This window comes from Labrus bergylta, chromosome 14 (assembly GCF_963930695.1).
Source record: "Labrus bergylta chromosome 14, fLabBer1.1, whole genome shotgun sequence".
Taxonomy (NCBI): Eukaryota; Metazoa; Chordata; class Actinopteri; order Labriformes; family Labridae; genus Labrus; species Labrus bergylta.
In genome coordinates this window covers 6290541-6415555 of record NC_089208.1, presented here as the reverse complement: position 1 = coordinate 6415555, position 125015 = coordinate 6290541, and the positions used below count along the sequence as shown (strand labels likewise).

Below are 125015 nucleotides of genomic sequence, written 5' to 3'. Positions count from 1 at the left end.
AAAAAAAAAAGATTTAAAGAAACATGGATGATAGATCTTAGGATGAGTTTTGCATGTTGTCGAGTGATCTGCAAAAAAAGATTTATCATTAATAATTACATTAAATTACCTTAATAAATTAAACTATTAGCACGACTAGCTTAGTACCTGATCTGAAGGAGTTCAACATAAAGCTGGCTAAACTGACAAATTTCTGTCTTTCTATTTTAGCCTTCAATCCCATTTCAACGGCTTGTTTCTTAGGGGTCAACGTCAAAGTGAAGGATCTGGATTAACATAAGCAAACCGTCTAGGATCAATAAGTCAATGATAGCATATGTCAACATTACAGCATCAACATGGCAATGAGGTTCTTTAGTCAACATTAAAAATTGATTGTGCATCCTTTCCGGTGTTGGTTCTGGATCAACATTTACAATTTTTCAAAAACATTTAGATCAGACAGGAATGGGCATTTTCATAATGGCTTAATGGGAATTCTTTGTTTGTTTTCAAGTTTTATCTTTTTGCCAATTTTCGCCAGGACGGCTGGAGAAAGACAGGAAATGGTGGAGAGAGTCAGCGGGGGGGAGACATGCAGCAAAGGGCCGTGACTTCTGCAGTGTTCTTTTCACATCACGTGAACCCATCCAACGGCAAAAGTCTCCCACTGTGAGGGACACGTTTAAAAGAGCAACTCAGGAAAATGTCAGAGGCAGTCTGTCCTGAAATTTTCCAGAAGTCACCAGGAGTGCATGTGTGAAAGTGGCTTAAGTAAGATAGCGATGCAAAATTCTGTAATGATGGCATATGTTGCTTGCATATAAACCTTGATTAGCTTGTATCTCGTCGAATCCACTAAGCTGTAATTACTGTGTCCTCTTACTGTATCCTCTGTATCCTCTACACACTGCTCGTCCATTTTGTCAAGGTCTTTCCTGGACAGTTGCTGAACAACTGCCATATTGAAGCAGAGCAGCGTCTCTCAGGACTCTGACGGAGGCTTCAGCAGAAATCTCTAAAAGGCACAAACCACAGAAAACTGAGGATGTCTGCTGCTCTGAACTATATTTCCTGTTAATTCATTAAGTGGCATTTCTTTTAACATTTTTTCTCCTCTATGTTTCGACTATAAAAACAGAGACAGCAGGTGTAGTGATTCCTGCCAAAAGTATTCATTAGAGATGCTGTGGCTGTGATCCCTGCTGCTCCTCTGCTGGATGCTGCTGTTAAAACACAAACATCACCTATTTCCCCGTCAGTGATTTACACTTTATTTGAAAGAATTATACCCTCATACAACACTAGTGTTATACTTCCAATCTGCACAAAGTCTAGATAAGTCACTACCTGTCAATGCTATTTATTCCACAATTCTTAATATGTACTTTAAGGTCCTGAATAAAAAATGTGTCGACCCACTTCCTCCGCCCCTCCCATCCTGTTTCACGAGCAGGGTTCTGTAAGGCAGAGACAGCAGCATACGAGTGCTACTAAAATCTGAAAACAAGATTTTGTGATCAATTTCAAGTAATGATATTCATCTCAAAGCTGACTCTGTTGTTTTCTGTTTGTATTTTTAGGCCACAGAAAATCTTTCTACGCTAAGTGAACGTCTTACCTCAGGAGATCCCTCGCCCCCCCCCCTCCTGCCTGACAGGGATAGTCTCCTGCTGTGAGGTGTATATGTGAACAGCCAGGTCAGGAAAATATCTGGAGCAGTCCTCCAGAAATGAGCTAGAGATTTTCAGGAGTGTATATGTGAAAACGGCTCATGAAACATAACATGTCAAAAACCAACAAATCCAGAGAAAGTTTTACTTTAATCTATTTTTAGGAATTTGTTCCTCCACAATATATTAATATAGGGTATATTTGACTATATTTGTGTGTTATAAATTTTCATAATGTCACATGTTATGCCTTTAATTTGAGGAGAAGAATTCATCCGTTTGCATTCACGCATGCATCGCCCTCGGAAAATGACGGGACATTTTCAGGAGAGCAGTGCATGTGTGAAAAGAGGTTAACGTGTGTTTATTTTCTTACTTCATGCACTGGAACGACGTACATTTGATCACCAACAAATGGTGGCATGACAGATCAGACATATATTTGGCTTGTGAGACCAAAACTGGTATAAAACTGTTGTGTGTTAGTGACCAATATTACAGTATTGAGACTTTAGGCTGCATCAATCTGAATACACAAAAATTGGTCAAATTTAAATCATTGTGATAAACAATAGACTAAACTTTCTATCTGGCATAGCTGGATTCACTGCTTTTATATGAACGTATTTACACCATACAATACTGACAAATAATCAACTTTTCATCAGAATTGCTTTCAAGGTGTGAAACATAAATGATCCCAAAGTATTTTACTGTTGTTCACTGTTTGCAGAATGTCTCTCTGTCTGTAAAGTTCAGGGAGTGTTGGACAGCCGGGCTGCAGACTGTACAGTCCAGGGGGGGAAATCAGTAACTGATCAAGGATCCCGACTCATCTATGTTCATTACTCACAATCACTACCATTCTTAAAGCACAGCAAATGTACTGTTTTGTGCAGCTTCTTCTCATTTATGCCTTTAATTACAGTGGGCAGGAACACTGGGGGAAATAGAATACAGAAAGACTCATACATATTTACAATGCTCAATGAGGCCCTTTTGTTTACTGTGGTTTTAAGGTCATGGACACACATTCTTAAGTTGTGTCTCATTCAGCTTCAGCATGCATAATAGTGAGCCCTTCAGCAAACAGCAGCTATGACCTTTTTTTTTTTAAATGTCCTTTTTATTGTAATATGATCATACAACAATCAGACAGTATACAACCTTGAATAAAGGTTTCCCCGTTAATCCAATTTGAACAATTTCTTACACATTTTTGGCCATCTTTGTAGAGAGAGAGCTGGGAGTGAAATGCAGCAAAAGTTCAAACCCACTGCCATTGCTATAGGGCTTTAGTTTCTGTACACTCTGCGCAAACTTTTACCACTTATGCACATAACGTAACATACGTAATGTTGCATAATGTCACGTAAGGTCACATCAACTCACGTCAGGTAATGGCAATGTAACGCAACTAAATGTAACACAATTCAATTTAACGCAACTCAACATAATGTAATTTAACATAAAGCAACGTAAGGTACCATTACCTACAGCAACATAACGTAACGCAACCTAGCGCATCGTAACGCATCGTAACGTAACGAAACGTAATGTAACGAAACGTAATGTAACGAAACGTAACATAACGTAACGCAACCTAGCGCATCGTAACGCATCGTAACGTAACGAAACGTAACGCTGCATAACCTTACCACCCCCAGCTGGGTGAAGTCGGTTGAGCTGATAATATTTAGGTCATATTCAGGAAAATTCTCTGCGAGTGATTGTGTAAGTGTGATGACGATATACAGTATTAAGCGACTGCTGTGCTACCATTGCGATCTTTGTGAATGAATTTAAGCTGCTTCGTACCCTTTGAGCGCTAGCATGTTCTTTTCCACAGATTGTCCTGACATGTTCTAGAAATGTCCAGGAGTGCATGTGTGAACACAGCGTAAATTTATGTTCATTTGCATGTGTTTTTTTTCTGCCAAAAAAAAGGGGTGACCTGTTGGCTTAATCCATATACACCTACAATAATGATTAAATAATGCTTTATTTCATGGGAATTTCGATGTTAAAACCTGCATATTCTCAATTGTTGCTTGTGTTGTACTTACTCTCTGATGTACAATGGTTTTATTGGTCCCTCTGATCTAAAATACTGCAGATAGAGACTGCATTAATTTTGTCTTATCTGCAGCCTACATCAAACCTCAGGCAGAAAAAGCATCAAGCCTGCTCAAAATGCTCTAGATTGATGAAATGATCATTGAAATGAATAGATTTTAAAATCCTTGTAATTTCTGGTTTAGCTCAGAGGTTACAGTGTGTTGCCCTATGTACAGAAGCCAAAGTCCAGGCTTCACTCACCCAAAGCCCCCTGCTGTAGCATATATCAACCCCCACACTCTCTCCTCATAATATTTCCTCTCTCTTCAGCTTTCCTGTTAATGAAGGCTTAAACAGCCCAAAATATTGTGTTTTCATTATTTGGTGATGTAACTCTTTTGTCAAACAACAATTCTATAACCAAACTGTAAACTTACAGCTATTTTCCAAAGCATAATTGGCTGAAAGCAATGCTCAATAAAATGAATTTATGCAAAATCCACTGATTGTCAAGGGAGCTCACAATGGAAGGAGTGCCTGCTGTTACAAAATGTACAACCAGTGAATAAACGGCAGGTTATTCAGATGTTTCCAGTCTCTAAACATCTAGACAGACAATGTCAAAAAATAAATTTGGAGTATTCCCTGTTTTCACTCTGATCATGCCACCATGCAGAAGTGTATTGCAATTGAGAAACTTCTGGAGAAGTGTAGGTCTGGTTACTTTAAATGAGCTCAAACTCTGCACAGGCCTGACATGGAGATCAGGTAAGGGAGCAAATTGAAAATACAAGTTTTCTCCAATGCCTGAGGCTTTGTGAGGCTTTGTGAGGCTATGACGCCCTTCACTTGCACCATTCATTACAGTAGACATCAACAATCCATTGATTTGTGTGGGTTTGTCATATCTTTGGCAGTGCTTCCAGGTTTTCCCCTGCAGAGGGAACCCTTCTTTTGAAGCTCCCCAAAAACAAACAGTTGGGGTGGGAGTTATAGGGTAGAAGTGATATATTGGTTGATTTGCTTTACAAGTTACACTTCCCCTTTCTTTCAGTGAAAGAAACACACCTTGAACATTTAAACTAAGTCACTGATAACTAGACAATGAGCAAAAAAATGTCTTGACACAGCAGTTTTTCTGTTTCCTTTAAACTAAAATAAATGTGAAAAATTTATTGAATCCAAAAATCATCATCCAATAAAGAGAGACGGTATGAGTTTTGGGGTTTTTAAGGAAAGCAGTCGACGTGAGCACTGTGTTAGAGTCGGGACCATCCTCAGTCTGAAGTCAGCGATGCGCTGCTGCTGATGCTGATGCTGCTCACCATACCAGCAGACGGGCGCAGCTCCACCTCGGACAGCGACCAGATAGTCTGGGTAAGACCGCATGTCTCAACTATAGAGTAAAATAATAAGTCGAATGGGATGTGTGTGTGTGGGAAATCTTAACATTGTGGCGGTTTTGCATGTGTGAGAAGCATGTTTACGTAGCTGTCTGGAAAGGATAAAATGTGCGCATAACGGAGCTCTGCAGTCTGCTGCAGCACTGAGACACTGCATGGGCGTAGTCTATCTGCATTTGGGCTGCAGTCAGTGACTTCAAGTTCAGGCCTGCTAATACTGCACTTGAGGGTGCAGTAACCTAAAAAAAACAAAAAACGGTGCATTATCGCCTGCATGGTTACTTCTTTAAATAATAAGCATCGTGTGATGTGATGGCCTATGCATGCATCACTGATAGTGATCTGATGGGACTGCATGGAAACTTTCTCATCATGTCCCATGTTTAACTCTGCCAGGTGATAACGGTGGTGTGAAGGTTATTGATCTGCTCGGACAGATATCAGTCGCCATGGAGCTGCAGCTGTTCGCCACGGCCTGTCTCCTCTTTAGCAGGATAACAATGACGCATCAATCGACTCACAGTATGTGTCATTCCTTTGTATTTACTTATATTCAAACTGTCACTGTTCAATGAGCCTAGTGTAGAGAGGTTTGCTGTAATGTCGTAAGTTGTAGCCAAAGTCAGGTTGATGTTAGGCAGTCATCTATTTATAAAAAAAAAGTGTTTACAGGCTAACCTAGGGTTAAATGTTGTTGTTTAAAGGCTGTAAAATGCAAGTGTTCTGAATAAAGAGTCAATTGAATATTCTCCATAAAATAATACTGCAGCAAACCTGTAATTGCCAGTTATCACCACAAGGATCAGTAAAGTTACATTCAGATAATCTCATCCAAATGTAGAGGTTTTACCAAATAAGATCGTGAATTTGTTGAATGTTGTTACTCTCAATTACAGTGAATGGTCATTGAGTATGATGGGAGGGGGGGGTGTGTGGGGGGGAATGAGCAGGCTGGCTACTTTACATTAAATCATTCCAGGAGCCTAAAGAGTCTATAGCATCTTAAATAATTTCATATTCAGTTTTTCTGTGCCAAACTAAATCTGTTTAACAGAAGATTTAATAACTCACCTCTGAATAAGGGTATGACCACACTAAAAAAAACAATAATAATTAAGTTACGTTTTATTATTTGTTTATTTTGCATCTTTTTCAGTGAACCCAGTGTCCACGTTTCTGTTCGCTCCTCGCGGGCCTCAGATGTTCCCGTGTCTGACATACCTGGAGCGAAACGTCAGGGTGGACTGTGAGTTTCCGGAAACCTTCCAGGTCCCCGGACCCTACTGTGAGTATCGCCAGGACAGCCGGCTGGTGGGCAGCACCTACCCCAACGCGGTCGTTTATGTTTCCACCGAGGACAGAAGGAGGAGCAACGTCAGCCTGGTCAGTCCCAACCTGTGCCGCCTCACCTGGGCCCCGCTGGCTGATGAGAGGCCTTTCACCTACACCTGCAGGGTTTACCAGGGCAACGCCTGGAAGGAGAACAGCATGGCTGTCCACCACAGTGAGTAGAGTTCACTTTGGCCTTGTTTTTGTTTATTTTCAATCAAACATTGCCTGAAACAACATCTGAATCACCTTGTGCTCTGTTACAGGGATTCTTCCAATCTGCTCTGCAATCAGTGTAATGTTCAAATCAGCGCCTTGGCTTTTGTCTGTGGTGATGTCACTTCCTTTTGCTGTGGGTCTCCTGAGTCCCTGACCTGTCACTTTCACAGGATAACAACATCATGGACCTTTTTCATATGATGTGTTACTCACTCTGGTTCCATGATTGGTGATCGACTCTGATTATATTTCCATTTAGCTAGAGAATAAAAGCCATGAAAATGTCTCAAAGTACAATATAAAATGCACTTAATCTTGAAAAAAAGTATGATAAACTTGACATTTCTCAACCTCTCATTTAGAATTGGACATTTCTTGAGCAGGAGGAGTGACATATTTAATGTAAGAGACGTCACTCTCACCACTCTACCTTGATCAACATGGTCGCACAATGCTCACAAAGGGGATTAGAAGTCCCGACTTTATAAAGGAAAAGAAACTGCAAACATGTGCTACAGTGATCATAGCTCATTTGTATTATAACAACGGCTCTATGAGGTCTCTCTTGTAAATAAGATCGACTTGGACCTATCTGTATAAACAATACTTTCGTTTATGTCCAAATAAAGAATTCATTTGTATTTTTTTAAAGGAAAAAAAAAACCTTCTTTAGATTTATATTGCATCTTATTGGTATTCAGAACAAAAAAAATGAGTTTGAAAACACTGACATCCAAACTATAAAATAACAGAGAGCAGAAAGATTGGATTCAGCAAAGAACAGTTATGTTGCAGCTTGTTGTCTGTCAGCTAAACCTCTACATTTAATTTGAATATTTAGATTTTGAGTTAGCTCTTGAACATGTAACTATAGACAGGAATTCAGGTGGCTGAAAACGCTTTTTAGCCTACTAAAAGAAATGCTCAAACACTGCCTTTCCTGCTTGAAATGCTAATCATTTCCGATACCCTCAGTACCTTTGAAAGTCTGGAAATCCGAAACCTCCATGTGAGGTTTATAGCAAATACATAGTCTTAAGTGCAGTGTTAGAGTTCTCCCCTTTACAGCAATAGACCTCGTACAGAACATGACTGGAATGATTGTCCCTTTGTGGAAAAGCACTTTAATGTACACCGTGTTTCACTCAGTGCTTTGATGCTTATCTGTCCACAGTAAAAAAAAAACAAAAAAAAAAACATGCAGATTTATAACTTTGCAGCTGTGAAGTGAAAGTAATGCTGCATCTGAGGAACATGTTTATTGTGCATTTCAGGTAATAACGGATGAGCAGACACATGATATGAAGAGAGAATTCATTGTTTTCACAGAAATAATAATAATCCTGGTGCTTAAAATAAATATTGCTCTCTTGTGCAAGTATGCATGTGTAGATATACACAATAATGTATGGAAACTATATGAAAGAATATTGAAGCTTTATGTCTTTTTAAAAGCTATTTTTGCACTCTTAGACGGCTTACTTAATCATTTAAGGCTTTTACTTTGGTGTCACATTTTTAACACTATCCACTGCACACTTACTGTTTACTTTGCTGTTGTTTTTAAAGCTAGAGCGAAGTATTGTTTGCAAATGAGAACGTGTAATTAAGAGGTCTTTATATTTTTCATATAGTCAGGTCAGCTTGTTATGTTTCTTTTATTCTAACACCAAAGGTGTATGAAATGCTATAGCAAATCTATAGTATATCTAATAAAGCTTTTGCACCATTAAAGTGTCTCGTCTCTTCTCTTCTCGGGGATAAACCCCTGCCGATACCTTTTTATTTCGCAAGACAAACACCGGTACAATTTATTTTGGAGATACATTTTCCATACAGTCATACTTGGTATTTGCAGGATTACAAAAATAGAGGTTGCAACAAGAAAAGAATCAAATAGGCTTACAAATCACAGTTCTCTTTTTGTGCCCAATGCTGTCCTAATGGTGAAGGTGCGACCTGCAGAGGGGGGTATCCTACCTCTTAACCAATGTCTGCTGGGGTTGACACCAACACAGGCTCCCCAAAAAAGCCAAATCAGCATAGAAAATGTACTTGAATGGACGTTAACTATCTATCCAAGGTGTGTTGGAGCTGATGCCCCACAAAGCTCTCTTTACCACTAGAGGGCATTATTGTCTCTGCTTGTTCTTTCTCTGTTGGTGCATCTAGTTTTTTGTTCCTGCAGAGGGAAATCTTATCTGCACCAACATTTTGGCAGCCACTTAAAAAAAGACTTTAAATTCATTATATGGATTTAAACAATTGAGCATCCACATGCATCATAATCTAGGGGTAGGCCGAATTTAATATGTATATAGTGAGAATAAAACAGGTTTCATTTAGCTATTAATAAAGGCCCAAATCTATTTAGATCCAGAGTGCTTCTTACTTCTAAACCTTATGTCAAGTGAGCCATCACTCATGTTATTACTTATAAATGTGCAGTCAGATAGAGCGGCTGAATCCAGTAAAGTTTTGCATTTTGATACTATTTGTTACATTTAAATGATCTGTTAGCTTACCGATGGAAAATATAAACTTTTAATCTCACTATTTTGACACTTTCAACAATATATTACATCAAGAAGAAAATGAAAATAAGCTCAACCTTGGCATACATATAAAGACATCTGAACTAACATTACTAATAATGAATGCTACATGTATGCTAATATTTTCTGATACGATACTGTCATGACTACTTGCTTATGATCTAATCAGCACTACTGACATGAGGTTTATGAATGGGTAAGTGTGACAAAAACAGACGCAAACAATTCAGATTATTGTTACCTAGAGGACTAATTCATAATTTTATTGGTATATCAAAACTTAAACTTAAACTTAAAAAGTATTTCAGGACAGCGCACCAAATTGACTCTTTTTCTCTTTTTATTGCCGCAGACTCTTCCAAAGACATTTATCCAAAATTGTACCTAACAATACAAAGGACATACAAAAACATATTTGGTCCAAAAAAATCAAAACATGTAACATATTGTAGAATATTTATGGAACACTATTTTAAGACAGACTAAAGGGATCAATGAGTCTATCACCCGGGGACCAGATGCAGCTCCAGAAAACCCAGCAGCATCAACTTTTTTTGTGTCGTGGTGGGAGGAAAAAGTGGGATTGAATATCAAGGACCCCCGGGGGGATGGAAGGAGCCCAATTGGGGCCTGAAATAAAATTATACGTTTTGTCTGGATCTGTTTCTCTCTAAGTCCTAACATAGTAAAAGTAAAATTGGCTGAATAAATGAAAATGTAGCTGTATCGGTTAAGTAACGTTGTTATATGTGCAACTGAGACAGTGTGCAGGGGGTTGCTTGCAATTTTTGATTGACCCATTACTCTCCGAAGCAACTTTTTTGGACAGTTTTTTTGAAAGATTTGGTACTTTGCAATAATGTTGAAGATTAAAATGAAAGAGATGGTAACCTTTTAAAATGTGTAGCATCGAAAACTACTGAACGAGTACAATTTTGACAACCTTGACTCAAGGCTTTTAAAGGCTCATTTGAGTTCTTGAGGTGTGGTTATAGCAATATCACAGGGTTGGCTGAGGCTGTGGTGGACCAATGTCCTGGCACCCATCACACCACAGACCTGATTTCTGTAGTTGTGTCAGAGAACCATGCCATGAGGCTGAAAAGCTGCTGTAGGTTAAATCTCATCACGTATTAATCGTATCCCGGCCTCCCTCTGAGAGATGCATGCGAGGACTCAGGCTGAGTGTGCATGTGCATATTGTGTTTTATATTAGCAAAGCTCCAGCGGCTCAAACCATCTAATTTCTTGGCCTTGTGCCAGAGCCACACAGATACATTAGCACAGCCCCAGCTTGTTATGAGGCCCCTCCAGACCAACCTTTGGGAACAGCTACTGCTCAAGGTGTCTACCGCCATCAGTCCTGAGGTGCATTAAACAAACAATCGTCTTCTGCTCCGTGTAGAAGTTAATCGAGGCTATGTTGATTTTTCTATGAGCCAATTATGAGCATCAACAAGGACACCTTTCAAACACAATGTGTCCTGTGGAAATGATTGGTAACAAACAATGAATCTGTCATATTTGCTTCACAACAATCCCAAACATTCAAACTCACAAAACATTTTAAAATTTTTGATATAGCCATGAAATGCTGACACACTTTAATCCCTAAACTGGTGTGTCATACTCAGATTTTTTTTAAAATCTAAGATCAAGTTCTATATATGATGTGGTTCAGTGCAGCAACGATTAATGAGTTCAAGAATGTCAACTTTCAAAGAAAACCAGCTGTTACACAAAACCACAGCTCTCATTTTGATGTACTGACACAAACATAAACACTTATCGATGGAAAAGAATGCATGCATATCGACCGGTGTAATGTGTAACCACATTTGGCACGGGCATGCGGATAAGTATAGACAGCAGTGTGTGTAAGTAAATGATACTGTTTCAGGATTTAGGAAGGTTACATGTGGAGTACCCCAGGGATCAGTGATTGGCCCACAACTGTTTATAGTGTTTATACTTTTTATCAATGATATTTGTTGTTTTACTGACTTTGTTGGTGTTGTTGTTGCAGATTATACACATTTATTTTGTTGTGGTAAAATTGTATAATACATTTTGTGTAGTGCTAAAAGGAAGCTGGGAATTCTCAGAACTTGGTTTGATGTTAATAAATTGTCTCTTAAACTAAATTCATGATTTTTTTCGGAAATCAAAAAAGAAATGTATGGGGATATTATGTTAAAAATGTGTAATATCAATACTGACAGATATTTGAGAAACATTTCCTTTGGGTTGTTATTGATCATAAATGAACATATCAACTATATCAAAAGAAACATTTCAAAGTCAATAGCGGTTCTGTATAGATCTAGATGTATATTCATTCATAAGGCTCCGAATATAATCTAGTGCTCTCTTATTGCTCCTTATATATCTCACTGTGAGGAATAACATGTGCTTTGCGGTGTTTGTGAGGAATGTTTTTCAAACTTCAGACAGCAATAAGATAGTATCTGTGTTGTTTTGCCTCTGCACCATAGATCCTTATACAAGATAAGCTAATTCTCTTCTTACAAGGTTTAAGAAGCTAATTTAAGAATTTTATCAATCTTCTTTTCCACAAGAAAATTAAGTGATGAACTGAATCTGCAAGTCTGTGTGAACATGAAAACCTCAGACTTATCCAACCAGAGGCTCCCTTTCAAAATTCCCCTCCACATTCTCTTTTTCATCGCATTGATGAATCACATAACAAAGCCTCTGTTGAAACATTTTATCAGATGTCCTATCTGATCACACAGAACCTCATCAAGAAAACCAAAAGGGATAGGCCTATTTCCCAAAACTTGAACTATTTCTATTAGTGTTCATGTGTACTTCCTTAGAGTAGATAATTAGGTCATATGTATGTTATGGAGCATGTTTTGTAACCAGCAAGGCGAGCCGTGGCCCAGTCAAACAAATATGTGACACCACAGACAGCCTCCCTTTAACCCCCACTCAGCAACCCGTCTAGCTTCTGCTAATGCACTTTATTGACCAAACAGGCAGGAGACGTGACCCCACAGCGCCAGAAACAACCACTTACAGCACCTTTGTGGTCTACCTCCTGCTGCTGAATGCCTCGAATTGTGTGATTAATCGTGCGTGAAGCAGGCTGTGTGTGTTTAACTGACTATAAGGGGAATATGTTATAGAAGCAAAGGGATAAGATTATATAAAATTTAGGGCTGTTAGCATCAACTAGTCAATCACAATTAATTAAGGTCTTAAATTAATACGTTCATATTTTTAATCGCAAGCTATTTTGTCCTTTAAGGCGCACCGTGGATAAGCCTTTGCAATGTCTCCCAGTAGTCGCAGTGATGGAAAAGAACAACACTGCTGCATCATTGAATGTCTCCTTTCACTTTTGAAAAACTCTCAGACAGCTCAGTTGACGGCTCAAAAGTAATACACTCACTTCCCCTTCAAACTGTTCCTTTGAGCTTTTTTACTTCAGTTTTTGATCCATAACAAGTTTATTTTTCCGTGGTTAAGTGAATGTTGTAACCGTGATCTACCAGAAGGTCCTTACTTTATTTCAAAAATAAAAGCCTCACAATTTTTATTTTTAAATGCGAAATAATGGAATTTCAAACCTATGATTAAGAGTTCGATTAATCAGGATTAACTTTTGAAATTTTGTGATTAATCACGATGGAAAATGTTAATCGTTTGACAGCCCTAAATGCATATTTCCTCATGACAACAACTTCTTTAAGATGTTCTGCTTTGAGAATATGAACTTTAATCATTGAAGGTTTATTTTTTTATTTTCATATTTTTTATTTGAATACACTAACATTTATCCTGCATACTCTTATGATGTGGTCTCTTTTTTATACAAGATGTGATAAATGTGACACACAATGTCCATCCTTCTGTCCTGTACTGCATCTGGTTTTATGTGTAGAATATTTCCTACAAAACCTTGTATTTCTGTAGAGAAAAAAATCTTCAGGTGACAGCGGATGACTAATTGAAAATTTAACATTTAGTTCACGTTTGCTGGAAGTAATTCAGCTGTTACTGTTGCTCTTGGGGTGCATCCTGTTCATGTTCTGAATGCTTCATGGAGCTCTTACCAAAATTCAGGCAAGAAAATTATATTCTGCATGCTGGTTCTATATTTCATTTTTCATACTATAGCCATACCAGGATAAGGTGTTTGTCCTCTGGAAGCAAACTGGCTCACAAGAGGATTATCCTCTTCATATTGCAAGTGACAGTTTGCTGTGCAAAGCATATCAGGATACCATCAGTTGGCCTGCTTTCTTTTAGACAAACACCAACGCTTCACATGTGCTAGCTTGCTAAATAATTGTATTTTCCATTACAACAAATGTCATATTTCCAGGTAGCTTGTACAAGCACTAAACGTACAAGCTAACCCTGCAGTGGGCATGCACTTTGGCCCAATTTGAATGTTGTGTTTACAAGCTGACTAACATTGCTACTGACTCTACCTCTAGGAAAGCCTTCATGCACCCTACATAATGGTAACCATTTAAATTAACAGAGACATGCTGCGTGTTGATATTTACCACCCACTCTTTCTGCAAGATGCAAGTCCACAGCCTCTTTAGTGCTGGTTTGTAAAAAAAAGAAAAAGAAAAAGATAAGCAACTGAATGAGTCACAGAAAGACAGAATAGTGATGTGTCTGGATAGTTATTAAAAACATTAGAGCAAATATATAACTTCTGGTCACGGGTCTGATCTATGCAGACAACCTGGAAAACTAATCAGAGATACAGCGTGCAAATCATCAAATCAAAAACCTGCTTCGTTGTTCATCACACCTTACCTAAATGATCAGATATTATCAAAAGCCACAGATTAGAGATAACAGCCACATGATGTACTTTTGTGACATAAAACCTCTATTTACCACTTTTACCACAGGCTCAGAAAGTAAGTGGTGTTTTCTAATTCAAGGATTCAACACATCCTGCCTCATAAAACCAGCCTATTTCCTGTAATGAACTCTATTTTAAAGAAGATTTGACATGGTGATCGTGGTGTTGAATTGACTTCCTGGATGAGAGTTATAGAAGCCTGCAGCGAGATGTGATATATACATCAGTGACTCACGAATAATTATCTCACACGTTGGAGAAAGTATTTTAAAATACTGTTTAAGGACAGCTAAATAACAGAATACACTATATAATTAATTTCTGACATAATATCTAATGTGTTTTAAGTTCAGAAAATGTTGTAGACAGGTTAAGATTGACCTTGAATTGAATTTCTTGACCTTTGAGGATCTGAATGCCTTCATGCAGTCTGCATGTGAATCCATCCTGCACAAGTCTCATCCTCAAAGCCAGCCTATCTTTTTAGACACGCTGCAAGTTTGTTTTTGCATGGTTGTAGGTGATAATAAAGCACAAATATGTTGTTATTACAAAGTTTCAGCCGTTGCATTTTATTCCTGAGTTTGCATTTGCTTTTGAATGTGTAGCGTTTCTGAATATCCATCCATCCATTATCTGTTGCCCCTTTTCCTGTTAGGGGTTGCAGGGATGCTTGAGCCAATCCCAGCTGTCATTGGGCGACAGCGTTTCTGAATATGCTGCACGTTTTTCTAAATGTGCATGTTTGAAAAGTTGCAGAGCCTTTGACCCCTACCGCCCACCGCCGTAGACATGTGCTAAGCTACAGACAATTCCCTGCTGAAAAAATGCATTTGTGACTTGAATAACACACAAATGCAGTTTGTAAATGCAGATTCAACAGCTATATAAATGTGGATTTCTATTACATAAATAAAAACAACAAATATTTGTGTGATTTTCTTATATGTGGATTTTTCTTTTTGCATTTATATACAACGATAAATATTTGTGTGCATTGAAAAATATTTTTGTGGATAGAGCTCACCTAAAAATAATCACAAAATACATTTGTGATTCCTTCTGTGTGCATTCATTCATATTGAGACCCATGGAACTTCATAGATTTATGCATTACATTTTATTGCATAAAAAACAGCATTCTTTTAAAACATATGCATTGGGTTTATTAATGACAAAAACAGCATTGCATATTTCCTGAAAAACATCAGTCAGTTTTGAAATGTCAAAAAATGACATATAAAAGTAAAACTTATTTACTCTTTACAATGAAATGTAACAGACGCGGGCCCTTTTTTGTACAGGTAGCTTTCTGAGTCATTATAAACTGCTGATAAGACATTTTATTTCAATACACGTCAACAATCTTAAAAGACTAATTTCGGACATTTAATTAACGAACTGAGTTCAATTAAATTTAATCTGAACAAATTATGATAATAAAAAAAGTACTTCAATATTGATAATATATCACACCAATTCATTTAATTTAATATTTTTCCTGTGACTTTCACAAAACAATTGACTGTAGGAACTAATGGCTATAATCCTTCAACATTAAAAATAAACATTAGAAATTCAAAGGGAGACACTAAACAGGTCCAAAAAGTACATCTCGACTACAAAAAAAGAAAACAAACATATGTACAAAACGTTATATGTCATACATGAGGAAGAATGTAATAATTACTCATTGAGGAAATTGTCAGAAAATATCCCTTCAAAACTTGAGAGGTAAAGTTTTTTGAGGTAAGAGTGTTTATATATTTCTCGATATAGTTTGGACTGAGATTTGTAAACAACCATTTCTAACACAATCAGGCAGTATTATCCTAACAGGTCACATAAACCCTTCATATATACAATGTACTAAAGAAATAAATATGTACAACATAAGTCTGTAAGAAGATGTAGGCACGGTGAATTGGCACACTTTATTTGGTGCATAAAAACTGTATAAGCCAGCTGGTAAATACTTTTAAATCATGTGCTGTGCTCGCTAAACATTCATCATCTATTTCTAGTCAGTTTACAACATTATCGTCAGCCTCTCCATCTACTGCTACTCCCATTGTTTTGCACAGCTTGAGTCCAGTCAGAATCTCCAAAAACTGCCTTTAATTTGAATTTGATTACAATGTTTTCGTTTGGATTATCCATTGTGGTTTTCACAACCTCAAGATTTAGAATTGTACGGAGGTTCATGTAATCCTAGACTAGACTAAAGTTTGGAGTCCTTTGAAGGAAACATTAAGTCCAAAGAAGACAAAATCAGATACTGAAGAGCATCACTGTTGATATGCAATGATATGCGACATGGACACTCACAAAGCGGACGACTTCCACGATTAGCTAACATAAATATTGAGATTGTGAACTTTTAGACGGCACATCTCGACTGTGTTTGAACTTATTTACAATACAGTATAAAAATATTCATAAGCAAACCAAAAGCACAAATCTAACAGCCACTCCTAGAAATAAATACCTTCATTCAGTTTATAAATGTTGAACTCATTCCTGTTTGAGATGAAGTTCTTCTCAGAGTCTCTTAAACCAGACCTCATAGAGATACTGCTACAATTTGATTTAGGTACTTAATTAAGCTTCTTTAAGGATTTAATGATGATCTTTTCATAACCTGCTATGTGTGCCTTCTAGAGGTCTATTCCTGGACACATATCTTGATGGCATATGTCCATTTCCCCGTGGAATTTGTATTTACTACAGTATAAATGTTAAGATGTGTCACTATGCAGATGATCCACCGCTTTACCTAGTTGAACCTACTGAGCTAGCATGGTTACCACATTCGTTGTTCAAACCTAAATTATTGTAACAAATATTACCAAATACACCTTTAATTACTCCAAACCATTGCTCCTTTCACTCTGTTACAAAATGAAGAATATTTTCAAGTTCTCTTCAAATCATCAACAGAGAAGTTTGAAGGCACACTGATGTGGTGTTCTGTCATATTTTTAAATACTGCACTGTAAAATTGTAATGACTGTTTTTTTTACAGGTAGTTTAAACAATAACAGTTATCTATTGCAGCGTTAGCTCTCATTGATTCTCGCTTCAGGGCTATGTAGATATGATTCAAGCATTTTGTGTGCACAAGAGAAAACAGTTTGGACTGTTGTCTGATTTCAGTCACTGTAACTGAATGAAAACTTATTTTGTCTTTAACTCACATGGAGCTGCAACCTCAGATATGTCGTTTTTTTTTTTCCATAAAAATAACTGTCTCACTGATGGCAAACATCCTGATAAAGTTTTTTGAAGTTTTAAGGCCCTTTAACACATGCACTGCACTTTTGAAGAATCCCGAAATTGTCAAGTTGAGCTGCATGTGTGAATGCATTGGCAGAATTTATTAGCTACACTTTATCCAGAACTTTTCCTGACAGATGACAAGTAAAAGTCTGCAAGAGATTATGGTGAGCCGATGTGTAAACTGTAGGTCATAGTCAGGAAAATTCAATGCTAGGAAGTGTGCGGTGAGATTATTGGGGATGATGAGGGAAATGTTTAAATCATGCAACCAATGAAAAATAGTTTGATCTTCTTGCGTGTGATGAAGCTTCTTTGTTCTCTATTCTGCTTGCCAGCATGTTTTCCATTACTTCATTGATAAACCCACATCCTCAAACCAATACGATCTTGATGCACTTCATACTCTTTTCTTCTCACCAGCATGTTTGTTTCCACTGTTTTCAGTAATTGTATTTTTTTCTGAAAACATACAGCATTTATATCAAGGCAAAAAATATCATATAATGTCGGACCCTGTTGCTACGTCCGGCATCTTAAATATGTTGTTATCATTTCTTTAGGACTTGTGCAGCATCCATTCTACCTCATGTCCTTTCTCCTAAGCCACTCCCCCCACTCTTCTGACAGCGAAAAATCTCCCATTGTGAGGGACATGTGTTAAAAGGGGAACGCTGGAAAATGTGAGGGGCAGGCTGTCCTTAAAATGTCTTGAAATTGTTTGGAGTGCATGTGTGAAAGGGACTACAGTTTTATAATATCGTCAGCCCAATTGTCACACTCAACTGTTTGTCATTCACCATATGCTCTAACCTGACACCCAGCTATGTGTGGTTGTCTTCACCCTCTGAGGAAACCCATAAGGCCCAGCCGCGGGGTCAAAGTTAAAGTCAAGTGCCCCGCCATCCATGAGGGTGTCATGTAGGACGGTCTCCATGTCGCACTCAAACCTCTCGATGGACATGTTGTCCAGGTCACTGGGTAGTCGCTCATGATGAATGTGTTGGTGAACTGGATTTAAACCCCTAAAGCTATTGTTGCTTGCTGAAACGTCAGAAGGGTAAGCTGGGTGTCCACGGGGTAGTTGCATACATGTCCTAAGGCTGTTCATTCGAGGAGGAGCCCCTGACAGTCCATTGCGACTAGTCAGGGGGATCATGTTACAGCTATTCAAGTCTCGTGAGGTTGAAGGACCCCGGCTATGTATAACTTGTGGATTCACATGAGGAACTGGGTGACTCTGTAAAGAATTCAACATTTTAACCCCATTACGACCCCCCATGTGGCTCTGGCTGCTGTAAGTGGGCATTAGCCCGCTCGCCCTCCCAACCTGAGCCAGCTGTGTATCACTAGAGGGCATCCTGTCCCTACTGGATTCTGCATCTAAGGTCAACAGCTCTTTCAGTAGGCCAGGAGGGCTGATATATGGGTTCTCATAAGCCCCAAAGCCTGGCTTAGTCTCTGGAAGTATCTGCATTGGAGCAGGGGACAGGGAGTTCATCCTCACCTGGCTGTACACACGCTTGTGGTAGTCCTGCTGTGGGTGTGCGATCAAACAGGTGGCGCTGTAGGGGCTACTCTGAAGCATGGCAGCATTTGGGGAATGAGAGGAGTCAGGACCCAGCTGGGAGGATTTAGGAAACACCAGGTTAAGGTTATCCAGCAGACTATCCATGACCCCCTCTTGGCCATGTCGGCCCACAGGTCCATCCATCTCGGACAAGCTCGGCAGGGGGGAGGTTATCTTGGTCCCTGCAGCTTTAGGATACATCATGTGGCCATCGGACTCCCCTAGGTCATCCTGTTCAGAAGGGAAAGGTGAATGGCGACCACTCAGGGTGCTGGCGTCAGAGCTGGTGCGTGTCCTAAAGGAGCTCCAGGCTTCAAAGTCCTCGTTGCTGTGGGAGTTTGGGCTTCCCATCCAGTTAGAGTACTGGGAGCCAGGACTGCCAGCTCCCTCAACCCCTTCCTGTAGAGCCATCTAGGAATCATAACATAAAGTTTACACAGGCTTAACGAAAAAATATCAAATTAAAATAAATAATTTATCATCGAGAGAATTCCATCATTTGCCAAGATTAGGATGAGAACATGAACCCATTGATGTTAACCCTAGAATTGTATGACTATTCCTTTAACCTAAAGTCGGCAGAATTGTGAGAAGAACTCTATAGCCTAACAACAAACACTGATAGCCTTGTTGATAACTGTACCTTTTTCTTTGAGGCCCTCCCTCTGATCTTGGCCAGTTTACTGTTGTTGTCCATGGAGGCAGCTCTGCGTCGAGGTGACTTTCCACTCTTTCCCCCCTCCGGATTCAGCATCCACCAGGAGCTTTTTCCTGTTCCCTCGTTCTGTATGCGCACAAAGCGACTGTGCAGCGACAGGTTGTGTCTTATGGAGTTCTGAACAGGAACAGAGAGGAAATGTGTAAGTTGTCTTTATTTCATTAAGCACTGAAAGTCTTCTATGCAAATAAAAATTGACCCTTTGGTGTAAAGAAAAAAAGAAGCACTTGTGGCATTACCACTTGTTGCTCTTCTGCTCCTCAATCTAAAAAAATACATAATGGAGAAACCTTCATTGGACCAATCAGATACAATCAATCACAGCTCATGTAAAAATGCTTGTACAAAACGATCCTCTGTGTGTTTCATCTTACAGTTACTCAACTGAAAGATGAACTAAAAAAACCTCCTGAGTAAGACAGAATGTACCTCCCTACGTATGTCCATGTGGTCCCATTCGTCCTTGTGCTAACATGTATACATCTAAATCATCGTTCAGTCTATTTTCTCTAATGCTATGTTATGAAACCTAAAAAGAACGCAGCGGCGTCTCCTGCGGTAATTCTCTCAGGAAGAAAAACAACGATGGTTGAGGAGGTCATGCAGGACACACACGTAATGTACAGTCTGGTCTTTCTGAAGAACAAAATCTTAGAACTACACAACCCATTTCTCGCTCTGGATGGTGGGCACAATAAAAGACACTAGCAGGGAATTCCCCCAAATACCCATGTGAGTTCAAACGCAGCTCCCTGCATTTAGTAAAGCCAGATGTCCCAAACCACAGGATTCAACGGGGATGCACACAGCATGGAGATAAAGACACTCACACTGAAACAATAGATGGATTGTCTGAGTGTGTGCTTTCAGCAAATGTTTTCAGCAAAGATGTGAAGATAGTGTATCATATCAATGTCAATCTGTCACAATGTTAAACAGAATTAAATCTTATTCTGTACGGTTTATCCCCAAATAATTCAGTAAAATAATACTGACTCTTCTGAGAGGAAAAACTCCTAAAATTAAATAATTATTTCACTTTGAAAATGTTTCTTTTTAAGTAAGAAAAAACCTCATTCATACACTTCTTAAAGCTGGAAAAGGAAGCCTCACAACAGAATTATAATTGTCAAAAGAGTATTGTTTCAGATGAGAGTCCCCATATGGAGGCACTGAACCGCTGCAGCCACCAGTGCCTCCCACTAAACATCAACAGCAGTGCTGTCTCATCCTCATGCTCTGAGTGGAGGCAGTGAGCTGTGCACGAATCAGAAGTTTCTACTGAAAAAGAAAGCATGGGGAGGTTACAGGGTTCGAGCGAGGATGGGGAGGGAGACATAGTGAGATGTTTTTGCCGGCAGAGCTGAGGTCAATGAGTTCACTGAGCGCTGAACACGAGCTCCTCAGCCGGCGCTGACAGAGACATGCAAACAGGTTGGATGGAGTGGGAACAGGGAGGAGAAGCATCAAATGTGACATGCTGGCTAAGGACTGCCTCACCACAACAGAACCCCCCCCCCCCCCCCCCCCCACTGATCAAGACTCCTCCCCTTTTCTTCCCCCGAGTTTTAAAACAAGGCTTCCTGTGTCAGAGGACAACCTGCACATGCATAGAGAGCCTTGAGGTGCACTTTACAGTCATTGCATGACTGCAAAATGTAATGCTTAGTCTCATTAGTGATCTTGTGACCTTTTATGCTCCCCTTTTCACTCTGTACAGATTTCTAAATGTGAAAGCAAAGACAGGAAATGAGTCATTAGTGGAGGACCTGAGCTCTGTACAGCGTGCTGCACAGGCGTCACCGTCTAGAAACCAACTTCTGTCCCACTAACTGAATGGTATGGTTTGAATTTGGGCTGCAGAAAAATGTCATAATTATCACAATATGGGCATTTGCAAAAAAAGGACACCACAAAAGACTATCACAATAAATAAGAGAAGTTATTTCATGTAAAAACAAGCAATGCTTTCTTGCAGCAAGGATATATTTTACCTGGTGGATGGCGGCCTGGGTAAAATGTTCATGCTATCATACCATTATTAAGTTACATGATGCTCAGGCTAGTTGGTATCAACACTCAGAAAACTTCACGTCACATAAAAGTTGAATAAAATGATTTGATTTATTTTGGATCAGAAGAAACATTTTAAAAACTTGAGTTTTGTGTTAAACTTCAAGAAGAGCAGATAGACAGAACAACTGTGAGTTCTTACAAATATGCATCATTTAATATTTGTTAGTTTTTCACACACTTTATATCTTAAATGCATTATTGAACATTGAACTGTGAGAGTGTTTCCTCTATAGTGCAGGCCTCGTTTGAACATGCCTCAGATCACTTGTGATATGCAAATGCTCACCGCCTCTGATTAGAGCCCACAATAGATCATGAACTGCATGACTGGGCCCTGGGAAGAACTATTCTCTGCACGGCCTGGGATAATCCTTGTCTCAGACAGACCTCACCTCAGCCCAAAGAGAACAAAAGACGTCCCCCGCCTCACTAATTCAGGAGGTGCCTCATTCACACATTATTCCTCTGAAAGCCCGACCCAAGGTGGCCTATAAGCATCTTTGTTGCTAAACTTTTTTATAAACTGATTGTTATGGCCCTCACTTTTGAGTGACTTTAAAAGGGTAAAATATGGGCACCTGTAGCTGCAAAATATATGTGAATGTGAAACATAAAAAAAACCCTAAATAATCTTTATTGACCTTTCTCTGAGACTGTGGAAGTTCCCAGGCATAGATTAGGCGGCCTTTCAAACAGTAGGTTGACCAAGATTTAAGACACTAATATGTTATATCCTTGGAGAAATATTACAAGACAATGCTGCTTTTCCTTTGCACATCTTTTCTAGAAAACTCAATATCTTGCATTGTGTTTGTGTATGATGCAGGCAGGGGACACTTCAGCTGATATGTTGGATTTAAAAGTCATTTCTGCATCATTCAAACTTTGCAAAAACCTTTTAAAAAAGGAGGAATTCTTTTTCTTGTTGCTCATGGTCTCACAATGGTGCTAAATCTGTCTAAAATTAACACTACATTGGCTAATGTGTGAGTTTTAATGTCACTCTGGGTCAATTGGTGAAAGGGCACCAGAAATGGGAACAGTCCTTTTGCCTCTGACAGACACTTTTTTCAGTCTGCCCTTAAAAATGCCACATTAAGAACAGCAAGCAGAAACCAGTGGACTGTCCTGCCCTGAGACGACCTGCTGCGACCCAGCTCAGCTATATACTAGAACATATTTTGGACATCAAACCACCAATATACAACTTTTCAAATGAATCCAGTGTCCTGAAATCAAATGTGATCGATCTTATATAGACACACTGCGGCAGCCTGAAATGACTCCGCCTACTGGACTTCAAAACAATCACATTGACACAGCTGCTGCTTCTTGTGTAGTGAAGCATGAGGCCTGCAGTAACGGTCACAGGATAAGTAAACAAACAGAGCCCAGTTTCAGGGACAGGTGCAGCCCCAGAGAAAGTGGCCTCACTTGCTACACTTTTAACGTTTTACATACTCTCTTTACAGACACAACCACATACAGGACGGAGGATCTCCCAGGAGAAGAGCCTCTGTAGAGCAGCTGCTGCTCAAATCATAACTTAGTTCTGTATGAATGATGAGGCCCTTTGGTTGTCACAAAAGATGGTATTTTTGAGTTAAAAATTGATTCATTTGGCACTTTTATTCTTGTCTTTAAACTAAGAGGTCTATTTGTTGGTCTGGGAGGGTTGTTTACAGGGCGAAGGGATACTGAGGGATGAAATATATATTCATTTGAACCTTTAAGATTGATTTCTTCCCCCTATACTTTGCATTAAAACACACTCAAATCGGACTAACTATGACAGAAACCATAGTTGATGAGGTTTGTTTGGAAACGTATTATCATCTTCTAGTTTCTGCTGGGTGTTCCACTGGTTTCGATAACCTCAAAAAAGTTTCTTCTCATGTGCAATAATGTTTTTTTGTCATCAATTATTTTGTAAAATTACATGGTTTTTTTTACTATTCAGAATTATCCTCGCCTCTCTCCAAGTGACAGCTGGGAGGCGCTCTAGCCCCGAACAAACTTGAATTTGATAAGCGATAAGATGATGGATGGATGAGTGTATGGACAAGAGGATTGGTGATGACTGGATGGGTAGACGCATGATTATATAGATTGGCCAATTGGTGTATGGATTGAAGTTCGGAATATGCTGAGAGATAATGATCATTATCTTGTTTCTTTGCATTCTCGGCATTCTGGTGTTAGCCTTCTTTATTATTTTGTTATGCAGTCTTTTAAAAGTATTTTAAAAATACAAAAATAAGTTCACAACTAACAGGTAAGTATTCCACATTGAGAATTGCTACCCCTACAAAGCAGTCTACCTGTGAAACATAATGAAAGAGCACAGATCTCATAGTGATTACTGTAAAAGAATAAGCCACTTCCTGACAATGTCTTCCTGTGCACCCCCCCCCCCCCACCCACCCCTCTTCTCCTCTGACCCAGGAAGTGCTAACAGTGTAGTGCAAGCGGGACCTGAGTTTCTGTTACAGTGGGTGGGGAAAAAAAAAGACGAGCTCTGCTGCAGATGAAAGACAACACTCAAGTTCAGTGTGGAGACCGTGTCACCTCTTCATGGCTGCAGGCACAATGCAGGCTACTTGAGTAACACTGTGCATCAAACTGAATGACCTACTTCTCCAATTGCTCCAAAGCAGATCCATGAAAAGCCATGTTGAGCTTTGTGTCTGGAGTTGTGTCTTGGAGTGAAACGAGGAGCGGGCAAATGACAAAGATTGACTGTTAAACACTTTACCTTCTGAAATATTGATTTAAAGGATTAAAAATAACACTTAAGTCATACTAACTACTCAAAAATACCAAGCTGATTAAACTTGATCTTAAATCTTAGCCTGAGCTTGAGTCTGGTACGCATTCTTTGCACACTTTAAAGGGTAAAAAGGCCAACTCATTTGCAGGATTGGACATTAATCTCAATTACTCTTTATCCGGCTTCTTTTCTTCAGGTCATATTTCCCCCCCTCGGCCACTCGCGTCCTTTATACTTTGCATAATAGACTTCAGGCCAGGTTCTTTTTGTGAGCATAATAAAGAAGGGGGCGACTATTGTCCTGTGTGTGCATGCTGGAGGACAATGGAAAAACCTACATGCCAAAGATTCCACAGGCTCATACATGTGTAGATGAAGACTGTACACAGGCCTCAGCTCACAGCCAGCCAGTCAGCTGACTGCTCCCCTCAGGCCACTGGTTGCTCCTCTTGAAAAGCCCCTGCCCCAAGCCTCCCTTTCCCAAGCTTTCAGTGGGCCTCTTAAGTTCAGCCCCCAATTTTTTAACCTTGTGATGCTAAGACAAATAGAAGGCAGCTATTTTTAATTTTTATTATGCATCTTTTAGTTGCTAACTGCCTTTTTTCAGGTCTTTTCCAAGACTTTCACATCTCTCTGAGGGCATTTCACTTAAAAAAATGACCCTGAACTCAATGCCATATGGGAAAGTTAACTCTAGAATATCTCCTCTGACTTTATGGACATTTCTAAAGTATCCACAGGCATGTTATTGTTAGTCCAATATTTGCAGTTATTGACATAAAGGAGCTGTAAGCTAAATGCTAATGCCAGCACGGTAAGGTCCACATGCTAACATTCTTACGATGACATTACCTGCTGGGGTTGAGTAAGTCCAGCGTTAGCTATTTTCAGTATCTTTGTAAGCATGTTAGCAAGCTAGCTGGAGAAATGTTCAGTAAGTAGAAGAAAAAGTGTACACATTTTTACTCATGGAACTGTTTTCAAATGGAACTGTTTTGAATTGCCCCCCGGGGACAAATAAAGTTTTTTGAATTGAATTGAATTGAATTCATGTGAGTACTTTTATAGAAAACCCAAATACTGTTATGCTGTAATTTATACGACGGGTGTAACGCCGAGAATCAGACAATCAGACGTCTATTACCATTTATTTATGGTGATAAATGAATGATAATAATGTGGCATTCAGACACTTCCTGGTTAATATTACCATCAGCAAGAATGTGCCTGATTGCTACAACATAACATAAGCTAAGCTAAGAAGTGGTTGAATGCTAACATTAGCTATTAGTTAGCTACTGGGTTTAGAAATAAGTTGTTTTTTACTTTGACATTTTTCCAGATCTGTCTTTGGATTTCACTAAAATTTTCATTATAATTGAGCTTTCCATCCTGAGTATGAAAAGAACGTCCAATAGCTCAAGACAACCCCAAATGCTGTTGTCATGGTGATACTAGTGGTTCACTAAAGTTGGTTATTACCTTATTAGTACTTGAAAATACTAAGCTAGCACTGGCCTTGGCTACAGGACAGTTTGCACTCCACGTCCAGTAGGGGGCACTTTCATCAGCGGTCGCTCTATTTGAGGGATGATGTTGTTCAAATTGAATTTTTCCATTTAGCTACTCAGCTCATCTAGAATAAATACCGTCAGTGTTGTTTGTCACTCGTTTCCACAGCGGGGATATGCAAACACCAGGCGCCGGGCGGTGTAATCAACAGGGTTCTTTGAAGTGAAGGGCCTCTTTTGATACCAGTGTTTAATGATATAGTAAGATAGACCACATCACAACAGGCATTGATTGCACACATAACTGAAGGCTGCCACTTTAAAACTGCATATTTATCCAAAGAGCACTGGTGCATAAACAGCCAAACAGCCTTTTGCTTGTTTTCCAAAGGCCTCAGCACGCCTCGTAACCTTAAAGAAGTTCAAGAGCTGTAGGTGAACGCTGTGTCTTACTATCCAGACCTACAGTACATGTTTTGAAATAAACGCAGCAGAACCTTTGTGCCAGTTAAACTCAGGGTTGCTTCTTCCTGTTCCAGTATTAAATGTCACAGTTCACTGAGAAAAACAGAGGCAGTACCAGTAAGATGTACCTTGTATACTCATTTCTGCTTATAGACCCACCAACATCCCAGGGGAACACGGCCTCCCAGTTGATAGGGGGGGCTTGCCTTGCAGCGAAGGGACTACGACTGCTGACTTGCCACACAGTTTTTGGAGGGAAAACAAAACATGTCCATAACATAGGGGGGGAGACAGGAAGCTGCAGCAGCATCGCCCTCGTCCTGCCCCCCACCCACCTTCAGTTTTTTTAAGGTGGAGTTGTATAATCACTAAGGCTCAAACTCAACGCCCTCCACCCACCATGAGGTCTCTGGCATACCTCTATCTGTCATTACAATCAGGGACGTTCATGCATGTGGATTCTAAAGTCAATACAAAGGCCAGACTGATGATTTCATTGCGGCAGGACTGTTGAAATCAAATAGCGGTAGATGCACAAACATGTTCTGTCTCTCCACTTTTTCTTTTTTTTTTCCAGCGCTGACCCTCGTGTTTTGTAAGGTGGGGAAGTGAACACATGGCACTGTTTTCCATCCACATAGGCAGGAAATGCATCATAGTTCATTGTGGGGGGACCGTCGTGTTTTTTTAACAGGAAGGTGTAAAAATAACTATTAGCCGGTGGTTCCAAGGCCCAGAGAACGAGCCAACATTTAGGAATGCAGAGGTTGAAGTAGAGATGTGTTGATTTAATATCAGAGATAAACACGTCGCAGCTATTGTTCCTAATAGGACTTTGCTGCTTCGTTGAATGTAACACAATGAACTACAGCAGAAATCTTTCCTTGAAAACACCAAGAACATTCATATTTGATTTTTTTGTTGCAGCAGCAGCAGTAGCAGCAGACTGCTGAAATTGGGGTTAATTCTGAAATAAGAAGTCTTTATGCTGAAAGGGCTTTCGTGCAAGTCGCTTCACACTCGGCTAATCTGTAGTTGATATAATTTCCGGAGCAACATTAAAAGATATGAATAAAAGAAATGCATCCCATTATGTAGAGTGAGAGTGGGAATTACAGGGTTACACATGGATCATTTTTATATAAGAAACTCATGATACATCATAATATCTGATTAACTGAAGAATATTATATGCCAGCAAACAGTCAAAATGCGAGATCAATGTATTTATTCACTGCAATTTAGTGTCCGTTTCACCTCTTATTCTGCTTTAACCTTAAACCTCTTCTCTCTCTCTCTCTCTCCACCATTCACATTACCCTCTTTCATGTTAAAAGGGCCACTGTGAGGAGGTGAAGAAATGATGTGGTGAGTCAAATTGGCAGGATAATCTGTTTTAAGTGTTTTTTTATTAGAAGATCAACATTTTGAGATTCAAGAGATTTGATCATTTTTCATTCAAGTCAGGAGGTCGACATTTTATCTCACTCCTATATCAGATGTTGCTTTTCTCTAAATGACAAATATTCTACCTTTTTCCGATTTGGATTAGACAAATTTATTAATGGGTGCTATATTAGCTATGAGGATGAAACAGGGTCAAACTTTGAATAAAACAAGGAATCGTCTGATCTCTTTGTCTTTTGAACAAACTGACGGATGCAATGTTTTCAGTGTAGAGCCAAGATAAAGAGTGTTGTCTGTATTGCAGATATTTGGTCATAAACCAGAGTGCTTGATAAACTAATACTTCAAACAGATGGAGGTGTATGATATAAAGTTGAAATATTGCCAAAGTTACTAAAAATGTATCAAGAGGCCGGGCGTCCATAGCCTAGCGGTTATGTCGTGCAGTGGCTAAAGTCTTCATCGCAGCGGGTTGAATCCATCGTTGGCCCTTTGCTGCATCTCACCCCCCTGCTCTCTCCTCCCAACCTGTTCTTTCTGTCTTCAGCTGTCCTATCTAATAAAGGCAAAAAGGCCAAATAAATAACTTTTTTCAAATCCCAGAGAGCGGAACATGAACGTGAGGTTTAAACGTTCTTGTCTATGTTACAGTTCTGAAGACATATTACTAAAAAACACCAAGTGACAATCTGCTGATGGCACTATAGAGACCACGTTTTGGGATAACCGAAGTGCAGGATGGTTTATCCTCTGGTTATCATGAATATTTTTGATTAATTTTTGGCATTTTTTTGGCATTCCATCTGATAGATCTTAAAAGATTTCAATCTGGACCAAAGTGATGGAACATCTTTCCTCCCCTACATTGCTATCTCCAGAGCGGTGCTGTCTGGAAGTGAAACAGACTGTGGTTGGAAACATTTTTGGCCTCTTGTTTAAAAAAAAAAAAAAAAAAAAACTCTTCCTACCCTGGAGCTCAATTGAACAACATTGAGGATCACATGAATCCCAAAACTAGGGTTAGATAACAGACCAGTTATGTTACAGTAAAATGAGTGTGTTCCTTCCTGATTGGACAAAAGTTATTGAAGTTCTATCAAATTAGAGGTAGTGATGATATTCAGTACAACATCACTTGTGTGTTGCTTTAATTGCAGTTATAAAACAGTAAATAGTACTTAAAAAGTAATAATCAATTACAGATTATTTTGGGCTCTACCAACTCAACTAATCCACAATGTCACTGAAAATGGACTGTTGCTAAGCAACCCAAACATACTCTTTGGTTGTGTCTGACGTTAGAAACTCATTCCTTACTCACTACTCACTATAGCCTATAGGGAGTTATATGTAGTATAATATTGTATATAATATTTTATTGTGCTCATTGAGCACAATAAAAACACATTTCAGACTACTTGCTCGCCGCGGGCCGACTGTGACGTCTTGATGTCGCACAACTGAAAAGTACTAAACGTGTGCTTAACTCCTGCCGAGGATCAATAATAATAACGACGGTAAAAACAGCATGAACTTCAGTGATAACTTAACCCATACTGAGTTTATGTTTCACAAAACAGTAAAAATAATAAATACATATAAAACTTCATAAATCCTGAAGTCTTTATTCACAAGGCTTCTTAATTTTGGTAAAAAAAAATTGAGTTCACGCTCAAGCTCAAGTCCGTCTGAGAGCAGTCGAGTCAAACACCACTTTACCCTTCAAAAATAACGTTGAACAGCAAAGCGTGATGGATCAGTTGTACACTACTTTCCACAATGCATTGTGGGATACATTGAGTGGACTATATAGGGTATGATTGTGCTCACTGACAATTTGGTCACCACCTACAAAATGGTGTATTTATTTACAATATAGTGAATAGTGAGTGGTTTCAGACACAGCCCTACAGTGGCTACTTTGTCTCCATGGTTACCACGGACCAGCTACTTATTCTTTTTTAAAATGTATTGGTCAGTATGTCGTAATTTGTCTTAAAACCAGTGAAATTAAAGTCTGTTGTGTCAGGTGATGAATAAAGACAAACACTACCTGCTGTGATGTTCATTAATCAGAACACCTGACTGAGGCGGACTGATTCTAAAAAGTGATGTCATAATCTGATGCTATGTTTTTTGTTCAGTCCGTTTACTTAGTCAGAAATAATTCTTGCGTGATTGATGTTGGAGTTATTTTAAATGTATAGAGCTGTACCCAAATCTGCAGGGTTATAATGACAGAAAACATGAGGAGGCCTTATGGTGTTATCCTGAAAGTTTAACTCGTCGGTCCACTTGGACAAACACAAACGCTACCAACAAAAAAAAGCCACACAGGAGGAAGTGATAGGATAACGAGCAGCGATCCCTCTCTCCGAGCCGTAGCATCCGTAGAGGAAACTCTAGAAGACAGGGACACAGAGATATGAGCGCACAGCTCAGGAATGGAGGATGTTTGACGTTGTTCCCAGCATTCCCTTCTCCCAACTCCTTCCCCTCCGACACACTCCTCAACACTGATTGAGCTGTTTGTGTCGCCTCCTGTTATTGTCAAAGGACTTTACTCTACACTGATTCCCCCGGCTATCTGACTGAATTCCCACCGGCCAGTGCAAGCTACGGTTTATATGTAACAAAGTGATGCTTAAAGAGCTGCAGAAACATGAAGAAAAGGAGGAAAGGGAGGTTTAGCAGAGCCGTATTTCATAATGTCAGCTGTGATCAAGCTCACAAAGAGGGTGTCAAACAATGGAAACTATATTTGATTGAGGTTCGCGAGGCATTTCCTGACATAACTTGAAAATTACATCTCATCTCAGGAGACTGAACGGGTTACAGGAAGGGGCTGCTAAAGCTGAAATATGAACTTGACTCAAATTTTGTTGGAGTGTGCACAATTTAATTGGCAACCACACTGACTTTCTTTGTCTGCTTTTGTCCTGATTTATTTTCTATCCATCACAGTTGAGTAACTTCCTCAACCGGCGAGACAATATTAAGACTTGGATTAACGTGTTTGTGCAGGCGTTAGGCTAATGCTTTTACAACTTGTCCCTTGTACTTTAAACATTTCCAGACAGGAAAGAAGGAAAGCTTTCAAATTTCAGGAATGCACCAGGTTTTCCATTACCCTGGATACGCTGCATAGACTATGACTCAGTTTTTTTTTTTTTTTTTAGGTGAAACTCGACGGATTTTTCCCCCAATGTTTGCACAGATTTCAAATCTGTGTACATTTGCACAATACTCTCAAACAAGATTTCTACAGTCACTTGCTCTTAAATATTAAATGTAAAGTTGAATATTAAAGCAAAATCTAAATTCCAATAGTCTAATTCTCAATATAAAAATGTGTTTTTTTTGCATATAGTTTTACGTCATGAAAGCAGAGAAAGACATGCTCTCACACACATGTATGGGATGTTTACAGTCAGAATTGACTGCTTCTTCCTCCTTCACACATTGATAAGGCGTGTGCTGCCACTGACAGAGGAAACCACTCCAAAACTTCAAAGGTTACTGAGACCACAATGTTCAGCAGCCAATTTCAAGCAAAAAAGTTGCACATTTACAAAACCATTTCCAAAAAGTCTACTTTTTTTTTTTTTTTTTTACTGTGGGAACATTTTTTACTTTCTCCAGCTAATGGGGAAATTAATGAGAAGGTATTAATTGTTAATAATCAATCATTCAGGTTAAATGAATGACCATCAACAACACTCAAAATTGGAATGAAAAAGAAAAAGAGATCTTTAAAGTCAGATTTAAAATTGGTTAATGCAAATCCATGATTGGAGACAAGTTGTGAAAGTTTTGTTCTTACTGAGGTTAAAGGTATCTACAGCACATAGTTTGAAATTGAGTAACTCTTAGCACTGCCTGGGTGGATGACTTTATGAGTTGATAGTATGTCCTGCTCATTGCGTCATTTCAAAACTAAATTGAGTTTGAGTAATTTCAGAGACATTTTGCAATTCAAAATAAAGGGTAACAGAAGCAAGTCATCAACACAATGGGAAAACATCCCCCAAAATCTATTGATCTTGAAGTGTAAAAGTTGAGATGAGGATCTTGCACGTGCCTCAATGTGTGTTATCTATCTGCACCACCCTGCTCACTGAGTACAGAGCAGATCAGGATGCAACATCTTAGTCTTTGGAACAAATGAGTGCAGGTCTGCTGCCAGGCTGTTTGATGAGTAAGCACAATGAAACGTTCAAGTTTGGTGGTTTTAATCATAGTTTGGATGGTGGTTTTTTTTTTTTTTTTTACAGAAGGTTTCAAACTTTCCAAACTCACCTTCCAGCCCGCGGAGCTGTTGCTGTCCCCTTTGTCCTTGAAGTAAGGCACACTCTTCACCATCCAGTCGTAAATCTGAGACAGCGTCAGCCTCTTCTCAGGTGAGCTGTCTATCGCCTTGGTGATGAGGTCAGCGTACGACATGTTGCCCCAGGCGTTACGACGGGACGAGCTGCTCTTCCTCTGGCCGGGGCCACCCAAAGGTGCGACACCTGGATGAGGCACCTGTTGCTGAGGCGGCAGCTGTGGACCCGGCCGGTGCTGCTGCTGCTGCTGCTGCTGCTGCTGCAGGTGGTGATGAAGATGCAAACAGTTTCCCTCCCGACACAGAAAGTCACTGCAGGGCACAGGCGGTTTCTCCTCCGCATAGCCCTCATAGTCCTCCTCTAACAACCCGAGGTTACTGATGAACTCGGGGTTTCCTCCCGGCTCCTGCTGCACCGACGGGGCAGGGGACGATGTGTTGGAGCTGGCCGGGTCAGTGACCTCCGGACGGGGCAGCGGCCAGGTGCAAGAGCGAGGGCGGGACAGAGGCTCAAAGTCCGGGTCTATCTCGACCAGCTGTGACTGTGTTGGCGCTACCTCAGCCATATCAGAGACTCTAACCTGTTTGTTCGCAGTCACACAGACACCCACATAAAAAAACACAAAAATCAATTAAGGAAAAAAAAAAAAGCGCAGGTGAAATAAGAAAGCTTCCAGTCGGCTACTAAGAGGAATAAATCTAAACGTGTTGTGTTCAAAGTCTTAATGAAGTTCACTCCATCCTGCACCGACTCGTCAAACCTCTGAAGTCTGAGTCTCCCTCCTCTGCTCTCGTGCTCTGTCATAACAGTAGTAGCCTGCAGTGTGTGTGGTGCTGCCTTCACGGACCACACACATAGTCAGTCTTCCGGGTTGTTACAACTCGGCGGTGCATTCGAGGACGCTTTAAGTTTGTCAAATCTTGAAATACAAATGAGCATTATGTGTGCGGTTTATTCGTGGTTTGCTCATATTTCACGCCTAGTAGTCTCCCTTGAATCTTAAGATATCAGAGCTGTAAAAAAATAAGCACATTTTTATTTTATTTTGCCATGTTTGACTGTGCAAGGTGCCAACATGATGTCCTTTTTAAATGGCCATTGAGAGCCAAAAAAAAGGGTCACTGGCTCACTAACAACAAATATGCAACCAAAAAAAAAAAAAAGAAAGTAACAAACTGTGTGTTATTTCTGCCACCTCAGCCAAACTTTTTAGAGTGCCCCTAAAAGCACAACAAATAAAGATGTGTTTTCCTTCTGGTGCTGTGAATAAAGAATATCAAACCAGCAGAGAGAACTGTTTTCAGAACAACCCACCTATCCTCTTTTGGTTTTCACAGAAAAACCCACTGTGCTTATTTAGAATAAATACACGTTAGTATTTTGTGTAGTTGTGAATTTAATACAAATGCTCCTATTTCCATTAACAGTCCAGCTTTTGTTGCCCTTTATTGTCAAGCCACTTGTATTTATGATACCAAAAACACAAAATTTACTCCATAAAATGTCACTTAAATAAGGTTACTCCATCGTATCCAGGACCCAACATGTAACTACATTTCAACAGGAGCTTGTAAAGCAGCAATATTAAGGACCAAGCCCAGTTGGAAGCTGTTAGAATTTACTTAAACTTATCTCTCAATACTGCCATCTAGTGGTGCATTTGCATACAAAAAAAACAGTTGTCATTTCTACACAAACACACTTCTTCTGTTCTCATGAACACACACACGAGTAAGGAAGTGTTGCCAACGTGTTATCATGCCAATCATGATTGTGTTTAAGGAAAAGTGAACAAAATGTGGAAATGAGGCACTTTCAAAAAGCCATGCTCCCTTTTTCCACACTTTGCCCAACAATAGACGGCACGGTGGCTCAGAGCAGAAGGAATCCCAGGGATACATTGTTGAAACTTCCCTTGCAGGAGGGAACAAGGTTCAAGGTCTGATCATGCTCTTAAATTCAACCTTGATCTGAGGTCCCACATGCTTTTCACTGTTTACTCTTTATTTTCACAACCTTCCCGGGGAAAAAAAAAAATCATAAATCATGATCACAGGTGTTTGTGTGAGCTTTGTTACAAAAATATTTTTGTCCACTAATTTTCTTTGAGTGTTTAGATCAATGCACCATATGTTATTGTTTTCTAAAGCCAGAAAAACATTTTTTTAATGAAACCATATATTATAAAACACATTTCTCTCAGTTTATAGTCCCGAACAACATTGAACCAATTAGACCATAAAGCTGAAAATCACCCCTGGAACTAATTTGGATTTACAGACACTGATAATCAAAATGTCTTAGTGAAATATTAAAGGTTATTATTTTGCTGTGGACAAACCATCAGCTGTAGATGTGAATATCCGGCAGAAAAAAAAAAAAACAGCGAAAGATACGACTTTTCTGTTTTGTATTGTTTTTATACTTTGTACAACATCTTGTGCAGATCTTTGCCTGTGATTTTAAGATTTAACAGTATCCTATAGTCTGAACATTTATTTTAAACAAACGAGGCTTTATAACATAACAAGACATGATTCTAGTCAAAACAAACTGTTCTCCTGGAAGAGTCAAGAAATCTAGTCCAGCTTTATTCTGCATCCTTTTAAGCTGTACGGGAAAAGATGATGACCGTCCCGAAGCCTCACTGACTTGCAGGAGTCTTGCTTTTAATCTGTCCACATTCAAAAGCTACTGAAAACTAGTGAATTGTCTTAAGCTTAGCGAAGGTACACATCAGCCTCTTTAAGGACTTCCTCTTTCTGGTGGAAGTAGTCTCTGAACCAGGAAATGTGTTCCCTCTTCTGCTGGACTGTCAGATACGGGTTTCTGGACAGACCGGCCACCACGAGCTCCATGAAGTGACGCACCGGTCCCTGACTGGGGAAACCCTCCTCCAAGTGTCGGTCTAAATAGATATGCTCATGGAACGAGACGCCGACTTCCTCCTCGAGGCCTAGCGTAGAGCAAGAACACGTGGTCAGTGCGGCCCCTGAGAGGTCATCCTCTCCGTGTATTCAACTTGAATAACTCACCAGCTTCGTTGTTGATCGGGTACCGCCACAGCTTCCCCTCTTTGCTCCACTGGATCATTTCCTCAAGCCCGTTGCGGGGGAATTGGCTTGTCGACAGAGATAACTGATTAGCAAAGTCCATGTCCCAGAGAGTTGGACGTGCTGAAAAATATGACGCCAAGCAGCATTGTGAAGTGAAATCAAAAGATTTTGGATATTTTACCCTGAACTCATTCATTAGCAACAGGGACTAACTTCACATCATTAATCAATTAACAATGCTCTATTCTTGTTACCATGGGTTTTGTGAAGGCAGCACATTTCATTAAATTGAGCTAGAGTGGCTAAATGCTGGAGCACAAATGTCACTAATCACTTGAACACTGGTAACATGAACATGGTGAGAAGGAAGACAAACTTGAAGAGAAGAAGTGGATCTTCTGCTGTGTGGAAAACACTTTGGATAACAAACCTGAACAGTATTTCTAAGGCACGACAAAAAAAGCTAGACACATTACAACGTTGACTCCATAAAAAAAGCTGAGGGATATAATAAAGAAACATATAAATAATGTATTACCGACTGTTGTCTCAACTGAATCTGCAGCAGTGGCTGGAGAGAACACATTCAGTCTTTTTCCGGAGAACATGGGCCTCCTTTAGAGAAACATTGAAGCACAGATTTAACACACGGCCCGACTCAGACAATATCTGAACGAAGATGAGATGAAAGTATTTACCGTCTCCGGACACCATCCAGTTCAGCAGTGATCCCTCTTTCTAGTGTGTATCCTTTGCCGTCGTCATCAAACCAGATCTGATTAGCCGGCTTAGCGGTCTGCCGGTTGTATCTCTTTCCTACCTTCATGTCGGCAATAATCACCCTGAGAAAATATCGTTGAGACAATATGTATGACATGAGAATTGGCCCCTTCGTTCCCACTGTATTATCTCATTCGGAATACTAATTCTACTGAAATTCATATCGTCGACACTCACCCGAGGTTGTTCGTGTCTCCTTTCTTCTGAGCCTCAGTGACAGAATCGTTCTTCCTGAGCTGTCGGAGCAGCTCAGACTCGGCTTGGCTGCTGTTTGGGAGAGTGGAGGCGGCAGCAGAGGCAGCTGCGACCAGTGTAGAATCCAGAGCCTCGCTAATAAAAAAAATAAATCACAGAGCAAAGAGGCAGGAATCAGTGAGAGAAGAGAGAGCGGGCAGTGATTACATCCCATGATTAGTGGTAATATTAAGAAACAAATGGCAAAAAGATGATTTAACAACAACCACTAGGGGGCATTAAAGACAATATCTAACAAATACTGAAGGAAACATGAACTTGAATCAGAGAGGGGGAACTTAAAGAACAGCACCCTCTCACCTCTGTGACGCGGCCTCCCCTGTCGCCTGCTGAAACATACTGATTGTGCTCTCCATAGCTGCTAGGTTTGGCTTGGGGATGGATTCAGGCCTCGGACTCATTGTTTTTTTGCTTTTAAGCTTGCTCTTATTAGTTACTTCAACTTTCATAGCTCCAAGAAGGTCAAGGAGACTCTGTTTCCCACTATTAGCTGCAGGGCTCTTCACTTGTTTTGGTGGTTCCACAACCTCTTCAACTCTGACATCAGCCTGCTGCTGCTCCATGTCTACACCGTCAGTCTTCAACACCACTGGCTCCTCATTGTGTTCCTCTTTTTTGACGAGTGTGATTTCACCTTCAGCTTTCGGTGTGAGCAAAGTTGCCGTTTCTGTTGGGACAACGTCTTCCACAGCGTTTGTTTTCTCTTCCTGATGAGCGGGGGTAACGTCATCTTTCTTCTCACAGTGCCTGTAAGAACTCGTGCTGAGGGCCTTGACTCCACCTCCATTTGCAACCCTGCATCACGAGGAAACAGAGACAGTCATTACATGAGTTGGCATGACAATAGTAATTATGATGGATTTTCAAAACCACTAAAAAAACATTACATTCAAGATTCAAGATCTTTATCGTCACTCGGGTTATACGACTACAATCGAGTGAAATTCTTGTCAAGGAGACATCACACATTATAGAATATAAAAACAGAACAAAATCACATTAAGAATAAAGAAAAATAAATGTATATTTATGTTCTGACCACGGGACCATCCGCAGGAATGATCCACATTTTGGCACTTTTAAAGATTGAGTAACTCACTGAAGAAACAGACACTGACTGCATTATCTGGCACTTGAAACAAAACTTCACACATCAGCAGTATTCAAAATATCTGAGATGATTTCACATTGCTCTTGATTTAATTACGTCGTCTCCAACAAGTTACAAATACCTGCCTCCTCACTTCTGTGACTAGCTCATTTTCTGAAACTCATTAACCTATCACCATCTAGAAATAATAATAATAATAATGATAATATATTGTTTTTTATGGAACCCAAAGACGCTTTGACAAAATATAAAACCATAAAACAAAACAAAAAACTACGAGGACAGTACAATGAAGAAGTAATGTGGGGGGGGGGGGAGAGAGTTAGTGGTTGTAGGCAGTGTTGAAGAGGTGAGTTTTGAGGGATTTCTTGAAGGAGGTGAGTGTGGGGGAGTCTCTGATGTTTTTTGGGAGTGAGTTCCAGAGGGTGGGAGCAGCAACAGAGAAAGCCCTGTCCCCCCCCACTGCAGGACCGAAGGTTTGTCCTGCAAGGGCGGGACAGGAGGTTTGCATCTGCAGTCCTGAGAGTGCGGGTGGGAGTGTGTCGGTGTAGGAGCTGAGACAGGTAGGGAGGAAGGGGCCAGGTTGTGAAGGGCTTTGAAGGCGATGATGAGGAGCTTGAAGTTGATACGCTGGGGGGACAGGGAACCCAGTGGAGGTCATGAAGAACGGGGGGTGATGTGGTCTCTGGCTGCGGAGTTCTGAATGTATTGGAGTTTCCTGAGTGAGTGTGATGGTGATCCGTAGAGGAGACTGTTGCAGTAGTCTAATCTGGAGGCGATGAAGGCGTGGGTGAGGGTCTCGGCAGCTGAAAATGAGAAGGGATGGGCGGAGGCGGGCGATGTTTCTGAGGTGGAAAAAGGCTGTTTTGGTGACGTGTTTGTTGTTGGAGAGGGTTTGGTCCAAGATGACACTAGTGATGTAGTTGCAGGTTGAATTTTCTTAAATATTGAAGTGAAAAATATTTATGTAGAGCTATTGTATGCATAAGACAGTTTTTGAGTTTGCATTGTTTGTTGTGTGTAGTATTGATTATGTCATGTGTTTTTATTGTACAGTGAGTATGAATGTCATCAAGATAGGGAGGAAGTGTAACTACTATTTAACATATTAATGGAACTAATGGAGATCTTAATGAATAAACAACCAAAAATCCATGAAAAGAACTATCACTGGTGCACCTGAAAGAGAAATGTCAACCCCAATACTACGGTGGCTGGGAAGTGCAAAGCAAAATTACAAAGTGTTAAACACTTTTACAAAATGTGAGACAAATTTACATTTTGAAAAACATTTTTACATTTTAGGAAACAAAATTACAAAACCAAAAACACTTAACAAGGACAAAACAAATTTACAAGATGTGAAACACTTTTACCAGTCCCCAAACAAATTTACAAACGACAAAATCTTGACGGAAAGGGAATGTACCGCGACAAAATAAAACAAACAAAATGACCCCTCACTCCGGGTCACTTCTGACATTTGGTACGTTCCCATTTTGTCAAGATTCTGTCGTTTGTAAATTTGTTTGGGGATTGTAAAAGTGTTTCACATCTTGTAAATTTGTTTTATAAGATGCAAAAAGGTTTTTCAAAATGTAAATTTGTCTCACATTTGTAATTTTGCTTTGCACTTATCAGCCACCGTACAAATACAGTGCAGAATCAGCTCGCAGATAGCGACTCCTAAAAACAATTTAAAAAAATTAAAGAAACACGTCATTCTTTTGCTGGTCCAAATGCTAATAATAATAACACATGATACGATTTTATTAACTCTTCCTTAAAATTAATCCCTAAACAGCCAGTTAGTGACGTTACGCCTCCAAGTCACCGTAATGTAATGTCACCTGTTCGTGTTATCGCAGCCTGAAACTCACCTGAAAGCTGAAGCTGCAGCCTTCTCACATTTTGATATCGACACACACGATTCATACACACTAACCGGATGATTAACCGCGAAGTTTAGAGTCCGTAATAAAAATCTATGCATGATTTCTTCTGGAAATGTCCTTCCACGCTCCTGACGTTTGTGTCTTTTGCAACGGCTTAAGGTCGCCCCCGTGGACTAGAGCATCCCAAAGGTTCCGGGCTGCGGTATAGTGTAATTCTGTAAAGCGCGAAGAAACAGAAGAAAATGTGTATTTTATTGGATAGTCATGTAAAATATTTTTGTTTATTTTGTTTATTTGAAAAGTTATAATACATTTCCCTTTTCGATTTTTTCATTTCGGTACTCTAAAAAAAAAAAAAGAAGAAAAAAGTTCCCAGTCCAAGTCTCGCGATATCTTAACCGGAACGTGACTCAAAATGGCGATGGAATACAAGCGCTAATTCACCAGCGGAGGGTCCCAGCTGCAAAAACCATGATTTAGTTAGTTATTTACACCCAGAGATGGCTATTCATCGAAAAGAATCGGCTTTGCGAAACAATTACCGTTGCAAATTTCGATATTGAACGATTTTACTCGCACAAGTTGCTGCTCAAACTCAGAAAGGAGAGGACAACTTCAAACAGGTAAAACGTCAACGGAAGCTAAGTTATTAGCATCCGAGCTAACATCCAGCAAAATGTAGCTCCCTTTAAGTTTATTTTATTTTTTTAAATATGCGCACATGCAAAGTTCCTTACGCTTCTTTTTTTTGCTTTGAAAGTGACACTTTAATATAAATATGTTAATGCTTGTGTGTTTTTTGGGAGCCGGTTTAGTTGTTATTCCGTCAAAGTGATAAACCCGCTTTCTTCAGAGCGCAGTGTTTGTATACACACAAATAATAAGAATATGTGTTTTAAACTGTCCATTGTTTGGGTTTTCTTTGGTGCTGCATGTTCTTTGTCTCTCTGAGAGTTTTACATTATCCATTTCAAACTTGGAAACATCAAATTCAGTGAGGTATCTCTGTGCACAGTGAGCTCATCTTTGCAGACTCATAAACCTGCAGAACCTCTTGTCAAGGTGCACAGGAGGATTTACCGCACTTCTCAGTTATTTTCACAAACTTACTGGCATTTTAAAATACAGTCACCCATACTGTAGGTCTGTGATTGATCTGCACTGCACTTGCACTTTAACTTATGTCAATACTGTCCATTTACGACTCTGTGTTTGCACATTTACATTTAATCTTCCATATTTAACCTTCCTATTTAAGACTAGTAATGCTTAGTTAAATCCTGGTTGTATATATTCACATTCTTTTTACATTTTTTAGTACTTATTTACTTTGTATTTAATATTAAATTTGCTAACATTGTGTTTTTTACTCATATTGTGTGTTTGGATAACCTGCTGCTGTAACGCCACAATTTCCCAGTTTGGGATCAATAAAGTAACTCTATTCTATTCTATTCTATTCTATTCTATTCTATTCTATTCTATCTACTGCTCAGCTTGAGCTTTAGGTCTGCAGTTCTTTCCCTGTGACATTGACACTTTCGTATACCTGCATGCCTACTAGGAAGATGAAGAGGAATTAATGTCAGACTCAGGACAAGTTGCTGTTACTGTCAGCTCCTTAGAGGGGATGTTGTGGGTTTTTTCTTCTTCTAATATTTGTGTCAGATTGCCTAAGAGTAAAAATGTTTGCTCAATTAGACCAAATCATTTTCTTGCACATTGCGTGTTGGGAGTTATCTAACAATCTGGCCCCTGAACCTCTCTCCAGATGCGTTCAGAGACAGGACGGAAACAGGGTAACGAGAAGCACTGTGAGTGGAAACTGTAGCGTACAACATCGTAGATCTACGTTTGGTCAATCAGCCTTCTCCATCAAAGGCTGCAAACTCCTGAACACACCTGAAATAAAATTAATCTCGGACTTAAAATCTTTTACAAAACAGGTGAAATGCTCAAAGCAAGCCAGAGCTGTACCCACTTTTAAATAGTATCTTCAAACTTAAACTGGTTTATAACATTTGTATTGTTGTACATGATCATTTTAATGTATCCTCATATCATGTTTTGGGGTTTTATGTAACTGAATGTTGGATATTTTAATCTGTTTGTTTACACAAAGGCCCAACTTGGAAATTAGCAATATCTATATACTCTTTATGCAGCACATCAGTTTCATTTATGTTAAGTTGCATTGTCCCTATTAAATAAATAAATTGAAACAAATCTAAATGACCTCTGATGAGCACCAGTTTGCCCCCTGCAGACAGAGGTATGACAGCTTGTTGAAAATGTTTTAAAATACTGAGCTGCAGTAAAGAACATGCTTTCTTATATTTATATTGGATGAGTGACTAAATCCATGCTACAAATGTGTCTTATTATGTCATGCTGTACCCAGTTGACCCTTTCTTTGTCATGTAACTTTAACTGTTTTCAACTTGTATTTTCACTAAATTCCTTCTAGCAAAGGGTGTTGCAAATTGGCACCTGCTATAAACACTTTGACACTTGCATCGGAGGGCTGTTTTCAGTTCATCTATGTATATTGTATCTGTCCCTATCGCGTAAACCATAAATAATAATAATTTACTATTCTCTTGCAAGGCTGTCCTTCGTAGTTAGGAGTTTGTGATTGTGACTTTCAGCATAATTGAGTTTGTTTTACTGTCTGTGAATTTGATAGAACTTATGACTATCCTACAGAGAAAATAGTGCTGCATAGGGAATGAATATGTGTCTCATTTAAAAACTGAATGTCTGTAGAATGTGGTTATTTTGTGTGTACGGTGATATTCATAGATCTTTATGCTTTGTTAGCCATGGCAGAGGAACGTCGGCAGAAGCAGTGCACGGTCATCTTGCCCACAGAGTCCATGAAGGCCGTGGCAGAGTCTGTGGGAGTGGGGCAGCTACAGGAGGAAAGCTGCGCAGCCCTGAGTGAAGAAGTTAGCTACAGGATAAAAGAAATTGCACAGGTAAAACACAGCCCAGCGCTGCAGATGTATAAAGTGTTTTTTGTGTCTTGCATAACTTAAACATTCTTTAATGCCTTGATTTATTCCAAATAAAATGAATTAACTTTACATTAATGTTTTTATTCCTTTGTCTTTCTCTTTTCTCTCTTATATGTAGGATGCTCTCAAATTCATGCATCATGGAAAGAGACGCAAATTAACCACCAGTGACATTGATAATGCATTAAAACTGAAAAATGTGGAGGTAAGTGAGAGACTGCATACTCTTAAGACCGTATTGTTTACAGCTTGATATAACCATCTTATGGACGTCAGTTGAAGGAGAGCATAACATTAGTCTTGTACTCGGTTTCCCCCCTCCCCTCTTTTAGCCACTGTACGGGTTCCAGTCACAAGAGTTTATACCTTTTCGCTTTGCAAGTGGTGGCGGAAGAGAGCTTCATTTCTACGAGGAAAAGGAAGTCGACCTCAGTGACATTATCAACACACCGCTCCCTAGAGTTCCACTAGATGTGTCTCTTAAAGGTACCCAGAGATTCCATATTAAACGTAATGTTATTGTTAAACTCAATAATTTAGTGTGTTTTTTTTTTCCAGTCCTGTATGTTTTTGATCTTATTTATAATGTTTGTCTGTTAATCCACAGCCCACTGGTTAAGTATTGAGGGGGTGCAGCCGTCTATTCCAGAAAATCCTCCACCTGGTGAGTCCCGTTTAAACTATCTTCTCTTTATACACCATGAATATTGAGGAAATACTCATTTTTTTCATATACCCTGCCTTGCAGCACCAAAAGAGCAACAAAAGGTTGAATCTACAGAGCCACTCAAAGTGGTCAAACCGGGTCAGGAGGAGGAAGGTGCGATTCAAGGCAAGGGTCAGGGGGCAACATCTGCTGATGGCAAAGGTCAGTATTTTGTGTTCAATGTTAAAATTGAAGCTTTTCTTTATGTTCTTCTCCTGCCCCAATTCCTTTACTTTCGTCTCCCCTTCCTTAATTTAAGGATCATGTTTATACCCTTAATCCTATGTTTATTTTGTCTTCTCTTTCAGGAAAGGATAAGGGTCTAATACGGTTGAAGCCACGCAGCACTCATGAGCTGTCTGTAGAACAGCAGCTCTACTACAAGGAAATCACAGAAGCATGTGTTGGATCCTGTGAAGCTAAGAGAGCTGTAAGTCGTGCCTGTACATTCTGTTACAAACATAGCTCTCTCATTTTGTCTTGACTCAATTCTGTACCGCGGTTGATTGAGCAGCTATAAATCGGATCTTAAATATTTGCATAGTTCTATTTTTTACTTTATGGGTTGTACTTTCTATTTTTATAGTTGTCTTGACTACGCAGACAGATGCCTCATGTTTTTCCATTGTACTTTGGTGTAGTGACAAAACAGCTAATTCTTGTTCTTATGCTGATAAACTACAGAAACTGTGACAATTATTTGTAACTCTGAAATGATGAAAAGTTGTTGTTTTTTTGTAACCATGTTCATCCTCTCTTTTTGTTTTTTTTAAAAATGTCTCCTCTTCTCCTCTAACAGGAAGCTCTGCAGAGTATTGCTACAGATCCTGGACTGTATCAAATGCTGCCAAGATTCAGCACATTCATATCTGAAGGAGTGAGCATCTTTTCCAACTTGTTGTATTTCTCTGAAACATAAATCACCTCTTACAAAAACAACAACAACAACAACGCATTTATTTTCCTGAAGTACTGACTCTACGCTCTCTTCAAAGGTTCGTGTAAATGTGGTGCAGAACAACTTGGCTCTTCTGATTTATCTCATGCGGATGGTCAAAGCTCTTATGGACAACCCCACGCTCTATTTAGAGAAATATGTAAGTAAATGTTTATATTTTGTTGGTATAAGCTCTTAAAAAAAACATACTTACTAATACTTTTCCTTTGTGTATTCCTAGCTGCACGAGCTCATCCCAGCTGTGGTGACGTGTATCGTGAGTAAGCAGCTGTGCTTGCGACCGGATGTCGACAACCACTGGGCTTTACGAGATTTTGCCGCTCGCCTCATGGCCCAAAGCTGTAAAACGTTCAGTACTACAACCAACAACATCCAGTCCCGTATTACCAAGACTTTCACCAAGGTAGGTTTTGTGCAGCACATTTGGGTTCGTGGGCGATCACTTGTAAAGATAAACGTTTGACCTCTGATTAAAACTCTTCAAACACTGAACCAGACTGACATGTTTCCTCAGAGCTGGTTGGATGATAAAACCCAGTGGACGACACGTTACGGCTGTATAGCTGGACTCGCTGAACTCGGATCAGATGTGAGTGTCATTTTTTATTTATTTTTTCCATGTGTCTTTATTGTTTTTTTTGTTCCTTTTAATCCGTCATCAATCTCCTGCTTTTGTCCCCTGCAGGTGATCAAGACGTTGATCCTTCCTCGGCTTTCTGTAGAGGGTACTCGCATCAAAGCCGTGATGGACGGACCAGTGGTGTCCAATATTGACAAGATTGGAGCTGACCACGTTCAAAGCCTCTTACTGGTAATACAATACATGTGGGGATAATTATAATTAAAAAGTCAATAATAATTCAATCAATTTAAGACATTATATATGAATAAAAATGCTATTTAGAGAGGTAGCTAGAAGTTCAGATATAATCGTACATAATATGTCTGGAAATACTGCAAAGTCTCAGCAGGTGCAGAGTAGATCTGAGTTATTTGTAAAATTAAACAGTTGATGAATTTCTCACAAATATGACATCAGTAATTCCTATCAAGCCTAAATGTGTGTTTCGTGTAAAAAAAAAACAACAACAACATGTTTTTATTTTGATAGAAACACTGTGCAGCTGTCATCGCCAAGATCCGACCTCAGCCTGACACGGTGGAGCAGTATCGGGCAGAATACGGTTACCTCGGACCCATGCTGTGCTCGCACGTAATGAAAGCCAGGACTCAAGCAGCACTGCAAGCTCAGCAGGTCAACAGGACCACACTAACAATCACCCAGGTACACCAGACACTCAGTGAAAATGTGCTTTAGTATAAATAACGGGATAAATATGCTGTGTGAGTCAATGAACACACAGCTGTGGGATGATTAATGATGAGGTTTTTTTTCTTCCTGCAGCCTCGCCCCACCCTCACCGTCTCACAAACTGGGATAAGTGGGTCGACCGGGCCTCGCACTCCAAGCATCATTAAGGTGCCGAGCTCCCTCACCCTGATGTCCCCTCGACCAGGGACCCCATCACAGCCTTCTCCCCCAGCCACAAAGTACATCGTCATGGCAACCAGTGCAGGAGCTTCCTCGACTCAGCAGGTGCTTCAATTTTTCAGTTTAACATCACAGTGTTGCTCTTCACGACCAATACAGGAAACCACCAGAGTGTATGTTAGTGAGCACAAGAAGAACTACAGAATAAAGACATGATAATACATGTTTAAATATTTTTTAAGGATTGTATGAAAACTTATTATAATAAATGATGGTATATACTTATTTTATTCACTTCGCCTTAAAGTACCACTTTCTCATATTCTTTTCTAATTTCCCTCTAGGTAATCACCCTCAGCTCTTCCCAGTCTGCCTCACCGGTCACCAGCACTGTTCCCAGTGCCACTTCCACCCTGCAGCCTCTGGTTAAACTGGAGTCCGGCGGTGGCCCCGGACTGACGGGTCAAAGACCGGTACAGAAGTACATCGTGGTGTCTCTGCCTTCGTCTGCCTCCTCCTCTTTGGAGTCTAAGAGCTCCATGCTGCCAACCTCAATCTCCTCAACCCAACTAGAAGCAGGGATGAAGCTTGAAAGGTCCGAGTCTCCTGGAGCGAGCACACAGTCGCCACACTGAGACTCGTTTAGGTAGTGGAACTTTTTTTTAACCATGCTGATGCAGCTGAACACACAAGGAGGTCTGCTTGGGCTGAATTTAGAGGAATGAACCCTGGAGTGGTATGAAGGGGGGATGTTTGAACTTTTGAACGGATTAAAAAAAAAAAAAGCAAATGTTTCCAGACATTGTAAATATGTTAATGCCCAATGAAAACTGAGGTCCCTCTGTGAGATCTGTTATGTTTCAGCTTATATTCTAATGATTTCATGTTCTTTTTTACTCTAAAATAAATCAGATTTTGTATGAAAAACGTTTATCTGGAGGATTGCTTTATTTTGAGCTGTCTGCTGTTAGCATCAAACTAAGATGTCTTAAACTTGTTTTCATGCTTTATTACAAGTGTACTCTCGTGTCTTCACTCATCACAAGTCACTTCAAACCCAATAGTCAATGGACTGTTCTTACTAAGTGTTTTTTTTTAGTGTTCAAACCACTCAAAGCACTTTTCCCCAACATGTCACATTCACACACTGATTGCAGATGATGTTATGTAAAGTGCCCGTTAGTATAAATCCCAATCATAAACATTCGCACCTCCCTGTCAATGCCACCTGGAGAAAAATGGGGTGCAGCGTCTGACTCAACATGTAAACTGGGATCAAACCACCAACCGTCCAGCTGACAGATGAACACCGACACTGAGCCACAGCTGTAAGTAATTATGTTGAATAAATATCTTATAGCCTACTTACTTCATGTCAGTTCACAGAACTTAAGTTGCATTGTATATAAAGACCACTGCATTAAGAATAATCAACTATGGCTTTTAACAGAAAGGGTGCTGATAATGACTATTTTGTAATAAAATGAAAATGAATACCACAGTGAAAGCAAGCTGAAATGAAGTTTAATTGAACTCCTGGGTTATATCTGATTTTCAAATGATAGGGGTTAACTACAACTCTCACTGTCTCATTACATCACATTAAGAAACTAACATTTCGCGGGGATTACACAGTAACTTCTTTTTTTATATCTGAAATCAAAAGATATTTAGTAAATGTATTTGCAATCGGATTTGGTTGATGTGTTATAAACAGAAAAACATTTCATGAGCGATAATTAAAATCAAATATTTTATTTTGAAGGCGACATTGCAGCACCGGTGTTACGGGGAGTTCTGCTGCCTTGTAAAAAAAAAATACTTCCATGGCGCGAAACGTTTAGAGGAGCAAATCCACTATCCAGAAATGCTCCCCGTAAGCACTTTCTATCAAACCTGAACTTAGTCATTGTCTGACAATGGGAAGCAATGAGTAACAAACCTTTATTTTGGATGTTAGGAGAAGGTTGCAGTGACGCTGCGCATGCGTAGAGCCCCCCCCCCCCTCAATAGCAACTGCAATAGGTAGCACTTTTCGCCAGAACACCTGAACCTTTTCCTGTGTGTTTGCGGTGTCCAACGCGGTTACACTTTACTTTTATTTGACCACCCTTCAGTTCAGAAGAACAAGACAGAGTTAAGAGTTACTTTCAGTATATGAGAAGCTGTTTCTGTCGTTTCCGCAGACATGAATTTTAAAATACGGGCCGCGACGAAAGAAGACTGCAAAGAAATATCAAGAATGATCTTGGTGAGTGACAGACCCGGGTTGTTGTAACTGAGCATGCTCCTCTCTTAAAGCTGTTCTGAATCATGCATGCTTTGCTGTAATGATTGTAATAACAAATAAGAACTCCCTCTTTTTCGCAGGAGTTGGCAGTCTTTGAAAAAATGCCTGACCAGGTGAAGATATCTCATGAAGGTAAATCTGCTCTTATTTCCCTGACCCTGACTTCAAATAAGTTTGATTAAAAGTATTATGAGGTCAGATATTGAAAAGGATTATTTAGCCAGTATCTCAGCCATAAATGCATCCATTGTTTAACCAGACAACACGCTTAAATTATTATTTTTTTAGCATTTTTAAGCCCAGATAAAACTTTAAATAGCACATTAAAGATGTCAGTGTTTTATTGGGAGTTTCCCAAGAAGCCATGCCATTAAGTAAATATGCAACTGATTGGTCCTGGATTTGCATTTTTGTATCTGAAGCCTGCAAAGTGCAGTGTGACATCAGTTAAAGAATAAGCTCAGAAACACTTAGTAACTAGACATATTTAAAAACAGGTTAATGGAGAACTTCACCAAAACCTGGTCATATGTGTGGGCAGGATTTTCTTGATTTTCTCCTGATACAAACCCTCTCTTTGAGGTGTATCATAGATTGCTAAATGGTTGAACAAGACTGAACAAAGTCTGCTGGAATATTTGCAATACTACTCCTGTCCTTTTAAAGGTACATCCTGGTATTTTTACCACTAGCTGTGTTGTTGGGCAATATTTAAACTATCAGGCTGGAATAGTTTGTGTATCGTGTTGTGCTTCGTCCTGAGCACATTTCTGCTAACTGAAGATAATGCGTCAAATCAACATGTGGAGGATACGTACCATGAAGGGGAAGCGATGCACCCAATAGAGAGGAAAAGAAGGAGACTGCAAGCAGATACGGATTTGGCACATTCAGGACATGACTATTAAAAGGTAGGAAAGGCAGCAAGTATATTCAACTTAAGGACTAGTTCACCTGAAACCTTCAGCATAAGAGCTTTTCATTTGTTTTTAAAATGGAGAGTAGATAGATTGTATCCACAGCTGGAGCGATGTTATTCCTTTACATGTTGGTTGCATGAAGGCATATTTTGTAGCATCGTCACCATGTGCTGGGGCGTTAAGTTGTAAATTAAAGTATGTACGAACACATATGACTTTCAGTGAAAAGATAAAAACGGTAAATTATGTGTTTTTGCTTGACTCAAGAACTGGAGCGTGATGGTTTCTGCCAGAATCCCTTCTTTGAGTGTCTTGTTGCAGAAGTGCCTGAGGAGAATAAATCTAAAGAAGGTAAGGAGTTGATCGAGGTTTTCTCTGTTGTTGTAATGGTTGTCAGCCCGCCGTGAACTTGTCTGCATCATACCCAGAAAACAAAAGTCCTGTATCTTTGCTGTTGAGAGATGCCAACTTATTCCACTGTATTTTGCATTAATTTCAATATTTCAGATGTTCTTTCTTTCCTCGTTTGAAATGCATTTGACTTTTTCCCCTTTAGGATTCACAGTGGTCGGATACGCTCTTTACTTTTACACCTACAGTACTTGGAAGGGACGGTCAGTATATTTGGAGGACTTGTACGTGATGCCAGAATTCAGAGGTAACATTTGCCTTGAAGTTAGGTCAAGAAAGCATTGGGGAAAAATGTATTGGGGAGCTGCATGGTTCATCATTTCATTAAACAAATCTTGATCTTACTTTTTTTTTTTTTAATCATTTTCCTTACAGGAAATGGGATCGGCAAGGGTTTACTGAGCAAAGTGGCAGAGGTTAGAAGGTTTTTTTTTCTGGTCGTTGACAGTATTATTATAGGAAAGTTTGGTTGTGTGATAAAATTGTGACTTTTTCTAAAGATCACTTCTTTGTGGATATCTGTTTGACGTACACTTTGCTGTGTGACGATGATGCAGCATGATAAGCAGAAGAGGCTCTCTTTCTGTTCAGGTGGGGAAAAAGAAGCAGTGTGTGCGGCTGCAGTTGTCGGTGTTGGACTGGAATACTCCTGCTCGGGACTTCTACGCTGCTAAAGGAGCTCTGGATCTCACTGACAGTGAAGGCTGGCACTTCATACGATTTGATAACCAAAACCTGGACCATTTAGCAAATGAAGCACCAAAAGATTGAAATATGAAACAAATGTGACTGGTATATATGTTTTTTTTTATCTTTTGTAAGGCTCGGCCAAAATAAGCTTCACAGCCATGTCTATCATGGTTGCAGTTCAGTGCAGAGTTAAAATTTACAAATCTGTTTGCAGACAGAATTTTCTTTACAATCCCCCCCCCCCCAAAAAATATAATAATAATAATAATAAAAAGATCAACATTTGCTTATTATCAGTCCAGCTCTGAGGTCCTTTTCACTTTTGAAGGATCTAGTGACACTGTATGAAATGTTAAGTCCAGGTTTCCAGCAGCACAGTGATTTCTTTTAGTAAATCAAAGCCAGGATGTGATACCATGTCACTCCAGTAGGTGGCGTATTGAACCAACAGACTTTATGCTCGTAGTTTTTGTACCCGTTCTTCCTGATGCTGAAAAACCGTCTACATGAGATGAAGTACGGTCAAGGCAACTTTTGATGGTTTGTATAGATGCATTTTCTTTAAATTTGTCCATTTGTTGACATCAAATCCTTTTTCACTAAATGCATAAAAAACATCCAGCCCTGTGTATATATCTGTCTATATCTCTCATTAACATTCCCATCATTTAGTGCAGTCAGGTACTGGTCATAATGTTTATTGAGTATAATAACAAACAAAAATCTACTGAAGCACATCACCCAGAAGAGACCATATAACAATTTACAATGAGTATACATGTGTCAAAAGGCATTAAAACACACAAAACATACAACAGCTTTTTGTCTTTTCTTTTTTACATTGTTTAAACAGAGACCATCAAGTTTTCTGCACCCAAAAGTCACAGATTCAGAATATTCTCCTTGATATAGAAACAACAGCACAATATTAAATACCTCTTGTTTATATAATGTAAGCCAATTTATATATCAGGTTCTTTGCGGAAATTTTTAGGATAGATTTTTTAGCTTCTAACCTTTATGGACACTCAATGGTTATTTACACTACAGGTGTCAGGATTATTCTACATGTAGCATAGCCTCAAGGAGTGCCTTTACAAAAGGTATGCAACACACATCTTACTCAACCAAGGGCACATGACAATCACAACACTATGTACTTTTGTTATGTACACTTTGGAACATAAACATAAGAACAGTCGTAAAAGAGTTTAAGGTCATCTAAGCATTAGAGAATGTCGAGTGCAATGTAGTCCTATTCCTGGATAAAGTAAAATAAGTTAAAATAGTGCATAAGAAACATTTTGAAAGTTTGGATATAAAAAAGTTATAGAATTAGTCCTTTATCAAAATTCCCACCATATTCTACATATAATATGAGTATGTATATGCATATATCCATTATATAACTCAGACTCATTCTGAGTCGTAGCCACTTTGAACGTAAAAATGTTGCAGTTTGTTTTGTTTAGCTATAAAGTAGACCATATCAAAAACTCACAGGCATCACTAAAGTTTGAGAACGTATGAAACCAGTATATCAAAGTTATATATCAGTATATCAAGTTTCCTGCTGTTAAAAAACGTTACAGTGATCATGGGCCTGTTCTACATCGTTAATGCTGCCCTCACATGATGCATTTAGAATACTATCATTGCTCATTTTCTCTCAATCTGTTCAATTGACTTCAACGCAGCAGGCTTTTCTTCTGACACAGTCGCCTCTCAGACATAAGCGTTTCTCCCATAATAGCTTGGGGCTGACTGAGATGCTGCCACGGCTGACGGCGCATGTCCTCTGGAAGTTGGCTGGTATTGGTATGGCCTAAAACAAAGAAATGAAAGTGCATACATTTAGAGAGCATGCACCTCTACCATTGTACTCACTGAACTGCTATTAAGCGTTTTAGCAAAGGATACTCACACTTTTTCATTGTCAGATTTGAATCTGCACGAACACATCAGACAGGAACCTCCACAGAGGGCGAGTGTGGCTGAACACCAGCCAATGTACAAGCCCTCTCCAATCTCATACCTGTGATACAGTAACACAGGTGTTTCAATGTGTCATCTTTAAAATAACAGCATGAGTTATTTCAGCTTATGACTGAGTGCTGACACAGAATATATTGACTTACTTTGTCCCTGGATAAAACTGGTCAAAGAACTGCTGTGTGATGTTGGCTGCATACCAGGACACAGCAATCATGGTGCAAATCCCTAGAACAGAAAAACATTGTGTACTTAAGACCTTAAGTGTTTTCTCAATGGTCCCAATGTACACTGTTACAAGCTAAGATCAAATGGACGGAGTCAGAAACTTTTCAGAGTTTGAACAGTGTGTGGAGAGTAAAGTATAGAAATGTAGATCCAATTTCCACCAGTGATTTTCATGCAATATTATAGAATAATTTCGGAGTCAGACATGAAGCAAAGGCACCCGCCAACAACTGCATGAATCAGCTTCTTTATGACCACTCTACACGCTCCTATTGTCATTTCATGATAGATGCTGCCACTATCCAAATAAAGTTTAATAGATAAAGCAGTAAGAGTCTTTTCAACAGAACTAAGTACTTTGGTAATCATTCACTGTTGTAAATAGTGTGAACCAATTCAAATAACTTCAGTAATGCCATGCTTTTGTGCGTCAGGAGAATTGTTAGAGTAATGATAACCTTTTGAACTGGTGAACCACTTGTAAATATGTTAATGCCCAATGAAAACCGAGGTCCCTCTGTGAGATCTGTGATGTTTCAGCTTATATTCTAATGATTTCATGTTCTTTTTTACTCTAAAATAAATCAGATTTTGTATGAAAACGTTTATATGGAGGATTGCTTTATTTTGAGCTGTCTGCCGTTAGCGTCAAACTAAGATGTCTTAAACTTGTTTTTCATGCTTTATTACAAGTGTACTCCCGTGTCTTCACTCATGAGTTTTGTTTTTAGATGAGGTTTGACTCTTTGTCTTAAATGAGTTTCACGTACTGTATGTCTCATTGAAAACAATGGAGAGAATATATTTAAAAAATGTCAGATTTGTTGATCCTTTCCAAAGAGTTACACATAGGGACTTGGAAGTGACTTCTAGCCCAATATTTTCATGCATTTTTCATAACATTACCTTTAAATCTATCCCCAAGTCTTTACCTTGTAAAAGGAAGAACACTCCACCAATTGCAGCTATCCTCCCCTTCAGGATGTAGTTTTCTCCTCCTATTTTTGAGCATTGCATTCCTATGAGAGTTGCCACAAGACCAAACGTCCCAAACACAATGGCGGCGATCATGAGTGCCCGAGAGGCTTGAATGTAACCTGTGGGAAGACAAAAAGAAGCAATACGTTTATCATTGCATGTGGTCCATAGACACGTACATATTTTATGCTAATACAACTCATATTTTTACAATTATTACTGGTTTTGTAACTATAGATCTGTTTTGTTCATTGTTGTTGTTTTGTCTTTATCCATCTATTTCTTTCTGCATCTTTCGCTATCCCACCTTCCAAGCCCAACACAGTTTTGGCAGATTGCTGTTCGACAAAAGTCGGGTTCTGCTCGAGGTTACTTCCTGTTTAAAGGCAGTTTTTCCTTGCCACGGTTACTTTGCTAATTGTTGCTTAGTGCTTTGCTCAGGGTGGATTCATGTTGAGTCTTTGTAAATATTATAATGGTACGGCCTAGACCATGATTAATGTCCCTTAGAACTGCATAGATGACTGTGGCTGAACAAATCTTTTCTGTCACTTGATGTTCTGATGTTTTATATATTGTATTCTGGTCTGCCTGAGTCTGTGATCCATGTTTGTCTATCCCCTTGTCACATAAATTAAAGTTCTGGATTTAAAATACAGCTTTAGCAGCAATACGAAATTGAAAATACTTTTTATTCAATCCATCCAAGCATTTGGATTCTCAAACAGAAACATTGTCATTTTTTTAACGTAATTTCTTAGCTTCGGTGAAAAGTGTGCCTTAAAGGCTTTATATACGATTTTTTGATCCAGCAGGTGTCGCCTTTGAGCACCAGCATGAAACCAAAACAACTCGCGCTGCATTGTTGTGTTAGCATGCTAATGCTAGCGATCTTTATTATGCTGGTATCTTCACACTGCATGTAAATTTACCTGAAATGAGCGTGATCTAGAAACACAGTTAAGCAGTGAGTACAGTATGTTATTCTTCTTTTCTCTAGTCCCTCAATTAAACAACTTTTATACACGAGGGGAGGAGTCAGCCGCCGTCCTGGCGATGTAAACAAACTGAAGATATGACTCGGAAACATCACAGACAGTGGGACTCGGGTGTTACACCCATTGTAGACAGTCATTACTCACAGAGTTATTTTGCCTTAATAAAGTTATTAGTATACAGAGATATACTTGATTTATATTATATTTAAGTTTGAAAAATCGCATATAAAGCCTTTAAAGATATAAATCTGCTCCCTGCACTGATCTGTCCAACTGTCTGATTTCGTCCTTCATGACTAATGGGCTTTACAAAAGATTTTCCACAGGGCTTTAGACCAGGGCTGGGCATCCAGCTTTATTTTTTTTATGACTTTGCAGACACAGTCTTATCATCTTGGTAAATGTTTACATTAATACATAACAAGTAATACGTAACCCCCTAGATGTATAAGTGGGTAAACAATGACCCGGGGAGGTTGTTTTTGTGCAATATCTTTGTAATTAAAAGTTGCTATCATATTCCAAGTATTCCGGGGAAAAATGTTTCTGTTGTCATCTTAATAATTAACCTATCTTTCATACATTTTACATGTCGTTTTTGTATTACCAGTCCAAGCTTCCATAAGTGGGTCAAAAATGATCTGCATGCATTTCCTTTGGAATATCATGGTAACCCTTATCAACTGTGGCTATCACAGGGACATATTTCTAAAAGTGTCACCCACCATCACCGTACACTGCAAGGTCTGATACATATCAGGATTCTCTCCATTTTTACCTCAGAAAGTCATCAAATTGATCTAATTCAATATTACAACATTGATGTGTGTGTGTGTGTGTGTGTGTGTATCAACAGTCATTGTGAACAAAAGTATTTGTAAACATGTATCAACAAACTAGCTTATCATTGAGTTAGCCTGCACTATCTAACTAACTAAGCTATAGCTAATATAAGCTGATAATACTGTATGAAGTGTGTGTGTGTGTGTGTGTGTGTGTGTGTGTGTGTGTGTGTGTGTGTGTGTGTGTGTGTGTGTGTGTGTGTGCATGTCATACATTCATTGTGTAAATAAATATCTGTTATCCTTTATGGTTTATTCAAGAGTTAGCTAACTAAGCTAGCTAAGATAACTGTATTTGTTGTGTGTGTGTGTGTGTGTGTGTGTGTGTGTGTGTGTGTGTGTGTGTGTGTGTGTGTCATTGTGCCTTTATTTATATATACAAAGGCCCTACTAGTGACAAGAGTTGGAAATAAGCACTAGCTATAAACTCGCTATGCAGCACATCACTGTCAGGTTTTGTACTGAAAAAAATGTTAAACTGCATCGTCCCTATTAAATAAAAATACTTTAAATTATTTAACATCAAAACGTTTGCTTGTCAATCAAAGACATTCACCTTCCTTCTTTTGGTTTTTCCTCACACACAAAATACAAAATAATTCTTTAATGAAATAACATGGTGTTGACCAAAATATGTTACTGAATACAACACAAGTGAATATTATTAACCAGAATGACAAAAAATGCATATAAACACATTGATTCTAGTAGGGGTAATTTCTGACCCCCTTATGGGAGAGGGTCGGATCCAATCACATGTGTATTATAGGGTTAAGAAGAGAGTTTATGTAGTTGTTAGGGTGGAATAATAGGAATTGAGTGTATTCTATTGTTCTTAGATTTCCTCAATACATTATTTTTGTCCGGGTTTTTTTTTTATGGTTCTTGCTTGTCCTCTTTCGCCCTCTCATATCTTATATTACTCCTTTTCACTACTGATTATAGCAGCTACAGTAAGAGATACTGATAGCTTTTATTGCTACACCAAGGCGCCACCTATATCAAGAAAACAAAAGCATACATCTATTTATCCAACCCTTGAGGTTTGAATTTTGTTAAAATTCATAAATAGATTTTATATTTTGGGCTTAGGTAGTACCCTTATTAAAATGTATTGTATGGTTTTTTTTTTTAAATAAGTTTTTCAAGGAGAAAAATTGTTCTTGTTTTCGAAATTACATTTTTTCAAGCTTGTTTCCTTGTGTGGGTTAAAACGCAATTGAGATTGATAAGATGTAATAAACAACTAAATCTGTGTTGGCAACATACCATTAAGTGCGAGCAAAGATGGAAAATCCCTGCAGTTGTGAACCCCCGTCGAGTCAGTAGCACAGGACATCCATAGGTTTTCATAGATGGTTGATGTGGTGATAACGTTACCATCCACTGAGGAGACCTTCCAGTATCGATTTGGAAGAGCAACACCAACCATCAGCCAGGCCAGAAACCCAAAGAAGAAAGCCACAACTTCTACTATCGCATTCATATTTTCTTGTTTCTGACCAACCCCGTCAAGTTATCCAAAGAGAAAAAGACTTTCTAAAAAAATTTGACAATCCGAGTTATCTATCTTCACAAACGTGTGGATTTGGTCGTCCTACAGCCTCAGTGTGCCAGAACAGTTCCTACCAACCCATGAGCTAAGATGCTGGCGAAAACTACAAATCAATGATTAATTCCAAATAGCCCACTCGTGATTTCCCCTTTTATTCCCAACTCTATTGAACCTATTCAAAGTCTCCAAATGTTTACCCACCTTAAGAGAAAACAGAGCAGCGAAGTCCAACGTCTATAGACTTAAGCCATTTGTCACCTTTTGACATTTGCTTTGAACACTGTGTCAATAATATGAAAACATTATTAATGGGATTGGAGTCAGGTTTTGGCTCCTCACTTGACCCTGAGTCTGAAGGAAGATGGGAGGACTTTTTTGGTGTTGGGGGTTGAGGGAGCATGGTTGATCCTCTGAGGACCAGTTCTGTGGTCCCTCTGATAATCCTGTTTGCTTGGCCTAAAATACTTGTCTTAATTGGGTTTAACAAATATAATGTTCACTAATAGGCCTTTATCGTCATGGTAATTAAATATCTTTTTTCAACTAATCCAAAATCATCTTACTCTATTCCAAAATGGTACAAAACAGTTTGTACCATTTTGACTCAACGTTTACCTAATGAACACCTCTGATTAGAATGGTTTTATGCTGGATTAATGCATGTTTTTAGAGAGAACACGACCCAACAATGAAGCTCTCCTGGGAAAATCTTGACTTAACTGCTTACAAGATACCATGACCAAAATTAAGATAGTTTGTGTTGAAAATAACAAACAGTAAAGGTACCATGGAAAAAGGAGTACCTGTCAAATGATAATCTTAAACCCCTATAATGTTTGTGAAGTATTTTATACATACAAGAGACTGTTTACTCTTAAAATAACTACCATTGATACAATTTAAAGCTGAATTTTTTTTAAATTTGATCTCTTAAACAGCCTAAAAAAAACAGAAGTTAGAAGTTCACAAACTGTACTAGTGTATGGACCAGCTACAGCTTTTTTAGATTACAATACAGAAATGATAGGTAGATTTATTGCCTAGAAGGTTTTACAAACTGGTTTGTACCTTGGTCCACTGGTGAATAAAAGTAAAAAATAAATTTGAAGAATTGGTCCAGGCATTGCTTTATGAATTGCATTAGGAATGTGTGGTTTATATGCATTGTTTGTAGAAACTTTGTTTCTTGGAAAAGTGCATGCCTTAACCAGCCAAAGAATAATAATCTTCATTTTTGTTCAGATGTATTTTTCTGATTTCTTGATTTTTGTCTTTGGTGCTTTGTGATTCTGTATAAATATGTAGTTTAAGAATAATAATAATAATTTAGTTGGAAAAACAGTACATACCTTAATCAACCAAAGACTGATAGGCTTTCTACCTTTGACTTTGAAGATTAGAAAATGCATAGTCAGCCATTACATAAAGTTTAAGCCTCGTGAAAAAAATATATAGATAACTCATCTTGTAAAATATAGTTGTTATCAACCAAGCAATCTGTTATGAGCGGTATCTGTCCAATTTTAACTCTGTTTGAATGTGTGATCTTATGATAATCTTACAATACCGTAAGTAAATTGTACTTTAACTTACCAGGGAGAGCAAAAAGGGATGGAAAGTCTCGACAGTTATAGATCCCTGTTGAATCACTTGCACAAGACATCCAGAGGTTCTCATAGATAGTGGAAGTGGTAATCACGCTGCCTTCTGTGGAAGATTCTTTCCAATACTGATCTTGCAGTGATACTAAAATCAATATCCAGCTTGAAAAACCTAGGAAAAGTGCTACAACCTCGATGATCTCTTGCATCTTGAAAGTAGTTGTCTAATAGAAACTAACAAAACAAATAGATATTCTAGATATTCTGTGAGGAGCTCTGTTCGCAACCCCTATATATCTGATATACATTATGGGAGTGTGAGAGCTGACTCAGGACTTTTTTTCTCGTCCACTCAAACCTGGACTAATTTGAACATTGATTTATTGGCTGTAGCTACATTAATAGTCCGCCTTAAATTAATGACATTTCACGTGCCTGGCATATTACCATAGAAATGTATCTTATCTCCTTGCCCTTCCCCCCTAAGCTGTAATATTTATTCTGTTTTGTCCGCATTGACCTCCCTACTTAAAGGGAAAGTTCACCTAAAATGAAACAGAAGTTCCTTTTGAGACCTTTTTCTTTTAGACCTTTTGGTTGAGAATATAATCTTATTCACCCATAAAATAATATTAGTCGGTAAATAAATAAATATCTTTGGTTGTCCAAGTTGAGTTTTAAAATTTAACATATCATGTAATGGAGAAAATCTTTGTTCAGGTATCCACAAAACTATATTTAGAATATGATTCAAGCCTGGGTATAGTAACATGCTGTCAGTAAAAGCTGTTTAAATAATGTGTCAGGTGTATAAATTTGAACAGTCAGTATTTGTGTACTCTGTAATCTCACTGAGTTTCGATGAGGTCACTGCTTTAATATAGTCCCATGAATCAGTAAGATTGATTTTATGACTAAGATTTCAGCGCTTTGTCTTTTTCTCTCAAACACAGATATAGACAGCAAAACTGAAAAATCTGTGATTTACAATTATTGGTTTCTCTGCTGATCATTGAACTCAGTTGAGTTTAATTTGACTGGGAACAGATTTTAAATGCAAGCTGCAGAGAACTTCCCTGACTTGAGTCAACCTTCGATAATAATTATATAGTCAAGATAAATAATTAAAGTTTTACAGGAAGAAGCAGAATCAACAAAAGGTCTAAGGTGCCTTTAAGCTAATGCTCAGAGAAGCAACATAACAAGGGAAAAATAAATTACCAAAAGAGAGTAGTCTGCTTAAATTTATAGGGGTTCTTCTAGAAGTCCTGACTCAGAAAATAAATTCAAATGCCTGATGTTAAAGAATGAAAGGTCACCACAGGCGCTCACTGTGGAAACCATACTTTGTTTAGCATCTTACTTTGAAATAAGAAACTGGAAATACATAATTAACAACTGTATAAATACAAACATGATTTATTAGTAGAGAATTACACCATAATTACAACCAAATATGGCAAAGAAATACATAGAGCCATAATTCTGTGTTCAACAATTTTCCCTTTTGTCCTTTAGGTCAAAGCTAACCTTGATTTTTCAGAAGGGGCCATGAGGCTCTAACTTGCCTTAATAAAGGCTTGTGGAAAAGTTCCACCTCTTAACATGTAGATAACATAATTAGTTAAGCAGATATTTTAGTAGTATAAATATGAAGTGTTGGAGATCATCTGAAGTCGAAGTGTTCTTTAGTATTGGCACATTCAGTTTGAGAAATTCAGATTTTGATCATCTCTTGTGCCTTCGATGCTCCATGTCAATGGTCAAGATATATGGCAAAACCAAAACTTGCTTGTAAGAAGTTGAAAACGTTCATATGTTTAAAATGTACATGTAGTGGAAAAATATGTCATGTGGCAAAGTCAGAGCTGAGCCATCATAAGTGATTTAGTGAATGAACAGAGAAGCAGAAGTATGGTCGATTACCACTCCTCAGGTTGACTAAGGATTTGTGGAAATAGTTCGGTCATGTTTGGGAATTCGGGGGTCCAATGTCTTTTTTTTTTTAGAGGGGATGCAATATTATTATTATTACAAACCAAAGATTTTTCAGAGAAACTGTTTGTCCCCCCTGGTTTTTGCTTGAAGTGCCCAAAAGCCACAAGAGAGAAACATTTTCATTTGTTCAGCTTCTGGTCAGGTGAACGCTGTTTGAGGTTAGCATCATGTGGGGCTGTGGATCTTTGGCAGAGGCAGGTATGGATCCGTGTAGTTGGTCCATTTACACTTCAGGTTGAGGTTAAGGGTCTGAAAGAAAGGTCTTTCTCTTTTGCACTCGTTACATAGACAAAGTAATCAGGCTGAAAGTTGGTAGGTGGGGTCTCAGCTGCTATCATCTGCGAATGAGGAGCTTTTAAAGATTACTCTTGCTAAAGTCAACTTTAGTTTAATCCAGCAGGGAAATATGCTGATGGAAAGCTGTTTAGGAAGAGTTATGAGTTGATATTGTTGATTCACGTTTTCCTTAAGATTGAAGGCAAATGACTGGGTCCATTAGACAAACATTTTAATATCACTAAAGGCTTCACTCAGTAACAGTAACATATTCATTGTTATACCATCCACCAACATTTACTTTCAACCAACAGCTTCAACACAAGCTAATGGGTTGTTTCTAACCACCAGGTTAATCACTGACAGGCTTTATTACATTTCACAGACATACAGTGAAATGTTCAGACAAAGAAGAGAACAGCCGCCTTGTGCTGATATTCAGCATCACTAAATCAAGTTGACAGTTGTCCTTATGCTCAAGGTTGGTGGGTTGAATGGTAAATGGACTTGAGCTTATATAGCACTTTTCTAGTCTTCTGACTACTCAAAGCACTTTTACACCACCTGTCACACACACCCATTAACACCTTTTCACACACTGATGGTAGTGATCGCTATGTAGTATCATCAGAAGTAACTAATCCCATTCATACACCGCCACTGAAGCAGCGGGAGCAATTCAGGGTTAAGTGTCTTGCCCAAGGACACATCAGACATGTTGCTCAGCTGGGGATCGAACCCTCGACTCTACCGACTGAGCCACAGCCGCCTGGTTGAACACCAGTAGTAGAATTTCTTTTTTTGTTCAGGTCCAAATTCAGTGGCTGTTTGAGATGAGTTTTATTTCACAGCACAGTGGAGACAGATGCACATAGTGAGCTGTAGAAGTCAATTTAAAATTACCTAACCATTTGTGTTCATAAATAGAACTTTAAGTATTTCAAATAATCAAGTAGAAAATAAAAATATGGCTCAGTGGATCACCAAAACACACACTCAAGCTGGAAACAATTCACTCCAACCACTTGTGCAATATTATCATAATTGCAATACGTATTATGTTATACTATCATCTAATACATATGTGGAATAATTATTGTAACTTACTGTACATGGTGCAATAACATGTGCACTGTTTTTATGTCCTGTGTGCGCATTTTTTTGTCTGTCCTTGCTCTTTGCTGCTGTAACAATGTAAATTTCTCCTTTGTGGGATAAATAAAGGGTCAGCTTGTATTCATTTATTACGTAGTTGCTTAACCGGTGTAATGCATCTGTAGGAGCCACTGTGCGTATGTTACCTCTGTTGATTATTTGTCCGCCACGATAGTGTAATTTCAAGTAACAGGGATTTTGGTTTTATCCTGGAAAGCTCCATGTCCTTCAGGATGTCTGTCTGTGACCGTCTATATAGTGTTCAGTGATACCCCGTCCTTTTCACTGGCATCATCACAGGTAGTTTATCTTATATGTAAAAAGAAATGTGATGGAACAGCGCCGGCGTCCAACACACACAAAAAAATAGACACAGTGGAAACTTTGCTCACCTTTCAAATTAAAACATTGCCCCAATTTGAAGGTGTTGATCAAAGGGGTCATAGTTACATAATGAAGAAGATTAAATTTACTTTGATATCTGCTGTAACTTTTTAGTTTGCTTCTTAACAAGCCTGAAAAATTATCTCTTTATAGTTCTGTGAATTTTAGTTTTTGACAATTTTATTTATTTAATCCAAAATTCCTTTGATATATCTTCAATGTCAATGTAAAAAAAAAATATATACATATCAGAGCAAATCTTGTATAGGAAGTGCTTGTATAGGTTCTTTCAGTCAAAGAAATATACTAATAAAGGCTGAACAAGAACTTCTGGTATGGAAACACAACCTTATATGGAAACTAAGCACTCTGCTGCTGCTGATTGGATGGAGTGCGTCCACCTGTCGGTTGTCTTGTATCAGAAACCCGATGAAGCCATGCAGGTGAATTGCGTTGTTTGATTGAGAATTTTAATTGAATCAAAAGCCTTCTTGTGTGCGGTGAATCTCGTCCTTTGCTGTCAAGATGATGTTTCCTGTCATCGCCTGTCAAAAAATATAAGGACCGACCGTGCTGTGCACAGGGCGTCCGCATTAGCATGATTTTATACTAACAAAGAGGTTTAGAAACTCAACACATGTTATTGCTTTGCAAGATTTTATTGATTGCTTTCATTTATTCTATATACAATATTTGCCCTGTTAATAAGTTAGATACCTTTTTGTATCAAATAATGAACTAAATAAATAAATAAATATAATGAAATTAGCATACAATTTACAGAGAGGAGCTTTTCTTCTGTCCAAATAATTTATATAACATATACATCGCACGTGAGCTCTACAAAATAACATAGACTGAATTAGTCTGTCATTGCTATACAGAATAATTGGCATATAAAGTTAGATTTCAGTCATTATGAGTACAATCATATTTACAGTTTGTTACATGCATGATATATCAGCTACGTAAACTTTTCAACAAGCTGCCACTTTAACAGTAACACTACATATTGTGCACACTCTAATATAGGTATATCCTATACCAGTGGTTCTCAACTGGTGGTTCGGGACCCAAAATTGGGTCGCAGAGCTATTTTCAGTGGAAAGCGAATTTGTGTCTGGAAGAAAAATGCTGTCAAGAAGTCTATGAAGCGCTAGTTTGTTTTATTCATTTTCTTTGTTCTGTCTGAAGTCCAAACTGTACAATTTTACTTGAAATAAATCTGATTGATTGGAAAATCTAAGATATTTGGGTCGCGATTTGAGTAGCTGGTGGGTCCTGAGGCTCGACCAGTTGAGAACAACTGTCCTACACTATGACATGAGCGTTTAGTATTCTTATCAATATGTAAATTCACATACAGTATTCATTACAATAATAGCAGATTATTGTACAAATAACAGATTATACAGATTAGAAGTAAGTGGCTGCAAATGAGCACACGCCAAATCTAAATGTGTTTATTCTCAATAGACCTTCTTCTATCCATTTGCTGCTATTCAAAGGAGCACACATCCTCCACCTTTGGATTCCACAAAGTTTGGGTCAAGGTCATTGGGCAGCTTGCCGTTCTCTGCCCAGATATTCATCTCTCCAAACACACCTGTCTCGATCATCTCCTCCTGCCAGGGGATTGGGACGTTGCCGGTAGAAAATTCACCGAAGAATTCAGTGTCCTTGTCATCCAGAACCACGCCTTTGATTGTGCTGAAGGCGCCCACGTCGTCAATATCTTTGGCGTAGACCATCTTGGGATCAGGGACAAACGGTGGAGGGAGCATACCTTTAAATTTAATAGAAGAACACAATATTGAAGTTTGGCATTTTGAAAAAGGGTTCATGATTTCATTTTCTATTTTCCTCCCTTTTAGTTCCTGTTATCTTGAGTTTCTTACGGCTTTCATTTTTCTCTTTAACCTCTCTCTAGTTGTAATTAAGGGATAAAATCAATGAGAGCATATTCTAATACTTTGTAGCCACAACTACTAAAAGGTTTTTTATTGAAGTGTCTTGACTTTTAAACATTCGCATTTTAAAGCTTTTACTTGGGCTGCCTACCTGCTTCCAGACGACCCCAGTTAATTTCAGTGAAGAAGGGCTGATTCTTCAGCTCATCACAGTCATTGTTCTTGAACCCAAGGCGTTTTGCCGGGTCTTTATCCATCAGGCCTTCACAGATAGCCTTGCAGTCTTTGCTGAAGGCTGGTGTATATGGAGCTGGGTCGTTCAAGATCCTACGAGCCACTTCCTCATTCTCAACCTGAAGAGAGCGAGAGAGAGGGAGCATTATGCCTGAATGATTCAGCAACAAAGAAGTTGCTCTTGACTTGAGCAAACAGGAGATTTCATGATATTTATTTTTCCCATATGTTTAGTACCTTCTCTCCTCGCACTCTAAAAGGCCCTTTGGCTGCAATCATCTCGAACAGTGTCACTCCAAGTGTGAAGTAGTCCACTGAGTAGTCATATTCCTTCTTCTGCAGCAACTCTGGAGCCATGAAACCTAAATAGACACACACAATAGACCTCTTAAAACCAGAGCTGACATGCTGGTACTGTTTCTGTTGAACTTGATGGTAAATTCTCTCATCTAGTTTAGTTTCAAGTAATTTTCAGATATTTTATTCTTTTCAGTACCTGGAGTTCCAGCATATCCACTTGTTTTGTCTTTTCCTGGCGGGAGTTCAACTGCCAGACCCAAATCAGACAGACGGACGTGTCCTGAGTGGAAAAAAATCTTTGATTACAACAGTGGCATGTGCCATAAAATACACAGCCAACTTGTGTAGATATCAACTACCAAGCTCAGCGGTCTGAGTGAATTTCCCTTTATTTTTTTTAATCACTTGTAAATTCTGTAAATAAATCTTTTCTGTAATTAAAGTACGCCAAAGAAAGATTGTCACCTTTTTTCAGCTGCACTCTAAATACGGCTATTTTGCTGATCTTTTGTAATTGCACCTAATGTTCTATATAAAAGCTTAGTAAGAGATTAGATTAGGTGGTTATTGCCATTTGCACAGGTACGGGACAGTGCGGACACATTGGAATATTGTAAATCTCTCCTAGAGTCAGCTCTATAAAAAGTATAAAGGTATAAAAATAAACGAGCAATATAAACAAAAACACTTTTTTTAAACTATAAAGGAAGACACTACAATTGCAGAAAAATATGTTTTCTTGTACTGTTCTGTACATCTATTATTGCACCTGAGATTATGGCACAGGTCTCCTTTATAATTGCAGTTTTTTTTACTAGGGTTCATTTTGCATATTGTTATTGCACTCTGAGGTGGTCAGCTGTCCATTGAGTAGGTGAGGTGTGGGTTGTAATTTTTCCTTCCCACCTTAATGTCCTGTGCTATGAGGCTTACAGCTGGGAAGACGCTGTCATGGAGGCCTTGTGGGTGGAGATGCTCTCTGGCCTGTGGTGTCTCAGTTTATAGCCTAAATTCTTCCACCATCTTATTTCTTTCTACTTCTTATTTATTTATTTTTAGATGCTTTCGAGTGATGATGGCTCCAGTCAACTATCTTCTCGGTTTAAACCAGTGAGCTGGTTAAATTTTGAAGTGTCTCCAATTGCTGTGGTGACTGTTGGAACAAAGTAAACTCTGCAGAGTAAAGTCGCTCACCTGCATCATCCAGCAGTACGTTCTCTGGCTTCAGGTCTCTGTAGACGATCCTGTGCTGGTGTAGGTGCTCCAGTCCGCAGATGATCTGAGATGTATAGAAACATGCTCTCTTCTCGTCAAAACCAGGATTTTTTTCATCCACGTTATACATATGAAACCTGTGAAGCATGCAGAGAGGGTATTATTGGGCCTCTTTGTACATTAGCCGGGAGGTTTATCGACCTAAGGCTGATTAGTAGTAATGAGAGGAGCAGAAGACCATTTGTTTGGTCACAACCATTGTGTATTGTGTCTTATATGTGTGTGTGTGGGATGTAATTGAAATTGATACAATCCAGTTACATCAATTTGACGAAAACATATATTGCAATACATTTTTTCACCAGCAGAGTGCACTGCTTTAGCTTCTCTTATTTGACATCAGCAGCTGAAGAAGAGAGTTGTACAGACATGGTGGAAGCACGTGAAGATTTTGAGGTTTAGAATGAAGAAATGTATTATTCGATTAGTAACTGTACATTACTATATTTTAAATTAAAAGCAACAGATTGCTTCTTAAAGTTATTTCACTGTGATGTCTTCAGAAAATTTGAAAATCGTACAAAATCATGATAAAGTCTTATTGTAAACCCCATACCGTGATGCGTATCGTATCGTGATTTGAATGTATCGTTACATCCCTAGTTTGTGTTAAGTGTTAATCTGCATTTGGTGTTAATGTAAATATTGAGCACCTGAGGTCTCCTCCATTCATGATGGTCATTACTAGACAGAGGTCAGTCTTGGTCTGGAACGCGTAAGCCAGGGATACGATGAAGCGACTGTGAACTTTAGCAAGGATGCGCTTCTCCACGATTGCTCCCTAAACACAAATTAACATTTTAAAAAATCATTAGTCAAGCAGCAACAATGATGTACCCTCCTGTTGGTTCTATGAACTTTCTCTGCTGTCATTTGTTGAGATTGTAAGCTTTAATTTGTGACTGACATTACAGGAGTATAGTTAAGTGACTATTTTATCATAATATCAGCATATAAACCAATTTATAGGTACAACTGTAAAAAGAGGTCTAGCTTGACCCACTTTTTGAGGGTTGTAAAGTACATAGTGTCGGTGATAATTCTTCATGTAACAACAAACGGTGACACTCTGGCTGTTGTAGATAACTGCTTTGATTGTGTAGTATTTACACTTCTTTATGTACAGTCCTACCCAGTTCACCAGGCTTTAAGCTTCGAACAAAAGTGACATGCTGCTCTAATGGCAGGCAACACTTTTAAAACTTCATAATCCACTAATGCTTTTAAAGGCTGTGGGCTTCAGCCGAGCGCACTGTCTCTCTCTGTCTGGCTCTGAGCTGCTTTGTGAGGTCTTTAAGAGAGACACAAGCTTCTTTACATTGAGCCGTTGAACAAACCCGCTGCTCTCACTGGATCATGGCCCCTCACAGGCAGTCCTTTCACTTTTTTTTGGTTATATTTATGGGCCATTTTTGCCTTGCCTTTTTGGACAGGAAAGCTGAAGAGAGTCAGGAAATGTTGGGAGGAAAGAGTGGGTAAGATTCAGCAAAAGGGCCAAGGTCGAATTCAGACTCACGGTCGTTGCGGTATAAATGGGGTGCACGACATACTGTAACCGTTAAGCTATCTGGTGCCCCAACAGTTCTTTCTTAATTCATCATTGCTGGTAGAACAAGCTCCCTTTCTTTTGTCACTCTGACATGAATGGTTTTGGGTGGGACAACAGATGACATATCAGTATTTACCTGGTAACCTTTACGTTTCTTCAGCCTCTTTTTCTCCAGCTTCTTGTTGGCGTACATTTTGCCTGTTGCCTTAGCCTGACAAGCAAACACTTCCCCAAAACCTCCTTTACCCAGGACTCTGAAGTCCATGAACCACTCCTCGTCAAAAGGCTGGCTCTCCAGCCATTTGAACTGAACATAACGCAGGAAGTACATGCTGTTCTTAAAGCCATCTAAGGCTTTCTGCTCGAGATGTTTGAGCAGCTGCTGCTCGCTCTCTTTGAAGAGGTCTCCGCGGACGTTCTTGTAGTCTTCTTTTACTCGACTGATGGCCTTCTCCTCCAGGAAGCTGCAGAAATTCTTTGAAGCAGACTCGTAGTATTTATTTACAATTTTCTGGGCCTTCTGCACTCTGTCCTTCTCTTGGCATATAGTGTAATCTTCGATGTCTCTCCACAGCTCTCCAGCATTTTTATTGGTTGCGTCGCTATCCAGAAACTGTTGGAAGAGGCGCTTTCCAATGGGCTGTCTTACACACATGCTGTCAAAGGCTGAGTCTACAGTTGTCTTAGTATGCTCGCACTCTCGAATGTGTGGGAGTTTCAGCCTGGCACGCATCTTCTTGTCCCGCATGGAGGCTGCTGCAGCTCCATCCACACTCCCACGGGCTGAAACGTAGGCAGAGTTTGCCACCACTGTCTCCAAACCACCGATGTCCATGGCTGCACCTTTGTTTTTGGACGCACAAAACCAGCAAGGACATTATAGACACTTCACAATCTGAACCCAACATTTGACCCAACATTATTGCCACTATGTGTTTGTAATAATATTTACCACTTCTTGCTTCCTTCCCTCTCTATGATACAGCGAGAGGGCCACTAATCAGCTTACCCTGGTCTTTAACATACCAATGTGAACTACCTTCACACTCACTGTCTATTCTGTTCTAGTGTTTGGTATCATGAGTTGGTTTTTAAAGATTATTTAGGGAGATTCTTCAGTCATTAAGAACCTGAGGACTTTTTTCAAAGGACCTGCTGATAGGAAAGAAAATAATGAACTTGGATACGGAGTAATGTTGTGATATGCTGCCTCCTGCTGTTCAAAAGCCAAAGGTTCTCTGAAGAGAGCCTTATGGTACAGATGCTAAAGCAGGGACCTAAAAAAAAAAGGATGCGTGCACTTAAATGTGCACACACTCGTGCAATGCTGGGGATTTGGGGAGCTTTAAGCTTGGAAAGAAGAACAAGTCACGTTGGTGCAGGTCAAAGCCTTTTTCACTTCCTCAGCCTGGTTTCTTTATTTCTTACATGTCTGCATTCAGCTTTAATTTGTGTAAATGTGGAATTCCCTTGCTTGGATATGTATTTAACAGTTTATTCCTTGGCCAGATTTTGACTGACTCCTTCCATTTTGCAAAATTCTCTGCATGTCTGGCATTTCAGAGAAGACACCTGAAGAGAGAAGCTTAGTTTATAGCTTTTTTAAGATTGTTTCAAATGGAACTGCTGTGATTAAACATGACTCCATATCGCCACATTATATCTACACAGTTGGTGCAACAGATACATACAACGCTCAGAGAAGTACATCTCCGTGCAACCAAATGGGACAGGAAACGTAAAGCTTAATGCTGCACTGGTTGGCAGTATTAAGTCTGCCAGGGTGTCTATTTCATGTGAATAAGCTGCAGCGTCTTGACCTGGTACATGTAGTGATACTGTTGGTGCTCACCTCAATCCAATTAACGCTGACTGTTGATACCAGAGATTTAGAGCCATCTAAGAGATGATTGACCTTCTTGTTAATTAACCTACATTTCTATAGGCTACTTTTTTTTAAGTGTTCTAACAGCAGGAATACTTCAGCAAGCCTTTGTATGACAAATAACAGTGTTTATTGGTCCATGTTGATTTCAGTGCACACTTATGAAATGAAGCTAATGTAATACAGTTGGAGTCTAGAAAATAGGGGGTTATGGTCAAATTAAGACAATGTCAGGGTTGATTTCATATCATTCTTAATAAAAGAACAGGAGCCATACTGGAAAAAAAACCAGATGTTACTAAGGCAATTTAAAACATAATACATTAAACATGTTCTTAATAATGTCATAGCCACATCAATACACAGTTGTTTTATTTAACAAAGACAGTTTTTTACGGCCACGTTAATGAGTATAGATAAAGCAGCACTCACTGTTCTTTCCGGCTGTAGCGGTGACTTAACGGAGGACTTCAAGACAATAGATTAAATCCAATTGGGTAGCATCCAATAAATGTTTTCTTCCCTTCTTGGCTCCTTGTTCTTCTGTCAATCAGAACAAAAATAAGTCATCTCTTTGCTGTGACAGTCTGTGGGAAAAAAAAACAGTTCTTTATTTTAGACTTGCTTGCTGTTCTGCCGTTTCCCTACTCGTCCCTGCAGCTTGCTGAGCTGGAAAGGTTGGGGCATCAAGTCGAGGTTTACCCTGCACCTGAAATCCGACTTGGTTGTTCATTAGCTGGTGAGGATTACACCCTAACGTTATTGGAAGGAGCAAACTGGGCAGAGGCTATTAGTGTAACAGCAGGTGTGATTACGGATGAGGAACAGTGCACTAGTTCTGAAAGCATTGCTCAGCTTTCTAACAGAAAAGAAAAAGTTTGAATTGAAGAACAGCACATTTCACAAGTAAAAACTACAAACTTTGTCTCTCTTCGTTTGACACTAAGTCTCAGTTTTCGACAGCTTATGTCAAATTTACTGAGTTGTGAATCTAATCAGCAGCAATAATGAAGGTTAGATACAAAGCCCAAACTTTGACTTCATATCACCACATAATCTATTGAGTGACAGTCCAGCAAAGAAGGAGGCTGAAGAGCGAAAGTGGATTGTCTCAGTGGGTGTTTAAGAGCATAACACTGGTGTGAGTCTTAACATAATCTTTGAACTACGCTGTGTGGGAGAATACTTTTCTTTCTCCATGCTCAGGAGAATCTGGATTCCCTACGCATGCACAAGCTAAAACACGTATCAGGGCACATTTCAGGTGAGCAGATTTAGAGGGTGACTGAGGGAAGAACGTAGGGATTGAGATCATGAAGCTAAAGAGGACAGGTGCAAGCTCAAACATCAGAAAAATTACAACAGAACACGTGTTTGAGATGGAATAATTGCTCTTTTATTATTGCAATGAAGTCATTTAATTATGATTAGAATTAGCGCTCGGGCTGAGCTGTCACACTTTAATAGTTACTGTAGGAAGTCACTTGCAGTATTGCACAAATACTTCTTGTGTCAGCTTTAAGAGCATCATTTAAATTTGCACTGCATTGAATACATGTTTAATGTTGGCCACAAAATATCATATCTACATTCTCATAAGTTTATAATATAAAATGTATGGCAGGGGTGGGAGGGTAATCGGCAAGTGTGTTGCATATGGTTGTATGTAACCCGCAGCTCCATCCGCTATACAAATAGGAAGTAAATTAAGTCTTTTAATATGTATTTTAATGCACGTTTTCGAAATGTGTTGCATTTTGTTGATATATCAATTATATGGTTACTTTGTTGCAAACACTGCTTCCACTTTTCTCTGTCTCATCTCACTCTGTCTGCTTTTATCATAAAGATAAAGATAAACTTTATTGATCCCCCAGGGGGAATTTTTTTTGTCACAACAGCTCAAGAAACAGGAAACAGGAAGATAATTATCAAAAATAACAAGAAGTTAAAAATCAAACATATGTACATCAGTTAAATAAAGGGAGAAAAAAATACAATAATAGAATAATACAAGGTATGTACTCTTCCACTTGTGGAAAGAGTTATTATTATTACCATCATGCAGGTATCAGCTGGTGGTACGCCCTAAATACACAATACACCCTTAACCTTTCTTGTTTTGTCTGACTCACACAGCAACCAGCTGCAAGTGCAGCCATTGCACAGACACACACACACACACAAACACATACACACACGTCCACTTAATGATGGTGTGTGTATGTTACATGTTCAACATTGTAAAAGCACATACAGGAAAAGGATCATATATTTAGATCACAGCAAACTTTCTATTCACAGAAAGATTTCTATTAGTGTTTGTTAAGTTGCTGTCCCTGCTGTGGGGTAACAAATACTGTTATTGAAATGATGAAGCTTGTTATATTACAGACTGCTGACCTTTAACCTTTAAATCCCTCCCACTGAAAGTTCAGCTTTATCTTACTGCTTGTATGTTTTTTTTTATTAGAAGAGTCGCAAATTGAGGATGTGATGCATTTAGATTTGTGGTGCTGTTTAAATGCACAGTTCAGGTCATGGCTCGCTGACAAGTTATAAATATTCTTAAAAGAAGATCCGACCGTGTCAAAGGTCATTGATCCGTTCCAAACCGTGAGATTCATGATCCATTGCACCCCTTTAATTAACCCGATCGTTTGTGAGCACTGAGGCAGGAGTCGTGAAATACTTTCAATTGTGTTAATTTGTTCCAGTGTGAGAAAGGTAAAACACTGTCCAGATTGAAACCTTGTGTGGTTGCTATGGTGCCTCAATCAGGAACCGTCACGAGATCCATAACAGAGCTGTGCAATATTTCAAGAAGGACAGTTAACAGTTTGACTGAACGAAGTTAGACAGCATAGAGTTAGATAAATAGGTGGCTCAACGGAAAAGAAGAAGCAATTGAAACAGGGCCTGTTAACCCAATTCCCTCTGCATAAATCCTATTTAAAGGGGGGTAGAGGTGAATAGAGTTTACGTTCAAGTCTAATCCAGCTCAGTGACGAAGAACAAACCCACCACCTCAGACGGGCAGTTTAGTTTGTAGATCAGAAGCACTGTCACTACTTTTTTACCCACTTGGAAATCATAATCAAACATGGTCTGAGTTTGCACACGTCACTCCTCCAGCTACAATAGATGAAGCTTTACCAGCCTGATTTAATGAAAGACATGTCGCTGTTTGAACCATTTTACTATGAAGTTAAGTGGATAAGCGTTTCCTGTTTAATTACTGGGGCTTTAAATTAAAATCCCATTACATTTTCGCACACATCGGAGTGTTCAAAATGTGTGTGATCCTCGGGCCGCTGGGCCGCTGGGCTGTAACTGTTCATCAGCTGATTAAACAGAGATGTGGTTAAAAACAGCTCTGGAAGTCACTGTTCTCCCACAGACAATTATCTCTAAGTAAGAGCCGTGGTGATGCCCTGGTGACCCAGTATTTATCTGAACTCACAGAGAATATTAATAGAAGGAGGCCTGCTAAGGAAAGTGTGTTACGGCTCGGCTCATTTGGAAAAAAGGTGAAGTGAATATATGGTCATCGACATCTGTTCTTGTGGGTTCTAATCAGCGTCTAAAACATCCTAAATATCGTCCACTTCTGGCTGACAAGAGGAGAAGAGCCTATAGATTGGGGGCCTTGTTGTGAAGGTTGGATCAGACGCCGTTCTTTTGTCAGAGCAGAGTGGGCGGGTTGGAGTGTAGACCTGGATGAGAGAGTTTAGGTAAGGAAGAGCGGCATTAAATAAATCAGAGCATAAATGTAACCCATGTAGGCCTCATTAAAAACTAATACTCTAAATTTAAAAGGGAAGTTAAAAAACACAACAAAACTTCCTCATCTTACCTTTTTTTTACGATTGCGGAACTGTTGCATCTAATTCTCAACCATGGCCAGGTTTGGTTATTGATGATGATCTTCTGTTTACACTTTGATAAGGCAGTGCAGCTTTCACTAAAGCAACCCTGAAGAGGAAATGAATGATTGAAAAATTATTATTCTTACATGTGACCAGAAATTATTTATGACAGAGCCTTTCCTCTGGAGGAGAGTCAGAATCATCATTAGCTTTATTGGCCAGGTACACTTACACATAGAAGGAAATTGCCTTCAGCCCACCGCGCTCTGTGTACAAAGAAAGATTATCATTAAATATCAACAATAGAAAAAAATAAGCAAAGAATATGTACAGGATTAAAATGAAACAATAGCAGAGGTGGTTAGTGCAAACATGCTGAGATAAACATGATCATAAAATATGTAATTATTTTACAGATGGGTTAATTTACGTGAGGTAGAGACAGTAACCCATCTGTTACATAATTATATTTTATTAGGGGAAGGAGGAGGAGGAAACCAGAGAGGAGCCTTTCATAGAATATATAAAACCATTTGACCATGTCATCTGATTGGACAGGAGGCATCACATGAGGGCTGACAGATCACTGCCATGTGTCAATTAACACAAAAAACCACAGAGTGTTTATCCCTATTAGTCTGATACCTCAGAATCACACAACAGACAATATGTTACTGATTATATGACAAACTCATCCAATGCCTGCAGTTCAATGTGCACAGGCCTGAGCTTTTCTAGTGTTTTTTACACCACATGTCACAGTCACACCACATTCACTCACTGATTTGTGCTACGTTAAGTGGTGATGCAACATGTGATTGCAGGATCGAACTCCAGACCTTCTTATTGAGAGACGACTGACTCTGCCATTGAGCCACAGCGGCCTTGTTCCTTTTCTTTTTTTTTTTTCCTCTTGTGTAACTGTTGGTCCTGATGTCTGGGGGGCAAGTGGTCTTGATCGATCTGACCATCCCGTGGGAAGACCCCGATGGAGGAGGCTCAGGAGAGGAAAAGGGCTAAGTGTGCAAACCTGGTTACCAGGCGCGGAGCCTATGGGTCACTGCAGAGGGGGCGGGGACCAATAGTGGGCCCTTAAACTGTCTATAGGCTATATCGCATATGCTGTAGCCTATATAGTAATATAGTATATCATTTATGGTATAATATCGGCTGTATGGAGATACAAGACGGGGCGGGACGAAGAGAAATGCCGCTGCAGATTACAAAGGGTGCTATCACAGTGACAGGGACTTATCAGTGAGTGACCTGCTGATGTTTAAGCAGAACAAGTGCTGATATGTCTGTGCGCATATTCCACCGATTAAACAAGTAAAGCAGACTTCATTAGCCGGACGGGAAACCAAAGATAGAAGGCAACTACAGTTTGACATTCAGTGAAGTTGGACGCTCATCCAGCCACACAGACAATACAATAAAACCCACACATTATCAACCCACGCACGACAACAAACTTTGTAAACAGTGTGACAGCAATGGCCTGCCGGTCATACAGTACGATAACCAAGCAGACACAGGGCGGTCTACAACACACGCACCCACAAACAAAAGAACAGCATCTAAGCGTAATCTCAAATAATGATGAAACAATTTACCAATTAAGTTTTCATCAGCACTGTTGCTTTCCTGCAGCTAGCTGGGTGCTCCTCCAAACATGTTTATTTGCTTGGTTAGTAGTGTTTATGTTAGTGGAGCTAGGGTTAGGGTTAGGGTTTAAAGCTCCAGACAGCAGCAGGGGGCCCAGCAAAAGGGGGTGCTAAGAGGTGGAATCAATGACATTACAAACAGGCCACAGCACCCCGCTGGTGCTGTTTGCTGCCAAAGTTGAGAACCCCCTTGGCAGTGGAGGGGGGCCCCTCTCTGCTCTACAAAATACATTGTGTGCCTTGATTGCTGCAAAAAAAAAAAAAGAGAGACTCAGACCTCGTCAAACTAACTTTATTCGAAAATTCAACTTAATAACAAAATGCATGTTAAATTTGGCTCAAAGTGGACCCCTTGAGACAACAGTGGGCCCCTTGAGACAACAGTGGGCCCGGGGCGGCCGCACCTTCTGCCCCCACACTTGCTCCGCCACTGAGGGTGACACGTGGCAGTGTATGCTGTACCTCGGGGCCTGATCACCTGGGTGGCCTGGGTGAGGGTGTCTGATAATAAGACCCCAAAACACCCCATGACCCCGGGGCACATCACTGATAATGAGTCCAGGTTGCAGCACAAGGTGTTTTTTTTTTTTTTTTTAATACAAAATTGCATAAAAGCAATATCCCTCCCTATGTGGGATAATATTCTGTGTTGAGTGGGACTACCTCCTCTCGTTCCCCAAAAAACTTTATAGATGTATTTTAATATTTTGTTTCGTTCACAAACAATTAACATTCTTTTTTAGTGATTCAAAACAATCTTGTATTAGACCATTTTGTAGTCTACCAGCGTGACTGGAGAGATGCTGGGACTGTTACCAGTTAGAGCCGGAGGTCATGTGGAGGAAGAGAAATAAGATGCACAGATTCATCTGTAGAGCTGGATATGTGCAGTCAACATGGCTGCCTCTGTGTGTGACTGCAAAGCGCTCAGCCTGTCACCCTTCAGCTCTGTACGGGATCCTCACTAACGAAACCATGAAGAGTCCTTTTGATTGGCTGAGAGCACGGACGTCAAACGTACGTCCACACGCTGCAGTACCATTCTCCAAGATGAGGTGTTTATGGTACGGATAAAGTGTATAGAAAACGGACTACTACAAAGTTATGACGTAAAAGAAAAATCTCCATTACCCGAAAACTGTGAATTATAGCTTTCTATGTTTTTCTTTTTAATTGAACATGCACATATGAAATTAGAATATTAATTTAAGCATATTTTCCTTGTATGAAAAGCAAAACTTAGGTTAGGCTATTTCTTGCGAAATTAAAAAAAAAAAAAGTCTGTATAAAGATTATAGTGGGGATATGACATGTCTGTAAATATACATTTCATATTGTAAGATTTTTAACATATAAAAAAAAAATCACAACCGCATAATACAAAATAATATAACACCACGTTAAACGCCATAAACTGAAATAAATATAAGTAGGGATTGATACATTAAAAGCTTGTGGTTATGAATATTTAATGCCATATATTTATTAAATTGTATTTGATATTTGGCACTCAACAAACACATGGCAAACATTCAACTATCGGTTCGTGTGTCGGGTTTTCCGAGGTGCTCCTGAAGGGCTCACGTGTCTGCGCACTGATGTACCTCGCGGCGTGCGGTACTCTCTCTCTCTCTCTCTCTCTCTCTCTCTCTCTCTCTCTGTGTGTGTGTGCGTGTGTGTGTGTGTGTGTGTGTGTAAAGCAAATGTGGGAGGGAGGGAACCCCGCTGTGAAATGAAGCGCAGGTCGGACTAGGTGAACATCTGTCGTGATGGATTTCGTGCTGAGCGGCGTGGCGGCGTGCGGCGCCTGTCTGTTCACCAACCCGCTGGAGGTCGTCAAAACGCGGATGCAGCTTCAAGGAGAGCTCAAGAGCCGGGGCTCGTACCAGGTCTACTACCGCAATGTCTTCCACGCTTTCTACACCATCGGCAAAGTGGACGGACTGTCGGGGCTGCAGAAGGGACTGGCACCGGGGCTGGTCTATCAGTTTTTTATGAATGGAGTCAGGCTCGGCTCGTACGCCATCATCGAGTCCTCCGGTTACATCCACACAAACGGAAGGGTCAACGCGGTCAAAACCACGCTTGCAGGAGCTGTGGCTGGAGTGGTGGGAGCCGTAATGGGCAGCCCTGTGTATCTGGTCAGTACCTCCTGTCTTCAACTCAACATTAGCAGCTGTGACATTTCAAGGTGAGCTGTAACTATGGAGAAAAGTAAACATGTTGTCTCCACTGACAGGTCAAGACTCATCTGCAGAGTCAGGCCACCTCCTCTATTGCAGTGGGACATCAGTACAAACACCAGGTAACCCACTTAACTCAAGGTGACAGGTGACTTGGCCGGCCATGCACGCCACTTTTCTCACTTTCTTCCGCAACCTTTATTCTCAGGGGATGATCCACGCTCTGGCAGCCATCTACAGGGCGCACGGCATTATGGGATTGTGGAGGGGCTCCAGTGCTGCAGTGCCCAGGGTCAGCGTGGGATCAGCTGCACAGCTCTCCACCTTCTCCTCCGCCAAGGAGCTGGTTATAGACCTACAGGTTAGAATATTTTTGTCCTATGTGGACCCCGCAGGAGCTATGAGACGGATCAGGGTCGACTGAAGGAATCCTGTTTCCTCAGCAGTCCACTATGTGTGCACGCCTCCCACATGAATGCACTGTTCAAGAATAAGCATGACGGCTTTAGGAGTCTGGAATAAACTCTTTGCTGCTGTTCTTTGTGTTACAACAAAGTAAACTGAATATCTGTGGGTTGAGGTCTGTTTTAAACACTTGGAAGACGTCCAATTCAAGCCTTTTTTTTGCGACATTAGATTGTCATTTTCCACCTTTTGCAGACTTTATTTAGAGTCTTGATTGGTCCAAACTGCAATCTAATACATGAATCAAGAAAACCAGAGTGAGCCGCTTTAAGGATCATTTAAATAATCGTTGGTTGCAGCTTTTCACCGCCGAGGCACGCAGGCTTGTGAAGAGGTAATTTGCAGTCAGTAGCTGCACACAGATTACAAAAGCAGTCATTGTGGCGCTGACAAAGCGTGAGGCATTGGACTCTTCTGGAGTAGAAATTCGACACCTTTCATTGGCCCCCTCTGGCTGAAAACATGGAGCTTACACAACTAGTGACCCAGTACTAGCTGCCGACCCAGTTCTAGATAAAAAAAAGCTTTTTGAAGCAGCCAGAACTTTATCAGTGACTGAACACTGCAACTCTCGGTCGATTAGTGTGCAGACATGTCCTGATAATCTGCTGTACAGTTATCTTAACTTCCCATACTTTCTGCTAAATGTTTGAGCTGGTGGGTGGGCGGTTGGTCAGTGTGAAGGAGGAGGATCTGAACTGACCTCCTCCTGACCTCTAAAGGCAACACTCCCACATCCCACGACATAATCTGCTGATGAAGTGCTTAAAGTTGACAGTGAAGCTGTGCTGCTCCACAATGTCTACAAAACACTGGAAGTCTACATTGTTTAAAAGTAAAAGACCTTTAAAAAAAAAAAAAGTGAAAAGTGCTCTGCTGCTTTGTGCCTGTTTATCATTTTATTGCGGTGTGAGGGGTGCTGATAAAACTCATGCTTCATAAAGTTTACATTATTTTAAGTTGTTAAAACAGACGTTTGGAGAACAGGTTTGACTGCAGCGGCTGCAGAATGCGTCTGTCGCTCAGGATCTAATTATAGACCATTCTTCCGTTTCGCAGCATGTGGGAGATCATGACCAGTTAAAATTACAAGTAGCTGCACACATGGTGGTATGCTAATGACGATGAGCTGTTCTAATAGCACTGCACTGGGGGGGGGGTGCTACATCTTTGGTTTCCTAACTGTATCTCATACTATGACCAAGGCTGCACGATAAAATGTGATTGTTAGCGCTTTGTGAGCATTTACAATAAACTCATGGCAAAAGTCTGAATTGCCATGCCTCCTTGAGCAGCATGCTTACATTGTACATATTGGATTGAGGGTTAAGTCATATTTTAATGCTTTCACACCAGTATGATGCAGTCACTTAAAGCGATTATTCAGTGATGATAAAAAAAAAAAACAGCTTGTTTTGTTTGGGTTTAGGGGAAAGAAACCGACATATGGATAATGTGCACACACTTCATTTTAACGTTTTCAACATTGTCATATCAATACTGGAATACTCTTACTCTTGAGTCATAATATTAGTCAAAGCTGTCATGTGCTACGGGGGGGGGGGGGGGGAGAGCAGCAGGGTCATTCAAATTCAGAGTTTGGCAAATACTGACGTTTTTTCAAGTCATTTTGGAGTCTCGTAAAGTCTGTAAAAGTTGCATTTGTCTCTTACAAACAGGCGGATCGCTAAGGAGGTGAAACATTTGCACAGTATTTGTGCAAATGTTGAGAATGTTGACATGAGTGTGCATGCAATTTTTGGTTATAAAACATCAGAAATGGACCCCGTGCATGGTGCCTAAGACTTTTGTTTCAATATCTTCAATTTTTTCTTTTTTTTTTACTAGTGTAGCGTTAAAGTTTATAATCCTGGTGTTGTAACAATCCTACTTTATAACCTTATCACAGTGCTGAACATGTGATCGTACATCCCAGGTTTCCTCATATGCTGCAGGCCTACTTTGACCCGAGCCTTATATGTTTGATTTGTTGTTGTTGTTGTCGTTGTTTCACCACTTTGTTGTGTTCTTCGTGCTAAGGTGTTCAAAAAGGACAGCTGGTTGATAGCTCTGACTGCGGGCATGATCAGCAGCGTGGTGGTGGTTCTGGCTATGACACCCTTTGATGTAGTGAGCACTCGACTCTACAACCAGCCCGTGGATCATTTGGGAAAGGTGAGGAGAACGAGAGATGTTTTTGAAAGTTACCATTTATGATACTAACATATTTCTTATTATTTCCCCCAACAAAATCTCTATCCAGTGGTAGTTTTATTGTAACTGATCGGGTCTGCCCATCTTTTTCAAACAAGCACAGGGAAATTACCTCTCAGGAAACCGATACATTTGTGTATTGACTTTGAAGCAGACAGTGCATACTTCATATAGTTCAGCAAATTCTTAACCACATAGGCCGACATTGCTGCCTCCACTTGTGAAGATTTATTACGTTAACTAACCAATAAAAACAACCGTCACTTTAACAAAACTAAGGAGATGGAAAAAGTTTGTTTCTGCTCCTCTGTGTTGTAGGCCAACAGCTCGAGGCTGCTAACACAACACTCTAGAAAGTTATTAGAACTACTGCAGAGAGAGAGAGAGAGTGAGAGAGAGAGAGAGAGAGAGAGAGAGAGAGAGAGCAGCTTCTGAGCCCTGGGAAGATTCCCCGACGAGGACAATAAAGTATCGATGTCCAAGCCGTCTGAGTGCATTGTGTGTAATGTAGGCCTCCGGGGTTATGACAAGGAAGAGAAATGTGTTGGAGGAAAAAAAGAAAACTCCTTTCATTTGATACTTCCTTTTAAACCTCTCACTGTGAGATAAAGACTACAGTACTTTAACAAGGATTGAAACATTAGAGCTGTTATCAGAACACTCATCAAATCCTGCTTAGGAAATGGACTGACCTTTTATTTTCTCGTCCCTTAGGGGGAACTTTATAAAGGATTCGCCGACTGCTTTTCTAAGACTCTGAGCAAAGAGGGCTTGTTGGGACTCTACAAAGGCCTGGGAGCCTCTTATTTCCGACTTGGTCCACACACCATTCTGTCTTTGTTCTTCTGGGATGAACTGCGCAAACTTTACCGGGACTTCAGATAACACGAGGGAACAAGGAAATTGGATAAATGGGTAACTCATTAAGCTCTTGAGTGCATAGGCTAAATGACTCCTCATTTAATGAGTTTGTTATTATGAGGTGAAAGCAAAAAAAAAAAAAAAAACCAGGAGAGGCTCTTCCTCTTCCTTGATGGGATGGAAGGAAGAGCAAAGGTGAGGTGACGCACACTCCATTATGAAAACACTTGAGTCGAGTTAAAATGTGTCAGGAAGAAGGAGAAAATGTTGTTACTGCAGCCAGGAGCGCTGACCAAGTCTGACGTGCAACAAATGCACTTTGACATGTTTTGGTGCCACACGTGCACAAATTGAATAACCAAATAGGAACTTAACATTAGACAGATCTCATACAGTGAGTCCTCTGGGATGCACATGGCTCTTTAATACCTCTGAAAGTCTTTCGTCATGCCATTCCAAGAGATGAAGATGTATCTGCACCAGACGCAGTACCTTCTGAATAAAGCATCAAATGTGGCCCACTGATTGGAGTGAATTGTGCCTGCAGCGACAACAGTGGACAACAGTGTAACCCCTCTGTGCTGTGATGTAACAGCTGTTTAATACAAAGCAATCACAGGCAATGGTCCGAACAAGTGCAGTGTATATATATATATATATATATATACTGCTTTTTAAATTGATCTAAGACAAAAATAAATGCTGCTGTTTGATTGGACATGCAACAAGAAGTCAAAAACTAGCCGCACTCTTCCACTGGCAGGAGGTAATGACAGGGGTTGAGGGATTTTCTACACCCAACTGTGACCTCACCACAATTGTTGAGAAAGTCAAGAACCTGCTGATCTCTAAACGACCAGTTAGCCAGTCGTTACAAACTTTAAACCTTACACGAGAAACTGAAAGGAAAAGGCGTTGAAGGCAGCTCTTGCACAAAGACTTCCTTTAACGTAAGACACTATCCAGAGCTGATGAGAACTCCTTCAGAAGTTCATTTTATGTCCTAGTTATTTTTATTTATTTAAAAATAAATAAATACAGCACTCTTCTCTCTCTTCAGAAACCGATGAGTGATGTCACTGAGAACATGTCCATATTTTATACACTTTGTGCTCTAAGCAGCCTTTATTCATCCGTTTGATAAATGTATATCACTGACTAACTGTGAGTGACAGTAGACTCATGTTCTATGAAGTCTTGAAGTCAGGTCACCAAGAAATAGTTAAGAACTGCTCTCTAAGCTGTGAGCCAGATTTGATGCTTTCTTCTTGTGTTGAAGTGCACGATACTCTGCCAAGTGTTTCATTCAACATTATTTATTACCTATTTTAAAAGATCACACAGTATGTTTGCATGACACATTCAATAATGTACCTCAGCTTTCAGAGCGTATCTGTGCTCTTATCTTCTATGATGTGACCCAGGAGACGGACGTTACCAGAGTTTATTTTTTTTAATGATGAAGTGGATGTTTGGTCTCCTGACATCGTCATCGGCATTTTTATTTTTACCAAGCAACTTTCATTTCCCTCCCTGACGCCCAATTTGTATCTCAAATTATGTACGTGGTTTTGTTGGAGTTTGTCTAAGTCCTGCAGGGTCAGACAAATCCAAGTATCAGAAAATAAGACTTTAGCAGTTTAGCTTCCCCAGACATTATTGGTCGATGAAGAGTTGTCTGAATAATTGATTGTCTCACTAGAAACAGTTCCTGTCAAATAAAACTGCCATGTGCCGTCTTGTTGTGTACAATCAGCAAGCTGAACAGTTCAGGATGTTTCAGACACCACACAGTGTTTCAAAAATACTGAATTAAATGATCTCATAAGCACTATCAGTAGTGCTGTAGTCAAGACCACACAAGCCGAGACCAAGACCAACCATTTAGGGGTCGAGGCCAAGATGAGACAAAGACCATAAATATCACTGAAAAAAATCATCATTTTGTGTGCAGCAGGCGTGTCACTCACTTAGACCGTAACACGGGGAAGGTTGCAGAAGAAACCGGGGGATAAAAATCTAAATGAATTGGTTCTTTTCGAAAAGGACATTTTCTTTCTAATCACAGTGATGTCATGGAAAAATAGCCCATCAGTGGTGGTCTTTACTGCTCTTGATTTAAAATCTGGAGTCCGCCCAGTCAGAGACCGAGACCAGACCGAGTGAAAATGCTTTTGATTCCGAGTCGAGACCAAGACCTTCAAAAAAAGTGGTCTCGACCCCGGACTAAGACTGATTTCAAGTGCTACAACACTAACTAACACTTCAGGTGCATTTCTATTATGATAAATCTCAAATGTCACTGACTTTTAACAGGAATGTTTAGAAAGTACTGAAGATATCGCAAAAAAAAAAAAAATGTGGTTTTGATACTTTCGTTTGAAAAGTTCTCAGCTCATTGTGACATGATGAGATTGTTGATTTTCAATGATGAGAGCCGTACAAATGAATGTTCAACACAGCCAGCTGCTTTTGCTTCATGAATGTGTTACTGTCAGGTTCAGCCAATATGTCTGTGCAATGGACACAAAAGAGCCAATAAACTTTTTGACTTTGATGTATTCATTCTTTTATTTAAAATATAACATAAATAGCCAAATAAAACTAATGTAATGACGTATTCAAGCTGTTACGAGTAAACAGAAGGTTGTGTCATTCATTTACTTTGTGGAATCATGGGAGTTCTCTTAACAAATAAAAAAATGACACATTTAAAATCACATAACGTTTTGGTTCTAACGTACCGAGGCCACTTAGCCTCTCCGCCTCTGACATGATTAACCTACAGGTTTTTCTAGGCGTAGCACAAAAAGCATGTTTTTTGTTATAGCATGTCCCGGCCTAGCCTGGAGCGTGTGCACAACATCCATAAACACACACTTATAACACTTAGGATAACTGACGGGATCGTCCGGAAAGCTAGCTGAGTGAAGATGCAAACATAACAGCAACAGAGGCTGTTTATTTGTTACGCTTCGTACACACAGGGAGTGTTTGTTCATACTTTACACCTGTGGCTGTCCTGAAGGCGACTTAATGCAACAACTGGGTTAACTCTTTAAGCCTACACTCACATACGGTTGATGTGGCAACATTTCACTTTATTAATGTCCAGATTTAAAAAAAATCACATCCTGTTTAAATGCAGTTCAACGTTTATTAAAGTAAAAAAAAAAAAAAATCTGTTAAAAATGATGAACATGAAACACGGTAAAAACCTTCAGAGAAACTTTTTTTTTTTATAATTATTGAGCAATTACACGTTTATTACGCTCAGTTGGATGGAAATAACAAGAACCTGCCAAAACAAACTCGCTTAATGTGTCATTGATGCAGAAGATTAAAAAAAAAAAAATCGGTGGAGGAACCGAGCGGCTTGCAATAAGAAAATAAAGTTCTTACATCTAAAAAGCAGCTCCTGGGGGGACACAACATCTGTAAACATCGACATGTTCAGGTATTTAAAAGTTATATATGAAGCTTAACACGACTGCATTAGTTTTCTTTTTACTTGAGCCAGCAAAGTGTTTGAAGCGTAGTGTTTGTGACGTCAAGCTGCTTGGTGTTCAATCTCTAAGAGCAGCAAGAAATATCTGATAAATGATTGACTAAAGCTCGTAACCCCCTCGAGCTGCTCGAGTGAGCTGCGACATGCACCATGAACATCAAAACACAACCTGGAGACTCGTTAAATAAACCCGTAACACTGTAACAGACGACTTCTATGGAGAAACTATTTTACTGTTGAGGAATAGAAAAGAAATAGGATAACATATTATCTGTTGCCAAACAGAAAAACATGAAGCTGTACTGCATGAAAGGAGCAACATCCTGGAACTTGCTACCTGATCACCTGAAGCTCACTGCGAACTTTACTACTTTTAAGAGAGCAACCCAGTGCTGGTTAGTTCAGAAACACACTCGAACTCATGATTAGTTTTTTGTAGCTACTTAACGTCACAGCTAAATATCTCACTGCATCTTGCTCTACCCAGTTTACTCTTTCTCCTTTTTCTTGTAGGGACGAGTGTTGCAAATTAGCCCTCGCTATAAACACTACGATACTTGCATTGGATTGTTGTTTTCAGTGCGTCTTTGTATATTGTATCTGTCACTATCAAATAAACCATAAAAAATAGAAAACACAATTTCAACTGGAGTGACTTTTACAGAGTTTACTGAGCGTTTTCTCCAGTCACCATACATACAGAAACGTCCCTGTCACATGAATGCATCACCAGCGGGATGTTGCCTTAACACATCATAGGAACTAGAAAGTGAAAAAAACACGACTCAATGGAAGTTTGTGCGAGTGTGTGTGAGTGAGTGACCGGACTTCCTCCCATATTTAACACCACGTGTGTGATTCTCACTTATTACAAAAAAGAGAAACTCTTCTTGTTTTAGCCTCACTGTTTCTTATCCACTGATGTACACGATCAGCCAGTTTAGAGTTGGGATTAAAAACATTCACGTTTTGACTTCTGCAAATAGTTAGTGAACCACAATTTGAGGTGGCTGGAAAAATAGTAACAGAGCCACCAGGCAACTTCAACCACACCCAAAAACAAACCGTTAGTGACAGTTCAGTAATTCTTCCCTTTAACCACTAGAGGGAGACAAAAGACTGTTCATCCCTCACCCTTAAACCACTAAAAGAAGTAAGAAATAAGGTATCAAATTGCATGACAACAAGACTTCTCATATGACTTGTTTGATTTAGTTTTACATAATCATCTTGTAAATGTTGCTGCTACTTCTGTGCTGTATTAACTGTCAGGCCAGAATGTGGCACAGAATGACCCATCATATTTAAAGCGACAGGGTTTGCATGAGTCCATTTCTCCTCCTCCTCCTCCTCCTCCTCCTCTACTCACTCTTCTTCTGAGTTGTGGCCGTGCTGCTCCTGTAGCAGAGGACCTGGGCCAGGAGGACGCAGCTGAGGCACGCTGACAGAACGTGTAAGAAAGCCTCAAACCAGCTTTCAATGTCCTGAAAAATCAAATCAGAAAGCAATCTTAGTAACAACACTGACTGCTTTAAAGTGTGTGAAAGATGACTTTTGTTTACACGTGTTATTCCTGATTGCATACCTGTAGAGACACATAGAGAACTCCCAGAGAGCCTGTCCATGATAGCAACACAGAGAGGGTGGACAGCTGGCCGGTGTGACCGTTACAGTAGTTTGTACGAGCCTGGAAACCCTGGAAACAAGAAATCCACTCAAGTGTCTAAAATATCTGAAATTCCTGGGACATAGGTTAACTCCTTAAGGGTGTGGAGACCACGTCTGGACAAGTGCTTGTGTCTGTGACCTGTGTTGTCCTTTGAGTTCATGACATACAAACATCTAAGACAGAAACCCCCGCAGTTGTACGGAGAAAAAACAGATATCCATATGTTCTCCTGCTGTGAGGTGTGTCCATTAGTACCAGAGTTTCTGTGTGTTCGACAAGGATCATTATTGGCTTCATGACCTTCCTAGGCAGACGTGTCTAGTGATACTTTCCTTTGCTAAATAAAATAATCCTCTTTGAAAGCAAGTCAAGTGTCAGCGAATAATTTCTCCATCATCTACACATCAACGACAACGGGAATATACATCACCACCAACAACATAAACAACTCCTTTCTGATAAATGTGAGCCATGCATGAACCGCAGTACAATCCACATGTAATAATTAATCAGAGAACAGATCTGATATTGAGCTGAACAAATGACTCTTTAAACAGTTGCTGCCCGTACAGTGTTTTACTGCATCTTGTGTTGGTCAGTCTGTTTTATTGTTTTATTATCTCTCATGTATTGGCTGTTGGCTTTTATGTCTTTTAAAGGCCTGTGCAAATCAGCTTAGACTGCAAGTGCTGTAGTGTGTGGCATCGGTGTACATGCTTCACACTCGTCCCTAACAGAATAAACATTCAATAAATGAAGAGCTTGCTACCTTGCTTGCAATTAAACCTGCCAGTCTGGAGTCCTGCAGCACTGAGGCGACAGCTTTAGCTGTATAGGAGCCCAGGAGGAACATCACACCGGTGTAGCACAAGAGCAACAGTATGCCTGCAGAAAGAAGAAAAACACGTTAAAAAAAACTTGATGCGTAAGAAAAAAAGTCCACAAAATACAATTCATTAACAGAATATTCACACTGTGCAAACTGGCCTCTCACAAAATCAGTCAGTCCAGTCAGGACAACTTTGTTGAAGAAAAACACTTTTATTTGCAGTTTTATTCATTTGTTATATTTGTATTGTTTATATTTCTGCGGTATGGCTCTGTTCTGGGATCTCACTGGCCTACCACGTGCTTACATGGAAAGCATTAGGCACCTACTTAGGTTCACATAAGTGTTAGTTTTATATTGTTAATCTGTTGCTTGGATTTTTTCTAAATCATAGTTTATTCCGCAAAACTATCTCTGTTTGCAAGAGTTGGATATCTGCAAACTACTTCTCTTGTCACACAAAAGTGCAAAACCCAAGCGATATTTAGTTTAGACAGACAAATAAAAGCTTTGTTGGTCAATCAAATATCAAAAATGCTTAATGGTTGTAGTGGAATCACATCCAGGAGTATGCAACAAAACACAAACTAAAAAGAAGATTTTCCTCAAAAAGACTCTTTACCTAAAGCAAGCAAGCGAGTCAGAAGAGAACCTCCTTCAAGAGAGGAAGCACATTTTTCTTTTCTGATAACTAGCAAACACAGTTTTCTGACACTAAACTAGAGAAGTAACAGAACTCATCAAGATATCACACAGGATGTGTCAGCTTTGTGGCCAGGAACTTCCTTCCTTTGCAATTTGCAGAGCAGATGCAGCATTACACAGAGAACTAGCATCAGGGTTAACATCTATAGCAAATGTGGTCACGACTGCCCTTCCCATGCATGCAAGGAAAGCCTGAGGTAGGGAGAGATGCAGCAGATACCCAAACAGAGCAGGCATCAGCGACAACATCATGACATTGATTCAATTAGACGCAGCGTATAAGGAGGAGCTGAGCTGGAGGAGGGTTGCAAACGCAGCTTGCAGAGGGAGCGTCAAAGAGAATGCAGTTCTAAAGCAGCTTAAGTGAGGCCACATGAGTGTGATGAGCCAATTGGATGCTTACAAGTGAATCAGCTGGACATCATGGCTTCAGCTGTTTTCACTGTTTATTTCAACGAATAGCTAATACCCCCCCTGTGATGGATTTATGATTTCTTTATTTCTTATTGTCTCTCTTTTGATCGCTCATTTCTCTTCTAACACCTTCGATCCTCTTGGTCTCAACCCGAGTTGCCTGAGTTACAGTATGGTGTTTGGGTTCTGATGGCGGTCGGGTTTTTGTTTGGGTTCTTTTATTGTTGAGGTTTTGTTGTTGTTGGGTGTGTCACCCATGTGTTGCTTTGTTGTCGTGGTTTTTTTGGGTTCTTGCGCGTTGTTGTTATGTTTGCTTCTGCACATGTCAAAGCACTAAAGACACTAAAGTCATTATTCTTATTACATCATCTGATGAGGGGCTGGCATTGAGATCAGCTGTTATTAATGAAACTCTGGCATGATGGCAGAGTGTGACTCAGTGTGATGAGTTGAGTGTTAACACCATAAGGTGGCACTCAAAGATTACTCTCACTGCAGCGTGTGTGTGTGTGTGTGTGTGTGTGTGTGTGTGTGTGTGTGTGTGTGTGTGTGTGTGTGTGTGTGTGTGTGTGTGTGTGTGTGTGTGTGACTCACAGTCTCTGAAACACTGAGGTTAGCTAATAATTCAGCTAAGGACTGAATAACATGGGACCACACACGTTTCATAGCATGTTTCCAGATGTCTTTAGTTAGTGGTATACGTCTCTTTTTTACTATGTTCTACACCGTTTAGTGATAGGATCTCCAGCTCTTTTTAGTGATCTGGATCCTTTGACTCAGTAATCAGAGTCGACTCTTTCAGCTCCCAAACGGCTCTTCATTTGGTACCATTTTTATTTTATTTTTTTTTAGATTTATGTTTGGGCCTTTTGTGCCTTTATTTTTAGAGACAGCAGCAGATAGAGTTGGAAACCAGGGAGAGAGAGAGTGGCCGCCCACTTAGAGGACTACAGCCTCCATACTACACATGGGGCGCGTGCACTAGCCGCTGCGCCACCAGCTCCCCATTTGGTACCATTTTTTTTTTACCTATGATTAGTACAAGTGCCTGTATTTCACATGATGTTTTATAGTGAAACATTAAAGTCGAAATTACACATTAATGCTGACAAGACTGGCTCCTTAAAAATCCATTTTTTTGACTTCCCGGGTGAAAGTGCAGAAGTTTGTGCAAAGTTTAAGACTAGTTGGAAGACTATTCCATTCTTTAACGGAAAAACAGATTGTGCGAAAGCGGAGCCACGTTTAGGAATACTGCAATCTCCGTTAGAGGCAGACCTTGAAGATCTGCTCATCAGCTCAGAGTGAAGTTTCACAAAGCTTTTCAATGGTGGAGGAGCAGCGTCATGGATTATTTTGTACACTAAGCGGACATCGGTATAAAAAATTTAATTGTCAAAGCAAAGAATTTTGTATTTGATATAAGAATATCACAGTGATGATACTGTTGTGGTTTCCTGTCCAGAGTTTTAAGGGCTTGTTTACGAAGTGACCTTATGGGTTTTAAGACAGTCTTGTTTGCTTGAGACCAACATGATATACAGTAATGAAAGTAACAAAAAAATCATAGTATTCAAATACATTTTAGACGCTTCGACTGTAAGTGAGTTCCTGATATGTCTAAAGTTGGCTACGTTATATTTAACTTTATGGCACATCTTTTTAATATGACTTTTAAAAGTAAGGTTGTGGTCTAGTGTAACACCCAAGTATTTAAACTCATCGACCTTTTTTATCATTTGCCCACCTACAATAATATTTGGAAAAACCATATTTTTGTGTTTATTCACAGAAGACATGACCACAGACAGGAGCATGTGGTGTTAGTTATCCTTTCTGTTTGATACAGCCGATTTAAAAACATCTCACACAAGTTCACTTCTGTGCAACGCTTTTCTTCTTTTTTTTTTTTTTTTTTTTTTACAAACTACACAGTTTCTACGTGAGTGCTTTGGACAAAAGCTTTGTGTAATTAAACTTAATCCTAAACTCTTTCAGTATCTAAAGCTTTATGAATTTAATTACAGTTATTTCATATACAGAAGATCAAGAGCAGCTTGATGAAATTATAGTATCAAGGTTTTACCCACAAGTGGAAAACTATCAACCGTCAGCAAAAAGCAACAATTATCTGAATCTATTGGCTCAATCCAGCTGCCACATATACAAACTCTTTGGGAGTTTATTTACTGATCTCTTTATAGAGTAAAACTGAGAAACATCAAATACACAGAAAAAACAACAACATTGGTAACACTTTAAATTAATATTCACCATTAACTACCTGCTTATTAGCATGCTACTTATTGGCATACTAGCTGTTTATTAGTCATTATTGAGCACCTAATAGTACCTTATTCTTTCATGACCATATTCATGACATTAGCCTCTAGCTAACAGGTCATTAACCAAAAGTTTGCCCCCAATACCTTTCCTAACTACTGCTTATTCATAGCCAGTGAGGAAGTTGTTGTGCATTAATTATGATCTTAATATGCTTATACTTACTTCTAATTTATACAGGCCATACTAACCAAAGCATTTTCAGATCATAATTCATGTTCAACAACTTCGTAACTCATTATCAATAAGCAGTTACTGAGGGCAAACTCTTAATGACCCATTATGATCGTAAAGCCTAAAGTACTGATAAGTGCTTCATAATGACTAATAAGCAGCCAGTTTGCTACTAGTTAGCATGCTAATAAGCGACTAGTTGTTGGTGAAAATTGTGACCTTCATTTAAAGTGTTCCCAAACAGTGAATGAATCCCCCGTAGACACTGCCATGCTGCTGTGAACGATCCCTACAACACGTTATGTTCATTTAATCGACAACAGAAAATACTCTCATCTTTGTATTCGCCTTTAAGAAAAAGGAAAATCTATATTTCGCCCGTGGTTGAAGGGTTAAATCCTCAGAGGGAATGAAAGGGCTCTGCGCAGAGAGAGAAGCGGATGGGGAGAGGTCAGGGTATTTATGGACGACTTGTGCATAAATAGTTTTGGGTTTTTTTTTTTTCTTGGAATTTGTTTACAATAAGAAAAATGTCGAAAACTTCAGCGTCACCTTGAAAGATGAAACACTACTTGGAATGTGAATTTGGAGAACGTGTGAGCTGACCTTTGAGGGTTTCGCCGCGGTAATGCAGGATGAGGAAGACGAGCGCTGCTGTCTGAGCCAACACGATGAACCTCTCAGCCCAGGCGCTGCGGAGCAGAAAAGAAGCACATGTGAGGCACTAATCCCTTAGAACAGACACATAGAGAGAGTTTTGAAAGGCGCCTTTAAAGAAAATGTATTGTTATTATTATTATACTGTCAGCTGATAAACAGGAGAAATGTATTATCTGGAGAATATTTACATAATGGTCTTTGAACTTTACAGGCTACATCTTTCATAGTTATTGACTGGCCGTCGCTTGTTTAAACAAAGTGGCTTCAGCAAAATGACTCACTTCTACCGCTGAGTCACACATTGGTAAAGAACGAGACATCTGAGGTAAAGCCTGGTAAGAACATGTGCTCATTTCCTCAGCCTCACAAAAGCAAAAGAGAGAGCAGAATAGAACGGACAAAAGTCTGTCTTCAATGTGGCTGCTTTCTGAAACTAGATGATCAAAGATGTACAAAAACTAAATCTTAAGGCTAACGAACTCTACTCTTTGAAATGAAAATACTGTTTATAAGGGCGCCGGTGGCTGAGTGGTTAGTTTGTGCGCCCCATGTACAGAGGATGTAGTCCTCAAAGTGGGCAGCCTAGGTTTGAATCCGACCTGTGGCTCCTCTCCTGCATCTCCTGTCATTCCCGACTCTTTCTCTCCCCTTTCTGACTCTACCCACTGTCCTATCTCTCTAAGGCACCATAAGCCCGAAAATACTGTTTATTGTAATTGTCTACAGTAACGACATATCATTTAAAACATATTAGAAAGTTAGCAGTATGTACAGTTGTTCCAGTATAGGACATTTCTTTGAATGCCGGATACCATTATGTATGAGACCAGAAATTTAATCCATTTTTTTTTTTTTTTTTTTTTTTTTTAAATCATCCCCAAAACAGAAGCCTACACAGCAAAAATATTTATCACAGCTGTCACTGCAAACTCCTGTCTTGGAGCGTCAGACGACCTGTTTTCAGATTAATTATCACCTGTAGCATGATGGTTGTCAAGTCCTTTTTCACTAAAATCTGAAGATAATTAAAACTTTATAATAAAAAAGTTTTAAAAAAGGACCGTCTATGTATATCTGTTTTTATAATCGTAATTCAAATCAGCTTTATTGGCCTGGCATTTTTACACATACAAGGAATTTGAATGGGGTAGACTTTGCTCTCTATAAACATTAAACATTACTTCCTAAACTAGAATGTACAGGCCAACATGAGAGACATAGTGCAGTTGTGATGAGTGCACAGGAAGCTGAAATAGACATTATAAAAGTGATGTAATGATTCATTGTTAATTCATGGGAAATGGTATGAGGAGAAACTACTGAAACATCTCTAGGATTATTATGAAACAAAACATGATGCCACATGATGACCCACAGGTCAATGTGACGCAGCAAACAGACACAACAAACCCTTATTTACTCATCAATATTAAAATACTCACAATAACGGGAAGTTGTTGGTCATGGCGTACACAACAGGACATGAGAAGGCATAAAGTTGCAGCAGGCTGGCGGTCAGACTCAGGCCCTCTGCACTTCCTCTCCACACTATCTTCAACAGCTGAGGCAGCTGAGCTGCAGGATACGAGAGACAAGGAGGTCAGAAGAGGTGCTTCCTCACATTTAATCACAATGTCATTTTTAACTCAGTATGAGCAAGTCTGAATTTATCACAGTGCTCAAAACTATTTTAAGTAAACAAGCAATACCTGGTCACTCAATCAGCATGCATATATGTCATTATATATAAATGCACCATATATTCAAGAACAGGAACAGAGACAAAGAAAATTATTATTATGATTATTAACCACAGGCCCGCCCTGGTGCATGCTGGTCCACTACCTGTCTAATTAAGAAGGCCTATGCAACTTCAGGTGTTCCACATTATGCAAAAAGTAAATACACTGAACAAACAAACCAGCAAAACAAATTATTATCCAAAAAAATCAAAATCTTAATACAGCAAATGTCTAGAATAATCAAACAAGCAACACAACTAACTGTTAGTAAACTGTAGCCTACACACAAAAACATACTCAAATAAATATGTCCTACAATAATCAATAAGCTGTACATGTAAATCCCATCAGCAGTTACAAATGAAATACTAAAGAGACATTTGTAAAATAATCTGAGTGGGGAGAATAAACTCATCTGTGAATGAGGAGATATTCTCTTATCTGACCTCCTCTGGTTTTGTTTGTTTCTAACGTGATGACATCAGATTTGTTCAGGCTGAGGAGGGGTCTTACCTAAAAAGGTGTCCAGTATGATGCATAATGCCACGATCCTGTTCAGCACAAACTTCAAACAAGGACCTGGACATAAACAATCAGAACACAAACAATCAGAACACAAACAATCAGAACAAAAACAATCAGAACAAAAACAATCAGAAAACAAACAATCAGAACAAAAACAATCAGAAAACAGTCGAAGTTCAACGCGGTCAACGACATGAAACATTCACTCTTAAAACATTGTAACGACTATCACAAAGAAAAGTTTAAAGCAAAATAAGAGGGTTTGAGGTCGTAAAAACAAAGTTAACAATAATAATCCTGCGTTAGTATGAGAGGCGAAAGCAAACAGACTCCTCCTCCCAAACATCTGGAAATGGTTTTTCCCACGCTTCACATTTCACAACAACGAGCCTCACCGTCCAGCTGAAGCTTCACTACAATCCTCTCGTAACATTTTTCTGGCATTAAATATGTAACCAGAAAGTCTCTGAGGGGAGACGAGGCCATGGTGAGTGAAGTGCAGCCCCGGAGTGAGCCTCACAAACAAGGGGAGGGGTCCAAAGGTTCCCCAATAATAATAGTCACTGACAGGGGGGAGTGAGGGGTCAAAGTGGGCAGAGCTACCTGCGGGGCCCAATCCCATCTCCACTTTAACCCCACACCGTAATGACGTCAGGTGTGTTTGCGCGTGAATGCCATAGGTTGATTAGTGTGTGTCCGCGAGGGCTTGGAACGGGACACATCATCATAACATCACACAGGTTGCCTGGCAACAAGATGCACCATTAAATAATTAGAAGGAAAAAAAAGCCCCTCTCCAGTTTGTTTTGGTAGGTTTTACATTATAGTGAATAGGAAACTATTTTTTAACTTCTATTTTTATTTTTTATAAGTATATTCCCGCCCCCTGTTTTCTGGAGCTGCTGTAATGCACAAATTTCCCCCACGGGGATCAATAAAGTTTATCTTAATCTTTATCTTTATCAAAAGTCAGAAAAATCATTAATGTGTAAATACAACTATTACTGATTTAACTTGTAGACTTTACTGTTTGGCCTTTCCCTGCATGTTTCTACCATAGCCACACATGTGCTTTTATTAGTTTTCTATACTGTATGCCTTACATGTGTTACTAATCTTAAATAAAATAAATAAAATATATAAATAAAAAATAAAATAAAGGAATAAATAAATGTTAACACGTTCGACCCATCAGGTTTATTGCTTTGTTTGAACATAGTGTGTTTCCAACTTTATTTAATACTACTTCAATAAAGTCCATCCATCCATCCATTTATCCATCCATCTATTCTTTAAGGTTAATCAGGTTGGCCGCAATACTGACACACCCAAAAGTCTCTTTTGAGCCCACACCAGGATGAAACCATTCAACCCAGAATAGGGGATTCTTTAAAACACAGTCTGCCTTTTAATACTTAAATTGTGGAGACTACTTAAATAAATTGTTGCATCGTTATTGTGTGAATTTGAACACACATTATTTATACACCTAACGTCTGGAGTTTTATGTGGTTTATGGTATTGATTTCTTCACCATTTTAGAACAAACAACTTAAACAATTAGAAATGTACAAAAAAAAAAAAACGTATGCAAGTCATTCAGCTCACATGTCTGTGTGGTTAAGTTCAAGGAGTCTTCTTTCTCTGAAAACGGGAAGGATCTCAGTCAAAACCCAAATGAACAAGAGGTTGTACGGCAGATCGTTAGATTTCTCTCTGCCAACATGTGGACTGGAAAATGCTCTCGTTGCATTGCCTTGACTCTGTACCCGTTAGTGCTCATATCCATCATCTGCAACGCAGCGTTGTTTTTTCCAGGTTGGGACGTCAAGTACGCCAAACATGGACACCTTACGAAGGAGGTGTATTACATGGGGGGAGCCATCGGAGGGGGTTTCATGGTGAGTTGTCTTTGACTGAAGGGTGTGGACTCTGGATTTAAGGCTGCTGTGAACATGCTTGTGCAGATTTTACACACCTCTGTTGGCTGTATTGGATCTTAATGTTAAATATGTGTGATTAAATAAATTACAACAATACTTAATGTCATCATTTTCCCCTACTTTGTGAAACGACTTCTGCAAAGTTTCATAAGCGCTGTATGTTTCAGCCACGTTTATGAACCATGGTGAACATGTTTCACACTAATCCACGCAGGTGTTGATCCCAGCGCTTTACATCAACCGGACTGGAGAGCAAGGTTGCTGTGGAAACCGCTTCGGGGTGAGTCAGTCAGAGGCAAACTTTCCAGGAGCTCAGTCAACACTGAATGTCAGAATAAGATTTAACCATCAAGTGTGCCATGGCAGTGAAGCAGAGAAACTCTCAGAAGTTAATGACAAACATTTCTACTGACACTGAATCGACCTCTCGCAACACTTCTTGAGAAAGATATGATCATGAATGCCAAATCATCAGAACCACAGCTGACAGCTCAGCACATTTCTGCTTTTCTCTTTTCCAAACCAGGTCGTTTATGAGTTACAGCGTTGTGCAAAAGGCAAGAGACAAAAAAAAGCTACATGATTGAATTACCAGCTAAAGCATCAAAATGTGGGTCATTTCCTCCTGCAGATGTTCTTATCCATCGTCTTCGCTGCAGCAGGAGCAGCTGGCGCCCTGTACAGTTTCATCGTGGCGTTGCTCGGTTTGGGTAACGGGCCTCTCTGCAAACATGCAGGGACCTGGACTACACCTTTCAAGCACAGGTGACAAACACAAATGGCTCTGTGATGATTTGACTGAATGATGCTCTGGTTATTCATGAGTCTCATCCTCTGCACAGTAACTGGACCTACCTGACTGACTCAGAGTCTTGGGGTGAATGCACAGAGCCTACAAACGTGGTGCAGTTCAACATCGGACTGTTCGGCACCCTGATGGCATCCAGCTGCCTGCAGGTGCTGCTCTGTGCGTCTCAGATCATCAACGGCCTCTTCGGCTGCATGTGTGGGACCGGCAACAGCGAAAAGGTAAAGAAAGACAACGAGGACGTTTTGTTATCCGTGCTGCGTTAAGATATTTAAATTCACATATTTCTTACATCTACAAAATTTGATTTATTTTTCTGTTATTTTTTCCTTATAGGAACCGTACGTTATTGGTTAGGAGGCATCTGAACATTGACGTTTCTACTACAGATGAAGAGCTTCATTTCCTCCACTGCTATCAACCTGACCTGCATTAAACATGAAGCTCCAAATTGACATTGTCTCTGAGTGCTTGAGTGCATTTCATAATTCATCACACGGCTGCAGTGTAACAGGAGATACGGAAAAGATCACAGGGGTAGGAAGAATACATGCTTATAATATGGTTAATATGAAATATATTCATATACAGGGGCGTCGCCAGGAACTCCGGGCCCCATGTAAAGATCTCACATGGGGCCCCTACCATGGCCCAAACTAAACCCAGAGAATTTCTACAATTTCTACACTTTAATTCTTTTTACACTGCATTATAATTTGTCTCACCTGACGTTCAAAATGTTGTTTTTTGGGCAGAAGTTGCGGCAAATATGTTACTGTAGCTCGCTGGGAAAGACGCTAAATATAGCTCCAAAGTGGACTCTTTTTGACAGCGATGTAATATTTTTATAAAATAAGGCCGTATGAAATCGTATCTATGATGGGGATTCATAAGCTATATTTATACATAAAACACAGATATGATCTAAACGATGTTCCTCTAACAACTGCTTTAATATGCAGCCTTTTAGAGAGACTTCACATTTTTTTCCAGAAAGGAATTCTGAATGTTTGTTTATTTATTCAGACAATTCTAATTATCTTATTGTGTTTATAACTCAGAGAAAAAAGCGGAATAAGAAATTGATTTTTATTTCAGGCCCATGAAGGGTAGTCAGTCCCACTTTCCCCCCCACTATGACGCCCCTGTTCATATATATTATTTATATTTAATGCATTTAATATTAGTTTAAATCTGCTGATACACTGCGTCAGCTAAATCTTTTTTTTTGCTTAATGTACTTTTATGTTAAAGAAATAAAACACATTTGTCTTTTTCTTCAATGCCTCCTTTAATGTTAAGGTTTGTTTAATGTTGACCCAAAAGCAGACACGGCCGGAAAACCTGAAAGGTCGATGAGGTTTTGTTGCTTGGTACTGGTGGATGACTGAGTGGCTGTCTGGTTGAAGCAGAGCGGAGGAGACTTTGAGTTCTCATCTGGTTCTGTGTTGTGTTGTGTTGTGTTGGTGGAGCAGACTGGAGGAGAAGACACTGGGGAAAAATCTGGACAAAAGGAGAACAAATATGTTCGGATTCATGTAAAAAAACTCGAGGAAAAAACTCTATCAAGCGTTAAAAGCGGCTCAATATAACTAGCACTTCAGTAGACTGAGTCTGAATCATCCAGCGATGAGTAGAGTTATACTGAAGCAGATTAGATGATGAGTTACAGGTATGTGATGTGCCACCAGGTGTTAAATTGAAGAGGCCAAGCCCTCCAGACACACACACAGACACACACACACACACACACACACACACACACACACACACACACACACACACACACACACACACAGGAAAGCAGGACCATAGCCAGAGAAATGTTCCAGTGTTATCTCAGATTTTTATACATATAAACTTACAGATAGAGATCACAAACTATTCCGTCTCCTGCACTTCTATTTATGTTCAAACTGAATCATCACGTGTCTTTGTTCCAATGAACTCATTACGATCCTTTCACAGCATGTTTACGATGGACAGATGAGTGTATCTGTGTTTCTGTCGAAGGCGTAAACCTGTTGAATAGTTTTAATAAAGAATTGAAAATGTGTTTTTTTCCAAAATGCTTTTTAACAAATGACTAAAAAATAAGGTGATACACACAAACACAAAAATAAAGTATGACAATAAGTTGTGAAATAATTGGTTGTGTCTTCTTTTGATTTTCACTTGTTTAGCATGTCACGTCCTTTTTATACCAGACATTCAAAGGGTTGCCTCACTGAATATGTCATCTGAAAAGGGTTCACAAAAGCTTCAGCCTAAAGCTTTTCAGTTGGTTTAATCCCAACATGTATTTATTTGTAATTGCAATTTTTTTAAATTGTCAATGCTGACCAAAATATACGACTAGCACTTCTTCTACTTCTACAATGAATGAATGAATGGATCAGAACCTGGGGACACAGAGGGAATAAAATGCACCCATTTGAAGTTATTCTGGGTTTTATTTGTTCAAGAGTCAGAGGTCATGTTGCATTAAATAATGGATCAATACCGTTCTTCTCCCCACAGTGGGAGCCACACCTTTCACATCAAATTCAGCAGTACGCTTTTACAACCGCTGTGTTTTAATGACAGTGTCATGAGGAAAACAACCTCGCCCAGGCGTTGCTAAGACACACCATATGTTTTGGGAGGCTTGTCCTTTTCCTTCTCTTTTTTTTTCCCTCTCTTTTTTTTCCCCCTCCAATTTGCCAATTCTTTCCACTCATTTACTGAATCGGGCTTCAGTCAATGGCTCCCTTGAGAAACCAAAAGAATGCTTCCTTCCCTGTGAGTATTCGTCCTCCACAATGTGAACATGTATCAGTGTTTTGAAGTCCGTGTCAATGACACATTGTTCCTCACAGGCAGACATGCTGCCACAGGTTTAAAGTCCAACATGCAGTGATCCTGCACTCCCAATGTCAACAATACATCACAAGAGGACTGAATGCAAACGGAGGAGATTCAACAGAAAACCTCTGCTTTCTCAGCGGTCCTCAACAAACACTGAAGGAGCTCTGACTGTGATTATTTGACAAATACAAGAAACTGAGTTGTTAAATTGGTAACAGCTTTGATGTGGCTGTCAATATCACGTCTGACTCAGAGGACCAGAATGCATTCACATCTTTTAACCAAAATATGTGCCTCTACTGTAACTCAACAGACCCTGCCTTGTGTGCCAAAGCTTCAATAGAGTGAGTCACAGATACTCCTTCAGCCTATCCCCGTCTCTGTTTGTCCATGTTATCAGCCTGCCAATACGCCTCCCATGCCCCCTAACATCACGCCCATTTCACTGAAAAGTAATCCCTCTTTGGGTCGGGCAGCGCACAACTTCTCTCTCAAAAAAGGAAAGGTTTCTTCCCTCAGACTTTCGGAGCAACTTTCACTGCAGTTAGTTGTTTTTGTTTTCTCTCTGCCAACATGTGTACAGGAGCGTGTTCCCGTTTCATCGCTGTGGCTCTGTACCCGTTAGCAGCCATATCCATCATCTGTAACATAGTGCTGTTCTTTCCGGGAGGGGAAATCAAGTATGCCAAAGATGGAAACATTACAGAGGAGGTGAAGTACATGGGGGGCCTCATCGGAGGGGGTCTAATGGTAAGTTAGATTATCTCCTGCCTGTGACTGAAGACTGTGACTCTATATGTTCAAAGCTATTGTAAAACCCTGAAAGAAATATTAGAAGCCTGTAAGTTAGTGAGAAATGTAAAAAAAAGAAGCTGCACATACCGCGTTTATTGTTGTCTACCCTATTATTATCTTTTGGGAGTAATTAAATTCGTACTAAAGATTTAATTTCTAACAAGTCTAATGCAGCTTACGGGAAAACAAATCATCCACTAATTGATTTCTGCAATGTTTATCAAAGTCTTTCAACATCTTCTACAAGTTCTCAGTTATCCAGATTAAGGAAACACATGTTGATTGAAGTGAATCCTCTGTAAACTGTTAACCCCTCTGTCCTCCTTCAGGTGTTGATGCCAGCACTCTACATCCACTTAACTGGAAAAAAGGGCTGCTGTGGAAATCGCTGTGGGGTGAGTCAGTCAGAGCTACGTACTGTATGAGATGTTCATTTCATTGGGCTTCAAATAAAATCATTCACAAGACAAACACAACGTCAATCACTGGAAATGCATAATGGTAATATGATGATACAAACACATAGTAACAGTTAAAGTACAGTAAGACAGAAAAATGTCTTTGTTTGTGCTTAATTTAAGGGTTTAGCGGCGCTCTGTCACACTTTAGTTTATGACTAACTAAGTATGCTGCATGTTAAATCATCACTCAACCGTTGTTGTTCATCTTGTGTGTGTAGATAAGATAACACAATCTGTGGTAAAGCCACCCCAATGACCAAAACAAAGTATTTAAAAGTGGTTAAAGATCAAACTCCAAAAACAATATCAAGACAAATAGAATGGAAACAAAAAATGTCACTTTCAGCAGGCTGCTGTGAAACACGTTTCAGCATGTTGGGTTTAGCTGTTTGTCTTGTTTCTGTTGGCAAAACCAAAACATGGACAGAATAACTGTGAGGAATGTGTGGAAGGAAACACATGTCTGCATGTCTCAGAGTCTGTTTCCTTTCAATTCATGGTACAATATAACGCACCAAAAAAAATATATGAATCAACTTTCCCTGGAAAAAAATGTTTGCTTATCATTTCACTCCTGTAGATGTTCTTGTCCATCGCATTGGCTGCAGTGGGAGTGGCCGGTGCTCTGTACAGCTTCCTTGTGGCAGTGCTCGGTCTGCAGAATGGACCTCTGTGCCATGTTTTGATACAGTGGACGACACCTTTTAAAAACGGGTGAGTAACTGTACCGGGTAAATCACAGTTACATGTCTCCAGTTTGAGACCCTCTACTGGGAAATTGGGGGATAAACTTTGTCAGAAGATTTAATGACTTGAATGATCTTGGCCGTGTTTATCAAGTAAGAGCCACTCAACCCTCGCCAGCCTCTGCAGAGTGTAGACTTCTGCTACCAGGGAGGAGAATCAAACACATATCTTAGGTAATATGTTCCATCAGCAGCTGGTGGTTTATATGAGCTGCAGGCATTGTTTTTGTTGTATATATTTTTATTGAGTGTTGAACTACATGTCTCATTGCACATCTATCATGATGACATCTATGTGAGTTATGTATATCTTTGTGCATTTAATATGCTGCATAGAGCTTGTGTGGGCTTTTGTTGCAAAACAAGTTGCCGCTCTGGGACAACAAAGACATCAAATCCAATCCATAATCTTTCTTCTGGTGCATGTAGGGACCAAAATTACCTGACTGACAAAACCTGGTGGAGCATGTGCACATCACCTGAGAACATCGTGCAGTTCCACATTGGACTGTTCGCTACCTTGCTGGCCACCAGCTGCCTGCAGCTGATCCTCTGTGCAATTCAGATGATCAACGGGCTCTTTGGATGCCTGTGTGGAACATGCAACAAGGGGGTAAGCTGAAATGGAATAAAACCCTCCTGTGAAAAAAACAGAAGTGTGGGTGTGTCTGAACTTCATATTTCTTTCCATTTGTTTTTCTCTTACAGCCACTGTGAGGTCCTGATGGTTGTCTAGTGCCCCCTGCTGGAAGACAGAGCACAGTACTGTCCACATTGCATACAATATTCACATTGAAATGATTGCTCAAAGTGTTTCTTCAGATTTTTATACTTTGTATGTGTATATGATGCTTTGCACTTCTTTATAAAAGACACATATCTGGAATATCTGGATCATGTTGAAGTATGTTTTTTAAAATGGCACAGCATTAGAAATTATCCATGTTAATAAAATGGGTAATTTCTTTTTTAAATAAAAGGGATTTTAACAAAATTTAAACTGTGTCGTGTTATAATGTATGCAGTGCTCGATATCAATCACCTGGTTTATTTGACGATACAGTAAGAATAAGAAGAAGCTGAAATAAAACACAGGACACATTTATTCTTCCACGACACCTTTAATGTAGGTTTTATCACTACATCATATTTTACAAACATTAGAGTTTTATCATAAATTGTTAGTGGTCTAAAATACTGACATTAATAAAACAACTTTAAAGTTAGATGTCTGAAATCCCAACCTCTTTTCACGGGGGGGAAAAACTGCAAATGGCACATTCACTGAAGGCAGCTGATTATTTTCATGGATTTGTACAAGAACAATACAAGTCAAACATTAACAAAAAAAAAAAAAAGGCTAAATGTAGTGATTCAAAGGTAAACACTGGGTCTCACAGGAGTGGTTATGTAACTTCAACACACAAGAAAAGTGTGATGATAAAATAAAGGTTGACAGCTTTGTTTGCTGGTTGTGAATGAGGTTTGTCATGAGGATGAGGCAACGAGAGGCTTCAGTCAAAGCTGAGAAGTAAAGCCCCTGTGTGATCAATAACGGAGGTGCGAATACTCGTCTGAGAACTATCCCATATTTCAAACAGAAATCATCGTCTCAACCTTTCTGGCAGCTTGGAAAAAAACGAGTATATGCCGCTTCACATTTCAAAACAAAATCTTCATGCATTGAGTTAGTTTAGCTTTTAAAACCTAACAGGGTTTGTTTTCAGTTTGTGCAAATGTTCTTGCATACTGACACAGAATAAGTAAAGAATCATTTGAAATGACTGGTAGAATTGTTTGTTTTTTTTCTGAGAATGATTTTGTTGAGGTAGACATGAAATAATTCACTCAAGTCTTGAGAAATCCTTAAAAAAAAAAAAAAAAAAGGTTAGCTAAGATTTTGTCAACACTATGCTATCTTGTCTTTCTGGAGTGTTAAAAGAAACAGCAAATCTATAAAAGTAAATCATTATAAGGATTGAAATGATGTTAATACTCAGCTGTGGCTCAGTTGGTAGATTCGTCATTTCTCAACCAGAGAGTCGAGGGTTCGATCCCCAGCTCTTGCAGCAACATATCTGATGTGTCCCTGGGCGAGACACTTAATTCCTCCTGGTGCTTCGTCAGCGGTGTTTGAATGTGTACGAATGAGGTTATGTATTTATCTGATGGTCTCACTACAGTGTGTGAATGAGTAGGTGTGACCTGCTGTGTAAAAAGCGCTGCACAAGCTCAAGTCCATTCACCTTTTACTCTGTTGAAACAGTTTTCTTTGTAGCTTGAAATGAGAAGGAGTGCGGCACTTTCAGAGTCACTTTATCAAAAGCAGCAAAGAGAAACACAGCATGTTCATAAAAAGCTTCAACTGGAGTTCTGACGATCTTATGTGGCTGTAATGCGTCTCTTCCAGTTCACAGTTAGTGGTCAGCATACTTTAGCTGTCAAACTGCTTCATCATGAGCTTCCTGCTGACTTCATAACCCAGGAAAAGAGCCCCGTTGGCGGGGAAGGTGCGGATCATGGTGGGGGTCAGACCGGAGTAGAGAGCCCTCACACCTAAACGGAAACCAACAACAGAGATCACATCCTGACAAGATCATCCAAACAGCATGAATGTAGTAACGATCACTAGTTGTTTCCTTTCACTTCCTCTCTTTTCCTACTGCACCTCCTTTAGTACACTCCCTGGTTTCTCACTCTCCTCTCCCCCCTTGATTGGTTGTCATTTGCACTCTGTCATTAATTCATTAGATTCACCTGCCTACTCCTTATTTAAGACTGCACTCGTGTTTTCATCCTCACATGGGGCGACGGTTCAGCAATGGCAAGGTGACTTTTACTCCTATTTTAGTGACTCTCTAGTCTATTGTAATATATCAGCACTCTATTTATCTTTATTTCCTTTCAGAAAGTCATGTCATTTGACTTGTTTATTGTACTAATATTAGTTTGTCTTTCAGCATGGATGTTCAATCCCATGTGTGTCTTCTGTTACCCTCATGATTCACCTAACTTGAAAAGAAATAAACCTGTTACATACAAATCAAGTCTTATTGGATTCCTGCATCCTGACCCGATGCCCCCCCATGGTGACAGCACCTCAAATTTGAACCCGTTAACAATAAAGGTTAATTTTCCCCCAGCACATCATCCGGCCCAACTTCCACCTACCTTCAGTCCGTGCAATCGTCATGAAGGTTTTGAAAAACCCCGCCTGCTTGCCCGTCATAGACATGACCTGGATCCGAGACTTGACGCAGTCCATGGGATAGACCACCAGCCACAGGCACGCCCCTCCCAATCCTCCGCTGAACACTATGGGAGCCACACCTTTGACACTCACAGGAACACAGTTAAACATTAACACACAGATACTGTTTGCATGAGGAGTCGAAACTGAATGTTTATGTCGCTTATCGCTGTTAACACAGATTTCAGTACGACGGATTTTACTGTTGCATATTTGAAACGCCGAACTCGTCCCGTTGATTACGAGTGACGGACTTTCTGCAGTTACCTATGTCCTCTTTGTCACATTTCATGTAGTCGGCGAAGGTTGTGCGGCAGAGCTCGTAGGCACCGAAGAAGCAGAAGTAACCCGGGACCTCTCTGGCTATAGTCGGGGTCAGACCCTGGAAAAAGCCCGTCGCTCCCTCAGTCCTCATAATGGATTTCACCACCGACCACACTGTGCTGCAGACGGAGCAGGGGAACAATTAACTTGATCTCACGCACGCATTCCTGCACACACGCGTACTCCATGATGAAGCCATTTATTTTTTCATCATGACTTCACAGTATAAGCCCATATTGTGCAATGTCAGTAAATTATACACAAAGCGTAGTTATGTTTGGAAAAACCACTTACTTCTGGCTCTTGGCAATCTTGCCTGACGCCTCCATTTCATACATGGCTTGCAGGCGACACTTGACGAGCTCAGTGGGGCAGAGTACGAGCGAGGAGAAGATGGACGCTACTGACCCCGCGCAGGCTTTCTGCACGTCACTAACGCAGGGAGACGGAGAAACAGAGAACAGTTGGAGGACAGCCATGTTTTTCTCAGAGTGCGCTAAAGGACAGCCTGGTTGACACATCCTCCTACCTCAGCACGGCTTCACTGTGCAGTCCAGACGTGAAGCGGATGACCTGCTGGCAGAAGCCGTAGCTCATGAAGAGCACAGAGTTCTCTGCGATGTTGGCCACGAGTGCCGGCGTGGTGCCCTGGTAGAGGCCGCGCAGACCCACCTGGTTGTAGGTGGACGTGATGCAGTCGATGAAACCCTTGTACAGCGTGGGGAAAGTCTGCATCTTGACCTTAGCCGTGTCCAGAGGCTGCCCGCTAAAGACGCATGCTGCTCCCCCTTAGACGAGAGACAGTGACAAAAAAAACAAAAACTGTCAACTAAAGAAATTATGAAAAAAAAAAAAAAAAAAGACAACTCCTTTTAACATACTACAGAACAATCAAAAGAGGCAAAAATAAAACTAGAGGTAATGAAAGATTTCACTCCACTGAGCACTATAAACCAGTCAATGAGAGAAATGAGCCGGAAAAACAAGGGTGTCATCAAAATCTGCTGAAAGGTCAGCCGTAGCTAGAGAGGTTCAGTAACGCAGTGGAAAAGCAGCAGGGTTGTTTGATTGAGGGGAAAAAATGTGCACAAGGCGTATTCTTTGGTAGTTTGCTGGTGATGCGAGCGCTGTAGTTACCTACGGCTCCTGCCGAGAGGTCAATGATGGCCTGGACCACCGGGTGTGGGGCCATGGCGTTCAACCAATTGCTGGATATTTCTTCTCCAGCACAGCTACCTGGTAAAACACAAAGCATGTATAGTTGACCTACTAACTCCACTTACAGCATCTTAATGTTTTTTTGTTTTTTTTACAACTCAGTTTCTAGCGCCTAGCAGCCTGCAGAAGTCATAAAGTCCACTACAATAAAACCTGCGCTTACTGGAGGCAGCAGTAATTATTTACAGTGAGCTATAAAGGGGTACGTATGGAAACAAAGAAAATGCCATGTATCATAAAAAGGTAACTTTTTCCTTTTAGATATTACAAATAACAAGTTTGTATTTGCAGAAGCTGGGGAACTTTGAAGTATTTCTGAATAACAAGGGAATTCATTTCTTACTGACTGCTGTGTAATATGATGAAATGCAATGCTCTGTAGTTTAGACACCCTAAGGACATTTAGATAAATACTTTGTTGATCTAGAGGGAAATTCAAAGCATCCAGTAGCAGGTTACAAAGACGTACATGACATGAAACATTTGTTACAAATTAAACAGCAAAAACCGACCCCCCCCCCTCCCATACATATAGATTAACCAGAAAAAAAGATTTAAAGAATACCCCTAGATGAATCAAACTTAAGCAATTAAAAAATAGATTTATAACAAGGAATGTACATAACCCGTGCAGGGATAAAAATGTGACATTTAAACAAGAACCTAAAAACAGTAATTAAACCTGAAAATAAAAAAATAAAAAAGTGTTGACCTTCTGAAGTCGTGTTATTTATGTATGTACAGCAATGTTTTTTTTTTTTTTTTTTAAAGCAGATAGTGCAGAGTTATCAAAAACAGACATTAAATAACAGGCAGTGCAAACATTAAATTAAAAGGTGCTATGTAAGTAATTGAGGGGATCATTAAAGTGTCCAACTTCATGATATCAGCGTGTATTTAAATATATCTGTTGTAGAAATTAGCTTTCACTTAAACTAGATTTAAATATTAGTATTTCCACTTTTGGGACTCCGTTGTGCTACCTGCACTGATATGAAGGTGATGTGTGATGACGGGCCTCTCTGCATGGTCACCACTAGAGGGCAGCAAAATGCTTTTTTTTATCTCTGATGCAACGACACATCTGAGAAACCCTTCACTGACAGCAAACGTTATGAAAAAAGGATGAAAGTGACCGTTTTCCTTTGAGCATGCTTTATAAGAGTCAAAACCAATTTAGAATTAAAGCATAGAAATAATAATAATAATTAAAAAAAAAATACAAACCTTACAGGAGAGCTTCAACGAACAGCTGGTAAGGTGGCGTTAGAGGTTTGTTTGTCACACATATGTCAGACAGAAGCGTTAACAAAGTGAGCTGCTGACCGAGGAGAACATCGTCTAGGGGTGACTGCATTACACCACCAGCTCCAACAATTCAACTTCTGTCTCACTGTTATCTCATTTGCACCCGGTGATGGTCAATGAATGGATCGGCCATCACTGATAACGCTGAGGAGGAGATCTCTGGAGGTCATCCCAGATGATGGATAAACGAGAGCTCTCACTCTGACAGAAATACCGGGTATCAAAACCGGCCTCGCGTCTCTGAAAGTTGCTCTGAAATCACATTTCATAATTGTGCAGTGACAGTGAACATAACTAAAACAGTTGTCAATGAACACATTTACGTACATTTTCACGTAAATGTACACGTTTGCAAACAATAGAGAACTAGAACAAATAAAATCATAACCCCTCGCAGGCATGATTACTTGTCTCTCTGTAATGTTTCATAAAAATGTACGTTGTAAAAACATTGTTCAGGGTCAATAATACACAGATAGTCACTGATTGAGCTACACAATTTAAGATCTTTGACACGTAGCGGCAGGGTCGGTAACACTTCCGGTTCATGTTCCATCTCCTTCACGATAAACTTTCCTCCAGAACAGAAGTGGAGTGATACAGCACCCCCGACTGGTTGTTTTTATGTTTTGGAAAATATCAAGCTATTTTTATTTTTAATTTTTAATTTTTAATTTTTAATTTTTAATTTTTAATTTTTAATTTTTAATTTTTAATTTTTAATTTTTAATTTTTATTTATTTTTATTTATTTTTTTAACCTCCTAGTCAGGGTTAACATTTAGGGTTGCCATGCCAACAAGCTGTTGAAATTAAGCAGCATCACGCTCGAGGGCTTCAGGCCTTCTGAATATCAGTATTGTTGTGAAAAAAAAAGTCACAGTAGTAAAATCACACTGACATTGTTTTATACTACGTTTATACCAACATAATATAATAGTTAAAAGTAAAAATCAACATGTTGTATTTTTTTTTTTTGCTCCTCCTCAAGTCAACTAGACACAAAACTAGGCTGTTGCCTAGCAACCCAAATACTCAGCTGCACCGCTGTTACTTTTTGTCCATGATGTCACAGAACAGCTCCCAACATGACCAATAGAGCCAGTCTAGCTCCACTTAAATAAATATTTAGTCAAGTTTCCAAATGAAAACCAAAAGCAGAAGAGAAGATGCATTTTATAAATCAGCTTTTCTAGGCCTATGTGTCACTTTTGTTTTCCTCTTTCTACCAGATAATTTTCTCCTAACTCATAAGCTCTGATTAAAGGTCACTATGCAGAAGTCATGCAGTTTTTATTTTCCCATTAGACTAAAGGATTACACCAAGCCCTGTTTAATATTTACCAAAAAACAGGCGGCTTGAAATATTAAATCAACAAGCAGGCTCCATCAGACATATCCGAACATGTCATTTGTAGAAACAGAAGAACTTCTCGGGATGTGCTGTTCTCGATCAGCGCCGCCTGCAGAGCTCTGCACTCTCAGCTTCAAACCCTGCTTTGTTCATAATTACCTCGGCTATCATAAGAGCTGTCTGAAAGGACAGACACTGAAACTCCATCAGAGTCAAGTCTGCATGTGGGAGGAAGTCACAAAGTTTAAAACTGCTCTGTAATGGTGATGAGTGTGACCACAGCAGTTATCTCAGAGCGATGCCCTGTTTGACGGACAGACAGACAGGCAGGCAGACAGACAGACAGACAGACAGACAGACAGACAGACAGGCAGACAGACAGACAGACAGACAGACAGACAGACAGACAGACAGACAGGCAGGCAGGCAGACAGGCAGGCAGACAGACAGACAGACAGACAGACAGACAGACAGACAGACAGGCAGACAGGCAGGCAGGCAGGCAGACAGACAGACAGGCAGGCAGGCAGACAGACAGACAGACAGACAGACAGACAGACAGACAGACAGACAGACAGACAGACAGACAGACAGGCAGACAGGCAGGCAGACAGACAGACAGACAGACAGACAGACAGACAGACAGGCAGACAGACAGACAGACAGGCAGACAGACAGACAGACAGACAGACAGACAGACAGGCAGACAGGCAGGCAGACAGACAGACAGACAGACAGGCAGGCAGGCAGACAGACAGACAGACAGACAGACAGACAGACAGACAGGCAGACAGGCAGACAGGCAGGCAGACAGACAGACAGACAGACAGGCAGGCAGACAGGCAGGCAGACAGGAAGGCAGACAGACAGGCAGGCAGGCAGACAGACAGACAGACAGACAGACAGACAGACAGGCAGGCAGACAGACAGACAGACAGACAGACAGGCAGACAGGCAGACAGGCAGGCAGACAGACAGACAGGCAGGCAGGCAGGCAGACAGACACACAGACAGGCAGGCAGACAGACACACAGACAGGCAGGCAGGCAGACAGGCAGGCAGGCAGACAGACAGACACACAGACAGGCAGGCAGGCAGACAGGCAGGCAGGCAGGCAGACAGACAGACACACAGACAGACAGACGCTCACTCAGATTCAGCATTTTTCTTTTATCTCTTATTGAGAACATTTCACTTGAATTGAAACAGCACCTTTGAAATGTTGTGGTGTTTCTTCCTCGTTTGTATAAAGTATTAATAAACTTAAATGTGGCTCAGTTGGTAGAGTCTGTCATTTCTCGACCGGGGGTTCGATCCCCAGCTCCTCCAGCCACATGTCCAATGTGGTCTATAAAGGATATGGTTTTACCTGGCTACTTAACAAATGTCACTTCAGGAAAAATAACATTTCTGACTTTTTATTGGATAGGAACGCTGATGAGCGACAGGAAACGCTGGGAGGAGAGAGAGCGGGGGATGACCTGCAGCAAAGGGCTGAGGTCGGTTTCAGACCTACGGCCGATGAGGACAATACTTTCTGTACGTGAGGCGTGCAGAACATAACCACTAGGTTATCTGGCACCCCAGGAAAAAGAAGTTGTAAATTAAAAAAGTAGATTTCCTCATGTTTCTGTGTTGCAGAAAAATCTAAAAGCAACAGGGAAAAACTCCATTTGGTAATCTGATCAAATTAAATAATAACCTTACTTATAAAAGCTTTATTAGGCCGTTTCTCTATTATTGTATTAAAAAAAATCACACTGTTGTTATTCATCCCTGAACTTAAATGCCCCACTAATACCATCTGTTTCAGCAGAGTAGCCAGGGATTAAATACATGTGCCCTCTGTCCACAGGCTTATCCTTCAAACTCAGACCAGCGATGGCTTACAGCAGTCTAGACTCACGTGTTGTAACACCTCCATCCACTTAGATCTTTCACTTTAAACACGCACGCAAACCAATGGAAGACACACGAGCACCATGTTTTCATATCACTTTGCCTTTTATCAAAAAAAAAAAACCAAACATTGACGTTGTCTACATCACAGACAAGAATCATCAATATTCTGTTTTGGAACAATTGAACAGAATGAACCCCCCATGCCCATCCCTCCCCCGGAGCAAACTCCTCTATACACAGTATACTTTACATACCTATAGTTACTGTTCAGTCTTTTTGCAATTTACATCATTATCAAAGTAGTATCAATAGCTTTAAAATACATACAATGCTCTTTCCATTGTAATTATAGTCGCTATCCTGATTGTACATACAGTATCATTTCCCACAGTTAGAATCTGCCTCGTTGTTACAAAATATTCTGAAGAGGCAACACGAGCCTCTGCATTTCAAGAAACCAAAATACTTCTGATGACTCGCAGATGAGAAGCATTTTTTTTGTTGTTGTTTTCGTGCGCCGCCGCTGTGTGGTCATGAGGATGGAAACACCGCGGGGTGCCTCATGCTGTCAAAGGACTTTGGAATACACGATAAATCAAATGATATTTATTTACTCAACTCGTTCCTATTCTTTCGACTTCAACAATATCCTGAACCCCAATTCTCAGACTCTGCACCAACTGTTACGTCTGCTCCCACTCCAGATTACGGGGTGCGGTCCGGGAGTTTTTTTTGTTTTTTTTGGTAATCCCCAATTAGAAGAGTTACACTGATCCAACAACAAAGAGATTAATAAAAGATCTCTTCAACAAAAGACAAGTTATAAAAAAAAGTGGAGCAGGTCCATGTTCGCTTACGGATTTCTAATACAAGAGTTTGGCAATGAAATTGTCAGTATTGAGCGCACACTGTTGGCAGTAGCAGTAGGGCCGCGCTCAATCCATACCCTTAAAAACAGTGACTATGAAGTGCCTCACAAGTTTGGGTGTTCGAGGTCATCGAGCCTGCAGTGAGACGCTCAGAGAGCCCCACTTACACGGAAAAAACTTTGGCACAAGAAACAAGGAAATGTGAGTCAGGTTGTTTTATACACATCCCCCCCGAATGATAACTTAAATGTGTGGAAGACTTGCAGGAGCTGGTTTGTATTTTCCATCTTTGAGATAACTGCCTGGTCACTGATTCGTGAGCGGACACAAGTGAGCACATACCAGGCACTTGAGTGTCCTTTGTTTGAGCGGCTGGATCGGTCAGTGAGGGAACTTCTGGACTAAGCCGAGTAAACATCTGCACTTTTCTATTTCTCAGATTAACCCCCCCCCCCCCCCCAAAAAAAACGTGTTTTTTTAAGTGCAGCAGCGTGCAGGTGTAAGTCAATAAACCGAAACCGTGTCAAGGAACAAGAGCCTCAAAATATAATCTAAATGTGGGAAAAGCTACCAAGTGTCAAAAATACATCAAGAAAGCCTTCTTCATTTGTACCCTGTATACACACAATCCAAAACCCTGCGCTGAAAAGTTTGTTCATTGCAACACCGTGACAAGAGGACGTCTTCTTTTTTTTTTCTTTCTTTTTTAATTTTTTTACACAAACACGTCCTGATTCAATTTACAGTTTCCCCTCGTGTCGCAGCATGGTCAAACTCTCCCTCAGCAGCTCTGGATACAGTCAAAACCAGCCTTAAATTAGGACTTACACTACCTTTAAAAAAAAAAAAACACTTTAAAAAAAAAAAAAAAGTTCCCTCATAATTCGAGGAACTTATTTTTTGGCCCAGTGGCTGTCAAGTGAAGGCGTGTTTTTTTTTTAATCAGCACAATGTCTGATTTTAGGGTTTCTACTTGCTGCGGATTATCTCTTGAATTGTTGTCAGACTTTGTCTTGTTTTTGGCGATTACTTTTTTACAGCAGCAGAGTTTTTTTAAATGGAACAAATGAGAGAGAGAGAGAGAGAGAGAGTAATGAGTGTGAGCAGGAACGGCACTGTGTCATAGTTAAGTCTAAAGAAAAAAACAAGAGAGCGAGAGAGCAGAAGAAGTAGTCACACCTTCAGGGAATCCACATCTACATTATCTAAATAATGATAAGAGGGATGCTGTTTCAGCCCAGATAACAGCTCTGATGAGGTAACGTCATCATTTTCATGTTTGTCTTTTAGGTTTGAGATACTGCAAGTAAGGAAGAGCACATGTTTGTCTGATAGGACTCCAGAGGTCCAGTAAAATCAGTGGGCAAATTATTCTATATACATGACACTTGCAACAGTGTTCATTTGTTCTTGTTGTTTGATCGGGGATTTTTACAACACAAGAATGTCATTAAAAACTAGATTTATCAATAAATGTCCTCTGATTATATCATCTGCACTCAACTTTCACACAAAGCAAGTGGCTGCTTGATCGTGGACATGGGTAAAGAAAATGGACACCAGGGTTTGAAGTGGAAACATCTCAGGGTGTGAAGGTTTTTTTTTTTTTTTTTTTTTGCTTTGTTTGTTGTTGTTGTTTTTTTTTTTTTTGGCTAAACCTCAACTTGACAACGCCAAACAAAAGAGTAAGTGAGTGCTTACATTGTGGCTGAAGTGTTAGGCACTGCAAAAGAAAGAAAGAAAATAAAAGACAACAAAATACTTTTTTTTTTTTTGTCTTATAAACACAGTAAGGCAATTTGATTATGGCTGACTGATAGCAGTAAGAGTTTCCGGTCTGTCGTCTGTAAAGTTCAACATATTCACAATTTGGACTCAGGAGAGAAACAACACCTTTGTTTTTTTTTTCTGTGTTCACAACCCATTTTCAGATTATCTGTGTAAAAACAGCTACAATCAAAAATGAGGCACTTTATAAAAGAGTATATAGATTTCTAGGCTATGTAGTTCTTCATCATTATATGTATACTGTATATTTGATATAGCATTGTAATGTGTCACTTTATGAACTTTATTGTTCACTGAAAACAGACTACAGTATATGTACTATAGTTTCTGTAGTTCTACAAGTATACTGTCATGTATACTGTATTATCATGTACAGGTAGAATAAAAAAGATCAGCTGCCCAAAAGCATTTACACTCTGACAACACTTTCATCAGAAGTGTGCTGCTACGTTATTGGTTCAAACCGCATCAAAGTCACATTTCATGTGTAAGCCATCAACTCAAAGGGCCCTCACATTTTATTTAAACTAAAATTAAATGAAAAAGAGAGTTTAAAAATGTTTTCAATTCAAACGGGATAACATGTTTCTTTTTGTGTGTTTACTTTAATAATAATGAAATCATCATCAGCTGCATGGATGAATGTCTTCACATGTTAGGTTACAGTTAGGGACTGTACTATTTCATGTTTTTGTTCTTTGTTGGGGGATATTTTCTTGGAGAGCCCGGGACTAACTTTAACTTTTTCGTCCTTGTCCACCTATAACATGTATTAATGGTCGACTGTATTTCTCCCATGATGCAAGTTTTCATTTCCATATTTGACACAGTTTGAAACAGCTGTCCCCAACAGGACCGGTCATGGGACTCAAGTATTTTGTCAGTGATTTAACATCATGTGCCACGTTTCGGCTTTATCTGATCAACGGTTTTTAAATGGTAAAATGTGCTCAGAGGAGAAGTCAGGAAACTGCTGAACGTGGTGGTTCAAATATCTACCAGGTAGCTTCCTGTTTAAAAAAAAAAAGAAAAAGTATTCACTATTTTGTACAGAAGCGTTTTACAATCACTTGTGAAAATGAAGTCTGCAGTTTTTCTGAATTAATGACATGACTATATTTTTAAACATGTTTATCCTGAGTTAACACTTAAATCATCGTAGCATCAAATTGACGACTTAACCATCTAGTTAATTCAGAAAAACAGAGGCGATTAATCGTTTTTACGTGAATGCAGTTTTTTCCATGTTTGCAATAAAAACAATCTTTTCTTTTTCTGGAAATAAAAGTTTTCATTTAATGTAAACTGCTCAGTTTAGTTTGAACACTGAGACCGATCATTTCTCCACAGCCCACAAATGTTATTTCTTTTCTAAACTGCAGTATTCAGCTTCCCTCACTTACAAGCCAACGAGTCTGTTATCAGGTCCCTTCAGCGCCTCTCACTGAGGACATTTACATACAGAGTCTAATTATTCTCCTTATTGCCTGTTGTAGACATTTAGATTATGCTGTTTACATGCATAGTGCAGGAATGTTTCGGTAATTTAGTCATTTTTATGCGATGTTGCGTTCAGTCATGATCGCATAAATGCACATTATGTATCTGTACGCTTGATCATGTGACATCATTTCTCCGACTGGTGTCATGTTGTATTTCAGCTACGGTTTTCATGTGGCATTTTATGCAGCATCGTAGCTGCAGCTCAGACAATTAGTATGACTATTTCATCTGTTATTTTAAAATGCAAAATAGTGAAGAAAGAATTCATATCTACTGTAAGAGTAGATTCATTTTTCATCAAACCTTGAGGTGAGTTCTCCTAAAGCGTCACTGACTCGGCTTTCTTTCAGGCTCAGTTTGAGAAGCAGCCCGTGGACACGACAGGACATGTTTAGTTTGTAGATAATCAAAGCGGGGGACTGTGTAAACATATTTCCTGTGTGAGTGCACATCTGGAGCTTTAGGGATTACACATCATTCTGAGAGGAAAAACACAGAATTACAATATGACCATTTTGAGAGGATGAAAAGTAAAAGCTTCTGTTCTCATGGCTCAGCTATACGACCCAAAGATAAACTGGGAGCACAGAAAGCATCTGAAAATGAAATTGTAATCAAATCGCCTGATATCCAATTTAATACGGTTTAGGCTCCCGTGGATTTCACAAGGATTGCGTATAATGTGTTTTCTCACAATCGTTTTGTCCCCGTGTGACCGGAAAAACATCAAATCTAACTTGACACATATGACGTAACTTATTTTAAAAGTTCATAATTTAGCATTGGTTTTAGTATTTTTTAAGTTTCCTAGTAGCACAAGAAACGTTGTCAGAAAGACTAAAGGCTTTTGGGCAACTGTTTATAATAAATCAAATATGTTTACAGTGACAGCATGTATGAGTGTATGCAACCTTCAAAGCCGTATATCATTCTTATTTTGGCCCAAAATGACCCCTGATGAGCGATTAACTTGTACAGTATGGACAAAAGATGACTTGAGGATGAGCTGAAAGCATTAAATGTCGCTGTAGGAGCAGCTGAGTCTTAATTTATGAGAGTTCAAAAGATTAGATAAGATCAATTCAAACAACACTGATAGACTTTATTTGACCTTTGTCCAATTCCCTGAAAGCCTTGTTAATTTATACCTTCACCTGTTTGACTGTTTGTGTTGCTGAGTTCAGGCGAATCAAGAAAAATGAAGATTTAGTGATTGTCTCCATGGCAACGAGCGTCACACACAATCACAAATCATCTTTTGTCCATACTGCGCTTAAACGATGATCAGAAGTCATTTCTATTCAAAGCCAGACAAAAACAGAATCTTTTTCTTACCCCTCGTGTGGGTTTGTTTGTGTGTGTGTGTGTGTTAGTGTGTGTGTGTTTGTGTGTGTTTGGCACACGTTTGGTTGAGAGAAAACAGCAGACGGGGGATGGGATGAGTTTTCCAGGGTTTCCAGTGTTCAGACTTCAGTGAACAGTTCTGTTGTGGCAACAGAGCGGGCCGTCCCCTCACAGAGCGAGCGTGGAGAGATCAACAATCTGGAGGAAAAAGACACAGAAGAAGGCAGGAGTTGAAATCATTATATTTGACGGAGGGGTTTCTTTTTTCTTCTTCTGTGTTTTATAAGCGGTTAATAATTATTGTAGTTTACTTCATATTTCACAGAGAATCTAGCCTCAGTCTCCCCGAAACAAAACCTTGACAAAGTAACGCAGTTCAAACTCGATTCAATGTCCTTTAAACTCATTTATCGAATGGAAAGCTCCTGCTGCAGGCTGCTTGTGTAAATATCTCATGATGATGAGCGTTATCTTCCTGAATTGGATCCTCTGATGCACACAGTTTTAGATGTCAACAGTTTGTGTTGTCTTTGCGTCAAGACTTATCAGTTTGAAGGGATTGTTTGAATTCTTCTTCCAGTCTGCCACCTCAACAACACAGAGAGGTCGCTGCTACAAAGGTTGCTTTTTCTCTCTGGAGGAGACACAAGAGAGGAGTTGTTTGATGATATAACTTAATCAGGGAACGACTGTTTGGACACTGAGGGTAAGCGTAGACAGGAGAGCTGATAAATCAGCCTGTTGTTGGAGCACATCTGAGACAGTATGAGCGCTCGCCTGACGCACTTTCAGGGTCAAATGATTACCCGCAAAACAAAAACCAACAGATATTTACACTATATTCACTTGTACAGGCGGCAGTAGCTCAGTCTGTAGGGACTTGGGTTGGGAACAGGAGGGTCACTGATTAAAGTCCCGGTGTGGACCTAGTAGAGGTGGGGTAAAAAATGTATACAGTACAGTATCAGGATATTTTGTGTGGCGATATTATATCGTCTCACGGCGGCCAAGAATCCATTCATGTTAAAGTTCAATTAGACTGAAATACAAATAAAAAGACTGAAGTGAGAGGAACAGACTGAGAATTTTATCTTATCTTAGTTCTTGATTTACTTAATCGTAGTATATTGTATCGCAATTCTCAGCACTTTGCAAAATGTTAAAAATCACAGTAGAATCGTATCCTGTCTCGAGTATCGCGATAATATCGTATCGTGATAATATCGTATCGTGGGGACTCGGGTGATTCCTAGGACACAGCCTGGGAATTGGTCTGGTAGCTAGAGAGGTGCCAGTTTTACTTCTTGAGCACTGCTGAAGTCCAGATATCCATTTTGACAGTTTCTTACTGTCTTCCCTTACGTCGCAGACTCACTCCTCACAACTGTTCACTTCTGACTCTTTGTGTTTCTCCGAGTGAATCAATTACAGACAGGCTAATTAAGAACAGCAAACAGTCAGCAGGATTTAACTTCTTGTATCTCTAAATCAGACTTTGTGCTCAGGCAGTCAAATAATCATCTTTCAGTGTCAGCTACAAATAAGCCTGTTAATCTAATTCTTACGCTCATGTTACTTCAGCGTCTCTACTGGAAGTGTAATCTTAAATAGTTGTGGTTATGTGATAGCCGCAGAATCGTTGGAGTCTGTTTATTTGAGCGTGTACACACAGCAGTGCCGTCCCTGTAAGATTCATACACTGACTTCAGTTGTTATAATATTGCTGCTGAGATGAACAGCGTTTGCAGCCAATGGAAGGAGTCAAACTCGACCGCTAATCGACGTCGAAATAAATGAAATGAAAGAGTAATTTACGGAACATAACGGAGTGAAATGCATAAATAAGCTACCCGCCGATGAAATAATAAGGGAATTGTTGTGATTATACACGCACAGATTGAAAAGCATTAGCATATCAATCATGTAAATGTTGTAGCCGCTCTGAATAAATAAATAAGGTGCACAAGTTGTTTGTTCCATTTAGTCGTGTGATTAGTATTTAAATTAACCTGCTTATCTACATTTTTACACTGTTTTATTTCTTACGCACTTCCATGTAAATCCATTAAAAACGCACTCCAGCCGACAATATTAACCACCAAATAAAGGTGCAATAAGGGAACCCTCGGAGCCTACAGCCGACAGCACACCCACACATGAACATAAACACCTTGCCTGTGTTCTGTCCCCTTCTACCTCCGTTTATGTGAAATGGCTCATTACCAGCAGACAAATCAATTGGCTTTGCTCTCTGAACACCCACTTGTGATAATAAGAGACTCTACAGAAATCCCACAGCTGAAACACGGTGCTGCCCTCCAGCTTGAAGCGAAGGTACACATCAGTAAAAGGGATGGAAAAAAAAAGGAGAGTGAAAAGGAGCCACTAAGACCCAGACAGGAGTTTTGTCTGTGGATTATGCACATCACGTTAAAAGCTTACATGCAGCTAACAAGCGGTGATTATAGAGTTGTTTCATACACATGAGATATTCTACTCTCACTTGTTTTTCTAAATGAGTGACGATATGCAACGTGTGATTATTGACATGAGCAGTTCACCAGCGGTTCATCTTCTTGATTCAGCTCGGATTTTTTTCTTTTCTTTTTTTTTATCAGATTTTCTCAGAGTTAGGGAAATCATACAGCTTCACAGTCCACAAACAAATCATCATTAAGGACTGAGAAAGTTACATATATACAGTTCCAGTCAAAAGTTTGGACACACCTGATTGAAATGCATGTTATTATGTTAAAGACGTTTTGATCTAAAGGCTTATGCTTAAATGTTTGACATGAGTTTCTTTTTATATATAAATAGAAATAGTGAATCTGATGCCTACGTATGTATGCATTTCTTTCCAAAACAAAAATTATTGTTTTAATATCTATTATTATTCTAAAATGTGGAAAATAGTAAAATAAAGAAAGAAAGTAGGTGTGCCCTAGATACAGCTTACAGTAGCTTTATTATAATAATATAATACACTGTTATATAGTGTTACTGTTGTGTGTCCAAACATTTAACCGGTGGTGTATATGTATTTGGAACAGCACAATTCTTGCTTAAATAAGAGTGAAACATTAAATCATGATCACAGGATGGCAGATTGTTGATTGTTCTCGTGTTTGTTTCAGTTCTAATGACAATCCATTACATTGTAAAAAGAAAACGTGAATATTATCAGCATGTTTTGCATTGAACAAATTTGAACATATAAAAAACAAGGGCTGCAACTAATAATTGATTTAATTGTCTTTTCTCTTTATTTCTCTAAGGTGAAGTCTTTCATTCCCTGTCCATCCAATCATCAGAGGAAGAGCAGAAGACATGTTTATGACAGAAATAAAAGTCAAGGAAAAGAAGATATTGTTGCAGTGCTTCTGAGAATTAACTTGTTCTAGACAAAGAAATGCCGCCAAAATGTTTGCCATGGTAACTTAAATGTCAAACAATCAGTTTAGCCTTGTAAAGAGGCAAATATAAGACACTTGAGTTCTGTTTGCTTGGAGACGACCAGTGTGTTTTTAACTCCTCACGATCACATATCCTTTTCATTTTCAATTTCAGAACTCACATCAAAATCAGTTCTGTCATATTTCTGAATAAAAAATAGAAATACTTATAATAATAATAATAATAATAATAACATTATTACAGTTTTTCAAGTATTATTTGTTTGGATCCATTTTAAGTAGCCCTGTTAAAATGGTTTTTCCCTTATGCAAAACTTGTCAAAAGATGAATTATTCATTATTTTGTCACAAAAACGGGCCTCAGTCAGGTCTGACATGGTACAAAATGTTCTTCACCCACCCTTTGTATTAAAGCTGTTCTAGCAGAAGTTGATCTGCATTACCAGTTTCTCTTACCTTGACCATCTTTTCTGCCGCTCTGGTGTGCTCTCAGCTCCTCTGACTTATAGAAATCAATACTGGCATAAGTGTTGAGGCTTGAGCCAGCGCTGCTGCCCATTGCGCTTCCTCCGATGTTGTAGGCGGCGGAGGTGCGATCCACTCCTGCTTGAGGGTTCTCCTTAACGGCCAAGTCAAGGTCAATATAGTTAAGGCCTTGTTCAGCAGATGAGGTGGAGGCTTGTGGTGGAGGTGTGGCAGATAGACCAGCTGCCTGTCTGCTCTCCCACGGTGAGCAATCCAAACCGTGCCGATGGCCCGCTGCCTGGCTGCCCTCCGGGAAGAGGGAGGTAGAAGAGGGTGGGTGGCGTGGATGGGAGGGAGGGGAGCTAAAAGTCTCCGAGCGGTGGCTCTGCCGGCCCTGCTGGTCACCTCGGACCAACCTGCTGGGAGACTGGAAGGACTTGACTGGAGAAAAGCCCGAGCCCGTCTCCTGCTCCATGGATAAGGGCTGACCCGAGTGGATGGCAGGTCTCGCTGAATTGCTGGGATCTGAACCTTTGCTGTCCGTGAATGTTGGAGGGGGGTCTGTTGGCAACGCCGCCACCTTCACCTTTGTTCTGTGACCGCTATTGCCCTCCGCCGACGAAGGAGAAGACGAGCGTCGCTCATGTCGGGACTTTGGGGCAACGGCCGGTGGGCCCTGTGGGGTGCTGAACGCGGCTCTAACAGGAGTCAGTGGCACGGAGGGCTTCCCTAAGTCCATGCTGACGTACTCTGCAGAGGTGGACAAGGGTGCCGAGAAGCTGCGAGGGAGGACGCAGGGATTATCATGGTGGAGAAGCGGTTGGTTTATAGGCCTGAGCGTCCCGTGGATCACAGGTTGTCCGTGTTTGGATCCCGCGTGTCTTCCTCTGTCGTACTTGTTGTCCTCCTTGAACACAATACTCACATACTCACCAACGTTTGGAGACGCCGACGGCAGCAGGTTCTCCTTCACCCTGGGCAGAGTGTTTGCCTTGGCAATGTCTGAAGACATGCTCAGCGGGCGACCCCTCCTCTGTTGCTTCGGGCTCTTACTGCTCGAGCCGCGTTTTGGATGGTGACGCCCGTCTTTTGTGCCCGCCCCCACGCCCTTGATCTCTGCGCCGGTCCTTAATAAACTCAACCCCCTCCCTGCGGACGTGGACTTGTCTTCCAGGCTTTCACTGCTGGCCGAGCTGGAGGAGAACGAAGAGGAAGACATGGAGAGTTGGCAGCCACCTGTGGAGCCCACTAAGATTTTGTTTCTCTTGCTGTATCCCAACCCCCCTCCCCTCCCAGCGGCCTCATGCCCACCGCTGTCCTTTTTCGCCTCCCCTTTGTTCAAGTCTTCCTCGAAGCGCGTGTACAGAGTGTGCTGATATGCTCGTGGCAGGGAGAAGTAGGAGTTGAACATTTTTGGTTGGAGTTGGTGCTGTTCAGGGTGGGAGGGCGGTGTGCTGCAGGCGGAGCGGCTGCAGACGGGCGAGATGTTCATGTAGTCACTAGCGGAGCGGCTCTCCACGCTGCCCCTGCCGTCCCACATGCCCAGCCCGTGCAGGTCTGTGGAGCTGCTGCTGTTTGGAGACATGACCATGTAGCCCTCGGTGCTCGGCTGGCGGATGTGCTGAGGAGGGGACACGCTGTTGTTGGGGGTCATGGCCATGTACTCGTCATCTGCCCCGGGTTTAGCGCTGGAGTCGGACATGCCGATTGAGAGAGAGAGCGACACGGGAGGAGACGTCACTCCAGGCAACATGGACATGTAACCGGTGTCCACACCCGCTCCGGGGTCAACCTCTCCCCGGCTTTTGTCGGCCCTCTTCCTCATATCAACACCGCCCGCGAGAGCTCCCGAGCTGTGGTGCGAATCAGCTCTCCCCCGGTTAGCGCTCCGTGACATGATGGCATATTCTTCGTCATCCTCATCGTCTTCATCTTTCCTATGGGGAATCAGTCTCTCATGGGCCGCCAAAGGAAGGGAAGCCCTCTTACTCAGCAGCCTGCGTTCTGCCTCAGATTCCCTACTGGATGCACGCCTCAGAATCCGGCGACCTTTTGAGCGATGGTGGGAACCAAGGAGGCCCTCCCGCTGTCCCATTACTATGTAGCTGGAGGAGCCTTCCCCGTGGGCATGATGTCCAGAGAGGCTGGGAACGAGCAGAGAGTGTTCCCCGGGACTGGAGCCGTATTCATCTGAGGAGCCGTAGTCGCTCGGTGAACCTGAAACAGAAACTCTCTGAGAAACACGAGGATAAGAGCAGACAGTCATGCCTCCCACCGCCGCTCCCACCAGGCCACACTCGGAGCCGTGACCCGAGCTGGAGGATAGACTCGGCGCAGGGGAGGGGGCGGGGTTAGGCGTGTAACGCGCAAGGCTGAGGGTTATCTTAGCAGGGGTTGGGGCCCTGGTGGGCTTGGGCCTTAGCGTCGGTGTAGTCGAGCAGGAGCCGTTAAGACTCGGGCTTGAGCTCGCCCACGTCCCTTTCGCGCTCGCTCCGCTCTCCTCCGACCGGGCGCCGATGCTGGCGGTCCGCGCCCTCGGGAAGCCGTGGCGCGACGTGGGTGAAGTGCTTGTGCTGCTGCCTCCTCCTGGGGTCTCCGTGCGGGCTCGCCTGGAGAAGCCCACCTGGCTCGGCGGCAGGTTGGGGTGATGGCGACGGCTGGGCACGCTGATGGGATTAGAAGCAGTACCACCTCCACACGATGTCCCTACAGACTGAGATTTACTGCGCTGACGGAACTCCTCGCTCAGGGCCTTCATGGCCTCCAGCAGGGTTTCATGCATGTTCTGAGCGACAACCGAGTCATCCACCTGCATCCAGAACTCTCCGGGCCCGGTTATCGCAGAGCGACCCACCTCGATGAAGAAAAAGTTCTCCGAGTGGCCACACCTGCGAACATTCATCAGCTGCAACACCACAGATGCCACGTCGGAGTTGAGTTTGACGAAGTTGACCGTCTTGTCGGTGAGGCACAGCCGGTATATGCCCACTAAGTTCCTGGCATGTCCAAGACCTTTGGGCCAAACCTTGACCTGCCATACTTCCTTGAAGGTTGGAACAGGAGACGGCGAGCTACACTCTCCACTACTGCCATAGTCTTCGGGAGTCTTACCTAAAGAACGAAGGAGAAATAATTACTAAATGAATAATACTGAGGAAAGCAAACACATCATTAATATGAAGAAACACCCAAATGGACTATACATTTTAATTAAATGCAAAACTTGTTGAAATATTAAATAAAAACATCATGGCAAACCAGAATAGGTGACAAATGTCAAGAAATTATTTGTTCCTCTATCAATAAAAAAAACTGCTCCATGCATCATAACTCATCAACATAACTCTAGAATCATTTAGGTCTTAGAAGGATTAAAATACTTTTAATAAAAATCTGTAATGCTTCATAATTAAATAATAGTTCAATAACAGAAGACATTTCAACTTTTAAACTTTAGCCTGAGCTGCATACATATATCAAACTGTATTTTGCACCTGTATATTTGCACACTTGACTGCTTTTTTTTAATCATAATTCTTTATTTATCTATCATACTATGCACTGGCAGTGCTAGTATTTTGAGTAACAGCTACTTATGCACATGGACCATCCATACCACTTTTTTTTATCCTGGCTATGTATTGTGGGCTCATGTTTTTTGTATGGGTGGGATATGTATGTATGTATGTGTTGTGTTGTGTTGTGTGTTTATATGTATACTGGCTGCTGGAACACCTAAATTTCCCTGCTGGGATGAATAAAGTATATCTTATCTTTATGTTAATTTATTGTATATCAGTCCAATGCCAATCACATTAAAGGTTTTTTTTATTTATTAAAATCTAATTAAAAAATGTGTTAACTTAATATTCAGTCCATGTCACATTTACTAAATAACTAACAGTTGTAGAGTAGTGTTTTTCTGCCTCCCTTAGTAAAACATTTCGTGTATTAAAGGCGACCCCCATAGGAATCATTATAACCTGCTGTAATTAACCATCTTCCAGTCTCCCTTATTCACGTTACAGGTTCGCAATGAAATAAATTAAGCATATTGTGGCGACATCAACTTAACAAAATGGGGGTCTGTTCTCTGTTCTCTAGTGTGAATCTATTCAGGGCTCCGCTACATGAAAACAGTCAAGCTGGGCAAGCCCTACTCAGTCCCTACTAACTGAAACGAGGGGAGGAGGGGGGGGGGTGGTGGTGTTCGGCTCCAGCATAAGGATAACAACGTAAACACGAGGATACCCAACAGAAACACATTTTTTTTTTCAGTGTGAGCGCACTGACGATGCCCTCTCTTCCCTAACACAACCAGCAGCAGCAGCAGCAGCAGCAGCATCGTGCAACACAAATGTGGGTTAGACGAGCGGCAGTCAGCGCTGTGCAGAAAAACAAAAACACAGGCTTCAGCGGAGTGCACCACGATAGGCTACTACTATATGATGCATCCGTCGGATGGTTGCTATATGCCCACTGCGCCATGCAAAAATACACCGTCGTATTACATTGGCTGCATTTTAGACAGAAACGACGACCGTCTTCATGTTATTATTGCTTTAGATGCAACTTGATGCATAAAAAAAATGCAATTTGATGGCTAAAAAAAAAAAAAAAAGATCCTCAGGTTATAACTGTAATGTACTGAGATTGTGCAGCACAAACACAGCACATGCCGCCCATAGCGTGTTGGTTGGTGTACCCCGTTCAGCAGGATCCACCTGCCTCTTGCTGTAAAACACCAATTTGCATCAGTGTAACTGTTTTCTCATTTTTCCAATTAAAGGATAAAATAGACTTACATTCAAATTTCAAATAATTTGAGCAGGTGATATGCAATAAACAATCAGGACTGGCCGGGCCAAATAGTAAATGGAGAACAAACAGCCTACGGCAGGATAGGCCTGATGCAGAAACAGACACTGGGAATCACATCACATTTCTCATGTCTTACAGTTGCACTGGAGGTCCAGCATCGCTTGGTACCACTCATTCTGGATCTCCTCGCTGTCTGCAGCGATGGCAAAGCTCTCGCTGCGGGTATAAAGGACGATCATGTGCTTGTTTTTGGAATCTGCCCGCTTGTTGATGTTGAAGCATGTCTCCAGGCTCAGGACTTTTTTGGGCACAGGTGATTTACTGCGGAATTTCTTCTCGTTTTCGTAATACTCCAGCCGAGCAGGACCATGCTCCGAGGCCGCCCTCAGCACGAAGAACCGCCGGTGCATTGATTTATGCTTGCGGAGATAGCCGCTTTTCTGCACGTCTTCATAGTTCTGCGGCTCAGCTGCTTGGTTTTCCATTGCCCGGGCAGGGTGATAAATATTATAAGCCCCAAAATCGAATGAACAAATATCTAAGTTCGAGTTCTTAATCCATTGCAGCTACATCCCTCGTCCTCCCCATGTCCACATTTAAGTGTCCAGCATATGAGCGAAGAAGGCTCAGGATGGATGTATCAGCCAAACCATGTTTTGGAGCTCGTCTCATCCTCTGAATCCAGCAGCTGCAGGAGGATCCGCGCACCGAGCCGTGCACAGCGTCCACCGCTGCTCGACCCCGCAGCCCAGCCCAGTCCTGCCCGATCAGGTCCAACCACGATGCGGTTCAGCTGCTTCAGGACGTCTCCTCCACCTGTCTGAGGTTGCCCACTGTCAGTCTTACCGACCACGGTCAAGCCACGCAGAGTAATAACACAACTTCCGGCGGTGATTTTCAAAATAAGACACGTGTTGAACTGAATAAATGGTAAATGGTAAATGGACTTGAGTTTATAAAGCGCTTTTACACCGCCTGTCACACCCACCCATTCACACCCATTCACACACTGATGGTAGTGATCGCTATGTAGTATCATCAGAAGTAACTAATCCCATTCATACACCGCCACCGAAGCAGCAGGAGCAATTCAGGGTTA

The 125015-nt window shown here is 40.1% G+C and overlaps 13 protein-coding genes across 17 annotated transcripts; 6 read left to right on the top strand and 7 right to left on the bottom strand.

The window, feature by feature from the left end:
- Positions 1-4929: 4929 nt before the first annotated feature.
- Positions 4930-8395, top strand: si:ch211-215c18.3 (uncharacterized). The gene is made up of 4 exons (XM_065963258.1): positions 4930-5087; positions 5510-5635; positions 6270-6617; positions 6709-8395. Exons 2-4 carry the CDS (start codon positions 5563-5565, stop codon positions 6813-6815), a joined length of 528 nt encoding a protein of 175 aa, XP_065819330.1. The 5' UTR covers positions 4930-5087; positions 5510-5562; the 3' UTR covers positions 6816-8395.
- Positions 8396-15172: 6777 nt separating this feature from the next.
- On the bottom strand, positions 15173-33005 carry LOC109993262 (forkhead box protein O1-A). The gene is made up of 3 exons (XM_020646166.3): positions 32164-33005; positions 19561-19752; positions 15173-19328 (listed from the first exon to the last, which is right to left on the bottom strand). The coding sequence occupies exons 1-3, from the start codon at positions 32752-32754 to the stop codon at positions 18156-18158; spliced, it is 1956 nt and encodes a 651-aa protein (XP_020501822.2). The 5' UTR covers positions 32755-33005; the 3' UTR covers positions 15173-18155.
- A 1577-nt stretch (positions 33006-34582) lies between these two features.
- On the bottom strand, positions 34583-39461 carry mrps31 (mitochondrial ribosomal protein S31). Its single transcript, XM_020646173.3, has 7 exons — positions 39272-39461; positions 36581-37075; positions 36203-36355; positions 35944-36087; positions 35784-35860; positions 35225-35365; positions 34583-35145 (listed from the first exon to the last, which is right to left on the bottom strand). Exons 1-7 carry the CDS (start codon positions 39382-39384, stop codon positions 34910-34912), a joined length of 1359 nt encoding a protein of 452 aa, XP_020501829.2. The 5' UTR covers positions 39385-39461; the 3' UTR covers positions 34583-34909.
- A 226-nt stretch (positions 39462-39687) lies between these two features.
- Positions 39688-46390, top strand: taf6 (TAF6 RNA polymerase II, TATA box binding protein (TBP)-associated factor). The gene is made up of 15 exons (XM_020646172.3): positions 39688-39909; positions 42107-42264; positions 42422-42508; positions 42636-42789; positions 42911-42967; positions 43052-43171; positions 43318-43439; positions 43809-43886; positions 44005-44106; positions 44188-44370; positions 44482-44556; positions 44653-44778; positions 45079-45252; positions 45373-45564; positions 45804-46390. Exons 2-15 carry the CDS (start codon positions 42109-42111, stop codon positions 46092-46094), a joined length of 1917 nt encoding a protein of 638 aa, XP_020501828.1. The 5' UTR covers positions 39688-39909; positions 42107-42108; the 3' UTR covers positions 46095-46390.
- Positions 46391-47490: 1100 nt separating this feature from the next.
- Positions 47491-50585, top strand: sat2b (spermidine/spermine N1-acetyltransferase family member 2b). Its single transcript, XM_020646170.3, has 6 exons — positions 47491-47710; positions 47830-47881; positions 48937-49020; positions 49226-49327; positions 49456-49496; positions 49672-50585. The coding sequence occupies exons 1-6, from the start codon at positions 47648-47650 to the stop codon at positions 49849-49851; spliced, it is 522 nt and encodes a 173-aa protein (XP_020501826.1). The 5' UTR covers positions 47491-47647; the 3' UTR covers positions 49852-50585.
- A 495-nt stretch (positions 50586-51080) lies between these two features.
- Positions 51081-58370, bottom strand: LOC109993264 (claudin-15). Of its 2 annotated transcripts, none has more exons than XM_020646168.3 (5): positions 57957-58370; positions 52923-53087; positions 51909-51990; positions 51695-51805; positions 51081-51595 (listed from the first exon to the last, which is right to left on the bottom strand). In XM_020646168.3, the coding sequence occupies exons 1-5, from the start codon at positions 58171-58173 to the stop codon at positions 51496-51498; spliced, it is 675 nt and encodes a 224-aa protein (XP_020501824.2). In that variant the 5' UTR covers positions 58174-58370; the 3' UTR covers positions 51081-51495. The 2 variants fall into 2 exon arrangements, with proteins under 2 accessions (XP_020501824.2, XP_020501825.1); XM_020646169.3 differs by lacking the exon at positions 57957-58370 and adding an exon at positions 56078-56502.
- Positions 58371-62400: 4030 nt separating this feature from the next.
- On the bottom strand, positions 62401-69907 carry grk1b (G protein-coupled receptor kinase 1 b). Of its 2 annotated transcripts, none has more exons than XM_065963372.1 (9): positions 69556-69907; positions 69363-69473; positions 67182-67888; positions 66150-66277; positions 65416-65573; positions 64418-64501; positions 64159-64283; positions 63839-64040; positions 62401-63563 (listed from the first exon to the last, which is right to left on the bottom strand). In XM_065963372.1, the coding sequence occupies exons 3-9, from the start codon at positions 67878-67880 to the stop codon at positions 63280-63282; spliced, it is 1680 nt and encodes a 559-aa protein (XP_065819444.1). In that variant the 5' UTR covers positions 67881-67888; positions 69363-69473; positions 69556-69907; the 3' UTR covers positions 62401-63279. The 2 variants fall into 2 exon arrangements, with proteins under 2 accessions (XP_065819444.1, XP_065819445.1); XM_065963373.1 differs by having other exon boundaries at positions 69363-69470.
- A 314-nt stretch (positions 69908-70221) lies between these two features.
- Positions 70222-93385, bottom strand: LOC109993287 (mannose-P-dolichol utilization defect 1 protein-like). Of its 2 annotated transcripts, none has more exons than XM_065963376.1 (10): positions 93151-93385; positions 92744-92809; positions 91931-92063; positions 90435-90520; positions 86133-86248; positions 85280-85390; positions 85064-85178; positions 73032-73065; positions 72787-72905; positions 70222-72646 (listed from the first exon to the last, which is right to left on the bottom strand). In XM_065963376.1, the coding sequence occupies exons 1-9, from the start codon at positions 93239-93241 to the stop codon at positions 72824-72826; spliced, it is 834 nt and encodes a 277-aa protein (XP_065819448.1). In that variant the 5' UTR covers positions 93242-93385; the 3' UTR covers positions 70222-72646; positions 72787-72823. The 2 variants fall into 2 exon arrangements, with proteins under 2 accessions (XP_065819448.1, XP_065819447.1); XM_065963375.1 differs by having other exon boundaries at positions 70224-72648; positions 72790-72905.
- Positions 76071-82743, top strand: slc25a35 (solute carrier family 25 member 35). The gene is made up of 5 exons (XM_020646186.3): positions 76071-76604; positions 76703-76768; positions 76855-77007; positions 79152-79286; positions 80040-82743. The coding sequence occupies exons 1-5, from the start codon at positions 76233-76235 to the stop codon at positions 80208-80210; spliced, it is 897 nt and encodes a 298-aa protein (XP_020501842.1). The 5' UTR covers positions 76071-76232; the 3' UTR covers positions 80211-82743.
- A 448-nt stretch (positions 93386-93833) lies between the features above and the next one.
- Positions 93834-97307, top strand: LOC109993289 (transmembrane 4 L6 family member 1-like). The gene is made up of 5 exons (XM_029279773.2): positions 93834-94656; positions 94913-94978; positions 95330-95463; positions 95541-95727; positions 95843-97307. The coding sequence occupies exons 1-5, from the start codon at positions 94480-94482 to the stop codon at positions 95861-95863; spliced, it is 585 nt and encodes a 194-aa protein (XP_029135606.2). The 5' UTR covers positions 93834-94479; the 3' UTR covers positions 95864-97307.
- Positions 97308-98796: 1489 nt separating this feature from the next.
- Positions 98797-101349, top strand: tm4sf21a (transmembrane 4 L six family member 21a). Its single transcript, XM_020646194.3, has 5 exons — positions 98797-99103; positions 99478-99543; positions 100190-100323; positions 100785-100968; positions 101064-101349. The coding sequence occupies exons 1-5, from the start codon at positions 98927-98929 to the stop codon at positions 101070-101072; spliced, it is 570 nt and encodes a 189-aa protein (XP_020501850.1). The 5' UTR covers positions 98797-98926; the 3' UTR covers positions 101073-101349.
- Positions 101350-101664: 315 nt separating this feature from the next.
- Positions 101665-106636, bottom strand: slc25a15b (solute carrier family 25 member 15b). Of its 2 annotated transcripts, none has more exons than XM_065963374.1 (7): positions 106380-106636; positions 105067-105165; positions 104459-104717; positions 104224-104361; positions 103873-104048; positions 103527-103685; positions 101665-102911 (listed from the first exon to the last, which is right to left on the bottom strand). In XM_065963374.1, exons 2-7 carry the CDS (start codon positions 105119-105121, stop codon positions 102790-102792), a joined length of 909 nt encoding a protein of 302 aa, XP_065819446.1. In that variant the 5' UTR covers positions 105122-105165; positions 106380-106636; the 3' UTR covers positions 101665-102789. The 2 variants fall into 2 exon arrangements, with proteins under 2 accessions (XP_065819446.1, XP_020501849.2); XM_020646193.3 differs by having other exon boundaries at positions 106375-106635.
- A 4627-nt stretch (positions 106637-111263) lies between these two features.
- Positions 111264-124756, bottom strand: si:ch211-284e13.4 (insulin receptor substrate 1-B). Its single transcript, XM_020646201.3, has 3 exons — positions 124053-124756; positions 119087-122206; positions 111264-115412 (listed from the first exon to the last, which is right to left on the bottom strand). The coding sequence occupies exons 1-3, from the start codon at positions 124399-124401 to the stop codon at positions 115405-115407; spliced, it is 3477 nt and encodes a 1158-aa protein (XP_020501857.2). The 5' UTR covers positions 124402-124756; the 3' UTR covers positions 111264-115404.
- Between the last annotated feature and the right edge of the window lie 259 nt (positions 124757-125015).

What these genes read in the sequence shown, in the direction of transcription:
- grk1b (XM_065963372.1), bottom strand. Translation starts at nt 67,880, where the DNA reads ATGGACATCGGTGGTTTGGAGACAGTGGTGGCAAACTCTGCCTACGTT. An exon ending in ATGAATGGAGGAGACCTCAG is followed by an intron (nt 65,574 to 66,149) that starts GTGCTCAATATT and finishes CATGCTTCACAG; the next exon opens with GTTTCATATGTATAACGTGG. An exon ending in CTGGGGTCGTCTGGAAGCAG is followed by an intron (nt 63,564 to 63,838) that starts GTAGGCAGCCCA and finishes TTAAATTTAAAG; the next exon opens with GTATGCTCCCTCCACCGTTT.
- slc25a35 (XM_020646186.3), top strand. Translation starts at nt 76,233, where the DNA reads ATGGATTTCGTGCTGAGCGGCGTGGCGGCGTGCGGCGCCTGTCTGTTC. An exon ending in GACATCAGTACAAACACCAG is followed by an intron (nt 76,769 to 76,854) that starts GTAACCCACTTA and finishes CTTTATTCTCAG; the next exon opens with GGGATGATCCACGCTCTGGC. An exon ending in AGCTGGTTATAGACCTACAG is followed by an intron (nt 77,008 to 79,151) that starts GTTAGAATATTT and finishes CTTCGTGCTAAG; the next exon opens with GTGTTCAAAAAGGACAGCTG.
- LOC109993289 (XM_029279773.2), top strand. Translation starts at nt 94,480, where the DNA reads ATGTGGACTGGAAAATGCTCTCGTTGCATTGCCTTGACTCTGTACCCG. An exon ending in GCTGTGGAAACCGCTTCGGG is followed by an intron (nt 94,979 to 95,329) that starts GTGAGTCAGTCA and finishes TTCCTCCTGCAG; the next exon opens with ATGTTCTTATCCATCGTCTT. An exon ending in GGACCGGCAACAGCGAAAAG is followed by an intron (nt 95,728 to 95,842) that starts GTAAAGAAAGAC and finishes TTTTCCTTATAG; the next exon opens with GAACCGTACGTTATTGGTTA.
- taf6 (XM_020646172.3), top strand. Translation starts at nt 42,109, where the DNA reads ATGGCAGAGGAACGTCGGCAGAAGCAGTGCACGGTCATCTTGCCCACA. An exon ending in TAAAACTGAAAAATGTGGAG is followed by an intron (nt 42,509 to 42,635) that starts GTAAGTGAGAGA and finishes CCCCTCTTTTAG; the next exon opens with CCACTGTACGGGTTCCAGTC. An exon ending in GAGCTTCCTCGACTCAGCAG is followed by an intron (nt 45,565 to 45,803) that starts GTGCTTCAATTT and finishes ATTTCCCTCTAG; the next exon opens with GTAATCACCCTCAGCTCTTC.
- si:ch211-215c18.3 (XM_065963258.1), top strand. Translation starts at nt 5,563, where the DNA reads ATGGAGCTGCAGCTGTTCGCCACGGCCTGTCTCCTCTTTAGCAGGATA. An exon ending in GACGCATCAATCGACTCACA is followed by an intron (nt 5,636 to 6,269) that starts GTATGTGTCATT and finishes CATCTTTTTCAG; the next exon opens with TGAACCCAGTGTCCACGTTT. An exon ending in CAGCATGGCTGTCCACCACA is followed by an intron (nt 6,618 to 6,708) that starts GTGAGTAGAGTT and finishes GCTCTGTTACAG; the next exon opens with GGATTCTTCCAATCTGCTCT.
- sat2b (XM_020646170.3), top strand. Translation starts at nt 47,648, where the DNA reads ATGAATTTTAAAATACGGGCCGCGACGAAAGAAGACTGCAAAGAAATA. An exon ending in GGTGAAGATATCTCATGAAG is followed by an intron (nt 47,882 to 48,936) that starts GTAAATCTGCTC and finishes GCTTGACTCAAG; the next exon opens with AACTGGAGCGTGATGGTTTC. An exon ending in CGTGATGCCAGAATTCAGAG is followed by an intron (nt 49,328 to 49,455) that starts GTAACATTTGCC and finishes TTTTCCTTACAG; the next exon opens with GAAATGGGATCGGCAAGGGT.
- tm4sf21a (XM_020646194.3), top strand. Translation starts at nt 98,927, where the DNA reads ATGTGTACAGGAGCGTGTTCCCGTTTCATCGCTGTGGCTCTGTACCCG. An exon ending in TCATCGGAGGGGGTCTAATG is followed by an intron (nt 99,104 to 99,477) that starts GTAAGTTAGATT and finishes GTCCTCCTTCAG; the next exon opens with GTGTTGATGCCAGCACTCTA. An exon ending in GCTGTGGAAATCGCTGTGGG is followed by an intron (nt 99,544 to 100,189) that starts GTGAGTCAGTCA and finishes TCACTCCTGTAG; the next exon opens with ATGTTCTTGTCCATCGCATT.
- slc25a15b (XM_065963374.1), bottom strand. Translation starts at nt 105,121, where the DNA reads ATGGCCCCACACCCGGTGGTCCAGGCCATCATTGACCTCTCGGCAGGA. An exon ending in CCTCTCGGCAGGAGCCGTAG is followed by an intron (nt 104,718 to 105,066) that starts GTAACTACAGCG and finishes CTCTCGTCTAAG; the next exon opens with GGGGAGCAGCATGCGTCTTT. An exon ending in AAGATTGCCAAGAGCCAGAA is followed by an intron (nt 104,049 to 104,223) that starts GTAAGTGGTTTT and finishes CTCCGTCTGCAG; the next exon opens with CACAGTGTGGTCGGTGGTGA.
- si:ch211-284e13.4 (XM_020646201.3), bottom strand. Translation starts at nt 124,401, where the DNA reads ATGGAAAACCAAGCAGCTGAGCCGCAGAACTATGAAGACGTGCAGAAA. An exon ending in GCTGGACCTCCAGTGCAACT is followed by an intron (nt 122,207 to 124,052) that starts GTAAGACATGAG and finishes TTCGTTCTTTAG; the next exon opens with GTAAGACTCCCGAAGACTAT.
- LOC109993287 (XM_065963376.1), bottom strand. Translation starts at nt 93,241, where the DNA reads ATGGCCTCGTCTCCCCTCAGAGACTTTCTGGTTACATATTTAATGCCA. An exon ending in TTCTCTATGTGTCTCTACAG is followed by an intron (nt 85,179 to 85,279) that starts GTATGCAATCAG and finishes TTGATTTTTCAG; the next exon opens with GACATTGAAAGCTGGTTTGA. An exon ending in AAGGCAATTTCCTTCTATGT is followed by an intron (nt 72,906 to 73,031) that starts GTAAGTGTACCT and finishes TTTCCTCTTCAG; the next exon opens with GGTTGCTTTAGTGAAAGCTG.
- LOC109993264 (XM_020646168.3), bottom strand. Translation starts at nt 58,173, where the DNA reads ATGCAAGAGATCATCGAGGTTGTAGCACTTTTCCTAGGTTTTTCAAGC. An exon ending in CAGTTTTATCCAGGGACAAA is followed by an intron (nt 51,806 to 51,908) that starts GTAAGTCAATAT and finishes ACTGTATCACAG; the next exon opens with GTATGAGATTGGAGAGGGCT. An exon ending in AAATCTGACAATGAAAAAGT is followed by an intron (nt 51,596 to 51,694) that starts GTGAGTATCCTT and finishes TCTTTGTTTTAG; the next exon opens with GCCATACCAATACCAGCCAA.
- LOC109993262 (XM_020646166.3), bottom strand. Translation starts at nt 32,754, where the DNA reads ATGGCTGAGGTAGCGCCAACACAGTCACAGCTGGTCGAGATAGACCCG. An exon ending in ACAGCTCCGCGGGCTGGAAG is followed by an intron (nt 19,753 to 32,163) that starts GTGAGTTTGGAA and finishes GTTCCTGTTCAG; the next exon opens with AACTCCATAAGACACAACCT. An exon ending in GGAGGGCCTCAAAGAAAAAG is followed by an intron (nt 19,329 to 19,560) that starts GTACAGTTATCA and finishes TATGATTCCTAG; the next exon opens with ATGGCTCTACAGGAAGGGGT.
- mrps31 (XM_020646173.3), bottom strand. Translation starts at nt 39,384, where the DNA reads ATGCATAGATTTTTATTACGGACTCTAAACTTCGCGGTTAATCATCCG. An exon ending in GGAGACACGAACAACCTCGG is followed by an intron (nt 36,088 to 36,202) that starts GTGAGTGTCGAC and finishes ATATTTTCTCAG; the next exon opens with GGTGATTATTGCCGACATGA. An exon ending in TTCAGTTGAGACAACAGTCG is followed by an intron (nt 35,366 to 35,783) that starts GTAATACATTAT and finishes CATATTTTTCAG; the next exon opens with CACGTCCAACTCTCTGGGAC.